The following is a 144179-nucleotide window of genomic DNA, read 5'->3' on the forward strand; positions in this document are numbered from 1 at the left end:
CCTACTTAACAGGTTTTTCCCTACATCCTCAGTTCTTAGGTAGCATATATTTTTATCTTCAGACTGTCAACAGAACCTTGTAATTCCCTGAATTTTGAAATTTCCACATTGTTTCCTTTTCAAGAGGTTAATTAGCTACAGATTATAGATTACCACTACCATGACACAACACTCAAATAGTATTTTACTCAGTATATTCTTGAAATTTTTAATTGTTAAAAAACATCTTTGCTGGAGCTGGAGAGATGATGCAGTTAAGAGCACTTGCTGCTCTTGTAGAGCATGTTGGTTTAGTTCCCAGTACCCACATAGTACTTCACCACCACTTGTAATTCCAGTTTCAGATATCTCTTCCAGCCTTCTGATCACTGCAAGTAGGTACACATACATGCATGCAAGCAAAATAAGATAAAATGAACTCATGCCCATAATATAAAAATAAATCTGAAAAGGTTTTATTATATATTTTCTGCATATTATTTATTTATAACTTGGTTTCATGGGCCAGTCTCTGTGGTTTGTCCTTTCCACACGGTTTTTTTTCCACACAGAGTTTTGCCTGACTCATGGTAAATAGGGTCTCTTGGTAAGTAAAAATCTACCGAAAAACAGGTGTGTTGGTAAAAATTACCTGCTAGAAATACACAGAGAAAAAGTTGTAGAAAAGATGTAAGAGAAATAAAATATTACATACTATTTCCTCCATAAAACATCATTTTCAATCAGTTCTTTCAGCTTCTGCTTGCCTACCTCACAGATAATAATCCTTAAGTCAGAAGCAGACCAATCCACATCTAAGTGGCTCTGACTGGTATGTTATCATCTCCTTTACAAACAAAAATTTTCTCTTTTATATTCCCTTCCTAAATAGAATATGAATTACAATAATAGTATAAGATTACATTTTCTTTCTTACAATAATGTAAAATCAAGGTGATGCACATTAATTTAATGAAGAGAGTAAATAATAATATCAATTATGAGTACATCAATAATGAACTTGAGGTAGCTTAATTGGATTGAACAGTAATGCTATAGCATTGCTTTTAAAGATGGGTGTCCAGGGCAAGAGAGTTGGCTGCATGGAAAAGCATGAGGATTTGAATTTGAGTTCCTGGAACACATGTAAAGAACAGAGCACATTCTGACCCCATTCTCAGTGAACCCCGCAGATCTTCACACTCTGAATCCCTCTCTCACCTAATTGCTTTGCTTCTGCCTTCAGTAACAGAGGCTCACACTCCTTAAAAATCCACTGGCCATATCAACCTAGGAAGCAGGTAAGAGATTTTTATTCTTCTTTCATGCTTCTATTTCCAAGCCTTCAGTTTTACAACCACCACCCCCCAGTGCTATAGCAAATCACTCACAACTGAAAGGAAACTGAGTCAAGACAGAAATTAAGGCTTTTTAAAATTGAATAGAAATAGAAACACAGTATATTCAATGAAGGTTGTTCTGAGAGGCAAGCTCATATTACTAAGTGTCTACATTAAAAAACAAACAAGCAAACCCTGAGAGATACACTATTATTAAATTAGTGGAACACCTAAAAGCTCTAAAATAAAAAGAAGAAATAATACCCTAAAGAAGAAGATGGCAAGAAATAATCAAGCTGCGGACTGAAATTAATAAAATAGAAATAAATAAAACAATACAAAAAATCAATGAAACAAAAGGTTGTTTCTTTGATAAAATCAGTAAGATTGACAATCCCTTAGCCAAATTATCTAAAAGGCACAGAAAGAAGACCCAAATTAGCAACATTATAAAAGAAAAGGATGACATAATAACAGATACTGAAGAAATCCAGAGAATCATAAGCCTTATGATTTATAAGGATATATTTCAAAAACCTGTACTCCACCAAAGTGGAAATCTAAGAGGAAAATCTAAATTCTTATTACACCCCACTTATTAAAGTTAAGTCAAGATCAGATAAGCAATTTAAACAGATCGATAATCCCTAGTGAAATAGAAGTACTCATTAAAAGTCTCCCAAACAACCGAACTAGGCCCTCTGAATGTGGGTGACAGTTATTTGGCTAGATCTGTTTGGGGAGCCCCTGGCAGTGAGACCAGGGCTTATCCTGGATGGATGAAATGACTTTTTTGGAACACATTCCCTAGGGAGGGATAATTTGCTCAGCTTTGACATGGCGGGGGGGAGCTTGGCCCTGCCTCAACTCAGTATGTCAGACTTTGTTGACACCCCAAGAGAGGCCTTACCCTCTCTGAGGAGTAGATGGGTGGGGTGAGGGGAGATAGGGGGACAGAAGAAGGGAAGGGAGGGGGAACTAGTTTGGTATGTAAAATGAAAAAAAAACTTTTTTTAAAAATAAATTTTAAAAAAGCCTCCCAAACAAAAAAGCCCAGAGCTTTAGCATGGAATTAACGAATTAATGCCAATACTCCTCAAATTATTTCACAAAAGTAGAAACAGAAGGAACATTGACCAATTCTTATAAGACCACAATGACCCTGATTCCTAAACCACATAAAGACACAAAAAAGAAAGAGAATTGCAAACCAATTCCCCTTATTAATACAGATGCAAAATTTCTCATTAAAATACCCGCAAATCAAATCCAAGAACACATCAAAATGATCATCATCATAATAAGTAGAATTCATCCCAGAGATGCAGAGATGATTAAATATACATAAATCTATAAATGTGGATCTGAAAGACAAAAAAGTATATGATAATCTTATTGGAGGCAGAAAAGTCCTGAAGAGGCTAAGGATACAAGAGGCAAACTTCAACATAATAAAGGTGATTTACAATAAAGCCATAGCCAACATCAACCTAAAAGCATTTCAACAAAATCAGGAAGAAGACAAGGCTGTCTACTCTCTCCATACCTATTCAATGTATTGCTTGAAATCTTAGCTAGAGCAATAAGATAACAGATAGAGACCAAGGCAAAACTCACAGAAAGGAAAGAAGACAAAATTCCGTTAATTTGAAGGTGATATGATAGTACACATAAGTGATCCTAAAAAATCCACCAGGGAACTGATAAACACATTGAACAAAATAGCAGGATACAAAATTAACACAAAAAAAAATCAGTAGCATTCCTACATACAAATCACAAACAAATGGACTAAGACAAAAAATCAGGGAAACAACATTTTTACTTATAGTCTCAAACAAGGAAAAAGAAAAAAAGAAAGAAAAGAAAAAGAAATCTTGTGATTACTCTAACTATGCAAGTGAAAGACTTGTATGATAAAAACTTTAAGACATTGAAGAAAGAAATTGAAAAAGATATCTGAAAATGGACAGATCTTCCATGCTCAGCAATCAGTAGGATAAATATACTAAAATGACAATTCTACTAGAAGCAATTCACAGATTCAATGCAATCCCCATGAAAATTCCAATACAATTCTTCTCAGATCTTGAAAGGACAATGTTTAGCTTTATATGGAAACAAACAAAACACCTCACCATTAAAAAAATGAAATACACAGAAAAATAAATGGATGGAGCTACAAAAAAGAATCCTGAGTGAGGTAACCCAGAGAGATCTAAAGAGACAATTGTAGCATGCATTCAATCATTAGCTCTTGTCTTATATAAACAGACTATAATCCACATAACCATAGAGTTTAGATACAGAGTAGAAGACTAAGAGGAAAGAATGGATTTCCTAGGAAAGGGGAATACAATAAATAGTTATGAATATATAGGGGTATGAGGTTGGGGATTGGAAAAGGAGGATCACACAGTTGTGGAGGAAAAAATGGGTTAATCTAGGGAACATGGGGAGGGGTAACTAAAATTAAGGGCTATTTGAGGGATCAAATAGAAAACTACTAGAGTGCAAGTTTCGTAAAATATATACATGTATAAATACTTTTAAACAAAATTACCAAGTTACATGGAGAGTAATTGACCCAATTAGACATTTCTCCTCACCAAGTGAATCCTCCATTTTGGAGAAGGGGTTAAATCTTATCAAGTTGTTGCCTAAAGGGGCTCCTACCGGGACCCAGAACAATCCAGGCTCCTGCCAAGACTATTGGTTGCAGTTAAAAAAAAAATCAAGGCATGGCCCTTTTGCAGAAGATAACACCTATACAACTCATTGAACAGGGACAAGTTGAGCTGGTGCTTACCTAGAGCCTTCACATCTACTGACTGGTGTTCATGGTCTGGAAGTTACTTCTTCATCTACCATGCTGATCTGCCTGAAAGATATGCTCCTGGAATAGTGCTTCTTGTGAGTTTTTTTTCTCTTTGGTGTTTTGTTTTTGTTTGTTTCTTTATTCTATTCTTGTTTTGTTTTGCATTGCTTTTGATGTTGTCATTTTTTTATTTTATTTTATAATTATATTTCCAGATCCATTTTCTAATAAGAGATAAAAATGAGGGTGTATGTGGTGGTATTGTGTCCCACGAAATATTGTGCACGCTAATATACTTATCTGGGGATAGAGAACAGAACAGCCACAATATTAAACATAGAAGATAGGCAGTGGTAGCACACGCCTTTAATCCTAGCATTCCAGAGGCAGAGATCTACCTGGATCTCTGTGTGTTCAAGGATACAGCCAAGCATATTGACTCATGCCTTTAATCCCAGAAAGTGAGCCTTTAATCCCAAGGAGTGATGGAAGAAAGCAGAAAGGTATATAAGGTGTGAAGACCAGAAACTAGAAGCTTTTAGCTGGTTAAGCTTTCAGGCTTTGGAGCAACAGTTCAACTGAGATTCATTCTGGATGAGGACTCAGAGGTTTCCAGTCTGAGGAAACAGGATCAGCTGAGGAACTGGTGAGGTGAGGTAGCTGTGGCTTGTTGTGCTTCTCTGATCTTCCAGCATTCACCACAATAACTGGCCTTAGATTTGATTTAATTAATAAGACCGTTTAAGATTCCTGCTACAGGTATAGCTTTGGGTAGGAGGGAAAGTTGGGATGACTTAGGGGAAGGAAAATGTAATTAGAACACACCATATGAAAAAATATTTTCAATAGAAATAAAATAGAGAAGAAAAGAACAGGCCATGTATCTGTACTCCTATAATCCCAACACTGCATTGTGTAGGTATAAAACAGGATTTCTGGGATTTACTAGCTTTCATTTATCTCTGTAAGAGATTTTTCTCAAGGAAATACTGTGGGGAGTACAGCATCAGGATACTCTATGCTCCCCCATTAACTTTTGTATGCCTTGCATGAGAATTTGTGCAAACATGTGTTTCTGCACCATGCACACATACACCACGCAGACACAGAAACACACACACACACACACACACACACAATTAAACTGTGAAACCTATTGTACTCATCTATTCACTATCTTGTATGATGATAATATTCATATTTAAAAGTGACTGATGATCATTAGTATTTTATGAATTTTTCTGTAGTTGAATATTGAAGAGGGATAAGTACTTCACAAAGAAATAATTTGGGGCAGGGTGTATCTGGCAAAGAAAGACATCACAATGCCACTATGGGTAGGCCTGGAATTGTATCACTATTACAGAGAAGGTTTTGAAGGGAGGATAAGAGAAACAGGATAAAGCTACAGAACACACTGGGAAACACACATTACTACAAGAGCTTAGAACCACATTAACTGCTCAGCATGGAATTTTCTTTGATAAGCAAATGAAATCCAAGGCCCTGGTATGACGAAGACGCAGACTCCAATGCACCCACACTCTGTGTCGTTCTCAGTTTTGTAACCATTCTCACTCTCCGATGTTATAAAGATTCTTTTTAGAGGAACATTCTGATTTCTTGATTTTAAACAAACACTAGTGTGCACACTTGCTGTGTGAGGTGTGTAAGGAATTGTCGATGCTTTAAATTTAACTGAAATTCTAAGTCTTCTCTGCAGCTCATAACACATCACATGAAGTTCATTTCAAGGCACAGGTTTAATGTATGTTTTGAACCATAACTAAATTACATATTAGGGTGTAAAGTAATGGAATAAGTAGCTGTCACTTGTTCTAATGATAATATATAAACTAAATTTAATTTTTATCTCTTTGAGAGTAGACCTAGAATATTCTTCATTGTAATGTTGCTATTCAAATTCTGCCTCCCAAACATTAAAAAGCACATGCAGAGATTTAACACATGCAGGATCCCAGTATTCATGTTAGTTACTTTGACAGGTGCTGGGTGTTTGAAGTAATCAAATCTTTGAATTTTTTATCCTGGTCTATTATGTTGCATTTTTTAAAAAGTAAAATAGATGTCTTAGCACAGAAGAAATTCAAATGTAATGCAAACCAAGCATGTAATTGTCCTTTATAATATTTGTATAGCAGTTTATACTAAATAGCATTAAACTTTGGTATTAATAACGTCTATAGGCATACTTCCAATAATATTTAATTCTTAAACTACATGAGAATTTTTATGTGAATATATTTTAAATAATTTATTTTATTGTTACTTTTCCTGGGAAAGGAGTCCTATAGCTCTTTCAATTAGCAGGGAGCATCTAAAGGAAACAAGTGACAACATTGTAGCATGAATCTTAGAGAGTCTTATTAATAAAATCAAACCCAGGGCCAGTTGTTGGGGTGAAATGCTGGATGGTCAGAGAGACAGAACAAGCCACAGCTAACCTCACCTGGTCAACTTCTCAGTTGGTCTTGTTTCCTCAGACTGGAAGCTTCTGTGTCCTCATATCCAAATGGCTCTTAGCTGAACTGTGCTGCTAGAAGCCTGAAAGCTTAACCAGCCAAATGCTTCTAGTTTCTGGTCCTCATGCCTTATATGCCTTTCTGCTTTCTACCACCACTCTCTGGGATTAAAGGCTCGCTTTCTGGGATTAAAGGCATGTGTTACTATGCCTGGCCGTTTCCATTGTGGCCTTGAACTCACAGAGATCCAGAGGGATTTCTACCTCTGGAGTGCTAGGATTAAAGATGTGAGTGCCACCATTTTCTAGCCTTTGTATCTAGTGGCTGTTCTGTCTCTGACCCCAGATAAATTGATTAGGGTGCGCAATATTTTGGGGAACACAATACCACCACACAACATTAACAAAAGAATCTCTTCCTGCTCATGTCTAGCCATTACTACTTTCCTGCAAAACGTTTCAATAAGAGTTAACAAATATTTGACACCTTCTCTAATGAATCAGTGTTTTAAGTGACTCATCCCTAATAACTCATTTATCAACATTATAAAGTAGACTCTAATTTTGTGGATGAGGATCTAGGGTCATACTACTTACTAATGCTTGCTCTTGTGCTCAGAATGAGGTGGATGTTCTCAGAGCAAATATTGGAACCTAAAAGATGTCCTTAAAACTCCTGTGGTACAATAATTGACGTGTCATTACCTGAAATATGATTTAGTTTTATGTGAAAGGAATGGATTTAATTACTTTCTTTCTAATTTAGCTTTTTATTGATTCTTTATGGATTTCACATCATGCACCTCAATTCCACTTCTCTCCCCATCCCTTTGCATCTGCCCTCTGCCCCTGTAACTTCTCTCCAATAAGATAAAACAAAATGAAATTTAAAAGAAATAAAATGGTAAGAAAAGAAAAATCTCACCGTGGAAACTGTAGTGTGACACAGTGAGTCACACAATATACCTTTTAGTCTATACATCTTTACTTGCAAGTGTTCATTGCAATGAGTCATTAGTCTTGTACAAAGCCTCTGGTTTCTGCTACCATAACAATACTGGGGCCTCAGTGCGGCTACTTTTAGATATCCTTTTGTTGTCCTGTGTCATGGAGATCCTGCAAGGTTGGGTTTTGCAGGACTAGCCCCCTTCATGTGCTCCAGAAGATCATAGGTAGATGTTGGGATGAGCCAATTCATAGCCCTGGATCTGGGCCTGGTTGGTATTTGGGTTGTTCAGCCTGCTGGCACTCCCTCATCCTCAACACCAGGGTGAGATCTCCAACACCACCCTGGCTAGCTCACCCTATGCAGTAGGCAGCAAGGGGTTGGGCAGGTTCTCTTGCTCTCATTTCTTCTTTCAGTTAGCCAACTTACCCACATCTACACCACCAGGGTTGCTCTGCTGTGCTGCCCAGGAGAGGTACAGGGGCCATTCTGTGAAGCTGGTGCGTAGCATGGCCAGTTCTCCTGACCTTGGGGGACATCTCTTCTACCTGCCACAGGCCACTGGGGGTTCTTCACTTCTTCACCCATGTCACAGTATAATAGAAGGGAGCAAAGACTTCTCATGCTCATGTTATCTGGGCTAGTTCACCCATGCCCCTGTCAATGGGATTAGCTCTACTGTGCTGCCCAGGCAAGGTGTAGGGCCTGCACTTCCCAGTGCTTCAGCTGCCAAGCGGCTGAATCAGCTCTCCTATATGCTGGAGATGGTGACAGGTAAGGGAAGAGGGCTTTTTTCCCTTGCCCATGCCACCACATGGTAGATGAAGTTGGTGGGACCAGTTCTTCCACTCTCAAGCCCTCAGAGCCAGCTCAACTCCCCCTCACCCCCAAACACAGGGTCAGCTTGATCATGCTGCCCAGGCAAGGTAAGGGGCAAGGGCAGCTCTCCCTAGTGCTGCAGTCAATGAGGGGTAGGGTCAGCTCTGTGCAGCTCTATCCTCTTGTTCTTCAGTAGCAACAGGAGCCACGGACATCAACAAGGACTATCACTCTAGCTGGCGCCTGGACCCAGACTATAGGCCTTGGCAGTAGTAGCCTAGGCCGGATTATCACCATAGCTCCAGGTGGCAAGCAAGCCAAACATCTCAGCCCTCACTACCTTCACCTCTTTGGATCTGCTCTCCACAAGACATAAACCAGTCTGTCTCTCTTCCATACCACACCACATATTGCCTCATCATGACAGAGCCAAATGAGCAGCATGTTGATTGTGATTTTTTAATGGTCTCCATCTATTGCAAAGAGAAATTTTCTTGATGGGGGGTAGGACTACACTTATCTGTGGATATAGGACAAATAATTAGAAAACAGTTAAAGATTATGCTGGTTTAGTAAAGTGATGGTTGTAGGTTCTCCTCCAAGATCCATGAAGTATTTGTCCATTTTCCAGGACCAGTCATTTAATTTTCTTTTTCTTATTGAGTGGCTCTAAAGCACAATTGGAGAGCTATTGATTACCACGAAGGTGTGCATGCCACTAGTGCACCCTGAGGCTTTTTATGAGATGCCGGTCACTGTTGCAGTTCACAGACATCATATCTAAGTAGGAGTGTTGGTGGTTTCCCTCCTTGGGAAGCTTGATTTGAGCCTTGTGGTACCTTGAAAGCCAGTCTTTAGGGAGGATCATTCTGATCATTTTGAGCTCAGGGACCTCTGGTTAGTGTGTTTGAGGTACACTGCATTTTCAGCAATAGGGACTTCTCTTGCCTCTAGGGAGCAACCATGGAAATAGCAATAGCCTGTATTGTTTAGGGGAGTTTCATGGGAAACTTTGACCAATAATTCAAAAGAAGGCTTCTCATGCCTGGTGTTTTGGGTTTTGCTAAATGTTCTTCGGTTCTTAGAGGAAGCATTGTCAGCCCAGAAAGAAATTTCATTTAAACTATATGTGAATATTTTTACATAGAGTTTCTGGAATTTTAAATGATTTGATCTTGTGTAAGTGTTGAATATCTATGCTCAAGCACCTTCAAAAATTAAAAGATTTTTTATGTTACTACTTTCTCCCTAAATATATAGTTAGTTCGATTTAATTTTGTATCAAAATGATACAGCTCAATAGCATCCACTTTAAAGCTGTCTTTAAGTTATCTTGTGAAACCTGAGCTATTCAGTGTTCGCCACATTCAGAAAATTTTTAAAAAGGAGTAGAGAGTTTTATCTTGGGACTCAGTCTTTGCTCTCCTCTGTCTTTCAGTTCTTGATGTTACTAAAATCCCAACTTTATTCCAGTAGGCTGAATCTGCTTACTTGATGGAATAACTTTCTTTTCTAAGTTTTCAAATGATTCTTCTGTTGATATGATATTCCTATTACTCAGTTTCTGTATCCCAAGTCTACCTATTTTTTTTACATCTCCTATTTCATTCTAACTCCATGTACATCCATTTGTACATATTTTTCTTTTTTTAACCTGTCACGATGTTAATTTCTAATATAATGTGTGCTGCCAATCTACTTAATAGGATGCTATTATGCAACACACATCAGCTACTGTTCATATCTTACTGAAACCAGGACAACAGCATGTTTTATAATAGAGGGGAAGGAATGTAAGTATTGGAAGCTGTAAACAGACTTTTACTTTGGGGCTGCCAGCTCACAAAAAAATGACACAGAGACTTATTTAGTATGAAAGCTGGGCCTCATCTTAGGCTTGTTTCTAACTAGTTGTTACAACTTAAATTAACCCATATTTTTTAATCTACATTTGTCTATGCACTCGTTACCTCATCTCCATTATGCTCTGTGGGAGTCCAGCTGGGAGACTGGCTCCCAAATTTTACAACAGGCTTCTCTTTAGGGCAGAGGGATAAGAGATATTAGATAGAAGGACAGAGTGGAGAGAAACAAGTAGAAACACAGGATAGCCTCAGGAGGCCCTGGGTCAAAACCCACCAGTCCCTTCTTTCTCTTCTAAAGGCTTCTTTATAAAATTGCCAAGGGGTGGGGCAAAAGACCTCCCTCTAGCACAGTCAAGTGCAAACCCTTCCAATCACCTGGTAACCAAGCATGTGGTCAAACAATCCTCTAATGCAGCCCTGCTGGGTAAAGCAAGCTCAAATTTCACTAGGAAAATTTTGTGGGCCTAAACAACTCCCCCTTCTTGATATAAAAAGGGCCCCCAGTCCCCTTAGATAGACTGTGACTGTATTAGGTTGTTCTTCTTGATTAATTTTACATGCATATACAGGAAGCAATCAAGAAGAAAGTTGCCCATCTTTGGCTACCAGCCTCTGTCAGGAGGAGGTACTCTCTCACTCAGTACCTGATTGAGAGCTTGCAAACATCCACCTCAATCTCCATAGCTGCCATACCTCCCAGTAAAGGAGTATAGGATAATAAAAATAGAATATCCTTTTTGGAATGGGTCTCAGGTGATTACAGCACTCTCAGCTGCACCAAACTCTTTTCGTAGATCAAAACTCTCCCTTAACAGCTGTTCAATAAAATTTTCAAGAGACTGTTTTGATTCCCAGGAGAAAACAGTCATTTCAAATCACTTCAAAATATCCACTCAAGTAAACAAAAACTATGCTAATTATAAAGAAACTTACAAACTAACTCGATTGTAGGAGGCTTATCTCTTTGTGGGAGGCCTACCCTTTTCTAAACAAAAACAGAAGGAGTTGAAACTTATAGTAAGAAGACAGAAAAACTTTCTAATTAGAATACCTTCACTTAAGTTTTTCAGGTGCTATTGACACCATAAAATTGTATTTTAAGCTATCATAAAAAATATTCAAATATGTCTGGAGGTAAGAGTAATAAAAACTTCAAGATGCTTCTAATTTGATTTGGTTTATCTTTTAAAAATCAAAGTTACCTAACTTGTCAGGACTAGATGATGTTGAATTTACACTTTTTACAAACTTACATTCAACATTTACACTTTTTACATTCAATATTTATACTTTTTATATTCAATATTTACACTTTCTACATTCAATATTTACACATTTTACAAACTTACATTCAACATATTTACAAGTAGCATGAATATCACTATACATATTTGCACTTTTTACAAACTTTTATTCAAAAGGAAACTCTATAGAACTATTTTTCAAATGTATCTAGAAAAATGTCTTAACAGAACTAAGTTACATTCAAAAGCAAACTCTAAGCCGGGCGGTGGTGGCGCACGCCTTTAATCCCAGCACTCGGGAGGCAGAGCCAGGCGGATCTCTGTGAGTTCGAGGCCAGCCTGGACTACCAAGTGAGTTCCAGGAAAGGCGCAAAGCTACACAGAGAAACCCTGTCTCGAAAAACCAAAAAAAAAAAAAAAAAAAAAAAAAAAAAAAAAAAAAAAAAAAGCAAACTCTATAGGATTACTTTACAAATTTTAGCAAACATCTAGAAAAGATTTCTTAACTGAACTATTTTATTTTCTTTCAACAAGATACAGAGTATGCAAATCATGAGTTACCATCGTAAAAATTATAAGTGAACTCAAAACTGCTTCATTTCTAAAGTTCAGAGTGCATTGGTCAGCTTTGATATCATTCTGAAAGTTTTTCTGTTAGTTTGAAGTCAATGGCTCTAAGCTTGACTGAGGGTAAAATTCCCTCTTCTTAATTTTTTAAAGCTGCTTTGTAAGATTATCATGAACATTTCTATGATGTTAATGTTTCTCTCTTGAATTTTAAGTACAACCCAAGTTTCTTTTTCTTTTCATTTCTTTTTTTTTAAAATTTACCCGTATTTTTTTTTTTGTTTGTTTTTGTTTTCTGTACTTAAAGTAATTTCCCAGTGTATGGACAGCTTTCCTTTGCCTTCTTAAGGGTTTCAAAATGACTTGAAAAGTGTCATTAGCATCTTAATTGCCTCCTGACAGGCATCACTTGTTTCTCGTTCTCAGAAAGTAAAGCTATGGTTTGCAGCAGCACTTGGGAAAAAGCAGCATTTTGCAAAGTACATTTCCCAAGCTGCCTTTCTCTATACTATCATGATGTTAGGAATGAACTACATTTCCCATGCTGCCTTTCTAGTCCACCACACTCCTGTTTCCCCTTACACAGTTTGTGTTCATACTGAAAATCAAGATCAAGTGAGGGGGTTTTTTTGCCACTGGAGGTTTCAGTGCTCCCTGAGCTGGTATTGACAGGTATACTTCCTTCACCTAATATTGTCCCTGGAATAGGCTGTGTCAGTCTATCAGCATGCACTCAGTCAGGCGTTTTGGTAACCCTTTGTTTCCCCCATCTTACCAGATCAATGAAAAAGTAAAGAGAGTTTCTCAAGACTTCTGTTCCCTGTTCTTGACTTCATGGCCAAGGAAACTAATTCTGATGATACAATGTTATCATAGTGTAACAATGTCAATGGAGTGAAGAGTTTTATTTTATCTGAATTCCCCTCAGGGAAAATTCTTTCCTTTGCCACTCAGGACTTAAATATAAGCTGTTCAAAGGCTAAAAGCTTCCATAGGAATCTTTTTCTGCCCATTTTTCTCGTCTTTGATAGATTTTTCTATGATTCTTCCCCAGGAGTTTGTGTTCAGAGTCCCATAGCTGGAAATCAAGGACATAGTTCCTCTGTCTTGTTGCTTATCTTATCTAAGTTTTTTCTTACATTATATTCCTATATTCTACCTTATATTTTTTCTTATTACCCTAAGTTTTTCCTACACTATATGCCCCCATTCTACCTTGTATTTTTTCCTTAATTTTTTTTTTTTTTTTTTTTTTTTTTTTTGGTTTTTCGAGACAGGGTTTCTCTGTGTAGCTTTGCGCCTTTCCTGGAACTCGCTTTGGAGACCAGGCTGGCCTCGAACTCACAGAGATCCACCTGGCTCTGCCTCCCGAGTGCTGGGATTAAAGGCGTGCACCACCACCGCCCGGCGCTCCTTAATTTTTATAGACAGAAATTAAGAGAGAGAGAGAAAGAAATAAACCTAGATAGAGAGAAATATACACTGCAGCCTCACCTTTCAACTTTGGCATTCAACCATCTTACTTTCACTCCCAAGAATAAAATACCATACATTTATTTTTAATCCCTTATTGGGCTTCCCCCCTCACATGCACAACACCCCCTCTCTCCTTTCACCAAGTCCCCTGTCCCTGTTCCTGGTGCCATTTGTGGGAGTCTGGCTGGGAGACCAGCTCTCACATTTTATAATAGGATACTCTTGAGGAGAGAGGGATAAGAGATATTAGATAGAAGGATAGAGTGGAGAGAAAGAGACAGAAACATAGGATTGCCTCAGGTGGGCCTGGATCATTATCCACCAGCCCCTCCTATCTCTTCTAAAGGGATATTTATAGGAATGACAAGGGGTAGAGCAAAAGACCTTCCCCTAGCTCAGTTAAGTGTAGACCCTTCTAATCACCTAGTAACCATACACATGATCAAGCAATCCTCTAATGCAACTTTACTGGGTAAAGCAAGTTCAGATCTCACTAGGAAAACTTTATGGGCCTCCACAATGCCCATTCTGGTTATTCAACATCTTACTGGTGACTCCTTTCTTCTTCCCAGAGCTCTCTCTGTCTAGAAGTTCCACATATACCTCCTGCCTAGATATTGGCCATTTAGCATTTTATTAAACCAATGTCAGTGACACATCTTCACACAGTGTAAAGTAATATTCCACAACAGAAAACAGAACAGCACATGTTCCTCTTGAGATAGTCACATTTATGTGTTTAGTACATGGAAGTATGTTACATACTAGTAGAAAATATTGCATGTATCTATCAGAATTGTGACAGGGTACATACAAATATGTAAACTATCAGTTAATCAAACTATAAAAGTGATTATAGGCAAACTACTCAGTGCTTGGGGTTATCTACAGAAGAGGTGAAAAAGATTAGGCCACTTAAAATTTCAGTATGGACAATGGAAGGACTTTTGGACCCAACCTGTTACTGATATGCTAATGGATGATCAGAGAGCAACAGTTACATTTCTTTGGGGATATGATCACTGGTAGGTTGCCTATACTCTGATAGATAGTTTCACACCCATGTCCACAGGGAATGTGTAATGTGGGAGTTTGTGGGAGTCCAACCTGCTCCCATGTTTCAAAGGGTTTTCATGTGGAGGAGAGAAGAATGAAGAAAAAATAGGTAGAAAGATAGACCTAGATGATGAGGAGAAAGGAAGAGATACAGGGTAGCTTCTGGAGTGCCTGGGTCAATACCCAACAGCCCAGAGATTTATTCAAAAGGGCTTTTTCTAATAAGCCAAGGGGAGAGACAAAAGACCTCCTCATTGCAAGATCAAAGCATACCATACAGCCAAGTGTAGACCCTTCCAAACATCTGGCAAACAGGCCCATGGCCAAATCATCCCTTTATGTAGCCCTGCTGAGTAAAGCAAACTCAGATTTTCTGACCTTGAGTAAGACCTTAATAGGTAGCCTCTGTGGGCTCCCACAATGTTAAATGGACTCAGTGTGTTATACTAAAAGGGAAAAAAGCACGTGAAATAGGGAGGGAAGTCTGTTGGAGTGGCTTGGTAGAGTCAAAGGCTAGAAATGTGGGGTGGATATAATCTTGAAACATTGTATGAACTCAGGTTGTATACCTTTACATTTCAAGTTGTAGTATATGTGGATTTCTTTTGTTTTTCTTTCCCTTAAGAAAGCCTGCATTCTACTTTTCAATTAATAACACTTTAAGTAGGAAAGAAAGAACAATGAAAATACAAATGGAAGTCAGAATAAAATCAATATTTAAAAGATGTGCTATGAAGCACAAGTGAAATCTTTCAAAATTTCCTTCCAAGTGACAATAACTATAAAGAGGGAAAGAGGTATTTATGTTATTTACTAATTTACATGATTAATTAGCTGTGTTATTATGTTTCTAAGAAGTGTGAATTTTGAATGTTGCAAGACCAGAAGGAATTCTTCTTTCCCAGCCTTTTTCAGGAAGAATATTTTGTTTAAATTTAAAAAAAAAAAAACAGCTCCAGATAATACTCATGCTATTGTTGCTGTCATATGCTGCAGTCACCTAAGCTCAGTTCCATGAAGGGAAGTCCATTAGGGCCCAACATTTTATGACCAGTTCTGTGTCTCTCAGAGGAGCTGCTTTTATCTGTGGAATCCTGGATATGCCATTTTAGAAAAGCTTGTGTTTTGACAGACAGTCAAGTAGTAGTTCCATATATAGTCCAAAGCTTAGTCAGAGTGCAGACACATTTTTATAATGGGATAAACTTTTGTCATTTTCTAGGCAGTCCTGTTCCCTGGGGTGAGGATCTGGTTTCCCCAGACAGACAGTCTGCACTCTCAAGGCCAGGGCATTTGCAGCACAGGAAAGATCCCTGTGACAATGGAGTAAGGCAAGGGACTTCAGCTGCTGGAAGCAGAGGAAGGAGGAAGCCCAGGCAGGAGCAAGAAGTCAAGGTTTTACTCTGAGGTGAAACTAGATAAATGCCAACAACGAAAGCAGAAGAAAACAAATCCTTCATGGTTGTATGAATACATCAGAGCCATTTGGCATAGAGTTCTCATTAAGGGATGTAATGTGAACAGTTACTTTTTTGTTATTGAGTAAACTTGTGGATCTCATTGCATTTTGTATGGTACCCAAGCTAGGAGGAGGCACAATGTACAAATAAATACAAGGATTTAATCCTGATAAAAAGAATTCAGACACATTTCTCCTTTTTTTTAAAGGTACAAAAGTACTTTGTCTTCCTTAATTTAAGTAGGTATGTTTTCTTAAATGTATTACTCAACTTTGAGGAATATACATTATGAAAGACACTGAAATTAGATAGGAAAGTCTTTTTTTTTAATGAGAGAAGCAATGAAAATTGCCTAAAATGATAAATGCTAGAAGCATCACAGAATCCAGAAAACCAGTTGCCTTGGTGAGGGACAGTGAAGCCAAAATACTAGAATATACTTTGAATTCCTCTGTTCTTCACTGTGGAGCTGTGGAGTGATGAAAAAGCCAGAAGCCTGAAAAGCAAAGTCCTTATAAAACCTGGAACGTTTCTAAACTTAAGTGAAAGACTGGGATTTCCTTTCATTGTCTTTCTCTCTTTTTCTTGTTTTCTTTTTTTGAGACAGGATCTTTCTATATAGTACAATCTGCCTTCAAACTCATGATTCCCCCTATTCTCTCTCTCTCTCTCTCTCTCTCTCTCTCTCTCTCTCTCTCTCTCTCTCTCTCTCTCTGTCTCTCTCTCTCTCTCTCACACACACACACACACACACACACACACACACACACCTGCCTTCCTAGTGCTGAGAATGTAGGAGTGTGTCACATGCTGCTACTGGGGATTTTGATAAGCTGGAAATGTGAATAATCAAGCATGTGAGTCATTCACACCCCCAAAGCTGTGGGTCTAGATATTGTTGTCAGAGTCATGTGAAAAACAATGAACTCACTGAGAATAATTTCTGAGGCCCTCCTCCTAAGATTTTTAAGGAGATGGATAAACAATCAGCCTTTTAATTATTTTCATTAGCTTTTCCTCTGATTCACGAAACTAAATCATACTGTTTAGAAAATTTCAGGTTTTTACAGGTCACTCCTTGAGGAAGAGCAATGAGTCAACTGGACTTGAACCAAGGTTGTTTATTTACTCACTTTTTAGGTCCTCACACCACCCTATATAGTGATCCATACCTGAGAGTGAAGTAAGGACTTTCCCAGACTGAAGGAATACACAGTTTATTCTGAAAAGGAGCAAGTTCATTGAGGCATTTAATCAGAATTTATATAATTGTATTAAATAGCTATGAGTGACATTTATGATGGATGATATAAAGGTTGTATAACCTCAAAAATGCTTTCAGCTTTGCATTTGCACATTTCCACAGTTGTTTCACTGGTGAAAAGAGAATTTCAACTATGTCATTTGAAAAAAAAAATCAAGCAAACACTCCTACTTTGTCATCCAAGCCTAGAAGGGCTCATCATTTTCATAGGAGTTCCATGATCTTTTCAATGCTCTACACATCAAGATAAATGACAACTGGCCCTTTATTCAGGGAATCTTCATTTTAAGTGGTTGGCACTGCCAGCCATGTTTTCAGCTGCTCTTAGCCTCTAGAGGCCGTTCATAATAAATAATACAATCTGCTGGAAGCCTCTAACAGCTCTAAATGTTGCTGCTAATGTGCCTATGGCATTTCAGAGGAGACTTTTAAAACATCCCTAAAATCTGGGAATTACAAAATCTCCCTGGGTTAAAAAGGGCATAAGTTAACGAACTTTGTGACTTTCTTTTAGTTGAGATATCCATTCCCAATCTCAGTCAATGAGTTCTGACAGCTGCCTGACACAGAAACAGCTTGGCCAGCTACTTTCCTATGGAAAGGGTCACACTCCTTATCAGATCAGCAATAATCTTGATCTACGTGATTGCAAGTTTGAAAAGCAGGATACCAGCAAAAGAAACCACATATTTAAAAAATCAGGAAGAAAAGAAAAACCTTTGGTTGCTCATTCACATCTACAAATGCAGTTTTTCATTTTCAAATTCTATTCCCTCTAAGGTTCCTCAACCATTTGTGGGAAAGTTCAAGCTTCCACAGTATGTCAAATTCAAGTACATATGACATAATAAAAACATAAACAAGCTATCTGTATAGTTTATACCAGCTTATTTTTTTGGTTAGTTAGTATCCTAGTTATATGGGTGAGTGTTGCCTTAAGAACGATTTCAAGACTTTTGAAATAAACTAGCTTCACTCTAAGTGCTGAACCTTTTGCAGAAGGGACCATTGTCCTTATGAGTTGGAACACATCTATTTTTTTAAATTCATTTTACATACCAACCACAGATCCCTATCTCATCCCTCCTCCTGCTCCCCCTGCCAGCCACTCCCCACCCACCCCTAACCCCTCCTCCAAAAGGGTAAGGAATCCCATGGAGAGTCAGCAAAACCTGGTACATTCAGTTGAGGCAGGACCAAGTCCCACCCCACTGAATCAAGACTGAAAAGGCATCTCATCATAGGTAATGGGCTCCAAAAAGCCAGCTCAAGCACCAGGCATAGATCCTGATCCCACTGCCAGGGCCTCCTCAAATAGACCAAGGTACACAACTCTTTTGGTTTTGTTTAGGTTTTTTTTTTTTTTCTGTACTTGTCAATTATTTTATTAAGACAATATTTTCATTCATTTTACAAACCAATCAAAACTCCCCCTCTTCCCTCCTCCCACACCCCCAGCCTCCCCCTCCCACCCCTCCCTGGTCTGTGCTCTGATTCGCCTACACAGGCCTCCCAAAGCTGATGTGTACCACCCTTTCCTTTAAGCACCATTGCAACTGAAGAGTTGTTTGTCCTAAGCCAAATAACAGCTAGTAAAGTGGCACCCTAAAGCAGAGCTTGGTCTCATTCAAAACCCACCAGCTTTCTGTGTTAAAAAAAAAAGTTCATTTACATTTTTAAATGATAGAGAAATTGAGAATTCTTCAATAAGTTAAAAGTACTATGAAATGGTAAAATTATTCAGATCAAGGGAAGACAGGATGAGACAGAAACTTGGATTTGTATAAAGGAAGAGAGCCAAAAGTGATTGGATTTAAGTGAATTTAAAATACATTTTTCTCTTTTCAAACCTCTTAAAATATAATTACGTACTTAAAGGCTAGCAAATAAAAGTTTGTAGTAAATGTAGAATAAAATCGTAAAAGAAATATATTATTATAGAGAGGAAAATGGGAGAACAAGGTTATACGTTTTGTGTGAAAAAGTTTAACTTAACTATGTAAAGTTGTCTATATTTATTTTAACACCTAGATATACATCATCTAATACATTGATCCCATCATCACATGCCTGCAGCTGATGAGCATTTGAGATGTGATTAATATAACTGAGGAAGTAAAATAAAATTAATTTTGTTTATTTTAATTTCCTTTATAAAACTTATAAAATAAAGCAATGAGAAATTTTTCTGTAATGTGCAGCTGAAGAGTTTTGTTGTGAATGAAAATACTGAACTGTGATATATGTTAGTCACATATGTCATTCCTAAAAGACATAAATACAAACCCAATACAGTTAATCAGAAATAGATCTTATGAATTTATTTTATTTCTATACACTAAATGTCATGCAATAGATTTGATATAAATATTTATGCATTTGACTTGGATTAATCATAGTAACACTACTATAAATTGTAATTGGTGACTTTAAATTATAACATTTTGTTTCTCTTAAGAAGACAGAAATTGATAAGCAAGCTACAATTTGTATAAAAAACAGAGATTAGGTAGAGAGTAAGGGACTGTGGGAGGGGGATGAAGCTCCCTAGGAAGAAGAAATACCGGAGATAATTATAGATACCCCAGGTGGGTTCTGGATTTGGAGGATAAAACAGGGAGAGGAAGGGAAAACAGAGGGGATATGGGGAGGAACAGCTAAAACTAAGGGCCATTTGAGGAGCTGTATGGAAACTGAATATAGTAGAAGCTTCCTATGATATATATGTATTCGAATGTGATCTAAATTAAATTGCCAAACAATGGGGGACATAGAGCCCCAGCTGGACCTCTCTCATCACCCAATAAAGTTTCAGGACTAGGAATGGGTTACATCTAATCTAATTGTTGGCCAAGGGGGTCCCATGGAAACTCGAACCCCAACTGGACCTCTCTCATCATCCAGTAAAGTTTCAGGACTAGGAATGGGTTTTATCTAACCTAATTGTTGGCCAAGGGGGTCCCATGGAAACTCCCAAACAACTCAGGCTATTGTCAAGACTATTGGTTGTTCTCCAAAAATTGATAGCAAGGCTCTGCTGTTGAAGATAACACCTACACAGCTCAATAAACACAGAAAAGTAGAACTGATGCTTACATAGGGGATCCACCCCTATGGACTAGTATTCATGATACTAGAAGGTTCTCTTCATGCTAAGGAGAAAGGTAAACACTAATCCAGCTACAAATGCTTCAGTTTACAAGAGTGACCATCATGCCAGATATGCTGGTACAGTAGTGGCACAAAGCTTGTGGGAGTAACCAACCAATATCTGATTTGAGTTATGGACCATTCCATGAGATAGAACCCATACCCAATGCTGATTGGGTGGCCAGGAATCTGATACAAGACAGAACAAGGACCTAGTGGGGAAATCAAATTTCACTGTTCTACTAAACGAACATAGTAGTAAAATAATACTGCTAATGATATTCTGCTATATTCATAGGTCTGTGCCTTGCACAGCCATCATCAGAGAAGCCTCTTCCTTCTGCAGATGGAACAAATACAGAGACCCACAGAGAGACATTATTCAGAGACTAAGAGACCTTGAATACTCAACCCTAAAAGAGATTGCACCATCAAATCCCTCCAAAAGTGTTTATATGCATTTTTGTGCTTTCCTTTTGACTCTTTTTCTGCTTGTTTTTTTCATATTCCAACTTATATGTTTTTTATTTTTCTTATTTTATTTTATTATTATTCCTTAGATACCTATTTCTTTTTGTTTGTTTTATAAGGAGAGACAAAAATGGTGTAGATCCAGATGGAAAAGTGGTGGGGAGACTAGGAGAAGTAGAGGGAGGAGAAACTGTGTTCAGAATCTAATGTTTGGTAAAATATAGATACATATATACATATATATATATATATAAAAGAATAGAAAAAGAAGAAGACAGAGCTATCTGTGAGAGAATTAGGATTGTTTTCAGACAGGCAGTATTCTAGCTAGCTATGTTTTGTTACAGGCAACAACAGCTACCTATTTGAGTGTTAAAATACAGTTGAAGTTTCCCTGAATACTTTAGTCCAATGCATTATGCATATTGAAAATAAATATGCTTTTTCTACCACAGACTTACTAAGTTTTCACAGATAAAGTAGTGTGAGTCACATACGTTACAGAACAGATTATATAGATTATTAAGTTTATGGAAGCCATTTTGACAGGAGTCAATTTAATAATATTGTGTTATTTGTCAACAGATACCATTCAACATGAAAGTGTTACTATAATTTACCTAAACTATTCATTCAAATTGAAGTTCCTTGAAAACAAAAGGATGTGTGGCATCCAGATAACCAAAGACATAAATGTGATGCTCTTTACATTTTCTAATAGGCATGACACTAAACATTAGTGAGCTAAATATAAAGCACAAGGAAATAAAACACTATTTTCTCAATAATCGTTAAATGTTGAAATGAAACAAACAAGTGAAAAAACATGAAATGAGAATGTATTCAATTTGGATCACAGAATATTTGTGTGGTTAGAAAGTTCTGTAATTTTAACCTATATATTCAACTTTAAATATTTTGAAATACAAATAAAAACCTAAAGATTCTTATTATTTTGTAATATTCAAATAGTTTTGTGATATGAGCATAAGGTTCATGAAATAGATCATGAAAAATAAATTTTATTATAGATAACTGTAAATTGAAATTATTAAAAATGAACATGAAAAAGAGTATTTTGTATAACTGATTTATGTTTAATATGTCAATAAGATTGCTAATCTGATTTTTAAATATTTTTAATGTGCATGCCTATAACCTGAAATTACCTTTTATAATCACACTATATTGCTTTTGGCTATAAATTTGCTAGTGCAACTACTAAATGTAAATACAAATATTTAGAAAAATATAATAGTGACTCAATAAAATATTCCAGTGAATACTTTGAATCTTATGAATAAAAAAAAAAACAATGCATTTTACCAAGTAGAGGCTCCTGATGTATGAATTCTAAAGCCTGATACTTGGAGGATTTCTATTTCTAAGATAAGAAGAAAGCCCAGAAGGAAAGAAGTCAGAGTGAAAGAAGAGAAAGAAGAAACGGAGGAAGAGACAGAGGGAAGAAAAGAACCACATTAAAAATGATGAATCACTTTTACATTGAACAAGAAAAAACAGTCCCTGAGGTAAGGGGATCAAACAATTTGAGCATTATTATTCTCCCAGATGATTATCTATTGAGATTTTCTAGGATAAAATGTAGGAACAGAGAAACACGGAGACTCTATAGGATTAGAATGTGGATTTGAAGTCAAGGGAGATCAAGGCAGACAGAGTTTACAAATACAACAACAAAGAGCAGAGATCTGTGCAGACAGGAACCCCACAGGCCTCCTCAGGCTTCCTTTTCTGTATTGAGCAAAGTAGTGATCACAGCAAATCCGTGGAAAAACTGCTCACAGTTTAGAAAATAACAGTGCATGAGAAAAACTGTGCTAGGTTCTCATTGATGGCTACAGTTAATATCTTTTCTCACAAAAAAGTAAATTTCTTTCTTTTTATCATCAATAAAAGACAAATCTGAAATTAAAAATGTAATATTACTTCATTAGTACCTAATACAAAAACAAAACATATATGATATCTATATAGAACTCTCACATCCTCTGAAAAAATAAAGATTAGTTAAACAAATTTGGAAATAGTGAATGATTAAGAATGTCAAGGTTTCAAGTCCTTCCCAACTTCTTCTATAGGTTCAGTGGTAGCTGAATCAAGTTTCTTGAGAATATTAGCCAACTAATTCATTAGTTCATTGAGAAATGAAAAAGATTCACTCACTGAAGCCAACCTCAAATTGTAAATAACAATATTTAAAGGAAGTTGATCACTGGTATCAAGATTTACTATATAGTTATATCAATGACAATAATGTGGTACTGATAAAAATTTAGGCAAGAAATAGGGTTAACATAGGGCCTAGAAAGTCCCACATAAATAAATAAAAAACTAATTATATCTGAGAGACAAATTAATGAGATGAAGCATACACTCTTCCCGATAAATGCCTTTGGAACAACTGGATATCTGTATGAAAGTAGTTTATCTATACACAATGTTCCAAAATTCTCAGTCAAATGCATTTTGGACCTTAACAAAACGTTTCTAAAAGATAGCACAGGAGAAATTCTGGCTGATCTCAAGTGTATTAACAACATTATAAATACATTTAAGTATAATCCGGGGGAAAATCATTTGTAATGTGAGGCTTATTAAAATTCAAACTCCCTTTTCTCATTGAAATACAATCTCAAAAGAATGAGAAAATAAAATATAGATTGAGAGGAAAAAATATATCTCTGCAAAAGATAGAACTGATTTATAACTTTCATGAAAAATATTCTAAAATTTCTAAAACTAGACACTGAGAAAAATAAAATGTGATTTTAAAAGTTCAAGGGGGACCTTTTTCCCAAGGAGATATACCGGCTAAAAGTGAGCATATAAAAATGAGTGATTCACAGTGTGTGCATTAAACAGCATAACATGACATGACACACCAGTTACAATGTCCAGAAATCCAACTCTGAACAATGCCCAACTCAATGGAAAAAGATGTGGGCCAGCAAGAAGAGCTTTTCATTGGCGCTGTGAATGCAAAGGGTACAGCCACTCTGTGAGATAATTAGTCAGTTTCTCATAAAACTAAATGTCTTCCCACACCAAAACGATCACTCACTGGTGTTTACATAAATGAATTAAAAACTTGTTTAACACCTTACCCAGAATTGACTAAACTTGGAATCAATCAATGTGTCCTTCAGTAAATAAAAAAGACTTATCCAGAAAATGGAATGAAAAATATTTAGTATTTGAAATAATTGTGTCATCAAAGAACTGAGCTGTGGAGAAACGCTAACACATGTGACTAAATGAGAGAAGTTTATCCAAGAAGGCTGCAAACTACGGTGCCAAGGGCTTGTTGTTGTAAAAAAAGAAAATTACACAGACAGAAATATGTCTTCTGGCTTTTAGGTATCAAGAGCTAATAGGATGACTAGCACAGACGTTTAAGGCACTGAAACTCTTCTGTATAATACAAAAATATTAAACACATCTCATCTATTTGCTAAAAAACCACAATATAAGGAATATTAACTATGGATTTGAGGTGAATACTATGTGTCAATTTTGATTATTATTTGAAACATATATATCAATATAATGCAGGATGAAAGTCCTGGAAGAATCTGTATGCTTCCATGAATGAGAAAAAAAGGAGTTCTACTCTGGAATACATTTTGTTAGAGTCTAAAACTACCATCAAGATAACAGTTTATTTAGGAAAATGAATGAATGAATGCAATCATTAGGAAAGACCTCATTATAGACTTAAACCCTCAAATATCAATAATCCCACTAAAAAAAAAATGTTGAAAATTCCGCACTAGGTGTCATACATTCAGAATTTGGGCAATCACATAAAATATAACCATGTAATGTTTACACAAATATATATCTTAAGTTTTCATTCTTTTTTTGTGGTTTAGTGGGTGTGTGGGTTTATGTGTGTGCCACTCAAATGATGGTTGAAGGACAGCTTGCATGAATAAGTTCTCTCATCTTTTCCAGTCCCAGAGATGGATCTCAGGTCTTCAGGCTTGGTGAAGATACATTTACCCACTGAGTCAACTTGAAGGACAGAAAATGTACATAAGAACAAAAAGAGATACCCTGTTTCCATTAGTCAGCCTGAATCAGGGTGGGATAACACCACATCACACAGTCTGCAGAGTAAATATCACTGAAGAGAAGCATGTCAATAATAATGAAGATAACAAGTAGTTTGATTCTTAAAATTATGACATCAAACTTATAAAACTTTAAAAAGGTACACTCAAATCTACAATTTGTGGCTAGGCATTTCAATACTAATTCTTTTTTTTTTCATTTTTCTTTAATAAGAAATTTTCTACTCACTCTACATAGAACCCACAGATCCCACCTTCTCCCTCCTCCCACTCCCCAGCCCTCCCCCCAAGCCACCCCACATCCCCACATCCCCCAAATCAAGGTCTCCTATGGGGAGTCAGCAGAGCCTGCCACACTGAGCCTAGGCAGGTCCAAGCCCCTCCCCACTACACCAAGGCTCATTCTTAATGAATAATCTAATATATAGTCAGAAAACAACAAAGGAATAGAGAAGCTGAAGAAAAACAACCAGATTGACCAAACTTGTTTCTACAAAAGCATTTATTCCAAGAGTGGAGCACTAACCTAAACAAATCCTACTGGGGAATCAGAAATTATTACAAAATTGGGGTGCACACTTGCTGCTAAGTATTAAGATCCATCCTAATGTAATCTGGGAGATTGGTTTTCTTTTCAAGTAACAAGGTGCTAATGTCCATCATTAAGTGTGATCTTTTAGATTTCACGAGGGAAAAAGGAATATTTAAGAATGTTGTTATATAAACAACAAAATTTGGAAATATAGAAAAGATTCATATGATTTAAAAAGAACATTAGTATTTATCAACAACCTCCCTCTGGAGCATACAAAAAACCCACAAAAATTACGTGGGATAATCTGAAACAGATGGCTTAATTGTAACCTGCTTCATTAAATTTTACTTTTCATGTACTGTATTAATTAGTTTTAAGGACATAATTAACTTTTAGAACATTTATGGAGTCATGCCTCTACCAGCACAGCAGTCTAATTTTAGAATATTTCTATACTGCAGAAGAAGAGCTGAGGTTCACTTGAAGTAATTCTGCTTCTTACTTCTAGAACCTGGCATACATAAAAACACATTATCTTCATAAATTTGCTTTTAGATAAATCATGAGAAAGAGCATTCCAATAGATGGTCTGGATACCTACGTTACTTCTCTTAGTGTGACGGTTTTGAGGTTGTGTGCTGGAGGTGTGTTAACACTTTCCTTGCCCTTGTTTTTTATCTGTTGTAATGTTGCCACCATGCCTGTGTATTGCTATTTACAAACGTATTTTCCTTCTTTCTGGTATGTACTTAGTTTGGGGTATTTATTATATATCTAACTTTATAATAAACAGAAATTTTTCAAAATACATGACTTTGTATGTCAGACAGCACCATATGATGTGTTTCATATCCCCACATACATAATAATTCTCTTAACTTCCTGTGTTTGAAATAATAATCATTCTATGAATTTGCAATGTTATTTCATTTTGAATTTAATTTTAAAAGAAAAAAGATGTTGATTTGAGCATCCTTTCATGTGACTGTTAGTTGTTCCTCACATATTTTAATGGGTTTAATGTTCATTCATGTGCTGATGCCTTTTTATTGAAAAATATTTTTCATACAGTACATTCTGATCATGATTTCCTCTTTCTTGCTTATCTCCTCCCAGATCCTCTCCACCTCTCTACCCTTCCATCTCCACCCCCATGCTTTCATTCTCGCTCTTTAGAAAATAAACAGGTAAATAAAACAAAAAATAATAAAAAAAAGGCACGAGAAGCATATACACATGAACACACACACACCATAAAGAAAGATAAAGTCAGAAATGATATATACTAGCAAAAGACCAATCAGGTAAGGGTTATTATGCAGGGTTATAGATATGAATCTAGTTTTACTCAGCTGTAAGTGGGCATCCAGTTTTTCCAGCATCATGTATTGAAGAAGTTGTCTCCTCTCTGGAGTGTGTTTAGTAATCATTATCAAGTGTAATGTATGAATCTTTTTTTTGTTCCAATGTTTCACATGTCTCTTTTTGTGCCAGCAACAACCTGTCCTGTGAGATTATGGGGATTAATTACATTCACACTACCACATTAGGTTACTTTTTTAAAGTTTTCCCTTATAATAGTCTGAATTTCTTTGGTATCCATTTTAATGTTTTTTTGTTCATTTTGGTTTCTGTTCATTTGAATCATCTCTTTCCCTTATTTCAATGTTTTTTGGGCCTTCCAGCTGTGTTTATCAAATAAAAACAAAACATAACAGCTCTTAGTTTAATTCATTCTTTGCATTCTAGATTTTTTTTGTTATTGTTTCTACTTCACCATTTTTTGGTCTGATTTTTATTATTTCTTGCCATCTTTCCAACTGGGTTTGGTTTGTTCTTGGTTTTCCATTTTTTTTTCTATTCTATGATGTGGTTTTTTTTTCTTGTTACATAGTAGATTTTCCTTATACTTTTGGATATGAGCCCTTTGTAGTTTTAATCTCATCCCTTTTTTTAAAGGGTGACTCAATGCTGAGGATTACCACATGCATACCAGGCAAGTACTCTCTAACTTTTCTCCAACCTGTGGCCCTGAATTGTGTATTTTAATTCATGGGAAAGTCTGTATATTCATGAGCTACTTGTCCTTAGACATTGGTGTCTGCTTCAAGTATTGTAGGAATCCTAAATGGTCTTATAATAAAAACCCAGAGGTAGATATTGGTAGAAATGCTATAAGATTAGAGAGACAAAGGAACAAGCCACATCTTACTTCTAGGACTCCTCAGTCTGAAAAAGCCTCAGCCTATAGGCCTCTAGTCAAATGAGCTTCCTCAGCCAAAAAGACTTCTATTTCCTGTCTCCTCCTGTGTTATATACATTTCTCTGCCCAGCCATAAATTTCTGGGATTAAAGGCATGTGTGCTTCCCAAGGCATGAGATCTCAAGTGCTGGGATTAAAGGTGTGTGATTCCTAAATACTGGGATTAAAGGTGTGTGCCACCACTGCCTGGCTATGTTTCTCTCCTAGACTGAGCCAATCTCATGTAGTCCAGGGTGGCTTTGAACTCAGAGATCCAGACAGATCTCTGCCTCCAGAGTACTAGGATTAAAGGTATGTGCCACCACTGTCTGGCCTCTGTGTTTAATCTAGTGGATTGCTATGTTCTCTGATCTTCAAGTAGATTTTATTAGGGTACACAATATATCACCACACTTCAGGATATTATGCTGTGTTCTGAATATTTTATTGTCTCTTTCAAGGTTGTTAGGGTACTATGCTATCTTCTGAATGCTTTATTGTTCCTTTCCACATTCATATCTATATTTATAGTTAATACACTTCTGTTTTCTATTTAAAGCCCTCAAGTTCAGCTTAATTACTTTCAGTTTTATTACTAATAGTTTTTCTTTACAACTGTCCCAGTTTAAATGTAAAAATATATGATTCTTACTCACAATCAATCTAGTATAGATCCTTGTGAACACTAAGGAATCAAATTGATAGTTTTAATTTATGGATGTTGAGTCATCTTAATCAACACTGAAAATACTGATATGGTTCTGCTTTATTGAGGCCAGGCTGCATCTAGGGACCGAAAGTAAGATATGACCCACTGCCCACTAAGCCCACCCAATATCTATCAACAGCGGCCCCCTCCCTTGGCTCCATATCCCAGCATACATCTCCAGCTACTATATTGGTAGTCAGGTTGACCCTAGGGATCCCAGGTGAGACATCGTCCACCACCTAGTAACACCCATTAAAGTCCATCCAATGACCTCCCCTAGGTTCCATATTCGGGCAAACAACTTTGGCAGAAGGCTTCTACCTTACTGTAGGTTGGGCCATATCTAGGGACCTAAGGTAAGACATCACCCACTGTCAGCTAACACATATTAAAGTCCATCCAAAGCCCCCTAATTTGACTCCTCCCCCTTCCCTGAGCTCCATGTCCCTACCCAAAACCTTAGCAAAAAACTTCTGCTGTACTGGAGGCCACATTGTGCTAGGAATCCCAGAGACTAAGCAGTTACCCAGAACCCTAGAGGCCATACAGGTACTTGGAACCACAGAGGCAACATTGGCACCCAGAATGCTAGAGGTCTTACAGTCCACAAAACTCAACTGGAAACACCTACTAGATCTGAAGACTCTAAACACCAGAACCCTTGGCCACTTAGGCCAGAAAATCAGAGAGGAAACTGAAACCAAGATACAAAACCCCATCCAACAAAGACAAACTCAAGAACAAACAGCCAGACCTATAATCATGCCAAACCCAGACCCCCTAAACACCAGTATAAGAGCACCATCAATAACAGAAAGGGAAACATTGTACCCCCAGAGCACAGATATCCCATGATAGCAAGACCTGAACAATCCAAGGCAATGAAATGCAAGAAAATGACCTTAAAGTCAACTATATTAAGATGATAGAGATCCTTAAAAAGGAAATGAAAAAAAAAAAAAACCCTTAAAGAAATTGAGGGGGGGGGAATACAGGAAATCAATAAATCTCTTAAAGAATGCCAAGAAAATAAAGAAAACAAACAAATAAACAAACAAAAGGGTGAAAGAAACAACTCAATACCTGAAAATGGAAATAGAAGCAATAAAGAAAGCACAAACTGAGGGAACTCTGGAAATGGAAGATCTGGGTAAGTGAACAGGAACTATGGATGCAAACATCACCAACAGAATGCAAGAGATGAAAGAAAGAATCTCAGGCGTTGACGCTACAATAGAGGAAATAGATTCACAGTCAAAGAAAATGTTAAGTCTAAAAATTCTAGCACAAAACATCCAGGAAATCTGGGACACTGAAAAAAATCAAAACCTAAGGATAATAGGAATAGAAGAAGAAGAATCACAGCTCAAAGGCCTAGAAAATATATTGAACAAAATCATAGAAGAAAAAAATCCCTAACCTAAAGAGGGACATGCCCATAAAGGTACAAAAAGCTTAGAGAAAATCAATTGGGTTGGACCAGAAAAAAAAAAAATTTCCCATGACACATAAAAATCAAAACACTAAGCCCACAGAACAAAGAAAGAATATTAAAATCTCAAAGGAAAAAGGACAAGTAACAAATAAGGGCAGAACTATTAGAATGACTCTAGAAGGGTCTAGATTTATGTCTTGTAGACTGTCAGAGACCACAGATATCAATTCAGACTACTACACCCAGCAAAACATTCAATCACCATCGATGGAGAAAACAAGATATTTCATGACAAAATCAAATTTAAACAATATCTATCCACAAATTCAGTCCTTCAGGAGGCACTGAAAGGAAAATTCTACCCCAAGGAGGTTAATTACATCAATGAAAACAGAGGTAATAAATAACCTCACATTGGCAAAGCCCAAAGAAGGAAACAGGTACACACACACACACACACACACACACACACACACACACACACACACTGCCGCCACCACCAAAAAGAACAAAATAAAAGGAGTTAACAGTCATAGGCCATTAGTATCTCTCAATATCAATGGAATCAATTCACCAATAAAAAGACACAGGCTAATATAGTGGATATGCAAACATGCAAGGGACACATCTCAACACAAAAGATAGACACTACCTCAGAGTAAAGGGTTGGAAAAAAGAGTTTCAAAGCAAATGGATCTAAGAAGCAAGTTGGTGAAGTCATTCCTTTATCTAAAAAAAAATAGACTTTCAATCAAAATTAATTAAAAGAGGTGGAGAAGGACATTTCATGCTCCTCAAAGGAAAAATCATTACTAAAGCTTACATCACACATTGAACCTCACACATTAATTGTGGGAGACATCTATTCTCCATTCTCACTAGTGAATAGGTCATCCAGACATAAGCTAAACAGAGAAATAATGGAGCTAACAGATGTTCTGGCTCAAATGGACTTAACATATCTACAGAACATTTAACCCAAATGCAAAAGAATATATCCTCTTCTCAGCACCTTATGGAACCTCTGAAATTGACCATACACTTGAACACAAAGAAGATCACCCACCATGATAAAGTAGGCTTCATCCCAGAGATGTAGAAATGGTTCAACATATGAAACTCTGCTGATGTAATCCACCATATAACAAACTGAAAGAAAAAACACATGATCATCTCATTAGATGCTGAAAAATTCTTTGATAAAATCCAGCACTCTTTAATGATAAAGGTCTTAAAGAGATCAGGAATACAAAGAACATACCTAAACATAATAAAAGCAATATACAGCAAATCTACAGCCAATGTCAGATGAAAATGAAAGAAACTTAAAAGTAATTCCACAAAAATCAGGGACCAGACAAGGCTGTCCACTCTCTCCATATCTATTCAATATAGTGCTTGAAGTTTTAGCTAGAGCAATAAGACAACTAAACAAGATCAAGGGGATAAATTGGGAAGAAAGAAGACAAAGTATCTCTATTTGAGATGATATGATAATCTACAGAACCAAACCCAAAAAATTCTACCAGGAATTTCCTACAGCTCATAAACACCTTTAGCAAAGAGCCTGGATGGAAGATTAATGGAAAAAAATCAGTAGCCCATTTATATACAAAAGATAAATGGGATGAGAAAGAAATCAGGGAATCAATACCTTTTATAATAGCCTCAAACAATATAAAATGTCTTGGTGTAAATCTATTCAAGCACATAAAAGACATGTATGACAAGAACTTCAAAACTTTGAAGAAATTAATTAAAGAAGATATCAAAGAATGGGTAGATCTCCTATGCTCCAAGATTGGTAGGATTAACACAGTAAAAATGGCCATCTTAACAAAAGCAATCTACAAATTCAATGCAATCCTCATCAAAAGTCCAACACAATCCTTCACAAAACTTGAAGAACAATACTCATCTTCATATGGGGAAAAATAATTCAGTTTAACTGAAACAATTTTGTACAAAAATAGAACTTCCTGAGGTATCCCCATCCTGATATTTCAAGCTATACTACAGAGTTATAGTAATGAAAACTGCATGGCAATGGCATAAAAACAGACAGGTAGATAAATGGAACTAAATCAAAACTCAGATACAAATCTGCATACCTATGGGCACATGATTTTTTTATAAAGAACCCAAAAATATATAATAGGAAATCAGCATCTTCAACAAATGGTGCTAGTCTAAGTGACTGTCAGCATGTTGAAGAATGCAAATAGATCCAAATCTATCACCCTGCACAAAACTGAAGCCCAAGTGGACAAAGACTCTACATAAAACCAGATATATTGAACCTAATAGAAAAGAAAATGGGAAATAGCCTTGAATTCATTGGCATAGGAGACAACTTTCTGGTGTTTAGAAAACTAACCATGAAGGCACTAAAAATCAACCATTAATAAATTGTATCTCATGAAACTGAAAAGCTTCTGTAAGGCAAAGGACACCATCAAAAGGACAAAACAGCAGGTTACAGAATGGAAAAAAATCTTCACCAATCCCACATCTGACAGAGGACTGATTTCAAAACTATATAAACAAGTAAAGAGACTAGACATCAAAAAACCAAATAACCCAATTAAAAAATTAGAATGGGGGGGTTGGGGGTAGGTGGGGGGAGGGGTGGGAGGGGGGAGAACAAGGGAATCCGTGGCTGACACGCAAAATTAAATTATAAAATAAAAAAAATAAAAAAAAAACAAAAAAATTGGATACAAATCTAAACAGAGAATTCTCAACAGAGAAATCTCAAATGGCCAGGAAATACTTAAAGAAATGTTCAACATCCTTAACCATTAGGAAAATGCAATCAAAACAACTCTGAGATTCCATCTTATACCTGTCAGAATGGTTAAGATCAAAACAGAAGTGACAGCTCATGCTGGTGAGGATGTGAAGCAAGGGGAACACTCCTTTGCTGGTGGGAGTGAAATTGAGTACAGCCACTTTGAAAATCCATATGGTGGTTTCTCAGAAAATTGTGAATTGACCTACCTCAATACCCAGCTTTATCAATCCTGAGCATATATGCAAAGGACCCTTTACCATGTCACAAAGACATTTTTTCAACTATGTTCACAGCAGCTTTATTAGTAACAGTCAGAAACTGAAAACAACCTAGATGTCTATCAACTGAAGAATGGAAAAAGAAAACGTGGTACTTTTATGCAGAAGAGTACAACTCATCTTTTAAAAACAATGACATCATAAAATTTGCCAGAGAATGGATGGAACTAGAAAATGTCATCCTATGTGAGGTAACTCAGATCCAGAAAGTCAATAACGGTATATACTCATTTTTAGGTGGATGTTAGCAGTAAATAAAGGACAACCATGCTTCAATCTACTGACCAAAAGAAGCTAAGTAACAAAGAAGGCTCAAGGGAGGACGCATGAATCTCACTCTCATGGAGAAATAGAATAGACATCACAGGTAGATGGAGTAGGGAAGGAGACATCAGGATGCTGAGGTTGACACAGGAACAGGAGCTATCAGGTGAGGGGAGAACAGAGGGAGAAAGTATTGGGAAGGACAACTGATATTAGGGGCATCTTAGGGATGAGTTAGAAACTTAGTACCATGGAAACTTCCAAAATCTATGAGGGTGACCCTAGTTAAGACTCCTAGCAATGGGATATTCAGTGCCTGAACCACCACCTCCTATAAACAGGCAAGACTTTCATTCAAGGGATTGGGGCCCCAATCCAACTACACAACCTCAGGCCTACAATTTTTCCTACCTACAAGATGTGCTGGAACAGAGGTAGTGCAGAAATTATAGGAGTGTCCAACCAATGACTGGTCCATCTTGAGACCCATACTGTGAGAGGAAGCCTACCCCTGACAATGCCTGGAGAGCCAGGAGCCAGAGGCTGGACAACCCGGAGACCTACGATAGAATCACAAATGACTTGCAAAATTTGTCAATGAAATGAGTCCTAATAATATTCTGCTATAATCATACATTGTTACCTAGCCCAGTTGTCATCAGAGAGGCTTCACTTAGCAATTGATGAAAACAGTAACAGAGATCCACAGTCAAACATTAGGTGAACCTTGGAGAATCCAGTGGAATAGGGGGAAGAAGGATTTGAGGAGTAAGAGGACCCAAGGACACTGTGAGAAATCCCACACAATCAACTAACCTAGGGTCATAGGTGCTCACAGAGACTGAACTGCCAACCAGAGAGCTTGCATGGGACTGACCTGTGCTCTCTGCACATATGTTACAGTTGTATAGCTTGTTCTTCCTATGGGGCTCCTAATAGAAGGAGCAGGAGATATCTCTAACTCTGTTACCTGCTTTTGGGACCCTTTCCTCCTACTGGGTTGCCTCATCCAGCCTTAATAGGAAAGGAAGTGCCTAGTCTCAAGGCAACTTGCTATGCCATGGGTAGCTGGTATACATGGGAGGACTGCACTTTTCTGAAGAGAAAGGAGGAGGGATGGATGGGGGTTGAGGAAGTTGGGAGAAGGGACTGGGAGGATAAAAAGAAGGAAGAAGAAACAGATTGGGTTGGGGAAAATTAATTACTTAATTAATTGATATGAACAGCAACAAAAAGAAAATACTGATATGATCCATTGATCAGAACTGTCTTTTGTTAAAAAAAAAAAAAAAAAACAAACAAACAAAAAAAAAACCATTTCCAATGTTTGTTCTCCGATTTGATCTTTCTGTCTGAACAAAATATAATGTCTCACTAATTATAATTAATTAGTGCAATTGTAAAATGCTCAGTAGAATTTGACAGTATGTATCTTTTCTCTTATTTCCAATAGCATCTTGATTATTGTTGCTCTGACAGACAGACTTTGATGTAAAATGTAAAACTAGCTTTCTAAATTCCACCAAAAGCCAACTTAAATATTTGCATAAGAATTGCTTTGAATAAATACATCAATTAGGGAAAATTACTTATCATAATATTGACTCTTCTAAGTCATGAATATGGTTTACTTCTTCCACTCTGTAATATTTATCTTCCTTATGGAGTTTTGTATTTTAGATCTTTAATGTTAGTTTTTATATTTTTCCTAATTTTCCTTTTTCCAAATTTGGTAATTATTCTAAATGTCACATTTTGGGGAGCAAGAAATGTGGATCAGCTGATAAAGGTGCTTGCCAATATGTCTGATGAGCTGACTTTAATTCCCAGAAGAAATACAATGCTGGGAACAAAGTCCTACAAGTCATCCACTAACCTCCATGTGCACACTGTAACACCTGCATGTAAACACACATGCACAAAAAATAAGCACATTATTTAAAAACTAATTTTTATATTTAAAAAAACAAGTTTCTTCTTGGCCTTTCTTTACTAACAAATAAAATATACCTGATTTATGACTTTTCTAAATGTTTAAATTATTGGTACTTTTATAATAACTACTTTGCCTATGGGAAAGGATCAGAGGCGTGACTTACTTTTTTTTTCCATAGCAAGAATCTTGGCAATTATTTTATCCTTTTAAAAGTATAATGTCTGCTTTTGGTAATCTGTTGTATCACGAATTTCTCTCCCCCTACAAAATCATTATGTTAGGACTTCTTGATTTATATTTGTCTATTTTCTATGTATTTTGTTTGTTGCTCTTTTGCACTTTCTTGGGAAAGACACCTAAATTATTTGTTGCCAGGTCTCTCTTCTGTCACAAGCGTAATTCTTTATCTCTCTCCATGCAAGCCTTAATGCCAGGCATTATAGTTATAGTTCAGACCAAAATACTTCTCAGTTATCAACTTCCTCTGCTAGTCCTCAAGTTATTTAAGGTTAGGTGTTCTACCTTCTAAAAATGTGGGGACTTTTGCTTACTTTCTTGAGACTCAGTTTTCAGTATGTTAGTAATGTTGTCAGAGAGTAGGTGCCACCCCCTAAAATGTCTTCAGATTTCTTTATTCTCAGCATATGGCTCATTTTGGTTAATGTACTAAAAGTACTTGAAAATGTGAAAATGCATTCATAGTTTAGGTGCTGTGTTCTGTATCTGCCAAGAAGCTTAATTTAGTTAAACGTAATGCATTTTTATTTTTAAAAGCATTTCATGGAGAAAAAAAAATGAGTGAAGGGAAACTTAGTTATTCTCAAACTATGCTTTATCTCTAGCTCTTCGCTCTGCCATCCTTTATCCAAATTCTGGTCTTCACAGGCATCCCTCAAATGCTGTGCTGTTTTGTTTCTCCTGGTTAAAGAATGCTTTTCATTTTCTCATATGAGTAGTACCTATCTATGTCTTTATCTAGTGTCACAAACATGCACGTGGATTTTACTCAGCTATTGGATTACAGCTTCGAGGAGCTCCAGAGTGGGAAAGAATTCATGCTTAATTCCCAGAAATATTTCCTGAGTGTGCCTCAAAATGCTTTTTATGGTTGAGTGAATGAATATAATTGCAGGGACTCAGGGTCTAAAATGGAAATCAATAATTCTACTTAAAACTTTTATTCCATTTTTATAGAATATCCTTTCCTTCTCATTCTTGTCTGTAGGAGATGAAGCAAATTAACACATTCCTACAGTGAGTTTTGTGAATGCAATAAAGATCAGTGAAGAAAAGAAATGACATTTTCCTATAATTAGAGAGGATCTAAGAAAATCTTTTAGATTGAAAAGCTTCACCATCTACCTTTAGATAGAGGTGGTGCTTGGAAAATAGAATCTATTACTAAAAATGCTAACATTAAAATCTGCCCTTTTCAAATTTTCTGAATCATTAGGGAATACTAAATGAACACAGTTTTCTATGCACATAAAGTTCACATTAGCTCTATAATTCACTTCATACCTAATTCATTGAAATGGTTTGGGTTATTTAAGTCATTAATTTACTTCATTATCCACTTGTTTTGACCATAATTTGAGTAGGAATAGTGAGAATTTTAAGTCCCACTGAATCAGATGTTTAGAAATGTCTAAAGCATTGCTACAGCCTCAGTACATTGCCTCACACTACATATTGTCATAGACTTTGTAGCATAAAAGTACACACTAATGTGTATTTTAATATTGAAAAGCACTTATGATCAGAGTTTTAACAGACCTATTTAACCTCATCTTATCAAACACTCACTTACATTTCAGTAGAACAAAGGAAAATTTCAGTCAAAGTAGAGATGCTGAAATCTCAGTGGCTCAGGTCTGCTGATCCACATCAGAAAACATATAGTGAAGTTGACCAAGCAAAATGAGACAAATGAGAAAGGAAGAACTCAAGCTCCCACAGAAGGATCCAGGGACAGGCTGCTTTGCAAAGATCAAATCAAAGGCACTCCACAGGCCTTGCTGTTCTAAAAACACTTAGCTAAGCAAGAAAAGGAAGACGATGTCAGATAATCAAGTGATTTAGCTATTGAAAAAAAGTGAATATACACATAATATGAGTGGCTCTGTGTTTGCAAAATGTATGTGTATAAAACGGTCTGCCACAACAGGGTTGACACACTTACAAAATAAAGGGACAGCATACAGAAGATTTGCACAAGTTCAAACCTGATAAAAACCAATCATAAAGAAGTGGAAGAGGAAACAAAGTTACCCCTAACTGAGAAACTATTTGCTATTGATATCTATTGGGAAAGGGAAAATCAATTTACTCCAGTGGAGTGACATTAGGTATATAAACCACATTCTGGGCAGAGTCCATGCCAGGAGTAGTTAACAACAGAAAACGGAATCCATGTTTTCTTTTTTTCTTTTTTTTTTTTGTATGTGCTTTTTATTTTGGTTTTGTTTGGTAATTTTTGTCTTAATTATTTTTGATTGTTCATTTTAATTTTAATTTTATTATAATATTTTTTATGAGAGAGAAACAAAGAAGAGGAAGCTGTGTTGGTAGATAGGCTGAGAATGTCTGGGAAAGTTGGGAGAAGAAAAAGTATATGATTAAAATATATTGCATGAAAAAAATTTAAACAATGAAAAAAAAAGAAAAAAACCAGATCATCTGCTAATGTGAGAAAGTGAAAGTGGACCTGTTTTTCATTTTCTTTTTTTTTAATTTTATAATTAATTTAAGTTTACCTATCAGTCATGGACTACCCTGTCCTCCCTCCTCCTGCTCCCTCCCCTGCCCTCCCCACAATCCACCCCCCATTCCCACCTTCTCCAGGGCAAGGACTCCCCTAGGGATTCAGTTCCTCCTGGTAGATTCAGTAGAGGCAGGTCTAGTCGCCTCCTCCCTTCACCCAGGCTGAGCAAAGTGTCCCAGCATAGGCCCCAGGCTCCAAAAAGCCAGCTCATGCACTAAGGACAGGTCCTGGCCCCACTGCCTGGGGACCTCCCAAACAGTTCAAGCTAATCAACTGTCTCACTTATCCAGAGGGCCTGATCCAGTTGGGGCCTATGGTGATATTTTATTTGTACTAAAATGTTATTTGTATGTTAATAAATATAGTTGCCCGGGGTCAGAGCTATTAGCAAGCCATAGGAAAGCAGGGCGGTGGTGGCATAAGCTTGTAATCTCAGCACTTGGTAGGCAGAGCTAGGTAAGTCTCTGTGTGTTAAGGGATACAGCCAGTATTGGATACACATGCCTTTAATCTCAATACCAATCATAGAAAACCTGGAGGCCTATACAGACAGGCCATTACGAGGCGGTCATGTGGTTGGGTTTACAACCAATGAGAAGGCAGAACAGAAACTATATATAAAGATTTTAAACAGGGGTAGCTTTGGTTCGGAGAGGTAGGACCACCCCAGGAGGAAGGGTAAGATTTTAGCTCTTAGCTCTGATCTCTTGGCTTTCTTCTTTGCATTGGTTCTGTGTTTCTTATTTAAAAAGATGGTTGGTTACATCTACAGGGGGCTCCTCAGCCATTGGTTCATAGTTCATGTGTTTCCACTAGTTTGGCTATTTCCTAAGAAAATGCCATATTGATTTCCAAAGTGGTTGTACAAGCTTGCATTCCCACCAACAGTGAAGGAGAGTTACCCTAGCTCCACATCCTCTCCAGCATAAGCTGTCTTCAGTATTTTTGATCTTAGCCATTTTGACAGGTGTAAGGTGATATGTCAGAGTCGTTTTGATTTTCGTTTCCCTGATGATTAGGGATGTTGAGCAATTCCTTAAATGTCTTTCAGCCATTTGTGCTTCCTCTTTTGAGAACTCTCTGTTTAGCTCTATAGCCCATTTCTTTTTTTTTTTTTTTTTTTTTTTTTTTTTTAAGTGTGAAGGCACAACTTTTCTTTATTTTTTATGAAATAACATAAGATGAATACCAAACACTAGCATTTAAAATTTTGCCTCTATTAAGTATTGCTAGTATAATTACATATTCTTGGATTTACAAATGCAACACATAAAAAATCTGACATTTAAAGCATTGGTATATATACCCTGGAATAGCTATTAAATTAATGTATTCCCTTACATAGTGATTAAAGAACAACTCAGATATTTTCTTTAATTTTCAGTTAAATAACTTTTTGTTGTTACTTAACGAAATAATCACATATACATAAGTTATCAGAGAGTTTCATTATAATTTGATAAGGCAGCTATGTTAAATCCATAATTTATTTTACTAAAGTATTTTACAGAGTTCCTATTGTAGGGTAGGCAAAAAAAGTGTACTTGTTTCTTTAACCCCTTTCTTAACAAACTTGAATAGTACATATTTCATTCCTCAGAGACTTTTGCAATAGACACCCCATCGGTGTAAGCTGCAAATAATGCATTCTCTTAATTAGAATATTTAGTCTTATGCAACCATGTGCTGTTCTGTTTATATTGCTGGAAGTCGGGAGAAAATGCTTTATAGGAAGGCATATTTATAAAGAATATTTAGGATGAGATAACTATTTTTGTCCATATGATAATAAGTATACACTGTCCCTGGTGTGTTTTTTTTTTTTTTTTTTTTTTTTTAATATCTGAGAAAACTGCAAAGAAAAATTTAATGACAAGGAAATACAATGTTTCTTAGCATACACATATGAGGTATTTTATTTTTTTATATTCTCTATTAATTATTTTAACATTACCATTGTTAAAATGCTTTTACAAAACAGAAAATGTTGGGCGTGCATCATCTACACATAGAATTGTACTTAGGAGACCAAAACATGAGTATTATGAGTTCCAACATATCCTTGACTAATTACTGATGTCCAAGCCAGGCTGGATAACAAACAGCATTTCAAGGTAATTTATGAAAAATATGAAAAATAAAACAAGGAACAAATACCTACCACCCTTTTACAGACACCCTTACTTAAAAATTAGGGTCACATACTGCCTGATATTTAAATATAAATAGATCACTTACATGATGGTCATTATTCTATACATTGCAGCAGATAAATACCTCTCACTAAGTGAAAGCACCATAGAACATGAAACAAAGCCACAGAAGGAATATAAGGACCACAAAATAAATTTCGTTAAATGGTTTGCATTACATATAGCTACTTTAATATATACCTCAAATGTTGCAAAATAGAAGCTATAATGTGATCTTCACATCAGTCTTTAGTGAACATGTTGATTAATTTACTTAATTCAAGGAAATGGAAACAGGATGTTCTAAGTTTTTTTGTATCAAAAATGAAGACAACTGTGGTGTCTAACAGTTTTACCAAATGTTTACACGAATGCAGTTTTTCTCTTGTATGAGTTTTTTCTTATTTCCTGATATCAATATGACATAAAAGAAAGCTCTAAAATATTTACAGGGCTAGTGACATGGCCAATCTCTTAATACAAGCTCATCCCCATGACCAAAATCAGGGTTTTGACAACTTACATTAATTCCCACTGCAAGAAGTTCCAGGGGTCTAACCTTCTGGAGAAGCAGAATACACATGCACAAGTACAGACAGACATCACATAATTAAAATTAAAAGAAATCTTCAAACTAATTTTTACTTAAGAATGTTTTTCTCTTGTAATTCTAGTCATAAAGGTATTGAGGTATCTGAAGGCTTACAGAGTTACTCCCAATCATGTATTGATTCATTTAACTGAAAGCAAGCATGTAGGCTTGACTTCAGAAAAATCAATCATTCTCAGTCTGTGGTATTATTTGGGAAAATTTAGGAAATGCTGCCCTGCTGGGGGTAGGCCTGAGAGTATAACATTTCCCATTTATACTTTAAGCTTTACGTTGCAGATTAAGAATGTGAATTTTTAGTTTCCTATTTTAGCTGCTATGTCTGACACTTGTTTCCATGCCACTTTCATGCTGATCTTGTATTGCTTTGGAACCAAGGGCCAATTAAATACTTTCATAGATTCACATTAACATGATGTTTCATCACAGCAACAGAAATGAATTAGGACTGTTGGGCATTTCTTTTTTCAGGGACTTAAAGTTCTTGTCATACAAGTCCTTCACTTACTTAGATAGAGTTACCCCAAGGTATTTTATATCATTGGTGGCTATTGTAAAGGGTGATGTATCACTGATTTCCTTCTCAGCCTGTTTGTCCATTGTATATAGAAGGGCTACTGATTTTTTTGAGCTAATCTTGTATCCTGCTATGTTGCTGATGGTGTTTATAAGCTGTATCAGTTCCTTGGTTGAATCTTTGGGGTCACTCAAGTATACTAACATGTCACCTGCAAATAGGGAAAGCTTGACTTCTTCCTTTCCAATTTGTATTCCCTTAATCTCCTTATGTTGTCTTATTGCTCTGGCTAGGACTTCAAGTACTATACTGAATAAGTATGGGGAGAGCAGACAGCCTTGCCTCTTTCATGATTTTAGTGGAATCGCTTTGAGTTTCTCTTCATTTAATTTGATGTTGGCTGTTGGCTTGCTGTAAATTGCCTTTATTATGTTTAAGTATGTTCCCTGTATTCCTGATTGCTCTAAGACCTTTATCATAAAGGGGTGTTGGATTTTTTTTAAAAAAATATATATATATTTTTAAATTTTTTATTTTTATTTTGCAATACAATTCAGTTCTACATATCAGCCACGATTCCCTTGTTCTCCCCCTCCGGCCCCCCTCACCTTCCCCCCAGCCCACCTTCCATTCCCACCTCCTCCAGGGCAAAGCCTCCCCCGCGGACTGAGATCAACCTGGTAGACTCAGTCCAGGTAGGTCCAGTCCCCTCTTCCCAGGCCCATCCGCCCTAGCCCCCAGCCTCTTCCTGAGACTTAGAGGCCGGCCCCCAGCTCCCATCTTGCCCCAGACTTCCCTTCTAGCCCCACCAGGAAGGATCCCCTTCTCCAAGACCCCCAGGTGTTGCATTTTGTCAAATGCCTTTTTTGCATCTAGTGAGATGATCATGTGGTTTTTTTCTTTGAGTTAGTTTATATGGTGTAATACATTGACGGACTTCCGTATGTGGAACCACCCTTGCATCCCTGGGATGAAGCCTACTTGATCATGGTGGATAATTGTTTTGATGTGTTCTTGGAGTCTGTTTGCCAGTATTTTATTGAGTATTTTTGCATCAATGTTCATGAGGGAGATCGGTCTGTAGTTCTCTTTCTTTGTTGCATCCTTGTTTGGTTTAGGAATCAGGGTAATTGTAGCCTCATAGAAGGAGTTTGGTAATGTTCCTTCTGTTTCTATTGTGTGGAACAATTTAAAGACTATTGGTATTAACTCTTCTTTGAAGATCTGGTAGAATTCTGAGCTGAAACCATCTGGTCCTGGGCTTTTTTTGGTTGGGAGACTTTTAATGACTGTTTCTATTTTGTTAGGGGTTATTGGAGTATTTAAATAGTTTATCTGGTCTTGATTTAACTTAGGTATGTGGTACCTATCCAGAAAATTATCCATTTCTTTTAGGTTTTCCAGTTTTGTGGAGTAGCAGTTTTTGAAATATGACCTGATGATTCTCTGGATTTCCTCAGTGTTAGTTGTGCCTTCCTTTTCATTTCTGATTTTGCTAATTTGTATGCTCTATCTCTGCCTTTTGGTTGGTTTGGATAAGGGCTTGTCTATCCTGTTAATTTTCTCAAAGGACCAACTCTTTGTTTCTTTGATTCTTTGTATTGTTCTCTTTGTTTCTATTTTATTGATTTTAGCTCTCATTTTGATTATTTCCTGGTGTCTATTCCTCTTGGGTGACTTTGCTTCTTCTTGTTCTAGAGCTTTTAGGTGTGTTTTTAAGTCACTAGTGTGAGATTTCTCCAGCTTCTTTATGTGGGTATTTAGTGCTATGAATTTCCCTCTTAGCACTGCTTTCATAGTGTCCCATAAATTTGGGTATGTGGTATATTCATTTTCATTGATCTCTAGGAAGTCTTTAATTTCTTTATTTCTTCCTTGACCCATTGATGATTCAGTTGAGCATTATTCAGTTTCCATGAGATTGTAGGCTTTCTGTAGTTTTTGTTGTTGTTGAAATCTAACATTAAACCATGGTGGTCTGATAGAACACAGGAGGTTATTCCATTTTTTTTTGTTATCTGTTGAGATTTTCTTTGTGGCCAAGTATGTGGTTGATTTTAGAGAAGGTTCCATAGAGTACTGAGAAGAAGGTATATTCTTTTTTGTTAGGATGGAATGTTCTGTAGATATTGATTAAGTCCATTTGAGTCATAACATCAGTTAAGTCTTTTATTTCTCTGTTAAGTTTCGATTTGGCAGATCTGTTCAGTGGTGAGAGTGGGTTGTTGAAGTCTCCCATTATTAATATGTGGGGGTTTATATGTAATTTAAGCTTTAGTAAATGTTTCTTTTACATATGTGGGTGCCCTTGTGTTTGGGGCATAAATATTCAGAATTAGAACTTCATCTTGGTGGATCTTTCCTGTGATGAATATGTAATGCCCTTCTTGATCTCTTTTGATTGATTTTAGTTTGAAGTCTATTTTGCAGGATATTAGGATGGCTACACCAGCTTGCTTCTTAAGACCATTTGACTGGAAAGACTTTTCCCAGCCTTTTATTCTTAGGTAGTATCTATCTTTGAATTTGAGGTGTGTTTCTTGTATGCAGCAGAAAGATGGGTCCTGCTTTCGTATCCATTCTGTTAGCCTGTGTCTTTTTATAGGTGAATTAAGTCCATTGATATTAGGGGATATTTATGATCAGTGATTGTTCATTCCTGTTATCTTTTGGTGGTAGTGTGTGTGTACATCTCTTCTTTGGTGTTTACTGCTGTGGTGTTATCTATTTCCTATGTTTTCGTGGGTGTATCTGACTTCCTTAGGTTGGAATTTTCCTTCTAGTACTTTCTGTAGGGCTGAGTTTGTGGAAGTATTGTTTGAATCTGGTATTGTCTTGAAATGTCTTGTTCACTCCATCTATGATGACTGAAAGTTTTGCTGGGTATATTAGTCTAGGCTGGCATCCATGGTCTCTTAGCATCTGCACTACATCTATCCAGGTCCTTCTGGCTTTCAAAGTCTCCACTGAGAAATCAGGTGTTATTCTGATGGGTTTGCCTTTATAAGTCACTTGACATTTTTTTTTTTTTTCAAAGAAGAAAGCCAAGAGGTCAGAGCTAAGAGCTAAAACCTTACCCTTCCTCCTGCGGTGGTCCTACCTCTCCAAACCAAAGCTACCCCTGTGTTAAAGTCTTTATATAGAGTTCCTGTCCTGCCTTCTCATTGGTTGTAAACCCAACCACATGACCGCCTCCTCACAGCCTGTCTGTATAGGCCTCCAGGTTTTCCATGATTGGTATTAAGATTAAAGGCATGTGTATCCAATAATGGCTGTATCCCTGAACACACAGAGCCTTACCCAGCTCTGCCTACCAAGTGCTGGAATTACAAGTGTACGCTACCACTGCCCTGCTTTCCTATGGCTTGCTAATAGCTTTGACCCCCGGGCAACTTTATTTATTAACATACAAATAACATTTTAATACAAATAAAATATCACCATATTTCCCCTTTTCTATTTTAATAAAAAGGAAAAAAAAGAAAAAGCTTATAACTAATATAAGAAAAACTATATACAAAAGGACAATAACTATATACAATATATACAAGTAATAAATACCTAAACAATGTCTAGTCCATTTGTATTTGACAAATTCAGAGAAAATAATTTCATTATCTATCCTATTTTGGTAAGTCCAAAATGTATCCTAATTAATCTTCAACTATAACTAACTAATCTTCAACTCCCTCAGAGACCCAAGAAGGAAATAATATTAGCTAGCAAAAATAAAAACAGGAAGTGCACATAAGCAACTTCCAAAAAATTTGTGAGTTGACAGATACAGACAGCTGTCTGGACAGTCACCTGAGGTTTCTCTGAGTCTACCAGGTTGACCTCAGTCTGTGAGGAAGGCTTTGCCCTGGAGGAGATGGGAATGGGGGGGGGTTGGGGGGAAGGTGAGGGGGACGGGAGGGGGGAGAACAAGGGAATCCGTGGCTGATATGTAGAACTGAATTGTATTGCAAAATAAATTAATAAAAAAAAATTGATAAAGGTTCGATTTGAACAAGAGAGACCTCTTAATTAGAGGAGGTGATAGTTCATCAACTATCGTAAACATCCAATTTAAACTAACTTACACCAGTAACACATGCCTTTTCATTTAATCAGATAACTTGTCAAAAAGGAACATCCCCAAAAAACCTTGGGGAAAGGTTTTTGTTTTTGTCTTTTAGGAGAATGAAGGTTAAGGAATTTGAAGAACACTGGACAAATGAGACAACTGAAGAAAAGGAACAAATCACTTGACATTTTTTCTGTGCTACTGTTAATATTCTTTCTTTATTCTGTACATTTAATTGTTTAATTATTATGTGGCAAGGGGATTTTTGGGGGGTCCTGTCTGTTTGGTGTTCTATAGGCTTCTTATATCTTCATAGGCATTTCCTTCTTTAAGTTGGGAAAGTTTTCTTCTATGATCTTGTTAAATATATTTTCTGTGCTTTTGAGTTGGTATTCTTCTCCTTCCTCTATCCCTATTATTCTTAGGTTTGGTCTTTTCATGGTGTCCCAGATTTCTTGGACATTTTGTGTTATGATTTTTTCGGCATTATTTTTTTATTTGGTATTTTCATTGACTGACGAATCCATTTCCTCTATTGTATCCTCTACACCAGAGATCCTCTCATCCACCTCTTGTATTCTGTTGTTTATGCTTGCATCTGTGTTTCCTGTTCGTTTACTCAGATTTTCTATTTCCAGCATTCCCTCTGTTAGTGTCTTCTTCATTATTTCTACTTCTCTTTTCAGGCCTTGAACTGTTTCCCTCACCTGTTTCATTGTTTTTTCATGGTTTTCTTTAAGGGATTTATTGTTTTCTTCCATTTTTTTATTTGTCTTTTCCTCTAGTTCTTTATGGATTTCTTCCCATTTTTGTTTGACTTTTTCTCATTTTCTTTATTGATTTCCTCCACTTTTTTTATCTTTCCTCAATTTCATTTTTTATTTTTTCTTTAAAGGCCTCTAGCATCTTCATGATGCTATTCTTAAGGTTGCTTTCTTCTGCTTCTTCTACCTTGTGATGTTCAGGTCTTGCTGTTGGAGGAGGGCTAGGTTCTGGTGTTGCTGTATTGCTCTTTATGTTGTTGTATGTACTTCTGCCTTGACATCAGCCCATCTCCTCATGGATTTGTTCTTGTTCTTATCAGGGCTCTTGGTCCAGTCAGAGCTGACAGATTCGGCATTTCAGGAAGCCTCTCTTGGCCCAATGAGAGTTGGTGGATTACTTCTCAGAAAGTCACTCTTGGTCTAATCAGGGCTGGCAGATTCCCTGTCTCCTGAGTTTACTCTTGGTCCAATGATGGCTCTTTGTCCAATAAGAGCTCTTTCTTTCTCTGGGCTGGATGGGAGCTCTCTGGGCCAGACAGGAGCTCTCTGGGCCGGGTGGGAGCTCTCCTGGCTGGATGGGAGCTCTCTGGGCAGGGTGGGAGCTGGGGGCTGGTCTCCAAGCCTCAGGAAGTGGTAGGGGTCTTGGGTGGATGGGTATGGGGTCAGGGAGTGTAGACTGCAGGGTCTGCTAAGGGATCTTGGATAAGGGGAACCTTCCTGTTGGAGCCCTGCCTGCTGGCTGGCAACTGGAGCCAAGTTGGGCGGGTCTTCCCCAGGAATGGCTGGGGCCCAGAGATGGGACCTAGGGGCAGGCCTCCTTGGGTATAAACCCAGTCACTCACCGCTGGGCCAGATGGGCGCTCTCCTGTTTTTCTATGTAGCTTTCATTTTGATTTTTTTCTTCACAGAGTACAGAAAGAAAAACTATACTTAGATATTATGTGCACAAGGAAGTAATGGACAGCCTGTTGAATACATGTGTTTTATTTGAAATTGCTGTACCTGCGGAGCACTTACTATATATCTAATATTGATCTTGTTATTTTGATTAATTATCAAAGAGATATTTTTAAAGTATTATGTATCTATCTATCTATTATCTGCACCTGGGTGAGGCATATGCATGTAGTATACAAGGGAACAAATAACAGTTCATTGAGGTTGGGTTGCTCCTTCCACCATTAGGTCCCAAGAGTGACTGTCTTCCCAATCCTAGAATAAAATGTATTTTTAATGGTTTTGATAATGCAAAGGGCAGAATTTGTTTGTTACTCTTTTTTCCTTCACTAAATCCTTGGACACATTGTGCAAGCACTTGACCACTGAGCTACATTCAAAGCCTTTGGTTTTGAGACAGGACTCTCTATGTGGTTCATACTGCTTTAAATCCATGCCTCCATCTCTGAAAACCTGGAATTACAACTTTCAGTAACCACATCTGGCAAAAAGGCACAAAAAATTGTAGTAAATTTATTACACTTTCCTGTACACACTTTAAATCTTTAAAAAGTTAACCTTACATGTTCATCTCAGTATAAAGTCCTATTAAATCAATACTACATTTGTATCATGAATTTTTAAATATAGACTGCATAGGAAAAGCTATTCAAATGTAATTACTGTGTTTTATTTCAAAATGTTTCTTCTAAATTATTGTTGACGTCACTAACAATATGAATAATATTGTATGTGAAATTTGATTTATAATCTTGTCTTATAAAAATGTTTCTTAATGCTTATATTCTCATTATTTTCATCTAAGAGGAAACAGAGCTCAGAGACATTCCTTAGTGCTATGACACTCTTCTTTTTCTCTGATAGGATATTTTTTAGGATATCCATCTTTTATCTATTAAAATTAACCTCATGCTTTGTAAGTAGATATGGGCTGTCATTTAGGAAACACCTACAATGTCATCTGAGTGTTGTACCTACACTTGAAGAGAGTACTCTGAGAACTCAGGGTTAAGAAGAATTCCTTTTTTCTCCTGGAACACTGGGCAGATGCTGTAGGAAGTGGATTAAATGTGATCACATTTATCTAAAATGTAAATATTGTTTAAAATAAAGTAAGTAATATAACATGTGGTTTCACCAATTATGTGGCTCAACAAAGCAGAAATTTGCCTCTTGCTCAACAAAAGTCTGCCTGATTGCTGACGACTGGTGGGTGAATGTTTTTCAAAATAAGACCGATGGACTGAGAGTCCCTCCATTTTGTGACTGGGCCATTGTCCTGGCTTGGTTTCTATTGCTGTGACAAAACACTGACCAAAATCCACCTAAGGAGGAAAAGGTTTATTTTACCTCAAAAGTTACAGTCTATCATCCAGGGAAGCCAGGACAGGAAGTCAAGGCAGCCACTGAAGCGAAGGTCATGGAGGAATGATGCTTACAGGCTTACTCACTATTATTTGCTCGGCTTACTTTCTTAGACAACCAGGACCACCTGCTCAGGAGCAGCACCACCCACAGTAGGCTGTGACTTCTCATTAGTTAATTAATATTCATTAATTAGCATTAATCAAGAACATGCCCCCACAGGGTCCACAGGCTAACCTTTTAGAAGCAATCTCTAGATTAACGTTCTTTTCCCGGTCAACTCTCATTTGTGTCAAGTTGACAAAGGCTAACCAACAGAGAAAAAGCTGAGGATACTTGAAGAAAAAGGCATATGGTACCATACCTAGAAGACTATAGCACTGTGTACTTCAGTTCATCTTCCCTTGAGTAGAAGAAACAGGATCCCATCTCACCTCAAGAAACTCCAGAAACTAGAGAAATTAATGCAGTACATGATAAAGTAAAAAATGTGAGTGCTCCCCATTCTCTAGCTGCCTGACTCTTCCATGTAACATACATATGTATAGTTACAAAAATAAAAACATATGTTTGTATTTGTCTGAAACATGTTGTTCACAATTCAAACATCAAAATTGATAAAACTATTCCATAGTTCAGGTAGAATTGCAAACATTTAGAAGATGTACTGAGCATAATTCCCACCATATCAACTGATTGGTGCATAAAATTTGTTCCAGAGCAAACAAGAAAGAATCCTTATGTTGAAGTAGGGATTATTTCACTACTCAAAAGAGAATCATTGATTTGTGTTTATGGGTGAAATATTTATAACTAGCTAAATAATGGACATTTCTGGCATTTACCCATTGTAAAAACATTGTCTTTACAGTATAACCTTTCATTCAACTTTATACTAAGTTTGAAAAGTGAGAAAAAAGGCTAAAAATTGAGGGCCAGCAAAATGAAAATACAAGTCAATATTCCAACATAGATGAAGGAGATCTCACAAGGACTCACCACTAGATATGAATTATAGTCAATTAATACCTTAAAAGAAAGTTAGGATCAGTCTTCTACAGAGATGGCTCCTCTAGCAGATTACATAATCTTAACTACTCAGCCCCAAACACAAACATTGTAATGAATACAGGCTCATATGCACACATACTCATAATAGGTTGTTTTATATATAAGTGTGTGTATGTACAGATTATGAATGTATGTGTGTGTGTGTGTGTGTGTGTGTGTGTGTGTATCAATAATAATTAAAGGAGTGTAGAAATTATCATGAAGTCAAAGGGAGTGGAGGAATATGTATATGGCAAGAGTTGGAGGGAGAGAGTGCGGGACAGAAATGATATAAATACAGTATTGTGTATGAAATTAAAAAAAAACTGTAAAAAGAAGAATTGAAGGCCTTCTTCCCTATCAGCTGCCTATTTAAAGACATCACATGACTGTTGAGCACATTGCCTCATAGCAATTGTAGTTTGCAGTTACACTGCACAGTTTCCAGCCAAAAGAATGAAATGCCAACAGGAAAGTATCCTAAGGACCTCCATTTAAAGGAGGAGCTAATGACTATAGATGGTTGCTGATGGCAGGAGGACACAGCTGCTAATAGGTTACTCACACCTCAGTGGATGGCCCCATAACCATACACACATAGGCTACACTAATAGAACTCAGGAATTATCACTAATGACCAAAAGAGTTGAGGAAATGAGTTGGGAGGGAGTTGGGGTAATGGGTTAGAGTTGGAAGTAGGAAGGGATAGATGGATATGATCAAAATATACTATACAAATGCCAGAATTTTAAAATAAATTTAAAAACTAAAATTGAAAAAATAAAGAGAGCTCATGCTTACGATTTTAATGTGAGTGAGTATATTTTTTTCTATAAACAACAGGGGTGAATTTTAAGAAGCAAATGATCAAATACTTTAGAAAAATGTCACAATCATGTGAGAAAGCAAAGGAAGACATATGAAGATGTCATCACCATAGTTCCCCATTGCTACATCCTTCAACTGTGTGGCCGAGAGTGTAACTAGATCAAAGTGAGTCTTCAGTGTCAGTAAAGAGTTAAAATCAACTTAGTTGTGTTAGAATAAAGGATTCACACATAGAACTTTTTAGATAATTGGACAAGGTTGCTACTTAGATAATAAAACATTTCATTTTGAATATTGTTAAATCTTAATTCAAACCATTTTAATACTGATATTTTTATAAAGTACTTACTAAAACACAAAAACAAATCTTTGTTCACATTTGATATTTTGTTCTTTTTCCAGATTTATTTTTTTTAGGTAAATCAGATTGCCAATGCAATAAGTATTTTTTTTTGCCCTATTAAGATGAATTAAGTAAATATAAAATATTTTTACATTATTGATATTATTTTGGAATTTTAAGTTCCCACATGTCTCATTTGCCAGGATTTCTGTAGTAGGCAGCTGAAATTGTTATCTGAATAAATTATTGACCAAGTGTTTATTTGCCTTTGGTCAGAGGTGGTACTATGATTTCTGAATTTGTTCTTAAAGCTGATGCATTAGAATACACCAGATTACTACTACTCTTTATAACTATAAATGAAAGGCTTAGGAAGAAATATAAATATTGAAAAAGTAGTGTCAAAGTGGCATCTGTAATCATCACAGGATGATATTTACATAAATTCTAATCACCTAATTTTAAATGATTGAACCAAAACTTAATAGGTTAGTTTTGAGTATTTAAAAACTACATCATTAAGCTAAATCCACCCATGGCCATGCTTTTTTCTGGATGGACAAGCCACAGAACCATTCCTTAGAGTTCCTCCCAACTTAAAAATTCAGTTGAGAAATGGTAACTCTTATGATGACTTCACACTTGCAATTTATCTAATTTAATTGGAAGCACCTGTGTGAATGATCATAGCCGCAGAATCATTAATAGAAACCAATGGTGGGTACATCAAGTCTTCCTCACTTTGGTAATAACCCCTTGACTCAACACTCACACATTTATTCACCAATAAGAAAAGATCTATAGCCTTAATAAGTCCTGGACTTGTCTGTCACTTTTCACTGAAAATCTCTTCAGATTTAAGACATTTGCTTTAGCTCATGATCTTTATTTCTGCCTTGATTCCTCCTACTGTGTATTATTAAAACTTCATCCCACACAAGACTTCATCATTAGTGTTCTAGACAGTGGATACAATTCAGGGAAAAACTTAGTAAACTTTGTGAATACAAAGGGTAAACTTTGATGACTTTATTCTTCATTAGCAGGAACTATTTTGAATGCTGAGAAAAGAAAAAAAACACTTCTTTTTGTAAGATCTTATATGTGAACTATTGATATTCAAAGATAAGATATTTCATTTTCTTTGGTTTCGGGGATATTTTAGAAAGTGCTAATTCTTCACAAGAGGACTATTATGGTTTGCATATTGTAAAAACGCTAAGAATCTCAGAATCATAAAAGGCACCAAAGTTGGAATAAACAGACATTTTAAAATGAGAGCACTTACTACACTGCCATATAGCCACTGGGTGCTCATTAAATTTTGGTTGGTGATCGAAAAATTAAGTGGAATGTAATTAACTTCTGTGCAAAGAGACTGCAAAGTAGAACATTTGTCCCGTTGAAAACTAAAATAGATCACAAAAATGAAAAATAAGTAACAATTCACATAAAATTAAAATCTTACCATAAGTAACATAAAATGTCATAGAGCATCACTGTAATTTTGATACAAAACCAACTGAAATATTGTTTATATAAACTGAACATTTTGACAGATTTGCTGAATGAAAAATACTTTTCTGGGCTGGGAAGAGTGCTCAAGACTTAAAGCACTGATGCCCAAGAATGAGGATTAGGGTCTGTATCCTCAGAACCCAAATAAAAGGTAGATGGGGGATATGGCACAGTTTTAGTTTCAAGATGTGGGAGATGGAGACAGTTTACACAGAACAAGCTGGGTAGCCAGACTGGCTAGATAGTGAGCTGTAGATTCAGTTAAATACCCCACTTAAACCTTACACACACACACACACACACACACACACGGGCACACACACACACGGGCACACACCTTTTTAAAAACAATATTTGATAGATTTATTTTTATTTGTTTGAGGTTAGAGTAAGGCTATACTGAGCTTTTTTTTCTAATTGAGGCTTAGCTACAAGGAATAAAGTGGTTCATGGATCAGGGTTTGTTGAAATTATGAATTAAGACCCCAAACCCCCAAACTGATTGTCTTATCTTCTTTTCCTGTTGCTGTGATAAAGCACTTAAAAAAGCACGTTGTGGGGAAAAAGTTCATCCTGTATCACAGTTCAAGGTACAGTTCTTCATTGTAGGGAAGTCAAGGCAACAGAAGTTTAAATAAGCCGGTCACACATGAATATATGTATATATACATATATGCACACACACACACACACACACACACACACACACACACACACACACACACATATATATATATATATATATATATATATATATATATATATATATATATATATATATATTGTCATATTGTCACCTGGAAGACCATCCTTTAGACAGCACAAGGCTTGAAGGGAAATCCATAAATCCATAGTGTCAGCATGAACTAGACTTTTCTATCTGAGGGGATTAGGGGAAAAGACACTCACATGCTCTCTTGATGGTTTCTTTCTTTTTCTTCTTCTGAATTTTTTCCATGTTCTTTCTACTGTGTACTTTTTTTGTACAACTTATTTACCCCCAAAAAATTTTCAGGCAAGATATGAATTACAATGTGGTTACATTCTATTTTTCAAATGAATTATTATAATGAATACAGGTAAAAACATGTTTTTCATCTCCCTTACATGATTAAACATTTTATATATTATAGGTGAAAAATAAATTATCCCAAGAACCCACATACATTCATATCTAAGCAACTTGTTATGATTAACAGTGTGTGCAAGTAAGGTATTCTTCCCAGTCAGGTCTTTTACTGACAGGCTGCATTTTCCAGTTACAAAGAAAGGGGCAATTACTTTATTACTTATCTTGAAAGGTAATTTTATAAGGAATCTTAAAAGAATCACAAACCTAAACTTTTATATATGAAAAAGGATCAGCTCTGCTCTAAATCTTTAGGGTACATACACACTCATCAATCTTTTTTTTTTTTATATCAAGAGATTGAGAGAAAAAATGTGTATAAAGAATTAATCACCTTTGGTCATCAACCAAACCTAGCAAGGAAAGTATGCCAGCTAGCAACCATCGGATTGCTTTGTGTTTTTGACCCTAGCTTAATGAATCAGACAGCCCTGTGGTGACATTGTTTTCCCCAATATGTTGTGCACCCTAATAAACTTATCTGCGGTCAAAGAACAGAACAGCCACTAGATACAGAGGCCGGAAATGGTGGCACAAACCTTTGATCCTAGCATTTCAGAGGCAGAGGTCCGTCTGGATCTCTGTGAGTTCAAAGCCACACTGGAAACAGCGAGACATGGTGACACACACCTTTAATCCCAGGAAGTGATTGTAGCTAAAGTTTTCCTGCCTGGTCCACAGTCAGGACAAATCTCTCTCACCTGCCAGTCCCACAGCCGTCAGACCCAACCAAGTAAACACAGAGACTTATATTGGTTACAAAATGTATGGCCGTGGCAGGCTTCTTGCTAGCTGTTCTTATAGCTTAAATTAATCCATTTCCATTGATCTATACCTTGCCACATGACTGGTGGCTTACCGGCATCTTCACATGCTGTTTCTCATCATGGCGGCTGGCAGTGTCTCTCTGACTCAGCCTTTCACTTCCCAGCTTTATTCTCCTCCTTGTCCCGCCTATACTTCCTGCCTAGCCAATGGCCAATCAGTGTTTTATTTATTGACTAATTAGCAACACATTTGCCATACAGAACATCCCACAGCAAGTGATGGCAGGAAGCAAAAAGGTATATGAGGCATGAGGACCAGGATGTAGAGCCTAGTTAAGCTTTTGGGCTTATAGCGGCAGTTCAGCTGAGATTCATTCCAGATGAGGACTCAGAGGCTTCCAGTTTGAGGAAACAGGATTGGCTGTGAAGTTGGCGAGGTGAGGTTAGTTATGGCCTGTTCTGTCTCTCTGATCATTCAATGTTCACCCCAATACCTGGCTCCAGGTTTGTTTTTATTAATAAGAACTTTTAAGATTTGTGCTACATAGCTCAGCTATGTATCTTTGTGAACTTTTGATTGTTTTCTGGGGTTATTCATCTGCTGTGGGATGGTCTGTATGCCAAATGTGTTGCTCTGATTGGTCAATAAATAAAACACTGATTGGCCAGTAGTCAGACAGGAAGTAGAGGCGGGACTAACAGAGAGAATTGAGAGAACAGGAAGGCGGAGGGAGACACTGCCAGCTGCCACCATGACAGGCAGCATGTAAAGATGCCGGTAAGCCCACGAGCCACATGACAAAGTATAGATTTATAGAAATGAATTAATTTAAGATGTAAGAACTAGAGAGCTAGAAGCCTGCCACGGCCATGCAGTTTGTAAGCAATATAAGTCTCTGTGTTTACTTGGTTGGGTCTGAGTGGCTGTGGGACTGACGGGTGACAGAGATTTGTCCTGACTGTGGGCCAGGCAGGAAAATTCTAGCTACATTCATCTTAAAATTATTATCAAAGCATCTGGTCTAACCTGAAGTTATTTTGAAGCTTTGATTCAGCCAATGGGGCACACTGAAACCTGTGTCTAGGTATTTAATCATTAAGAGAATTAAAGCCAGATTGGCTTCTATGGACTAAATTTTTCCTTAATCATTATTAACCCTAACTGTGGTCTAAAGTAGCTTCTTAGGTGAAACTTGTAGGTCTTAGCTGTAAAACTCATAGGCCTTAACTGTGTAACATTTTCTTGTATATATTCTTATTCATCAAAACTCTGCATAAGTTATCATTATTATTATCATTTAGACAGTACAATTTTGGGAGGAATCATCTTCATGACAATCCACAAATAAAATTGCCCAGGAGAACAGGATGTTTCCATGAGATAAACACACTACATTATAGGCAGTGGGGATCTCCACACACCCATTCATACCATGCCAGGTACTAGAGAGAGACAACCACAGCAAACATGTAAAGACACAAGAAAAGAAAAAGACATTCCAAGGTCTGTTGTCCTGTGGCCTTGCCTAAATGAGATTCATTCATCAGAGAGTTTCCTCCTGGTGGGCTGACACCTTCACCTTGAGCTTCAATTGCCACCTGCTGCTCCTCTGACATGGCTGCCACCAGCATATCTATATATCTTTATATATATATATATATATATATATATATATATATATATATATATATATATATATATATATATATATATATATACACACACATATATATGTATATATATATATGATTTATTAGAGTAGCTTACAGACTGTGGTATCACTAGTCTAAGAATGAATGTCTCCTGATGGAAAGTCCAAGAATCTAAAAGTCATTCAGTCCACAAGAGTGGTTGTCTCAGATGGTTTTTAGTATACACTGAAATGCTGAAGAAATAGACTCTAATGCAAGGAAAGGGATAGACTTACCAGGGAGGGTGAGGGCAAGCAGGCAAAAATGTCAAGCCTCAGTCTTTCCTGTCTTCCATATTGGCTGCCACCAGAAGGTTGGCCCAGATTTAAGCTGAATCTTCCCACTTCAAAAGACCTGGATTTAGGGTGAGCCTTCCTACCTCAATCTGGCAAAATCCCTCAAAATCATGCTCAGCAGCCTGATTTCAATTAATTCCAAATGTAGTCAAGCTGAACACCAAGAATAGCCATCAAACCTGGCATGTTTCCTCACTAATTAACCCTAAAACTATGTTTACATAATAAGAACACAAACAAGCACATAGATTTATTTCTTTCCATTTATGTTGTGGTCTGAGATTTCCTTTCTGTTGTATTTAGCTTGTTATTTTTTATTCTAAAATCCTTTTAATTCTAGTGTGCTAAAGTAAAAGACTCTTGCATTTCTGTTTCTCAAGTCTTGATTTACTGACTCAGAGACAATTACTCAAACCTTAAAGCTCCAGTCACTTACAGTCTGGTTTTCCAATTTTTCCTTTTATTTTAAACCTTTCTTTTTATTTTATGTGTTTGACTGTTTTGTCTGCATGTACATCTGTTTACCACATGTGTGCTTACTGCATAAGAGGAATCAAAATTTCTATAAGAGCAGAGAATGAGGTGATATTTGAATGGGGCTTAGAAAAACCAATATTTTTGGATGAGCAGAGACAAAGTGAAGCTGGTATTAATTTACCAAAGAGGGATTAGTCTGAGCAAAAACAAGTATTCACAGAAGCTGTCCATTTCATGGGTGAAAATTGTCAAGATAATCAGTTTGTGATGACAAAACAAAATGCCAGAGGCTGGATGACTTAGCCATCAAAAAAAGTAATGTCATAGTATGTTCCTGTTCATATACTCTCTTGGAGGAGTTGGGGGAGAGGAAACTCTAGTCAAAATATAATGTATGAAAAAATTTTTAATAAAAAAGAGGAAGTGGTAAAGGAATAAAGTTTCTCTTGTGCTTGACAATGATCATGGCTATGTAAGTTCTTGACTTCATATACCAAATTCTATAGATTTGGATTCTAATATTGCTTCCTAGTATCAATCCTGGACTGAACCGCTTTCCTTTAAAATCTGTCTGCTCTGTTCTGCCAATTTGCAATGGAATTTGAATTTTTTTAAGATAATTAGTTTAAAACCATGAATGCATTATGCAGCTCACTTTCCTTTCATTTATAAAATCTAGGATTTCCTGCCAAGGCACCAGCCATAAACAAGATGGGGCTTGCCATTCTAAAAATATAGCAAAACTATTTGCCCATACATATGTCCCCAAAGCCCATTTTCAGGTGTTTCTAGATTGTCAAATTGACAATATACACAACCTATCACACCGATTAACCATAAATCCAATTCCTATTTTATCATAAATGTATTAACCTCCATACATACATGTATTATGCCTACATATACATTATTGATATTTACAAAATTATCAGTCTGATATAAACCCTCATGGGAAGAAGGACTTTTTGCTTTTGTTTAGAAAACAAAAATGTGGAAATGACCCCAAAAATTATCTATAGCCTTTGCCTTTATATAAGTGACCCAGGCTGTAAGTATAATAAATGGATCTTACCGCACTATTCATTACAATCTTCTGGAAGGGCTGTTTAAAGATTTACTTTTGTTATTTTAAATTTTATGTGCATATATGTGTGTCTGCAGATGTGTATGTGCACATGAATTCAGCTGCCTATGGTGGCCAGAGGCATTGGATCTCTTATAGCTGGAGATGAAGACTTTTGAGCCACCCGACATGGGTGCTAGAAAATGAACACATATTCTAGGGAAGAGCAGCAAGAGCTCTTAGCCATTGAACCATCTCTCCATCCCTAAAATTGATCTTGAAACTAAATATATAAAATATATTTAAAATCTTTTATATGTTTCCTATTGTTCAATTCCTATGATACTATTTGTGGCACCCAGGACAGTTATTTTCTGAAACTTTCAGGATTTTTGATGTTCTATAGAATTGTGACCAATTTCCAAGTCTATTGCTTAGATAGACCACCAATTTTCTTTCCTGTTTGCTAACGACATACTTTGTTTTGCTTACAAAAACTCTGTCTGATTCAGTCTTTGTACAAAGGAATTTTGAAGAGAAGAGATTTAGTGGTGTGAAATGGAAGAATAGCAAATTTGATTATCTGCTTTCCCTGATATGGACAATGAAAATCCTCTTATCATTAGTGAGTTGATAGCTGTTTCCCCATGGCACTCAGGTATGAAACAAAATTAAATCAACCCTTACAATATTCAAGATTAAGCAGATGATAGAAAGCAGGTTGGATGGGAGATCCTTGATATTGCTTTAGTAGAACTGCACGAAGATCGAAAATCATTTCAGAGATGTGGCCTGGAGATCTTTCTTCCTAAGTCATTGAACAAATTAAAGCAAAAAATATGCCTGGATCAGCCTTTCAAAATATCTTATTTCCAATCCCTGAAACTGGGGCAAACACTGTGTGAACTCAGAAAACTTATTCCTAGACGCACCAAGGGTAAGGAGCTAATATTCCCACCTAAGTTTTGATCTTTCAGGTTGCTGTACTGTGGTGATGATTGAACTAGTTGGCTCTCCTGGTTTCTTATATATGAAAGTCAGAAAATTACTTTTTAAAAGTGTGCCTTCTATAAAGTAAATGCAGAGAAGTTGAGAATGCCAAATCTAGCAATTGATGGAAATCTCAGTCCTCCCTCACTTGCCCACCCCAAAACTGTCATTTCTCCTTGCATTTCCCAACCCTAACCATTAGGGGTCACAATCTTCACCCTAAACTCTCTCTTATACCATGCACACCACTAAATTAACTCAACCTTCTCTCCTACTCTCTCAAGGAAGTGCCCAGGCCTCCCTCACACTCTCCTACCTCAAAGGAAAAGACAGCCTGTTCCTCACCTTTTTCTCGGAGTTTTCTGACTGTCTGAAATGTCTCTTAGCACACCTAAATGAAGAATTTACCTTTCAAGGTAAAGCCACTTTCCCTACACACCCAGCTCCTCAGTGACAAAATTAGAACTGTGAGGAATACTCCACCTTGCAAAATGCTCTCCATCATTTTAAAGCACAAACTTCAAAATTTCATAACAACTTAATGAGGAAAAATGTGTGAGATGTGTGGAAATGTGTCCTAAGGGTGATTTTCAGAAACTTGAAAAATATAATTCCTAGTCAGGCTGAATATGTCCACAGTCAGCAAATCAGTCACCTGGCCATGTTTTGTGTGCATAATAGGCTGCTTTGGGCAGTTTAGATCAGCTTGAATATTTTATTTATAAAATTAACATCAAATAAAAGTTACATTAGTCAGTGTATCTTATCATTAACATGCCAAAACCCCACTCCAATACTATAAATGTTCTGGAGACACAAATTCAGGAATGGCTGTGACTGGCATCCACAAGATATTGGAGTACTGCCTTGAATACCAGGAGCAAGGCTTGGATGAAACAGAGGCACAGCAGTGTCCTTGTAATGGACTCTCAGGGCTCTTCAGCTCAGGTAAGCCATATTGACTGGAGACATTGAGTATGTATCAAGAAAAGTGCTTGTTAGGTTAGCCTGAACAAACAATGCTTTAAAACCACAAAACAAAAATTCACTAGGTTTAGCTAATTCATCAAGGTGAATGGTTTATTAACTAGAAAATTTTATTCTCATGAAATAACCAATTTTTTAATATTGCTTAATCATGAAATTCTCAGGAGTAAATATATTATCATCCCAATGATTTTCTATTCCACTCATTGAAGACCTGAGTCAATTCTTTAGAGCTACACTCCTTTAACAGAACAGAAATTGGATACACAAAAGGAGGAAATGCTGCCACATCCATATATTCTGTGTATTTTTGTACCGCTGTTTATTCAGGTCATTTGCAATCATTTTAAAGTCACTTATGCATCTAGATTATTAAAGAATAATCACAATTATCACTGCATATCTGAGGACTTACTTTGGTTTATTTGTTTGTGTTTGAATTTAGGGGCATCAGGCCCTGAACAGATTCCTAACAAAAGCATGCCTCACCAAAGTTCTAATGTATTCCCAAATATTCAGGGCTTATCACATTTTTTTGTATATTCTTCATTAGCAATTATTAATGTGTTTTTTACATTAAAAAGATAATGAGATTATTTATTATATTGCCTCTAGACTACATCATTTCTCTGTCTTTGTGCCATATTGTACACTGTAGGAACTTTTAATGTCTTAGCATCCAAAGAGAGCTAGTTTCTAAGATTGATATCCTGATACCAACGGGACCCCAGTACTCTAGCTGCCTTCATAACCCATATGAATAGTGAAGACTGGAGGGAAAAATAAAAAGCAGTGAGGTACATGAGGAAAAAAAAGAAGATATAACAGCATATTATAGGTAACCCAATGAGCAAGAATCCAGTTCCAGAGAGATACAAATAGTGGGAATGGGAAGCTATTCCTCACTTCAAGCCAGAAAATAGGAGAGAAATAGTAGAATTAGAAAATGAACAGTGTACATCCACTTTATAATAAATCAATTATGGCCTAAAATATTAGGCAAAAGTATGATGAAAAACAAATATTTATGACCTTCTTGTAAGACACCTACATCTTACCATAGGAAAAAATACAGAACTGACCAAGTTACAATAAAATTAGTGGGAATCAAGTATCAACTGCAATGAGTTCTACTAAATCTAAGTGTCTCACATAATCATTTTAAAAATCAGGAAAATATACGAAAAATTGAAAATCCAGAAATAATAAAATTCACAAAAAAATTCAAAAATAGTTGAATTTATTATGTAGCAATGGGGGAAGTCTCTAATTTTGGCAATAATATTGTATAAAGTTAGTTTTACTTCTATTGATACTTTTATTTTGTTAAGGAAATATACTTGATAAGGAAAATATATAGTGAAATATTAAGTAATAAAAGTTATCACATCTGTACATTTCATCAAACTTTTAAAAGAAAAAAATTACATGAATATATTTATAAAGTGGTCTCATAATGTGTACCCATGCATGCATGTAGGTATAAGAATATATGTTAATAATAGCTATAACTATAAGTATACATGTTATAAATATATGCAAATAGAAAAGAATAATAAAAATATGTCAAAGGTATTAACATTTAGGGACAGGGATAGGGCTCAGTGGGCAAAGCAGGGCCATACAAGAATGAGGACCTTAGTTCCAGTCCTCAGAATCCAGAAGATAGTACATCTTTGTATTTGTACCAGTGATTCTATGGTGAAATGGGAGGCAGAGAGGGAAGAATCTCTAGAAAGTCATGAGCAGGCTAGCCTGAAATACACAGCAAAACCCAGAGAAACACTGCCTCAGACAAGGCAGAAGGCAACACCAATGCCTGAATTTGTCTTCTGACCTCCACAGGAGTATCATGGCAAGCATGTATACACATGAATTCACAAACATGGATGAAAGTATGTACATCATACACACATATACAAAAAATGAATTACTTAAAATGAAAGCAATAATAGTAGGCAAATTTGACTATAAATGAAAGAGAATTCATGAGTTAGCTTTTCACCTATTTATAATCCCCAAATCACTTCAGGACACAATGTTTATAAAATGCCAAAGGGTTTTAATCCTGTGGAAAGCTGCAGAATGTAATGTTTCATTTTGAAGGTGTTCACTCTAAGGGAAAGACAATTTGCTGCACATAATCATGCACAAAGAAGGAAGCTCTTGTTTCTGATTGCTGCAAATTAAGAATACCAAGTGATACAGCCATCTACAGTGAACAACAAAAGAACAGATGAGACCATTTTTTTAAAAAAAAGTAATGAGGAAAAACAGGCCATAATATCCAAACAGAAGTGTGGTCTCCTGAATTCTTTTTTCTTATAGCTTAGGAAATGTCCATTATTACATCCCATCAAATCTCAAAATTATTTACCACCTTTCACACAACAGTGAAATGTTTCTTTCACTTGGAATTCTTTACCAATGTTGGTACTAATCCTTGAAATATCCATGAAAAAGACGGGGTCAGGACCATGATGGGAAAAATCACAGAGATAGGTGACTCTGGACTGACAGCCCAGGAGGCTACATGGGACCACACTAGGCCTTTTGAATGTGGCTGACAGTTACATGGCTTGATGTGTTTGTGAGTCCCCTGGCAACGGGACCAGGACTTATTTCTTGGTACACGAACTGGCTTTTTAGACCCCATTCCCTGTGATGTGATGCCTTACTCAGTGATGCAGTAGGGAGGAACTTGATCCTGCCCTAACTTTGTATGCCACCCTGTGTTGACTACACAAGAGAGGCCCTACCCCCTATGAGGAGGGGATGAGGTATGATGGGGGGAGTAGGAGAAGGAGAGGGAGGGGGAACAGGGGTTGGTATGTAAAATGAAAACAACATATATTTTTTTCTTTTTTTAAATTTTATTTTATAATTTAATTTAATTTTAAATATCAGCCATGGATTCCCTTGTTCTCCCCCCCCCCCCCCGCATTTGCCCCCAGCCCACCTCCCATTCCCATCTCCTCCATGGCAGAGACTCCCCTGAGGATTGAGTTCAACCTGGCAGATTCAGTCCAGGCAGGTCCAGTCCCCTCCTCCCAGGCTGAGCAAAGTGTCCTGCATAAGCCCCAGGTTCCAAACAGCCAGCACACGCACTGAGGACAGGTCCCAGTCCCACTGCCTGGATGCCTCCCAAACAGATCAAGCTAATCAACTCTCTCACTTATCCAGAGGGCCTGATCCAGTTGGGGGCTCCTCAGCTATTGGTTCATAGTTCATGTGTTTCCATTCATTTGGCTGTTTGTCCCTGTTCTTTTTCCAACCTTGGTCTCAACAATTCTCGTTCATACAACCCCCCCCCTTTCGCGCCAATTGGACTCCTGGAGCTCCACCTGGGGCCTGGCCATGGATCTCTGCATCTTGTTCCCTCAGTCATTGGATGAGGTTTCTAACACGACAATTAGGATGTTTGGCCATCCTATCACCAGAGTAGGTCATTTCGGGCTGTCTCTCGACCATTGCCAGTAGTCTATTGTGGAGGTATCTTTAGGAATTGCTCAACATCCCTAATCATCAGGAAAATGCAAATTAAGACGACTCTGAGATACCACCTTACACCCATCAGAATGGCTAAGATCAAAAACACTGAAGACAGCTTATGCTGGAGAGGATGTGGAGCCAGGGGAACTCTCCTCCACTGCTGGTGAGAATGCAAGCTTGTACAACCACTTTGGAAATCAATATAGTGCTTTCTTAGAAAATTGGGAATCAATCTCCCCCAAGATCCAGCTATACCACTCTTGGGCATATACCCAAGGAATTCTCAACCACACCACAAGAGCACTTGTTCAGCTATGTTCATATCAGCATTGTTTGTAATAGCCAGAACATGGAAACAACCTAGATGCCCTTCCACTGAAGAATGGATAAATAAAATGTGGTACATATACACAATGGAATACTACTCAGCAGAGAAAAACAATGACATCATGAGGTTTGCAGGCAAATGGATGGATCTAGAAAAAAACCATCCAGAGTGAGGTAACCCAGACTCAGAAAGACAAACATGGTATGTACTCACTCATAGGAGGATACTAGATGTAAAACAAAGATGACTAGACTGCTACTCACAACTCCAGGGACCTACCTAGAAAACAGGACCCTAAGAAAGACACAGGGATCACCCAATGACAGAGAAATGGATGAGATCTACATGAACAACATGGATGTGAGTGGGGGTAATGAAGGGCAAGGGTCAAGGGAAAGAGAGCTTAGGGGAGTGGGAGATCCCAGCTGGATCAACAACAGAGAGGGAGAACAAGGAATAAGAGACCATGATAAATGAAGACCACATGAGAATAGGAAGAAGCAAAGTGCTAGCGAGGTCCACAGAAATCCACAGAGAAAACAACATTTAAATAATAAAAAAGAAAATTGACACAGAGAGAGAGAGAGAGAGAGAGAGAGAGAGAGAGAGAGAGAGAGAGAGAGAGAGAGAGAGAGAGAGAGAGAGCACTAGAAATATATAGCTCTAGGGAGAACACCAATCAAAAGTAAATATTATAGAAAATTCTTTAATATTGCAAGGATATACATTCTTAAAGTAGGGAAAAAAGGATGGTCAGAGGGTTTCATTGAGGAATTTGTTACAACATTCAGGAAACACCATTATTGTGATAAAAGCCAGTTGATTAACTTGTGATTAGTTAGATGAAAGCTAGTCCAAGTCTAGAATCTTCTCATATTCAGTTTGACAACTTTTCTCCATGTCACAGCCTCTTGATTCTTACATATTAATAGGCTAATATAACCCTTGCATCAAGTGGTATAAATTATTCTACTTTGTTCATCTAGAATGCCTTAGTGAGTTTGGAATTTCATACCTTTACAAAAACATTAGAATCAGATTTTCAGTTCTCTCCCAAAGTAGTATCTCCTGGAATTTGAACGGGAGTTGCATTTGAATAACTAGAAAGTCAGACTTAAAAGGGTGAGGGACAGAGAAGAAAATCAAACAGTTACCTTTACACAAAGAAATCTTGGTATACCTTTCTCTTTACTTATGTAGTCTTTAGTTATGCTCAGGTGTATTTCATTATTTGTACTGCAAATATCCTGATACGGTAGGGTAAGGTTCATAAAAAGATATATTAAATCAATACCAGCTAATTTTAAGGTGTTGGTGAAAAACAGTTTTTTTGTGATTTTTTTTTAATTTTGGTTTTTAATTAAGAAAATTTTTATTCATTTTACATACCAATAACAGGTTCCCCCTCTTCCCTCCCCCAGCCCCTCCAGCCTCCCCCACAACCGACCCCCCATTGCCTCTTACAAAAAGGTAAGGACTCCCATGAGGAGTCAGCAGAGCCTGGTGCATTCAATAGAGGCAGATTCAAGCCCCTCCCCTTGCCTCAAGGCTGTGCTATGTGTCCCACCATAGGCAGTGGGCTCCAAAAAGCCAGCCCATGTGCCAGGAATGGATCCTGATCCTACTGCCAGGGGGCCTCTTAAGCAGATCAAACTTCACAACTGTCTTGCTTATGCAATAAAAAATAATGACATCATGAAATTTGAAGGCAAATGGATGGAACTAGAAAATATCATCGTAAGTGAGGTAACCCAGACTCAGAAGGACAAACCTGGTATGTACTCACTCATAAGTGGATACTAAATGTAAAGCAAAAAATAACCAGACTACAACCCACACCTCCAGAGAAGCTAGCTAACAAGGTGGACCCTAAGAGGGATGCATTGATGACCTAGGAAGGGAAAATACATGAGATCTCCATCAGTAAACTGGGGACAAGGGGGGTGTAATGGAGGGTAGGGGTTGGGGGATGAGAACATAAGGGAATGGGATGGTCGAGCTGCAACAAGGATGGAGTGGGAGATCAATGAAAGAGATATGATAGAGGGAGACATCATGGCAATAGGGAGAACCTGGGTGTTAGGGAAGTTCCCAGGAATCCACAGGATAACCCTAGCTTAGACTACTAGCAATAGTAGAGAGGGTGCCTGAACTGACTTACCTCAGTAATAAGATCAGTGAATACCCTAACTGTCATCATAGAGCCTTTCTTCAGTAACTGATAGAAGCAGATGCAGAGAGCCACAGCCAAACACCAGGCCGAGCTCCAGGAGTCCAATTGAAGACAGAGAAGAGGGATTCTATGAGCAAGGGGCATCAAGATCATGACAGGGAAACCTACAGAGACAACCAAACCTAACTAGTGGGAACTCATGAAGTTTAGACCAACAGCTGTGGAACCTCCATGGGACTGAACTAAAGAAACAACTTTGATGGATCAGAAGTTCAGAGAAATACAACCTCAATAATTTCAAAGAAAAATATATCTGGACATCCTTTAGTCAAAATTCAAAGGCTGAAAAAATTCTGAATTCAGCCAGAGAAATCAGAAACATTACATAGATTTGAACAGTGCCACTAAGTAATGCCCCTTGTGAAAAATACTGAGAGCCTAACATAATTGCAGGATGCACTTAAGGTGTTCAAAGATAACACAAAAGGTCCTCCCCACCTCCCCTCCCATCAGGATCCACTGCCTTTCTCTCTCTCATAGAAAAGGACATGCTTCTAAGAAATAACAACAAAAACAACAAAATGAGCCGGGCGGTGGTGGCGCACGCCTTTTTTTTTTTTTTTTTTTTTTTTTATGTAATTATTTCAAATTAAATTTATTTTAAAAGATACATGGAACAAAACTATAAATGTTCTTGGAGTTGCCATGTGATTTTTTTTCTGTTTATTAAAAATAATTTTTATTATATATGTCCTGATTGTGGTTTCCCTCCCCATATTCCTCCCAGTTCCCTCGCCTTTAATACCAGCACTTGGGAGGCAGAGCCAGGTGGATCTCTGTGAGTTCGAGGCCAGCCTGGGCTACCAAGTGAGTTCCAGGAAAAGGCGCAAAACTACACAGAGAAACCCTGTCTCAAAAAAACAAAAACAAAAAAAAAATAAAATAAACTATCATAAGATAAAATAAAAGCAATCACATCAGAGTTGGAAAAGGCAAACCAACAAGGAAAAAGAGCACAATAGAAGGCACAAGAATAGAAGACCCACTCATTCACACACTCAGGAGTCCCATGAAAACATTAAGTTGAAAGCCATAATGAATACTCAGAGGACCTGGAGCAGCCCCATGCAGGCTCTGTGCTTACTGCTTCAGTCTGTGAGTTCATATGAGTTTTGTTTAGATGATATAGAAGATCTTTTTCTCCTGGTGTCCTCTTTCCCCTCTGGCTCTTCCAGAGTTTCCATCTATTCTTCCACAGCAGGGTTCTTTGAGCTCTGAGGTGAAGGATTTGACAGAGACATCTGACTTTAAAGATAAGTGTTCCAAGGTCTCCCTTTCTGCACAGTATCTGGCTGTGGGTTTCTGTATTTATTTCTATATGCTGCAAAAGGAAGCTTCTCTGATGATGGCTGAATAAAGCAGTAATATGTGAGTATAGCAGAATATCATTAGGAGTCATTTATCATTATTTTTTTTTTATTTTTTTTATTTTTTATTTTTTTATTTTTTTTAGATTTAAGAGATGGCTCAGTGGTTAAGAGCACCAACTGCTCTTCCAGAGGTCCTGAGTTCAATTCCCAGCAACCACATGGTGGCTCACAACCATCTGTAATGAGCTCTGGTGCCCTCTTCTGGCCTGCAGGGACACATGCAGGCAGAATACTGTATACATTTATCATTATTTTAAGACCAGTAGTATTTGGTTTTACCCTAGGTCTCTGGGCTATCTAGTCTCTTGTTACCCAAGCAGTGTCCAGTATGGGTTCCATCTCACGGAGTGTGCTTTAAGTTAAATCAGATATTGGTTGGTTACTCCCACAAGCTTTGCACCACCATTGTCCTAGCATGTATTTAGTAACATTGAAATAAAATAAAATAAATAATTCTAGCATCTCAAATGTCAGAGTTGTTCAGGGCAGGAGCAGAGTCTCAGGGCAACTGGGCACCATCTCTGTGGGCCATAGTCTCTTTGTCCTATAGGAAAGTGTATAACTAGAGAATCCAAAGCAGTTGTCTTTTGAGGTGGGGCCAAAGTGTAAGGTTTTTACTGCTAGCCTATATGTTCTTCTGGTATATAACGTCAGTATTAATCCTCCAGAAAAGCAGATGTGCATGCCAAAATGTTTATAGGTTTTTTTGTAATCGTAAAAAAATAGAGAAAATTTGAATATAATTATAGTACATTCATTCCTACTATGAAAAACATACAACTATGAAATATAATGCAGTTAAGGATTAAGGATAGCTGTAGAAAGCAAATTTCAGTTAAATATTTGTTGTAGCACAAATCTTAAAAGTTCTTATTAATAAAAACAAATCTGGGCTGGGTATTGGGGTGAATACTGGGAGATTAGAGAAGCAGAACAAGCCACAGCTACCTTACCTCACCAGTTCCTCAGCTGATCCTGTTTCCTCGGCTGGAAGCCTTTGAGTCCTCATCCAAATGGATCTCAGCTGAACTGCTTCTCGAAAGCCTTAAAGCTTAACCAGCCAAATGCTTCTAGATTCTGGTCTTCACGCCTTATATACCTTTCTGCCATCACTCCCTGGGATTAAAGATTCGCTTTCTGGGATTAAAGGCATGAGTCACCATGCTTGGCTGTATCCTTGAACACACAGAGATCCAGGTAGATCTCTGCCTCTGGAATGCTAGGAGTAAAGGCGTGTGCTACCACTGCCTATCCTCTATGTTTAATATAGTGGCTGTTCTGTTCTCTGACCCCAGATAAGTTTATTAGGGCACACAATATTTCGGGGAACACAATAACACCACAATTTATATTAAACTTAAAAAAAATCACAAAATCCACAAATGGGGAGGGGGAATAATTTTTTCAGTGGATTAATCACTGTTAAATTGCCTATGTTCTGATTAATAACTTTTGCATGCCAGCCACTGCAGTTCAATTCAGTGGATCCCAAAACAAACAAACAAAAAAGAACATGAAAATAGGAAGAGCGCTTCATAAGAATAAATGATTCAATGATAGTGAGAGGGGAAATAAGAGAGTAATAGGGTGAAATGACCAAGACATATTTGTAGGTGTTGAAGAATAATATATTAAAAATCCACAATATATATAGTACCTGTTTGTCAGATGATCATAGACAAATATGATGGAATTCATAGTATTTTAGGTGGAAGGTGCAAGGAATGGTAAAGTTGTAGTTAAATGGGAAAATAAAATAATACTAAGTGAAAACATGAAATGTAGCAAATGAATTTGTTTTCTAACACAAAATAAGTAAAAATTTGAAATATGCCTATTGACTAGCACCAGAATGTAACAGAGTAACTAAAATATTGATTTAATCCAGTGACAGAATTGTGAACAAAGTTTGCTATGGAAAGTTGGTGTTGATTGTTTTTTCCAATAAAGTTTTTGAAAACAGAAAAAGGTGATGCGGAGTTGAGAGAGTAAGGAAGTGGGTCGGTCTGGGAGGACTTTAAATAAGGGAAATGAATACGTTCAAAATGCTCAAAGGATTATTTAAAAAAAATGTTAAAGCAAGTATTGTGGAATTCACAGCTTGCTTATTTTCTCTACACTCACCAGGAGTGTTGTGGCCAGCTAAATTCACATACGAATGTAGAAAATTTGGTTTCATGTTCCTTAGGACTTCCTAACAACCAGGTGTGGTATATGTAAGTATGAACAGTCATTAGGTGTTTTCTCTTCTTGATTTTGGGGAGGCAATTTAATCATCTGACACACAAGGCTTTGGAAAAAAAGAGTCAGTTTATAGAATTAAGTAGTGGAAGCTATTATTCTGGTATGGACATTGTATCATACTTCTCTGGTTGTAATAATCACTTGTTAATCAAATTAGCTTTATAGTTTCTTAGTAGAAAAAAAAAAGGTGTTTTACAATGCTGACAAGCCACGAAGGAAACTGATCACTCATTCCTCGTCTCCTCTTCTAGTTTTTACTCTGTCATTTATGATGTGTGTCAGCCACAAAACGTCAGTTGTTTAGGTTACACTAGGAAATTATTGATATAATTAAATAATGCATCTCCTTCATTGACATATTCAGTGTTCCCCAGCCTCACCTAAATTGGGAATGCTGGCACAGCAGTTTTATTACTGGGCCTTAGCAGTTTTCTTTGGAGACATTAGAAGTTCCATAAATAAATCACATTTTAAAATATGCAACGAATGTTAATTTGGAAACTCCACATGCACTTTAAAGGTTACTTGAAGTTTACAGTTGGTTTGCAAATACTGAAAAGAACCAGATGTGTTTGCTACTTAAAATCAGGGAATACTAATGTAGGAAGGGAAGGATGTGCTGTATGATTCTCAATTGGAGGCTTGACTCAAACCACAGACCTTGCCAATAACAACTCATGTCACTAAAGCAATCTCACTTTTTAAAATTTTACGCATTTCATATTTTGTTTGTTTGTTTGCTTACTTTTGTTTTGTTATGTTTTTTATTTTTTATTTCAAGACAGGGTTTCTCTATATTCTTGGCTGTCCTGAACCTTGTTTTGTAGACCAGGCTGGCCTCTAACTAACAGAGATCTGCCTGCCTCTGCCTCCCGAGTGCTGGGATTAAAGGCGTGTGCCACCACTGCCTCGCTTATTTCAGATTACTTTAAAGAATGATTGTGCAATGTTTAAGCCAACTGTGTTTGTAAAAAGAAAAGACATTGGACTATTCATTCTCCTTTTAGTTTTAAGCAGCTATCAAAAATCCCTCATTTATAGCCCTACTATGAAGCATGAAAACTGCTAAACTTACCGACAGCTTTTACTTAATTACTAGTGAGAAAAACAAGTCACATTAGTTCTGTAATTCATAGTAAACTGAAGAAACAGATATTGAAGCACCCTGTTGCTTTCTGTTATTGGTGCTATTCTATGTATTCTATACTGCATTTTAAATTACTCTTATATACTCACAGGTACATGAGTTTGAGTTTTACTGTTATTTAAATTTTCCATGAAATTATATGATCATTTTTCATGTCATTTTACAAGACTTTAAAGATTGCACAAGTATTTTACCATTTCTTATTCCTTAATACTTAATCTAGTTGAGTTTTATGATTTAAAATAATCCCACAGACCATATACTTATTGTTTGCAGCTCAACATTCTTTGATCTATAAGTTCTCTTTGCTGACTGCTCATGGGAGGCCTTATCTTTTCAGAGGAGGGAATAGGGGGTGAGCTGCTGAGGGTAAGCTGAGGGTAAGGAGGGAGTGTCAGGGAGAAGAGAGGAGGATCTGTTGCAGCTAGAGTTTTCCTGCCTGGCCTACAGTCAGGACAAATCTCTGTCACTCGCCAGTCCCACAGCCGCTCAGATCCAACCAAGTAAACACAGAGATTTATATTGCTTACAAACTATATGGCTGTGCCAGGCTTCTAGCTATCTAGTTTTTACATCTTAAATGAATCCATTTTTATAAATCTATACCTTGCCACGTGGCTCATGGCTTACCGGCATCTTCACATGCTGCTTGTCATGGTGGCAGCTAACAGTGTCTCCCTTCCACCTTCCTGTTCTCTCTATTCTCTCTGTTAGTCCCTCCTATACTTCCTGCCTGGCCACTGGCCAATCAGTGATTTATTTATTGAACAATCAGCAACACATTTGATATGCAGACCATCCCACAGCACTTCCCCTTTTCTTTTCTTAAAAAGGAAGGTTTTAACCTTTGCACATCTCCAAAGTCAGCTTGGTATATTTGGGAATTTGGGAGTAGCTTCTCTTACTACTTCCTTTTGGAGGGGGCTGCTGTATCTTATGGGGACTCAAAGAAAATTTTAGGATTATGGAATAGTCCATGAGGCTGTATCGTCTGAGCCAGTTGCCTTCAAACCATTCTGGATGTTGGATCATCTGGGCCATGGTGTCATTGGAGATATTTCAGGGGGTCTTGGCTGGTCAAACCTGATGTATCTTAATCTGGAACAAATCCATAGCCTCTGGCTTTCTGTGGAAACAAAAGCAGAGACTCTTTTCCAAAGCAACATATTCTTATATCCAAATCTTGAAGTCAAGGTACCTTTAAAATTTACATTTTGGCATAACTCAACAGCTTTTACAATCAGATGTTTTTCTTCAGTTACAAATATCAAAGACAACATAATCCAGATTCTCTGTGTGATAGCCATCTTTACGTGGCTTATTTTTTTGTGTTACCTTGAGTCTATTACTTTAAACTGCAACATTTTAAGACTGAAAGGGCACTGTGGCTGCTGGCTCCACCCACTTCAGCTTCCCAACATGGTGGTGGTATGTTTTCCGCCAGATCTGGGAGCCATCAACTCTCAGAAATAGTGGGTCTATGCTTCTATCAAAGCAGCGTGTGGCCCAGAAACCTCTTCTTTTGTTTTGTACTAGCAAAGGCTAAATCCATGACGCAGCTTAATGTGCCAGTTGCAGAGGCCTCATTCCCGCCATACTGCAGGTCGAGCGCGCACGCCAGGAACCTGCCATAGTAGCTCAAACATGCAGGCTGCCACTAACTTGAGAGAGACAAATAGGAACTGTTTTTAGCTCCATTTTAGAATCTTTTTTTTCTCAGGTTTTAGGTAGAAACTCTTGCCAACACATTGGGCTCCATTTGTAGCTAGAGTTTTCCTGCCTGGCCCACAGTCAGGACAAATCTCTGTCACTCACCAGTCCCACAGCTGCTCAGACCCAACCAAGTAAACACAGAGACTTATATTGCTTACAAACTGTATGGCCATGCCAGGCTTCTAGCTATCTAGTTCTTACATCTTAAATGAATCCATTTTTATAAATCTACCTTGCCACGTGGCTCATGGCTAACCGGCATCTTCACATGCTGCTTGTCATGGTGGAGGCTAGCAGTGTCTCCCTTCCACCTTCCTGTTCTCTCAATTCTCCTCTCTGTTAGTCCCTCCTATACTTCCTACCTGGCCACTGGCCAACTAGTGATTTATTTATTGACCAATCAGCAACACATTTGACATACAGACCATCCCACAGCAATCTGTGGTTCGTATATAAAATGAATATAAAATTTCTTAATGATAAAAAAGAAAAAGTTCTCTCTTACGTGCTCTCACTCTTTCAATTTTGTTATTAGAACATTAATAATAAACTAGTAAGATGCTGTACAGAGGATGGAAAATGGGTCCAGCTTGTCTTATTCAACTGCTTTCCTCCACATCTGTCCTAACATTTACCTCCACATGTGCCCTATATCTTACTTCCATGTATATTACTTCCACATATTTCTTACCTCCACATATGTCCTACATCTTGGAGGGCTTCAGCGACTCTCAGCTCAGTAAGTTGAGCATCAGTTAAACCTGTGCTTTATATCCCACAATTTCATCTTCCTTTGATACCTGCTGACAGTGTACTACCCTGGCCTTGTAGATGGGAACCAGTGCCCATAGTCAACACTGTGATAAAGGTATATTACCCAGTCCACAGCACCCAAGTCTTCCTGTTAGTAAGGTAAATGAAGAACAACATAGACGATATTTGGCTACTTTATAAAACTACTACCTCACTCCAAAGTAAAGAATTTAAAACATGAACAAAGGCTTTTTAAAACACATTTCACCAAGCAAAGGTGAAATATTTATATGAACATATATATATATATATATATATATATATATATATATATATGAAAATCTAAAAAATGTATTTGAAATAACAGGGAAAATTCACAAATTAGAAAGAAAGAAATAACCCAGGAACTATGAACATAACTGGTTTTAGAAGAATAGTGAGTAAAGAAAAGTAGGTGCTGGAAGGAAAAGGGAGGAGGGAAGTGACAAGGAGGATAAAAATAAGAAGAGAGGAGAGGGGTGGGGAAGGAAGGAGAAGAGAGAAGAAGAGGGGGAAGGGAAGTGTAGGGAAGGGCAGGGAAAAAGGGAGGGGAAGGAAAGGGAGGAGAAAGCAGACAAATGAACTATCTTGCAGAAACAAAATCATAAGCTTCTGGTTCAACAACAAAAAATCTAAAATGTTGTCAATTTTATCTGGTGATAAAATTCATTCACTACATGCTATAGACCTTCATCAATAAGGATATTTTTTCTTAATTCCTCTCATAAAATGTAAACATCAGAACTCTCAGAAAAAAATAACTTTTATCCACTTTCCAGGAATTTTGGGGTAGTCAAATTCATCTCAAATATTTTCAGAGAAAACCTCCACATCTCTGTTGAATCATTCAGACAACATTAATCATCAAAGATGCTGTAGTAACAGCTATCCTGATAGGTTAATGAAAATAAGGAAATCAGCAAAGGGTTGAATACCCCTCTTTTTCCTTCTCAAATCTGTTATAATAAACTCTATATAGTGGTTAATAAGTAGATTATATTTGGCAAAGTTGGGTGAGCTATCCCAAATGCTTTCCATGGCACCCTAAAAAGCAGCCTATGTAGTAGTAAGACACACTACCCCCAGATGCTAACCCAGGGAAAAAGAACTTCTTATGCCTGTTTCAGTAAAATGTAGGAAATGGTCATTTTACCATGTCTGAGAACAAAGCATTAAAAGGGTTTATAGTAGGGCTAGAGAGATGGCTCAGTAGTTAAGAGAACTTATTGTTTTCTCAGAGGACTGGAGTTTAGACTCCAGAATGCACACTAGGCATCTTTGCAACCTCCTGTAACTCCAGCTCCAAATCCTCTTCTGGCCATTGAAGGCACCTGCATGTACATACAACACCGCAGCGCTCTCTCTCTCTCTCTCTCTCTCTCTCTCTCTCTCTCTCTCTCTCTCTCTCTCTCTCCCTCCCTCCTCTTCCCTCTAATTTCCTATCTTCCCTATCCCTCCCCTCCTCTCTATCTATTTATATCTACATGTGTGAGAAGAGAGCTGAATTAATATAAAAGAGTTGTAATCTTGTGAGAAGACTCAAGCTATCCAAATCAAGGAGAATACATTGAGATCCAGACAGAAGTATTCTCATCAACAAGCAAGCTGAACCTCAACAATTACCCAGATTCCAGCCCAAATGCATGAAGGGTATAAATGATGCCTCTCACTGACTCTCCTTGTTGCTAATGATCCTTCTATGCCCTTCATTATTTCCAAGTAAGCCCCAAGCCCAGAAAGAAAGTCATCTAATTAAGTCCAGTTCTAAGTCCTGACCCTACAGAAATCCTACAACTAGCATTGATAATCAAAGACTTTGGAAGCTAAGTTTTAGTGCTTTGCTATAGTGTCATAGACAATATTTACTTGTCAGTCTCTCTAGAATCTATAAGTGCTTGTGTTCCTATACATCCAACACCACAGTGTAGAGTAAGATCTGGAGCAATGATGCCATTGATACTATTAGCAGTGGTGATGATGAGACCGTGCATGGGATCTGACTTTCACTAAGTGCTTTCTGAGTTCCAGTTACTTTAACTGTGTCTTATACACTATATCATTTAATCCTTACGATAAATCTTTGATGTGAATATTATAAAGCATATTTTATAGATCAGAAAACTGAGACTTGGAGATATCACATCACATTCCAAGTTTATTCATCTTAATCTGACATCCTTCCTTACTAAAGCATTGCTTTAAAAATTCCAGATTAGCCAGGCGATGGTGGCGCACGCCTTTAATCCCAGCACTCGGGAGGCAGAGCCAGGTGGATTTCTGTGAGTTCGAGGCCAGCCTGGACTACCAAGTGAGTTCCAGGAAAGGCGCAAAGCTACACAGAGAAACCCTGTCTCGCGCAAAGCTACACAGAGAAACCCTGTCTCGAAAGACCAAAAAAAAAAAAAAATTCCAGATTAACAATTAACTTCAAAAGGTAGCAAGTGCTGGGAAAAACTATATAGGTAATGTGTTAGACTGAGAAAATCAGAAAGAAATGTGGGGTTTAATGAAAAAGACAATATACCTTGTAGCTGGAGAATTTTTCTTCAGCTCCCACCACCAAGTCCCACCAGTCCCAGAGCCCACTTATAAAATAAACACACAGACTCTTACATTATTTAAACTGCTTGGCCATTAGCTCAGGCCTATCATTGTCTAGCTCTCACTCTTATATTCAGCCCATTTCTATTAATCTTTACTTTGCCACGTGACTCGTGGCTTACCAGTACTTTACATCTTCCTTGTCTTGGCGGTGGCTCCAGCCGGTCTCTCCTTCCTTCCTCCTTCCTCAATTCTCCTCTCTCCTTGTCCCGCCTATACTTCCTGCCTGGTCACTGGCCAATCAGTGCTTTATTTATATAGAGCAATATCCACAGCACTTCCCCTTTTTTTGTTTTTCAAAAAGGAATGTTTTAACTTAAACATAGTAATATTACATATAACAAAATAATTATCGAGTAAGAATTATAGTGACAATATAAAAGAAGATATCTATCTTATATTTGTGAGTTTAAGGTTTTATATCTAACTTATCTTTTATCATAACTAAGGAAAATTGTAAGTATCTAGTCTTTAACCACATCAAAGACCTCAGAAGGATATAATACTACCTGAGAAATGCGAGAAGGATGCAAGCAACTTTCAGGAGTCTTGTAGGATAGACAGAGACAGCTGACAGCCTAGACAGTCATTCAAAGTTCTCCTGTAAAGTTGGGGCATCAGTCTTCAGCCCACAGGCCTAGAGTCTCTCATTCACTTTTTTTTTGTGTCCTGTAGAATGTCTTGCAGTTTTTTCTGTAAATCAGGAACCTGAAGGACCATTTTGTCAAGCAAAGTTCAGTGGTTACCTTTGTATGGGTCCTGTATGTCAAGTTGATCAAGAAGTCCAGGCAAGAACAGTTTCTTGTCCAAATGTCTATTTTTGTCAAGGTGAAGATAAACTCCATATGGAGTGTCTTTGATGACCATACTCTTCTCTGAAGTAAATTGGTGCTGTCAGGAGCAGACATGTCTCACTGTCCAGAAAGTCTAAATTTTTAAAGCATTTTAAATGCCATATTCTGTAGGTCTTTGAAGTGTTTGAAGACTACCTATCTATCTGAAATATATCTATGTATACCTAGAAGACTTAACTAACATGGCTACAAATATGATTATCATAGATGACTAATCATTAATCTATTTTTTAATTATCCATTACAATTTCAAATGAGTTACATAAACATAATACCTCACACAAGAATAGAAATATATATACAGTCTAACAAAATTAAGTTTAAATTTGTATCAATAAACTAAAATCTATAGCAATGTAAAACATTTTAAATAAGTTGTTACTCTTTAAAAGTAGGTTCATTAATCTACCCTTTTATCCTATCATATCTAAACTATCTCCCCCTTTTTTTTAGAAAGAGATCGTATTTATAATCAACCTGTTTTAAATAAAAATATTGGTTTTTCTCTGTCCCACACCAGAGGGCTCTTCTGATTTGGGACACAAGAATCTCTTAACCACTTTTTTAAAGCAATATGTCCCTGGGTTTAGAGGGGGAGTGAGCCAATTCCATCTCTAAAGCCAGCTTGGTATATTTGGGAATTTGGGCGTAGCTTCTCTTACTACTTCCTGCTGGAGGGGGGCGCTGTATCTTATGGGGACACAAAGAAAATTTTAGGATTATGGAGTAGTCCATGAGGGTGTATCATCTGAGCCAGTTGCCTGAAACCGTTCCGGATGTTGGATCATCTGGGCCATGGTGTCACTGGAGACCTTTCAGGGGGTCTTGGCTGGTCAAATTTGATGTATCTTAATCTGGAACAAATCCATAGCCTCTGGCTTTCTGTGGAAACAAAAGCAGAATCTCTTTTCCAAAGTAACATATCCTTATATCCAAATTTTGAAGTCAAGGTACCTTTAAAATTTACATTTTGGCATAACTGAACAGCTTTTATAATCAAATGTTTTTCTTTAGTTACGAATATCAAAGACAACATAATCCAGATTCTCTGTGTGATAGCCATCTTTACATGGCTTATTACCTTTATTGTTTCTTTAAAGACTTTACTTTTAAAAACTGTTTATATAACTGTATATATTCCTTTTTATCTCTTTTTGAAGCCTACGTACATTTTTGCACACATTGGAAACTATTTCATCTGAATCAGTCTTATTGTGAACCTATGGCTTTAAACTGTAGCCTTCTAAGCCTGAAAAGGCGCTGTGGCTGCTGGCTCTGCCCACTTTAGCTTCCCAACATGGCGGTTCCTCCAGCTCTGGGAGCCATCAAGTCTCAGAAATAGTGGGTCTACACTTTTATCAAAACAGCGTGTAGCCAAGAAACCTCTCTCTCTCTCTCTTTCTCTCTCTGTCTCTGTCTCTCTCTTTTAAATACTAGTAAAGACTAAATCTACCACACAGCGTAATGTGCCGCTGGCACACTTCTCATTCCCGCTGGCACACTTCTCATTCCCGCCATACTGCAGGTCAAGTGCACATGCCAGGAACCCGCCAGTAGCTCAAACCCGCGTTTTGCAGCGTCTAGCTGCCCATATGAGACATGAAGCAGGAACCTGGTTTTGGCTCTGTTTAGAATTGGTCATTAAATATTGTTAGGTTTAAGGTGGAAACTCAAGCCGTTGGGCGCCATTTGTAGCTGGAGAATTTTTCTCCAGCTCCCACCACCAAGTCCCGCCAGTCCCAGAGCCCACTTATAAAATAAACACACAGACTCTTACATTATTTAAACTGCTTGGCCATTAGCTCAGCCCTATCATTGTCTAGCTCTCACTCTTATATTCAGCCCATTTCTATTAATCTATACTTTGCCACGTGGCTCGTGGCTTACTGGTACTTTACATCTTCCTTGTCTTGGCGGTGGCTCCAGCAGGTCTCTCCTTCCTTCCTCCTTCCTCAATTCTCCTCTCTCCTAGTCCCGCCTATACTTCCTGCCTGGTCACTGGCCAATCAGTGCTTTATTTATATAGCGCGATATCCACAGCAATACCTGGCTGGCGTTCTTAAGTGAGAATGCTATTTGGTCTGAGTGGGGAAAAGGATGGAGCCAGGTGAACAGCAATGAAAAGGGTGAAGTAGAAGAGTCACTGAAGCAAGGAACTCAGGCTGTCTGGATAGAGAAATCAGGCTCTGGGATAAGAGTTTAGCAGCCCTAGGAGCAGAAACTGAATTCAATGGTGGGCAAGAGAGCATCACATATAAAATCTTGTACTAAGAGGTTTAGATTTCATCCCAAATGAACAGAGTTCTTGTGATTGCTTTTCTCACAGGGTACCTGAGATCTCGTGTGTAATCTTAGCCACAGGGTACAGGGGAGCACACCTGTAATCCTAACCCACAGGGTACAGGAGAGCACACCTGTAATGCTAGCCCATGGGGCACAGGACAGCATACCTGTATTCCTAGCCACAGAGTGAAAGAGAGCACATCTGTAATCTTAGCTACAGGCACAGGAAAGCACACCTGTAATCTTTCCCACAGGGTACCTGAGAGCACACCTTTAATCCCAGCCATGGAGTTTGGGAGTACACATCTGTAATCCTTGCCACAAGGTTTGGGACAGCACTTCTGCAATCCTAGTCACAGGGCACAGGAGAACACATCTGTAATCCTAGCCCACAGGGTATGGGAGAGCACATCTGTATTTACAAGTCTCCATAGCCTGAGGTAGGAGGTTCTCAAGTTCCAGGACTGAGGGAAGTGGCACTATTAGGAGGTGTGGCCTTGTTGGAGTAAGTGTGGTCTTATTGTAGAAAGTGTGTTACTGGGGGCCAACTTTGATGTCTCAGAAGCTAAAGTGAGGTTTAGTGTCTCAGAGTATCTTTCTGTTGCCTAAGGATCTGGATGTAGAAGACTCAGCTACATCTCTAGCACCACGTCTGCCTGTATGCTGCCATGCTTCCTGCCATGGTGATAACAGACTAAATCTCTGTAACTGCAAGTCAGCCCCAATTAAATGTTTTTCCTTTATAAGAGTTGCTATGGTTGTGGCATCTCTTCACAGCAATAGAAATCCTAACAATGACAATATGTAAATAAAATAAATATGTAAATAAAATGTAGGAGCTAGGTAGATGTCTCCACAGTCACTTGTCACTCTGGTGCTGAACTCCTGCCATCATTCCCACTGACAGAATTCTCATCCAGCTGATTTACAAGTGAACACTTCATATAAGTTCTCCTTAGAGAGCCAGTGTGTGTAATTTTCATGGGTGGAAAAATCAATATCATAACTCAGGATGACAAGGAGGAGATTTTGTAGCTATATTTTCAGTAGCCATGCTCCTGGGTTTAGGACATTTTGGAAGGGAGGCACTTGTCCTCTCATACAAAATTACATCTCTGTGGACATCTTAGAATAAGTTTCATTTACTGTTTTTAGCTCTTGACTGTTTTTCTTCCTCTTAAAAATAATCTTGACAGATAACATTTGCAAAAACTTTCTTAGTAGAATGTAAAATTGGAAATTGGAAAGTAACTTCATGTTTGATCATAAAAAGAAATACTTTTTGGTTCTTTGTCTGCATTTTGTTTGTTTATTTGTTATTCATACTGTGAATCAAACGTCTTGCTTGATAGACTACCACTATACCACCATACTACACTCATGCAGAATGTCTGAAGAAAAATCTCTGGTCACAAGTTGTTATCTTTTCTTCAGTCCTTGTTGTGTCTGTCAGTGTCATACTGGCTCATTCCTGATCAACACTTCATCATAATCATGTGTATGCAAAAAGACAGGAATTGATGTCAGAGCTATAGAATTCCTTGGATACCAAGAGATCTTGTCCCTCCACAAACATCTAGAATCTCTTGAATTCTCATTATGGGAGACAGTAAGACTCTCATAATTTAATTAACACTTAGAAGATGTAATTAATGACAACAAAAAAATCAAAATATTATCAAGGTAAAATAAATAATGGGTGAAGAAGAGATAGAAAAATTTGAGAATGATGAAGGACATGAGCATACTACCACATCATGGAGAAACTGCAAGATCAAAATAGTAAATAACCTGTCCTGGGTACAAGTTGGAAAATATTCTCTTTTGATGTTTGGGCACCAGTGGGTGACATCTCAGTATGTTCAGCCCAGGAGGGTTCTCCTGGTGGTGGCTGTTACCATTAATTTTCCTCATGCTCATCCTCCTTTCTGACAAAGACCACGTTTTTCAATGTATTCAATGAGGAAGAGAGGCTTGGCATCTCAGTAACCCAAAATTTCTTTACATAAATTGTTCAGAAAATCTACCCTTTGAGCAGGTTTCAAAAACAATGATAGAATTTCTATTTGTTCAGGTATATAATTTATGCATTGAGTTTTCTCCACAGCATGTTAACTACAGTGTACTCTACATATCATATAATGAACTACAATCCAGAAATGGAGGTCACACCTGTAAAATATTTTTTTTTCTTGGTTTGAAGTGGGAGGATCCACTTCTAGATTCTCTCTCTTCTTGATTCTTATTAGAAAACAAACAAGCTCCCAAGGGATAATAATAAAATAATATATGATAAGATAAAACAAAAAGTATCACATTAGAGTTGAACATGACAACAAATAGAAAGAAAAAAGCACAAGAGGAGGTGCGAGAATTAGAGACGCACTAGTTCACACACTCATGTGTCCCATAAAAACACTGAACTGTAAGTCATACTACAAATCAATAATTTTTTGCATTTCTTTTTTTTATTGAAAACAGATTTCATCACAGGATATACCCTGATTATGGTTTCCCCTCCCTGTACCTCCCCTCCCATCCAGGTCCATTCCCTTTCTGTCTCTCATTAGAAAAGAACAGGCTTCTAAAAGATAATAATAAAATACAACAAAATAAAATATAATAACATAAAACACAATCTATCACATCAGAGTTGTACAAGACAAACAGGCAGAAGGAAAAGAGTCAAAGAGAAGGCACAAGAATCAGAGATCTACTTGTTTGCATAATCAGGAATCCCAGAAAACACTTGTCTAGATTCTATAACATAAAAGCAGAGGACTTGGTACAAACCTTTGGAGGCCTGTACATGCTGTTTCAGTCTCTGTGAGTTCATATGTGCTTTGCTCATGATGATTAGAGGGCCTCATTTTCTTGATGTCTTCTATTACTTCTGGCTCTTACACTTTCTTCCTCCTTTTCTACTAGGTTCCATGATCCCTGAGGAGAGAGATTTGATGGAGCTATCCCATTTACGGGTGAGTGTTCCAAGGTCTTCATTCTGTGCATAATGTGTGGCTGTGGGTCTCTGTATTTGTTCCTATTTACTCCAGGAGGAAGCTTATCTGATGAAGGCTGATCAAGGCACTGGTCTATAAGTATAGCAGAATTTCATTCCACATCGTTTTTTAATAACAGTAATATTTGGTTTCATCCTAGATCCTTGGTGTATCTAGTCTTGTTTTTCGTCACCCAAGTATCTGGTATGATTCCATCTCATAGAATAGGCATTAATTCAAATCAGATATTGTTTATTTGCTTCTATAAGATTTGTGCCAGCACTGCCCTAGCATAACTTTCAGGCAAAATACCATTGGTAATCTGTAGCCTGAAGCCTTTCTCTGTCCTGTCCAGTCCCACTGTCCTGCAGACGCTTATAAAATAATCATTCAGAGGCTTAATATTAATTACAAACTGTTTGGTCTATGAGTCAGGCTTATTGCTAGCTAGCTCTGATATCTTAAATTAACCAATTTCTATTAATCTATGTATTGCCATGTGTCTCATGGATTTACCTGTGTTCTATTATGTCTTGCTCCTGGATGCTTTGTAGTGTCTCCTCAGACTGCCTTTCTTTTCTCTGTACCTCTGCTTGGATTTTCCACCTGGCTATATCCTCCTGCCTTGCCATAGGCCAAAGTAGCTTCTTTACTGATAAATAGTAACAAAACATATTCATAGTGTACAGAAAGGCATCCCATAGCAGTAATCCAAGGGTTTGTGCCTGGGTTGGTGCTTATGTTTCTCTTTAGTTTGCATTTGCAGCATAGGGCTGAAGGCTTTCCCTAGGGACCAGTTCAACTTCTCCATGTTCAATGACTTATGTAGGTATTGTCTTTAGCAATAGGTCCTTGCTCTCAGTTTGTGGAGAGCAACCCAACAACATCCTGAGTTGTTTGGGGTCCCATGGGATCCAACTCAATTAGATATAACTCAATCTGAGGACTGGAAGCTTCATTTGGTGATGAGATGTTCAGACAGAGCTCTGTATTTGGTGATTTTTATTTAGATAAATGTCATATATGTATATATTTTAGGGAATTTCTACTGTATTAGATTTCCATACTACCCTTCAAATGGCCCTTAATTTTGGCTTTTCCCCTCATTATTTCCTCCCTTATATTCCTCCCACTTCCCATATGATCTTCCCCTTCAAACTTCCCCATCCATCCAAATATAACTTTGCTATTTCTTTTTCCTTATAAGATCTGTCTCCCCATTTCTTATTCTGTACTTATCCTCCCTGATTCTATGGGTAGTAGATTGATTCCTTTTATTTATTTTAGATAAAAAATTCTGTTTGCTAGTAGAAAACATTTGTACATTTGCCACCCCAGATCTTGAAAATTTGCTCTCGCTGGGCGGTGGTGGCACACACCTTTAATCCCAGCACTCGGGAGGCAGAGCCAGGTGGATCTCTGTGAGTTCGAGGCCAGCCTGGGCTACCAAGTGAGTTCCAGGAAAAAGGCGCAAAGCTACACAGAGAAACCCTGTCTCGAAAAAACAAAAAAAACAAAAAAAAAAAAAAAAAGAAAATTTGCTCTCTAAATGAATGTTATCATTTATCATATATCCAAATCATTCCTGGCCATAGCAGACAACATGACGGTCTACTACAAGATGGACAGAACCATCTACTGAAGGCAAAAGTAGATGCACTCCTCTTACCCAGAACACGATGGTCCTTGATCACCACCACCATACAAATTGGAATATGGACCCTTGACATAGCCTTTAAAACCTGGTTAAAACTTACATAACAAAAATATCATGCACATTCACAATATTTAATCAAGCAAACAGAGTAAAATCTTTACCACACAACTACTGTTATCTGAACAAAGAAACTCATTACAAACCTGGAAAATTATAAGAATATGATAGAGAAAACAGGTGCAACTAAGAAAAAGAAACACAGAAAATGTCATACTTTAAAAGAGTGTGATGGGGCCCCAGCAGAAATGTAATTTAGTTTCTGCAATATAGTCTTCCTCTTTCCCTGTGGGAAGAAACACGAAAAGTTTGTGACCATAGCTCAGATGCACAAGAAATAGACATTATGTTTTTATTTTCAGAAAAATATAATCCTATTTACAACACCTGCTGCCTGTGTGGGCACATACACATCTTAAATTCTTCTAAAACATCTTGATATTTAAGTTGCATATTCTAATATCAGATGTCTCTTATGAAAATCAATTACTATAAATATGTTAATATTTTATAACACAATGCAAGTTTACATTTATCATTCAGTACAACATGGCATTCTGAAATGGATTGGAAGGTAGTAATGCATGGTCTGTCTCTGGATTGATTTTCAAGTCGACATTGCCCCCAGGCCTGAGACATAGCCCTGGCAAGTAGCTGGGCTGCTTCACTTAGTCTTGTTAAATGGTTTTTTTCATGTCTGCATAGTAGACTTTGGACAGATTCTATGGCTCCCAAACCTAGAGTTTTTCCTCACTTTACAGTGTACCTCAGGCACATAGTATTTGAATTTTTACTCTTATTTAACTTAAAGAGTCTGAATTTTGAATGCTCAGCCAACCGTTTTTCTCCCCCTCCTCCAAAACATGAACAAGTATATTTGACATATTTGTTTGGAATAAGTCTCCTTAGTAAAATATCTAATATTCAAAATCTTGTTCATGACAGAAAGCTTAAGTATGGAGCCTGTGATAGTGTGGAGAAAATGAAGGAATTGAATAAAGCACCTCAGGAGAGCATTGGGAAGCCATGGTCACTGCAGAAAGGCCCTTCTCCCAACTTTCTTACCACCTCTCCCCCAGATCAGACACCAACTTCTTTCTCTTATATCTAACAAATGAGTCACTCCTCCTGAAATATCCTTGATGACCATTGGCCAATTGAAGATCTGAGTGGGGAGATAAGTGGTTCAAACATTCTCTCCATTTTCAGTGTAATACTAAAATAAAACAAACAAACAAAGAAGACTAATAAGGAGTAGTTGGTGAATTGTTCTTTCATTCTGAGGCTCACAGAAAGCTGTACCACATACTTGCCTGGTAATATATTAAGCTGTGAAAGTACACCTCATCTGTGCATAGCCAGTATCCATGAGGCTTTTGCAAAGATTTGAAAGACTACTTTCTTTGTTTTGGAATTCTACGCCAAATATATTTCACATCAAATATATCCCTGGGACAACTGTAGCTGTTCAGGACCAATAAAAAAATTAGAATAACTGTGTGTCCTGGTATAAAATTACACTTGGTTTTGCTTAAATTTTGGAGATCTCCTGGCCACCAGGTCCTCTATAGCTCTCCAGAGTAATACAGGGAGAGGTAAGAAAATGATGAGGAGGTACAGCCTCCCTCTGCATCCTTTAATCTGTGCTCAATTTTCTTTAGAATTTCTGTATGGAAAAAAAAACTAGTCCCATAACCCTAAATCTTCCCTTTTTTCTAATATACATATGCAATGCAGTGCACTTCACCCAAAGAAATCATGTACAAACTTCCTAGGACTTTCCTTTTGTATTTATTTATCATTTAATTTGATATACTTTCTAAAATCCCTCCTGGTTTATTTCTTTCAGTGGCTATTTATAAATATTCTGTGTACTGTTCAATCAAGTGGAGAATTGGAGGATGCAAAAACCAACTTCAAACAATTACTTGCTATGCTTTAGATAAACAGCAGCACATAAAAATGAATAATAATGTCAGTTACAATGACATCCAAGAATGATGTGTTTAAGAATAAATTTACCTAAGGATATGGAAGGTGTATTCATTGATAACTATAAAGTACTGATAAATGAAATTCAGAAAGATGAAATAAATGGGAAAAATCTGTGATTAATATTGTTAAAATGTCCATACTACCCAAACCATTAGGCAGTTAATGTAATTCCTATCAAAATCCAAATCTCATTTTCATAAAAATGGTCCCAATGATTCCAAAATTACAATGGAAGCACAAAAGATTCTAGAAGCCAAAGTAATCATAAGGAAAGAAAACAGCATTATAATCATTGTCCTATCTGATATTAAATTAGAGTATAACATCATAATCAAAATAACATCACACTGGCATTAAGACGAATATAGGAAACAATACATTCCCAGATGTAATCAACAGCAAAATATACACTTAGCAAACTTTTAATAGATGCCAAAAAGATAAAATATGGAAAGACAATGTCTTTCAGTTAATGATGTATCTGTCATCCTATAGAAGGACATGTGAGAATGTTATATTTGAGCTCAAACTCTCGGAGCATTTAGTCCAGGACCATTTGGTCTCATTACTTTTTGGCCTGTGGCATTCAACACATCACAGCAGCAGAGCATTGGGGGAGGAAACTGTTCACATCACAGAAGTTGGGAAGCAAATCAAGACATGAAGGTTGGACTAGTATCCCAAAACTTCTTCAATGCAGTCAGTGGTGAATTATGGTCTTCCACCAGGCTCTGCCCGTTAAATGTATTTAAGGCTCCTTGTCATTTTCCCATCCAACACTGGTAGGATGTCCATTTTCTCATATTCATTTCCCTTTCTTGAGAAGTTTTGGTAACTTTTGTCTTGCTTTTAAGTTCAGCAATCCTGCCCTTTTATCCAATGTGTTTTTAAGTAAATCTAGTACATTGTTTTGTCAAACACTATACCATTAAAACTGAGAAGACTTTATTTCACTCTTGAGTTTTCATTTCTGAAATGATGTTGTTTTACTTGGCTCCTTCTCTTTAATTCTATCATAGTTCAAATGGCAATTTTTATAATGTTTGTTTTATCCTGATCAATAACTGATTATCTCAATGTAGTTCTATAATAATTGTGTTTTCTGTGGATTTGTTTCCGTTTATTACTTTCTTGTGTATTTATATTCTGTTTTCCATCCTGGATTATTTTATATTTTTCAAAATTTTAGAAAGAAAAGATTCATGGTATTTTTATTTCATTTTATTTCAAGACAACTCAGGTCTCCTGCTTGTTTCACACAATGTCAGATTCTTCCTTCAGTAGCTGCTTTCCCTAATACTGAGCTGGAATTTGAACCAGTCGTATCTGCTAAGGCTGAGCTTACCTCATACTGACTCCACAGATGACTTCTTCTCTTTTCATTTTGTTGTTATTGAACTTGGGAGAGATTTGGGACTAAAGCTTTATATGGCCTTGACTCATGCTTAGATCAACCTTAGTGCCCAGAGTCCAATGTCCTGAGAAAGGCCAAGACAGCACTGGCTCTTTCCTTTCACCATCGCTAGTCTCCTACTGCTTCCTTAGTCCCTGTGACTTGCCTTGCATGTAGGTCTCTTCACCTCCTCACCCTGCCTGTGCAGTCAAAGTCCCACAGCTGCTTGGTGGATACCAACTTGACCCTCTCAAGTTTTTGGAGACATGGCAAGCCCTTACTAACTGGGCTTACTTCCAAGAGCAGTACTGCAATTTTCAGATAGTTCAGAAATTTCTTTCTTTTTATTTAGGTTTAGATCCCTGGTGATTCCTTGAAGCTACTGTTATTTATTAGGAGAAAAAAGTTGATTTTATTGAAGTTTAATTTTGTTTTAACAAGGGAGATGATGTCTTTTAAGCACTGCAATGCCCTAACCCTACAGCAGAAATTCTCACTCCACATCCTTCCAAAAGTTATTTTAAGTGTTCCTGACTCTATGATAATAATTCTGTCAACTTTCACTTCCTTATCGATTTTACCACTGAAGAGTTCTGACTTATAAAAATACCTGCAAGTAAACTAGTATATAATCTCAAAGAACTGATTTAATGACTATATTTTAATAACTAAGTAAGAATTTCTCATATTATTTTTTTAACATTTAAAATATTATTTAACATTCTTTAATTTTTGGAATATTTAATATCCTATATATTTTTCAGTAAATAAGGCCCTGGAGTTCTAGTCTACACTCATGATGAAATTCTAGAATGTGAAGTCTCCCTTTTCAATCAAATCTCAGGGACTGCTCCTTAGGATGCACTTTTTGGAATGCAGCTCCTTACAGAATATCCTGTTTGTGAACAGTCAGTATTTCAATGCACAGGAGTGAGATATTGGGCTGAACGAAACAATCTGATGGATGAATTATTGAGTATGATAAGGAAGTGAGTGGGAATTCTTGTCCATGAAATCCAGTTACTAGGACCACTGGCTTGTTTTTTTTGGGGGGCACTCTATAGCTACCATTTGTCTGCCTTTACTTTTATTCCATGTATGATATTTCAAACAAAATCTAACTGACAACATTTATGCCTAGGTGCTGCTTCCATTTGCCTTCACAACAGCAAGAATATGACCAAATATATCCAAATGTAGATAAAAGAACACTAATAGAAAGGGGAACAGGAACTAGACAGTTTTGGGGTCACATTGTTCCTTGATCATCCTCAGTTTAGAAAACTCAGAGGTTCCTTTAAGTCAGTGAACAGACACTAACAGTGCAGATATTCTGTGGATATTTACACACCACAGGCTTTTCCTTCTGACTTTTAGTTTATCCTCTCAAAGCAGGGAAAGAGTGTTAAACCATTGTAACTGGGCTATTGACAGTTTCCAGATGGAAACAGTTATTCTGACTTATTTCAGGTGTCCTGTCTGCATCTACTACGATAGTGAAGAGGCACATCTCTGGGTAGGCCATGAGGGCACTTCACAGCAGGATTACAGGAAGGGAAAAGCCAGCTCTTGAATGAAGATGGCACCATCCCACAGTGCTGGAAGCCTGGACTGAATGGAAGACAAAAAGGAAAAAACCATCTGCCCCCAGTTATAATGACAAATCCACTGGAGTCTGCTTAAAGGGTAAAGGAATTTATTAGGAAAGAAAACTCACTAAACAGGATAGGAGAATTGTCACAGGGTCCTAGAAGGCTGAGGTACTGTCCTCCACTGCTCCGGCTGCCTGAGTCAGTCTGCACCATTTATACCCATGAGAGAGAGAAGAGACTAGTATAGAAGCGGACATTAAGGTCTCAAGGGTAGCTCCCAGGCCATGCCCCAGGGGCAGGTACTTCAAGGTCATAGGTAGGTAGAACAGGTATCCACTACATCCAGCATTCCCTTTTCTCTTACTCCTGACAAGTCTGATGTGAACTTTTTTAATCTGCCACATGTTCCTCTACATTGATGAATCAGAGCAGAGAACCAATAAAATTTTTCCCTTTTAAGGTGTTGCTATCATGCTTTTATTCATAATGATGCTAAAACTAACCACTGTTCATTAGCTGTGATGCCTCAACATATGCTAATCACTTCAGGATCTCAGCAGTCTTTGTCAGGTGTGAAGTGAGCCATTAAAGGTGCACACTTGAGAATGCCCCCTTGTCATATGTCTGTGTCCCTACACATCTCACATAGACACGAGTCTGTGTTTCCACTCTGAAAGACACTCACACAAACTGACAGCTACGCTCTCTGATCCTCTGACACCCACTTGGCCACCATCGTTCCCGTTCAGAAACTGCTGCTTGATTCCTCCAACAGCCTTCCCTCACATGTGAGGAGCAGGAGAAAACAAGAGAGCATGAGACTCAGGACCAAAGGCCGTTACGGACACATCAGGACTAAGGATATTAGATTTCTGATAGTTCTTTGAATAGCGACACTCTAAATTTTACCAATTTCTCACATTCTCTTCATATTTCACTTCAGAAGTGAGCTCTGTAGGTTTAGAATAAAAAGCACTCCAAACACAGAAAAGATATCAACCTTCAAAGACTCTGCAAACAAGAATTACTTATGAAAGAGAAACTGAGATCAAAAGAATATGCTTATAGCAATACAATTGTTTGTCTTGATACTTAATTTTTTGGTACAATAATTTATTCTCTAAAACATTTTCTGTGCTCAAGTATCTTTGGTGCATGAAGGTACTCTTGACACTACCAATAGATAAATGCAAACAGCAACCCAGCCACAACCCTTTGATCTGTAATGGTGTCTTGCCTGCAAGGGTAATGGTGGTACAAACTTGTGGGAGTGATCAATCTAAATCTGATCTGACTTAAGGCCCACTCCTGAGACAGAACCCTTACCTGACACTGCTTGGGTAACTGATAACCAGTGACTAGGTAGCTCAGGGACCTAAGATAAAATGAAGTACTACTTGTCTAAAAAACAATAACCAAAAAAATGCATGATAAAATGACCCTTAATGATATTCTGCTATACTCAAAGATCAGTGCCTTGCTCAGCATCTTCAGAGAAGCTTCCTCCTCCTGCATATCAGGTCAAATACAGAGACCCACAGCTGGACACTATACAGAGTGAGAAACCTTGGAAGACTCAATCCTACATTGAATGGCTCTATCAAATCCCCTCCCCTCAGAGCTCCAGAAAGCCAGCACAAAAGGAGTCAGAAGGAATGTAAGAGCCAGAATGGATGGGGGACACCAGGAAAACAAGGCCATTGAAATCAACTCAAGCAAAGCACATATGAACGTGTAGAGACTGAAGCAGCATACACAGGACCTCTGTGGGTATACACTTGGTCCTCTGAGTTTATATTATGGCTTTTAGTTTAGCGTTTTTAATGGGTTCCTGGGTTTGCAAACAAGTGGATCTCTGATTCTTGTCCCAGCTCTTTGGCTCTTTTCCTCTGCTTGTTTGTCTTGTCCAATTCTGATGTAATAGTTTTATATTTTAATATTATAAGTTAATATTATATGTTCTTTTCTAATGAGAGACAGAAGGGAGCAGGTCTGGATGGGAGGGGAAGTGGGGAGAAACTGGGAGGAATGCAGGGAGGGGAAACCATAATCAGGATATATTATGTGATAAAATCTGTTTTATTTTCTCTTTTTTCCTGTTTAACAGATTCCTCTTTCATACAATACATCCCAACCACAGTTTTTCCTTCCTGCTCTCCCAGTTCCCACCCCTCCACCACCTATCTCCCCGAGATCGACTCTCCCTCTGTTTCCCTTGACAGGCCTCCAAGAGATAGCAACCAAACACAACAAAACAAGATACTATAACACAAGACAAAAGACCTCCTATTGATGACAAGGCAACCCAATAGGAGGCAAAGAGTCCCAAGGGCAGTCAAACGTGTCTGAGACACATGCTCCCACTGCTAGAAGTCCCACAAAACCACCAAACTAACAGCCATAACATATACAGAGGACCAAGTGCATACCCATGCAGGACTTGTGTTTGCCACTTCAGTCTCCATAAGCCTATATAAGCCCTGCCTAATTGATTCAGTGCCCTGTTACTGGAACAATGTTGGCACAAAAAGTCTGGTTTAACTTGAGGCCCACACCAGAGAGGGAGCCGTTGCCCTACACTGCCTGGATACCCAGGAACAGAAGACTGGAGAGAGCAGACACTCAAGATATAACCAAACATGTCTGGCAAAAAAAATCAATAAAATGATTCCCAAGGATATTTTGTTGTACTTATACATCAATGCCTTGTCCAGTCATCATCATCAAAGAGGCTTTGTCCTGCAGCCAAGAGGAGCCACTGCAAAGACCCACAGATAGACATTATGCAGATAGTCCAAATTGGAGGTTTCCATCAGGTTCCTTCTCTCAGATCTCTGGGAACCCCATGGAAGAGGGAGGGGGGAGAAAATCTATTTTCAATAAAAGTAAAAAGTAAAAAAGAAAAAAAATTACTATCATGACACATTAAGGATTTTCAAACACATGAGATGGTTTTCTTTGACCAGTGACTTAATGAGTTACACTGAATGCCATGTGGCTTGGTACATATTTCCAACATTGAAATGTGATCTTACCATTCTTTCCTATTCTTGCCAATCTTTCCTATTCTTTTTTGTTTTCTTTAATGTCATTAAAAGCTGCAGCAAAGGTAGCAATATTCTCTCCTTATCTGACTGTTAGTAAGTTCCATAGTTAAAAACTGGAAGCCTAGTTATAGACAAGATTTGATAGACAACCTGTCTACAAAACCTCCCTAAAGGGAACTCAGTGTTGCAGTGTTAGAAATATAACTACCAATTAAGCCTTCATTTCCTTTAGCTAACTTTCCTAGGGACATCTCATGGCAGTAACGCAGTGCTCCATGACCTGAACCTTTGTTGGTAGGCTGATGTTTAAGATGTGGAATTATCTGATAACCAGTGTCTTTCATTAGGTTCATAATTATCCATTTTCTTTCAGTTATTTATCAGGAATTCACTTAATGTTCCCAATGTTCCGAGAGTGAGGGGGTTGCAGGGAGAAAGAACATAAATGAGTGAGAGCTGAAAATCGGCAGAGAAAATGTTTCTCCGGACATCCAGAAATGGCCTGACACAAGAAAAAATTTATGTTGCATGATCCAGTCCTACTGTGGTTACTAGATGACATGCTAACATGAGATTTGGTCATATATGTTCTCCTGCTCAGCCTTCTCCTGTCTGAGCTGAAAGTATGAAAGTATCTCTGATGGCATAGGATTCAAAAACATGCCATCAAAAGTGCTAGAGAGGCCCACAGAAATCCACAAAGACACCCCCATAATAGACTGCTGGCAATGGTCGAGAGACAGCCCGAACTAACCTACTCTGGTGATGGGATGGCCAAACACCCTAATTGTCATGCTAGAAACACCATCCAATGGCTGAGGGAACTGGATGCAGAGATCCACAGCTAGGCCCCGGGTGTAGCTCCGGGAGTCCAATTAGCGAGAAAGAGGAGGGTTTATATGAGCAAGAATTGTTGAGACCAAGGTTGGATAAAGCACAGGGACAAATAGCCAAACGAATGGAAACACATGAACTATGAACCAAGGGCTGAGGGGCCCCCAACTGGATCAGGCCCCCTGAATGGGGGAGATAGTCGATTGGCTTGATCTGTTTGGGAGGCATTCAGGTAGTGGGTAGGCATTCCTGTGCTCATTGCATGAGTTGACTGTTTGAAACCTGGGGCTTATACAGGGTTGCTTGGCTCAGCCTGGGAGGAGGGGACTGGACCTGCCTGGATTGAGTCTACCAGGTTGATCTCAGTCCTGGGGGAGGCTTTGCCCTGGAGGAGGTGGGAATGGAGGGTAGGCTGGGGGGAAGAAGAGGGAGGCGGGAGGGGGGAGAACAAGGGAATCCGTGGCTGATATGTAGAACTGAATTGTATTGTAAAATTAAATTAAAGAAAAAAAAACATGCCACCGGCCTTGCATGTAGTTCAAAGCTTCATGTATAACTTAAAGACTGAGGCCTGGATTCGGCGACATCATGAATATCTCAGACACATTTTGAACCTCACTTGCAGGTTGTGTGGTTGGCCCTCGGTGCTTTCTTCAGTGATGTAAGTTTGTTGGGGAAGAAGGGCAAGGAACAAACAACAGCTATGGAGTTCACTGGCTGTCAGAAATCTGAGTCTGCACACGTTTCCACTGAACATGTTTTGTGGTAGCACTGATTTATCCTCACAGACAACGAGACAGGAATGGAATTTAACACACCTGCAGATACCTCAGCACTTAAACTGTGCAGCCAATTGCCTCTGGCTTCCACCTCAGTGTTCTTAGGCCTGACATACCACTGATAGGACAAAGTAGCTTATCAATTAATGTCCAGAGACTGACTGAGTGACTTTGTCAAACCACCATTCAAAGGATGATAGTCTCTTAGAAAAAGTGACCTTCCCATCTTTTCGGTCACATCAGTGGCTGCCTCTGCAAAGAAGCCTCCTATATTAACCAGCTTTGTTGCATGAAAGTCTCACAGCATGAAATTATATGCAAATAGGTGTCTTTTACAGTATCATACATTGCACAAATTATTTTGACTGGGCCTTCACACATTAGTAAATATTTCCAGGTTTGAAAAGCTTTTACTCCATTACTAATGGCATATTTTCATCACCCAGCACATTCTGAAGCTTCTCCCCTTGCCAGTCAATCCTGGAGTAGCTGTCAAACAACTCCTTTCTATATAGCAGCCAGGTTACCTATAATGGGCTGAGTTGATATTACCTTAGGGAGGGAATATTTTCTTTTTAACTATACTAAAGACTGGAATGCCTGGCACATACTCAAGTTATGATATATGTTAGTAATTTTAATTTTTTTGTAACCATTCAAGCCATGTGACCTTTCTACTAAAGTTCAAGTTAAAAAACATTATCTCTAAAATTTGTCTTTCAGAGTCTGTGCTCCTTTGAGTGTGTTCATCTGCTACCTTATTATTGATTGACGTACAGTGCATACATCAACAGAATATTCCAGACCTCTAAGTGGCATCTCCTGCCTGCCACAGTGGAGCATCACAAGAGTCTAGGTGTTAAAGACAAAGCTGGACAGCTGTGAGAGATTAGTTCAAAGATCAAAAATATTTAAGTTACATGTGTCACAAAAAAGGTGTTGTACTTAATCAAATGCCATAAACATGTGTGTAAACTATACATAATATATAGTGTATAATATATAATATATCATAACCATTCAAATAGATATCATATATATGATTGAATGAATTCTGTCCTATGGCAGTATAACAGAACAGAAAAAAAATGCCTGTCACTTAGTGACAGTACTGCCATCTTAATATCGTGGCATATTTCTCAGGTATTTGTGAGAGTAACACATCTAGTTTGCTGTCCTCTCTATAAAAGTAGAAAATACAGTCATAAACAAAGCTTAAAATTTGATAACAGTCATAAACAACTGAATCTCTCATTTACATATGACTGTATTATAAGGCCTGAGTAAGAGGCCACTAAGTACACATGTTGAAGACTTTGTCCTATCTTGCCTCTGCCAGAAGATAGTGAAGGCTTTAGTGACAGGGCCTAGAAGAGGTCTTCACTCTGTATAGACATATCCCCAAGGGATTTAGTGGTAGTTCACCTCTCTATGTGCATTCCTCTGGGTGTCATCACCCAAATTATCCATAGATGGATAGATGATACATAGATATAGATAGATAGATAGATAGATAGATAGATAGATAGAGAGAGAGAGAGAGAGAGAGAGATAGAGAGAGAGATAGAGAGATAGATTGATAGATACATAGATAGATAGATACATAGAGATGATAGATAGATAGATAGATAGATAGATAGATAGATAGATAGATAGATAGATAGAAGAAACATAGGTCATGGATTTCTTCTGTGTACACGTGATTGTTCATTTGGTCTCCACTCTGAGTCCTGGGAAGGATATTCTGTGTCGTCACAGGTCCCAAGGCAAAAGACTTAACAAATCATGAACTGAATCCTCAATCTGTGAGCTAAAATCAGTCATTCCTCATGTTGAAGTTGATTGTCTCAAGTAGTCAGTTATGGTGATGGAAAGATGACTAACACACTATACTATCTCTATTTATCATTACTTTAGACTAGAGTCCTTTCACTTCCTTAGAAATCATCATTTGCTGTAAAACAATATGCCATGTTAGGCCAGCAGCAGCCTCATGCATATTGTGCTTATTGGATCATGAGATTGCATAATATTAATTTGTTTTATTACCAAATTTAGTGTTGTTTTCTTTAGTGCATCCTAGATGTAGGAGCTAAGGAGCTATAGTGTACGTGTGTGGGACTGCTTTCATTTAGCATGGTAAGTAAACTACACTATCTAGGATTGCCTAAGATTATTTTACATCACTCACACAAAATCACCCAGTGTTGTGTCTCAGAATGTATCCTTAAGCATGTATGCATGGGAGTTTTCTTATAATGTAGCTACAGAGAGACAGACTAATGGACAATTATCTGTCTGATTACCATCACATCACTTTTGTAAGAATCAAAGGACAGAAGCAGTGAAGCAGAAAGAAGATCATTGCCATGCCAGATGAACCTGGCCATGTGTGAATTTTGACTTCTGTCTTTTTCTTGATGTTCAGATCAGATAACAACTTAGTTTCACTTTTACTGTTAGTAGGAATCACTTCCTTTTGATTGTTAGTCCAATGTGTTGAGGCCCAGTGAAAGAATTTAGTGGAGTCATGACTGACTATAACGTTTATTTAATAGAGTAAAATGAAAAACAAATTACTTGAAAAACAAGAAACAAACTTCATAACCCTAGAATTTTATTTATTTTATTTTTAACATTTTACTCCAGTATACATTTCTGTTACATTTGAAACAGTGTCTCTCAAAATCTGTACTACTAGTATTTTGACAGAGGAGAAGCTATGCATTATAAGGTGTTCAGCAGAGTTGCTGCTCACCTCCACCTTCTCCTTCAGCCTATGCAGATTTGCCAATCTGAAATGAGTCCTTATTGGCAGTGTAGTGTTGGGCTGTAGACTTCTGTCCGTTCTGCCGCTGTCTTTGGAGAGTGATGATGAGTTCTCTGAGATGTAACATGGTCATTGATAGAGGATTTACCATTACCCTTCGTCACTTATCGTTGCTTCCTTGTGTATTTACTTTGGTCCTTGCCTCTCTTGGCAACTTCCTCTGTGGTTCACTGGTATTTTCCATGGGTCCTTTTCTCTACACTGCTGTGGTTAACAATGACTTAAGAAGTCATGGAGAAGCTGCCTGAAAATCAGAGCCCATGTTTATATATTGCTCCCTAGTCATCAATGGGATCTCTTCCCCTCTGCAGTCCTAGCAGTGTGACATTTATGCGGTAGGACTGACGGGGGTTTACCTTTGTTGTGTAAAGTGCAGAAATGGCAAGAGTAAACCCAGGAAAGGTCTAAGAGCATTTTACAAAACGGTTACAAAAGTTGACGTGTATTGTATACCCCATTTATATTCTTTGGCCTATTTATAATAGATATATTTTCATCCACAAACATATCATTGATGATTTCAGAACTTTTCTTGTTTTGATAATGTCATCCTTTCAAGCTTACCCTTGACTCAAGATAGACCATAAACCTTTTGGCCTGGATTTCTCCCACACTGCTTAAGCACATTCCTCGGGCCATAAGACAGTTCAACCTGTTATTAATCTCAGGCCTGAACTAAGATTTCTTAACATTCTTTTTTCCTAGTTTGGAACTCATGCAAAAATATTATTTAGCCAGTATCAAAAGCCCTTTAAATCTGTGATCTCTTCTGAAAATTCACAAATGCCCACAAATGTATTTATTCCTCCATCAAAAGGTGTAATTCTCTTTTAGGCACCCACCAAATTCAGATTTCTTTGCTCCCTTCCATTTCACCTGAAGCTCAACAGCATATAGCAGATAAGAGATCACTGCAATGCCCATTGTATGGAATATATCAGTTGTGGAGTACATGCTATGTTCCAGGAGCCACACTCCACAGTCCAATGCACAGTCCTACATTCTCTTACTTGTCAATAGGATATATTCCACCAGAAAATGCAAGTGTAACTTCCTATTAAGTGTACACTCTGGAGAGGAAATGTTAAACATAATATGGATATAAAACCTGAGCAACTAAAAGGGAAAGAAGGGAAAAAACTGATGAGACTGTACCTAAAAAGAAGAGTGATCCAATGAGCAGCATGACCTAAAGGCTCCATGCATAATCATAAAGAAAACTTACCACCTGCACTAACCTGTCTCTTTCTTTACCTCCATCCTATTACACACCATCAAAAATCACTTCATTTCCAAAGTTGTTGTCTCTCTGCCTCAAACCTACAATATTTCCTAGGGAAGGGGAGAGTAAACCAAGTCAGTTCCCTCACAGTCAACCCTCTGGAACCGCACCCCCGCCCCAAGCTCCACAGTTCTGAACAAATCTGGCCCAATCTCATGGAGCCTCATCCTTTCTCCAGCCCTGGGAAGACTCGTATTCCCCAGAGTGATATCCTACCACTTTACTGACTGATTTACTGACTAATACTCATAGAGAAGTATCAAAGGTGTGAAAATGACAGTTGGTCCTTTTTTCATCTCTAATTCCTCTATTTATTGGATATCTGTCCAGTTTGGCACCACCATATATCTTTCCCAGAAAGAATCCACAGTCCAAGAAACTGTCCCATTCAGCTCACAAGGCATGTCTGACCTGTTCTCTCATATTGATTTCTTTTTGCTTTGACTCAAGAACTAATTTCCTATGTGTTTGATGCAAGCCTGTGAACTGGGACAGTTGTACATTGCTGCTGCTCTGTTGGGGTTCCTGATGGAGGCCTTGCTCAGGGTGCTGCTTCTCTTTCTACAGTTCTTAAAAATGTAACACCTCACTTGTCACCAACCCACTAACTACACGTTCTTCTTCAACTCCGTTCCCAAAATGTAGAATGTCTCCACATAGATTATCACTCAGAGTTTTAATGTCTTAAGTACTCTTTATTTCATCAGTCATCCAAAAGAGTATGTGGGAGGTGAGGTGGGCTGTGTGTATCAACAATTAAAGAAAAAGGGGCCATGAATTTGAGAGAGAGTGAGAGGTTGTATGGGAATGGTTGGTGGGAGGAAAGGGAAAGAGGAAAATGCTATAATTACATTGTAATTTCAAAATATATTATAAATATATAAAAAGGAGGTGCTAAGTCATCGCCCTGGTACTTATATTATCTGAGTAATAAAATTAGCACTTAGACTGAGGACCTCTAAACCCATATTCCTGTTTACAGTCATTGACCTTTAAGGACTTACTGTTTAACAATCAAAATTCTCTTTCCTTCCACATATATTATGTTCTAGTTTGTATTTCTGTTGCTGTGATAAACACTATCACCAAAAACAACTCAAGGAGACAATTATTTATTTCATCTTATTCTTCCAGGTAACAATTCATCAGTTCAGTTTCAAGGCAGGAAACTGAAGGCAGGAACTAAGGCAGAGATCATGGAGGAACACTGCTTACTGGCTTGCTTCCTTTAGCTTGCTCAGCTAGCTTTCTACCTAGACTCATCTACCTGGAGATATCACTGCCCTCAGTGGGCTGGACACTCCTGTGTCAATTATCAGTTAAGAAAATTCCTAGCATAATGCCCATAGACCTCAAGGGAATTCTTCAACTGATATTGCCTCTTTCAGGTGACCCTAGTTTAATGTTAAGTTGATAATAACTAACCAGAACACATTGCTTTCCATTTATTCTTCTGGGTAAATGCTAAACAATTCAGGAACAATTGGTGATCCTCATTTCATATAAAGTGTTTTGAAGTAAAAGGTAAGTCTGTTTTCCATTTAGCATATTTTATCTCTTGACAAGTTCTGCATCCTATATGCCATGTCTAAGGTACAGGCATTGAGGATGCAAATCTTTCTTCATTATCAGGAGTATGAATAACATCATAGTGCTATCTCAGTAGACCTAAATACTTATATTCTACCAGAAGGCTTTTACCCTTCTGATATGGGTGTGAAAATTTAAAACACTTCTTCCCTTTAATGAAATTCTGTATGTTAACTAGATTTTTTATGCGTGCCTGGGTCTAGAGGGTTGTTTGATTTACATCACTCAACTTCTGAGGTCATTTGTTACAGGCTTTAATAAGTTACATATCCCTTGGCTTTCACTGCCTTTCCTCCTAAACATATCCTACCCACAACAGAAGTAAACTAAATCACTGATGGGCAATATGCCCGAGTGTAAAGTTTGAAGAGTAGAAAAGATGGAGGGATTTGATATAGGAAGGAAAACAAGGAAGGACTGTTTCAACAGACGTGGTTCCGGTAAAAGCAGGTCACAGGAAAGCAGAGATCCCCCAGCCTCTTGGATGGCTCATGCATATGTATTGACCTCCTTGATTTCTGATATATCACTGCCTCCAATGGCTAAGTTTCACCAAACTTATTTCACTGTGGAGTTTATAAATGTCAGAGTGGACAAAAAAAGATAATATATTTTAGAACCTAGAAAGGAAATGATTATTTCTGACACTGGAAACAAGAGCAGTAGCCCATAATCATGATACCCCATGAAATTCGAGGTTATTTGTGAAAATCCTGTTCTTCTGTTCCTCTATAGGACTCACAATCATAGAGGATCCTGAGGATGAGAAGACACTTAACTTCATCACATTCTGTCTCCTTCAAAGCTACTTCAGACATATACTAAATTTCTGTCTATCTACCAGGTCTTAGATATACTCAGGATTCTTTATCTTGTTATATCTTCAATTGGTAAACTTCACATTTATGTCACAGCTGCTGGTTCTAAACATTTCAGAGGACATGACAAAATTTCTCCTAAATATTACTTTAAAACCTCTGTAATGCTAGTAGAACATTATCAGTGGTGAGGAGCTTCCCTAGGTTTGCTTTGGTGCACCCTTCAAAAATATAATTGCTTATATACTCTGAGCAAATGGTACCTGATCATACGTTAATCTGTTCAGCAGATTATACAAATACAAGTACAGAAATTTCTCTACTCTGCTGTCTAGGAAAGACTGAGACTGAACTGACTGGCAAGTTGAATAAAGAACTGTATAATTAAAAATTCGAATGACACACAGCAATTACCTGAAAATAATTTATGACAGTATGTACTCATATACAATTATCTCTAAGGCATTTCAACAAAAACTGAGGTGCAGAAAATGGAGGGGAAAGATACATCTACATTGATATAAAGAGAAACATAGATTAAATTGGGTTAAGCTGGGAGAGTGGACAGACAAAGCTCATTTTATGAAGAAATTTAATTTGCTATTTCAGATAGCCGATAGGACAGTGATGCTCAACCTTCCTAATGCTGGGACCCTTTAATACAGTTCCTCATGTTGTGTTGACCCCCAGCCATAAAATTATTTTTGTTGCTACTTCATAACTGTATTTTTGCTATAGTTATGCATCATAAGGTAAATATTTTTGGAGAGAGAGGGTTGCCAAAGGGGCTGCAACACACAGGTTGAGAACCGCTGTTAAAGGAGATGAGAACTATGTAGTACTGGGTAGCACACATAATTGTGTAGCTAGGGTTTTGCATACAACTATTTTTCAGTGTGTGAAATACTTGTGCAAACAACAAAAGGACCAAATTTAAAAGAGTGTGCTGTACTTGACTTTATATTCTACTTCCTAATACTGTTCTTTTTTTTTAAATGATCCCTGTTAGGTACTTATTGCCTGTGGAGTTAACGGCTGCCTGTTATGTAGTAGGTAATTCAATTCAGACAAGTGCCCTGAATATGGGCATAATATGCCCATTTGTTGATTGTCTTTACTGTTATGCACAAAACAATCTAATTATAATTTAAATAAAAAGGGACAAAAATGTATGTTCACATATCTTTTAATTCTTACTTTTAGTGTTATGCATGTTTTTGAATCAGCAAGAGTCTCACACCCTAAAACTTCCTCAATTCTAAGCTTTTAATCTTATCTTAAGTTTAGACCAAATAAAATATTTTGACTGCTTTTTAACTATACACAGATAATAACCCATGTACAATATTAGTCTAAATTGCTACTGCATTTTAAATTTCTTTTCTTATTCTATCTCTTCTGGAAATGGATGATGAAAAAATAAAGAGAAAAAGTCCTAACCATCACCTGATAGACCCCTCCAAACAGTTGTCCCAGAAGAGTAAACCTCTTTTCTCTACGCTAATCTTTCTCTCTGTATGTTCCCTCATAAGACTATAGTTGTATGACCCTTAAATGTTTTAGTTAAATTTTGCAGAGTACTTTCTGATTTATTCAAATCTTTCATAAAAATCAATTATCAGAATGGTAAAGCTAAGTACATTATTGTACCTATTTTGTATTCAAATGCATTCCTATTGAAACTCTGAATGTCAAGATTGTCTCAAATTACTGCCTCTTAGAGTTGTGGAATATAGTCGAGTCTCTGTGATATGCATGAATCAATATGTTTTTTATCAAAAAAAATTAAAATTCCCTATGTGTCAAATGATATGAATTTATAATGCTCTGAAATAAAGTGCTTCATAGAGCATGGATATTGCTAGGAGAGGTACACCCGTCATGCCTGAGCTATTAAAAAGAACAAAGCCCCTCAGCCTGTCACAGTAAGAGACAGAACAGGTAAAGATGTGCATTGCATCACAAATACCTCTTTAAAATTAAATAGATGAGGAAACCATTACCTCGGCAAATGATGAAAACAGACATCTAAAACAAAAGGCACAATAACATACTGTATAGGTCTGAGTGACTAGAAATAAGACCAGCATATTTGAGGCTGACATTTTCTAGCTGAAAAAAGAGTCAAAATAAGCCTCAGAATGAATCCAATAGTAATGAGGATCTGCTACTCTTTCTAAAATGTGGAGGATTAACTAATGACTCTGACCAAGGGAAATATCTATGTTTTAATTCAGAGAATAACTTATTTATTGACTTGGACCTATATGAAATATTATGCATCAAATGGAACAATTATAAATAGTTTTAAATAGCTACATATGTGTCTGATTTGGTCTAATAATTTGTATTTTACCTATAGCACTAAAATCATCTAACTACCTTCCTTACAAACCGGTTTCAAACTTGTTGACTTGATTATCTTTAACGAGTAAAACTCAGATTCAAATGTCACTAAAATAAAGGAAGAAACTAATGAGAATGGGAATGGATTTGTTGAACACTGGATAGAGAGTCCCCACCCAACAAGTGATACCTCAATTTAACAAATTTCCAGCCTACAATGATGTGGGTTTGATGTACTCTCAGTGGAAACCAGACTACAAAATCAACGACCTTCTGCCCCACCTGTCCTGTCAACTCTCTCCAGAGCTACCAAACCTCCCTCACTAGTGTCCATGCACATTCCCTACTCAGTGTATCACTTCTTGAGCAGTCTTTCCTGAAAATGTTCCCACTGAGCTTATAATTATCCATGGGTACAGAGTTAGCACACTGTGTGCTCATTTGTATTCTTTCTCTTCTGACTGCTTCAGTTTATAGTATCTCTAGTTTCCTGAAAGTCTACTGGATAGTAATCTTATTTATTATCCCAGGCACAGTGTATAAATAAACAATAGATTCAACTCATAAGACCCTAAATTTATTTCTAAATTCTCAAAATCTAAGCATTCCCCAACTGGATTCCTGTCTCCATCCAAATTACTGTATCTGAAGATGCTATATCTCTTACCCCATTTCACCCTGTAGGAAATTAGTTCCTCTTTTTATGCATTATTATGCATCACAGTCATGCCCATGTAAGGTTAAAATATCAGGCTACCTTAATATTGTCCTCTTCTTCATCTCTCTATTAAAAACTAAAGTTATTTTTTGATATTCCAAAATCCAGGATATTCATTTATATAAGTTTGTTCCTAATTATTAGTTAAGGCAGGCCTGGAAATCATTATTCTTCTGCCTCGACCTAAATAGTTTCAGGATTGAAGGTTTTTGCCACCAATCGAGTCTTAAACTATTTGAAACGTGTCTTTACTAGTCCATATTCATTCATTCTCTGTTGCTATGAATAAAGTACGTGACAGAAGAAATCCATAGCCTATTAGAGTGAGTCTCCATATCTTCACAAAAGCCTCACTTTTGCTTCCAGTGTTCATATAGTCAATTTTGTCTTCCCAGGTAACCAGGTACGTTTTACCCATTTCCATTCTTCCTACCTCACCTTGTACACTGTGATTCTTATATGTCTCTTAGAATTCGCCTCCAGCTGTGTTAGTTACTTTGTTCACTGCTGTGACAGAATTCCTGTGTCAAGGATTTATTTTAGTCAGAGTTTCCAGGAGTTAAGTTCACCGTGCTGAGAAAGCAGGGCATTGCTGCTGGATCTGTGGAAGTGAAAGTGGTGTGGCTCATTCCCAACTCGGTGATTAAGGAAGCAGAGTTTGCACCAGGAATGGGACCAGCTGCAACCTGGATGACCATCATCACTAGTGTCCTATATATGACAGCCAGGCCTTGTATTCCTAAACTTTCGAGACTTCCCTAAACAATGTCACCAACTGAACCAAGTGTTCAAATACACGAGCCTGTGGGAACACCTCCCATCAAACTGTAACAAAGCTAGCAAGGGCAACATCACTGTAGATATTTTTCATGAAAACAGTGTTTTAAGTGGAATCTTTCTGTGCATATGTATTACAAGACAGATGGAAAACACCTGAATTTATGAGTTATGCATAAACTAAATTGTTGCCTAATACCCAAGACTTTCTGAATATACTGCTATTTGTTTTCAATTTAGGATAGTATTAGTAATTAATAAGCAAGTGTTCATTCTTTATTTTTGTCATAGAAAGACTGTGACTCTGAGATAACAAACCCATCCCTAAACACCCACTAAAGAGCCTGATTCAGAAATGACAAAGAAACCAATGTTTCTTTTGGAATGACAATAAAGTAAAAGTGTTTATTTCCCAGACATATGATTTTATTTATGAAACTATTCATTTGTGAGTATAACTTTAGCAAAGCCAAGTAATGTACTGATTGATAAAATAAAGGAATATTTTAAAATAAGACCACCTTTACACCTTTAACAGGTATCTGCCTAGATAGTAGAATTTGGGTGTGCAGTCCTGCGTGGGATTCCACACATTTTCTTTTTTTTTTTTGGTTTTTTTTTTTTTTTTTTTTGAGACAGGGTTTCTCTGTGTAGCTTTGCGCCTTTCCTGGAACTCACTTGGTAGCCCAGGCTGGCCTCGAACTCACAGAGATCCGCCTGGCTCTGCCTCCCGAGTGCTGGGATTAAAGGCGTGCGCCACCACCGCCCGGCCACATTTTCTTACAGAGGAAAACAAAAAGCAGAAGACGGGAAGAATGACACAGAAGGCCGAAGCACACCGTGTATACAAACAAGAAATTCTGACTGCTCTCCTTTTATCGTCCGTGACCTGGCAGACTCTGAGATGGGTGAAGGAATATAGTTTTCTTTCCATTTGTCTTAGTGTTCACATGTATGAGTGTTCATATCCTTACTTGGGTGCTTTAAATGTCTTTGCCATAGTTTTACACTTCATGGATCTTAAATTAATGTCAACTACTTTATTGGGTACTATTAAGAATCAGTAATGATGTCTAAACTGAAACAAAACCTGGTTTCCTGCAGTTTTATTAAAATGTAACTCTGTCCTGTTTGTTGATTCATGAGTGTCTGGCTTTTAATATAACCCTGTATGTGAACATGCTTACCAATTCTTTCATTGTGTTACAAGTATTGTCCACAGCAGTGAGGACACCACTGTTATTAAATTACTTGGACATCACAACATGGTATTATGCTAAGTGCTTACTTAGAAAACTTATTTATGTTTTACAACAACCCTCAGAGATACCATAAACCCATCTTACAAATGCAGTTACTAACTAAATTGAAAAATCTGAATTTCAGAGAGACTAGACAACCCACACTCACATGACATATACACACATAATTAAATATAAAATTAATTTTAAAATGTATTTAATTACCAGGTAGTTAGCTATACACAGGCATATAACTTAGATCCCTGAGTATTTGTAATAAAAGACAGAGTTTAAGAAAGTTATCCACAGACTGGCTTTCAGTTAACAGGGTCTTTCTTGCATCTGCAACTTCTTTGCCCATCAAGACAACCTCAAATTGTAATGGCAAAGAAATAGGTGTATAAAATTAGATACTTAGAAAAAGAATAACAAATGGTGTGCGTGTTTCACAGACATTTACCCTATGTCTAGATTATTACTATTCACTACAAATTTGGCTATTTCCAAGACAAACCATGACAGGAAGAGCAATATGATAAAAAAAAAAAAAAAAAAAAAAAAAAGAAGCTCTGCTTTTCTGTGTGGCTATCTACAAGTCACAAACACTTTGGCTGCCTTTGTGCAGACATTTTTAGTTTTCACAAATGATACGATCAAGTTGACTATACAGTGATCCAGAAGAGACATTAAGAAACAATCTTGATGGGGGCGGTTTTGGTTTTCGCCGCATGCGTCCTGGGAGGGCTCCGGATCCGCCTGCGAGATGAGCCTGGGGACATGAGAGGTGATAGTTACAAGCTGCACAGCTGATTAAGTAGCAGAGGAGATCAGAAATCTGGTTTCCGGCCTCCCAAGTTTGTTAAACATGAGTCTAGGGAAGCAAACCCCTAGTGACTTCTTAAAGCAAATCATCGGACGGCCAGTTGTGGTGAAACTAAATTCTGGAGTGGATTATCGAGGGGTCCTGGCCTGCCTGGATGGCTACATGAATATAGCATTGGAACAGATGGAAGAGTATGTAAGTGGACAGCTGAAGAGTAAGTACGGGAATGCGTTCATCCGAGGAAACAATGTGCTGTATAGAAGTACCCAGAAGAGAAGGATGTGAAGACACCAGGAAGCAGCTCTCCTTAGAGTTGGATAGCATTCGTTATGAAATGTTTTGTTTTGTTTTTTGTTCTTTTATGATCTTCTTTGGTGTGTTTTCATAGTGGTTGGTGTGTTTTGTTTTGGTTTTTTAATTGACATTGAAATAAGATGGAGGTGTTACATTACAAATTGAATCTTAAACTTTTCACTTTTACGTTTACTTCTATCTGTACAGAATGCTAAAGTTAAAAACAAAAAACCCAATTCAAAAAAAAAAAAAAAAGAAACAATCTTGAGGGCTGGAGAGATGGCTTGGAAATTAACAGCACTGTCTGCTCTACCAGAAGTCCTGGGTTCAATTCCATGCACCCTCATGGCAGCTCTTAACTGTCTGCAACTCCAATCTAGGGGATCAGACACCCTCACACAGGTATACATGCAGGCATAACATCAATGCATATAAAATAAATATAAAATATTCTAAAAAAAGAAGCAATCTTGAGGTAAATCGCACTGGCTTTTGTTGAGCTTTACATATTGTCTTCCCAAAGAATCAATTACTGAGTCTCTGCTTTTGGAAGCTGACATCCTTGGACTCTCTGTCAGTGTAAAACTTCTTTGAGAACTTACACTTTCAGAAGAGTTTAATGTGATTCCACTCATCAGTTTCTTTCAGTAGAAAAATATTTCATTTCAAATACTCTTGAAATTTATGAGAATTAGTTCTACTATAGCCCATTTTCTCATTCTTGTAATTTTTATTTTAGCTAGAAGGCATTCTTTTACATTTTTTAAGTAGCAAAGAACTGCACAGCAGTTCTCCCTTTGCTTATATTTTTAGAATGTGTAAGTTCACTCCAAGCAATAGAATACAATAGAATTGAAAAGTAACACACTCTAAACAAATACATGATGTCCCTAAATCTGTGAAAAGAGAGCTGTCTGTCAACTCAATGTTACACTTTTACACTATTTAATAGCTCAATAAGAAATTTCAAGACTTTCAGCATTTTTTTTATCTTTCTCAAGATTTTGTAGAATCTATATTTTAAAAATTAAGGTAGAAAGCCTCAAAGTAAAATATGTTTTATCAAGCTAGTTGAATGTGCCAAATTATGCCCAGATGTTTTGAAGTTATCTGCAAGTGTGAAGTTTAAGGAGAGAAAATTTAATTCTCTGTCCTTCACCTATGCTGAGCTATCAAATCCATACTTATATGAGACAGATCTTACTGTGTAGCCTGGCTGCTGGAAGTTTCTATGTAGAACACCTGGCCCTTAACTGACAGAGCTCCTCATGACTCTTCATTGCATGCTGGGATTAAGAGTATGAGTCGTCATACCTGGCTTAGACAAGTTTTTGAAATGAATTGTTTACGTAAGTTAGAGCATAATGCAGATTCTTTATAACATTTTCATTCATGTGCACCATCACACCCTCTCATAACACTGGCATCTATCTGAATGCCTTCTTGTGTCTCCCCCACTCTTTTTTCACTTAGTAGATCCCTTTTTGCTTTCCTGTCAAATGAATTCTATTACTGACCCTATTTTAATCTTGACCTGTTTCCTAAAGATATTTTTGTCCCTCTCACAATTTCTTTCTCACTTTCATGAAGTATAGATATGCATAGATGTATATGCATACGCATACACAGATAGATAGATATAAACAGATATTCCACATATGAGGAAAGTGTGGTATCATCTGTACCAAACCTATCATATTCATCTTAACATAAGAATTGAAGCTCCGTTCAGCCTTCCTTTGAATGCCTTGGTTTTTGTTTCCTTTACAACTGAATGGAATTATAGTATGTACATGTGTTAAAGATTATTTATAATATTATATTTATATTTATAATATTCCTTAGTCGGGTGGTGGTGGCATATGCCCTTAATCCCACCACTGGGGAGGCAGAGGCAGGTGGGTCTTTGTGAGTTCAAGGCCAGTCTGGTCTACATAGTTCCAGGAAAGCCAGAGCTGTTACACAGAGAAGCCCTGCCTCAAAAAACATATTATACATTCCATCTGTTGATTTGTGTGGCCCTTGTTACTGATTTCTACTTCTATTACACAATGATCTGATAAGATATAAGTTATTTAAAAATATTTATGTAGATGTAATTCTAAACAGTCTTATTAAATAAGAAACACAGAGCCAAATAGTTAAAAGCCCAGAGATCTAGCAGAAGCCAAGAGCTAAGACCACCTTATCTTACCATTAGCTGCTGTCCTTCCCCTGAGAGAGAGACCTTCTTCCTGTGTCCTGTCTTTTTATTGCCTTTCTGTTCTGCCTTCTCACTGGTTCTAAACCCAACCACATGACTTCCTCGTCACTGCCTATCTATACAGACCTCCAGGTCTCTATGGTTCGTACTGAGATTAAAGGTTCGCATCACTGCTTGGCTGTGTCCTTGAACACACAGAAATTCTGCCTGCCATGTGATCAGATTAAGGGCATGTGCCGCCACCACTGGACTTCTGCTAAATGACTTGCTCTTAGTTCTGATCTCCAGGCAACTTTATTAACATACAAATTGTGGGAGCCCATTCTCGGGTTCCTCATGGCTTTACCCAGCAGGTTTGCATAGAGGATGATTAGGACCACGGGCCTGAGTGCAGGTGTCTGAGATGGTCTGCATTTGGCTGTGCTGGGGGGGAGGTCTTTTGCTCCACCCCTTGGCGTTTCTATAGAAACCCTGGGGCAGAGACAGTCTGGAATAGGTTCCGTTGGAATAGGTTCCAGGCCCTCTCCAGGCTATCCTTTATTTTCTATCTGTTTATCTCTGCGATATTCTCCGCAATAAATCCTTCTATCTAATATTTCCTGCTGCTCGAACTCAAGAAAACTCTGGGGAACTGTGGGGGTGGTGGGTAAACGCCCCACAACAAATAAAATCACATTTCAGCACAAATAAAATATCACCATATATTTGAATTTGTTGATTTATCTGATGGTGTAGAACATGATCTGTTTTAGCGAACATTCCTTATATTTACAAATAGAAAATCTGTGGTAAAACAAGGATCTATGATAAGAGATAAAAGAATAGAGAATCCATTCATTAAAATTATAGCAGATTTTTTTTAAAATTAAGAGGAAGTAATTAACGGTCAACCAAAAGAGGCATTGAGAAGTCACTCCAACCCAAATTGGATGTGAGGCTCCTCTGGTTGTGGTTTGCTCTGATGCCAATTTATTTTCACCAAGGTCAGTTCAAAGATCTTTCTTGCTCCACAATAGCATATATATATATACATACATAATACAATTACTTCATTTTTCCCTTCTCTTTCCTCCCTCCAAAACCCTCCCATGTACCACCACTTGCTCTCTCTTTTAAATTCATTCATAACCTTTTTCTTTGTTTATATATATGTTGGCTGTATAAATATTCTTCAAAAATATATAAATAAGCCCATTTCATAAACCGTAGCTTGCTTAATCTTTGAATTAACAGCTAATGTATATATCAGCAAATATATACCATATTTATCTTTCTGGTACTGGGGCATCTCACTCATTATGATTTCTTTCTAATTTCATCCATTTATTTACAAGTTTCATGATTTTATATTTTTAATAGAAAAATAGTATCCCATATGTAAATGCACATTTTCTTTATCCATTCATCCATTAGAGGACAACTAGATTTTTTCCAAATACTGGCTATTATGAATAGAGCAGCAATGAATATGGTAAGTGTTTCTGTAATAGGATGAAACATCCTTTGGATATGTCTAAGAGTGGTACAGCTGGATCTTGAGGTAGACCTTTCCCAGCTTCCTGAGGAAGTTCCACACTGATTTCTATAGAGGCTGTATGAAAACTTACAAGAAAGATGCCTGTCCCAAATTAGTCACAGTTTGTTTCTAAAAAAATATCCAGTAAAATACTATGTGTATAGGATTTTGTAAAATGTTTTAATATGGAAGTAAATAAAAGTGACAATGTTGATAGAGGTCATTTCATTTCTGATATTTCATAGAATGTTTACACTACAGATATTCAAGTATACTACTGAGCCCTTGAAATTATTACAACAAAACACTGAAGAAAATTAACCTCATTTATAAGTTTTCAAGGGAATAGTTTACATTTCCACATTTTTGAAATTACATTTTAGTTAGATTAGTGTCATATAGGAACTTTCTCATCTGTGCTGCATGTCAAGGGTAAATTTTGAGACTGTGAAAGAGCAGAATGTGTGTGGTGTTTATCCTGAGTGTGAACACTTTAGCTCAAACAAACTTATATGACATGTGGATAAAAGTAAATTCTCTCAGCTTTTTGAGGACTTCCAAGTGTTATGAATAGTCTCCTTCTCACAGGACTATGTGAAAGATATATTTGGTGAATGAAGAATTTCCTGTGCATTAATCTATTTCACTGGAAACTGCAGGAATTGCCTTCTCTATTTCAGGGATGAATCTTAGAAAGAATCAATAAGAAAAAGTTGGATATCTACCAAACTTTGTTTTTTCTCTCTCTCTCTCTTTCTCTCTCTCCAAACACATACAAAAACAATAAAAAGTGAAACGGGGAAACATGATCAAAATATATTGAATGTACTGTATGAAAAATTATTTTTAAACACATATTTAAAGGACCCATTTCTAAAAGGCTGGACACTGCTAGGCATCTTTCCTGTAAATTTTCTGAATCTCTTGACTAGCATTTTGCCTGATTTGACTGGATCCTTGAATAATGTGTGTCATCCTACACAGAGGTAAAATTGAGTTAGCTCTTATCAGGAAAGGAGAGCAGAAGAATGTTAAATAAAAAAATAAGATGCTGCAGTTTCACAGTGAACTGGATTGATAATGAGAAAAACTAGCATAATAGTCTTTGAATAGATGAAAATGAGTGAAAAAATCATGAGAATGAGCTTGACTTATCAGAAAGAAAGGTTATTTAATTCACTGGGGAAAAGGAGTTCAAAATACCTTGATTAGGAAGACTTATTAAAGCTTTCTTGCAGCAGCAATGAATAGGAAGTCACAACTGACCAACTTAACTACAGTTTAGTACATTTCGAAGAAAACAATATCATACACTTAAGTAAATGCAGGATTCAGAATTCAATTATAAGTTTTATTATTAATTGCTGTGGATATCGCTCTGTATAAACAAAATACTGATTGGCCAGTAGCCAAGCAGGAAGTATAGGTGGGACAAGGAGTGAGGAGAATTCTGGGAAGTGGAAGGCTGAGGAGGGTGACACTGCCAGATGCCTCCATGACAAGCAGCATGTGAAGATGCCGGTAAGTCACGAGCCACATGGCAAGGTATAGATTTATAGAAATGGGTTAATTTAAGATAGAAGAAGCAGATAACAAAAAACTTGCCACGGCCATACAGTTTAGTAATATAAGCGTCTCAGTGATTATTTTATACGTAGGTTGTGGGACTTCAGGGGCTTGGTGGGACCTGGAGAGAAGCTCTCCAGCAACAATTAATGTCTTAGAATAGCTTGCTTACTGCCTCAAAATTGTCTTCCTGTAAAGATTCTTTTTTAAATGTTTCTTAACTTCTAGGTTTGTTTTTTTTTTTTTTTTGGTTTTTCGAGACAGGGTTTCTCTGTGTAGCTTTGTGCCTTTCCTGGAACTCACTTGGTAGCCCAGGCTTGCCTGGAACTCACTAAGATCCACCTGGCTCTGCCTCCCGCATGCCGGGATTAAAGGCATGTGCCACCACAGCCTGGCCTAGGTTTGCTTTTGATGTTAGAAGACAATAATACACCAAAAAAACCTTACAAACTATAATTCAGTAGAACCAATGGTAAATGAAGATACATTTGAAAGCCATGTAAAATGTGGCTGATTGCAAGACACAACTGTTTCCATTTATTGAATTATTATCTTTCACCTATTCTCAGAACATATGAAAATTTTCTGAAAGATGAAAAGCTTTAACTATGCTCTGATGTGACCTATATTTCACAAATGAGACAAAAATGATGAGATAATCCAACAGAAAAGACAAGATAAGACTGATAAACACTAAGGTTAGACTGGAGCTACTGTTAACTTTCTATAAAAAAAAAATTGTCCCTAAATTTATTCAGTGATTGTTATGTGTGTATTTCTAGTCTAAGCCTCCCTATCCTCATAGAGTTAATGGTTGAAGTCAGATTTTTCTGACAGAAAAGTAAAAACAACATGACAGACAGACAGGTATGCGGTGGTATTGTATTCTGCAAAATATTGTGCACACTAATAAATTTATCTGGGGTCATAGAACAGAACAGCCTTAATATTAAACATAGAGGATAGGCAGTGGTAGCACATGCCTTTAATCCTAGCATTCCAGAGGCAGAGATCTACCTATATCTCTGTGTGTTCAAGGATACAGGCAGGCATAGTGACTCACGCCTTTAATCCCAGAAAGTGGGCCTTTAATCCCAGGGAGTGATGGCAGAAAGCAGAAAGTTATATAAGGCGTGAAGACCAGAAACGAAGATTTTGGCCAGTTAAGCTTTTAGGCTTTTGAGCAGCAGTTCAGCTGAGATTCATTCCAGATGAGGACCCAGAAGCTCCCAGTCTGAGAAAACAAGATCAGCTGAGGAATTGGCAAGGTAAGGTGGCTGTGGCTTGTTCTGCTTCTCTGATCTTCCAGCATTCACTCCAATACCTGGCTCCTGGTTTGCTTTTATTAATAAGACCTGTTAAAATTCCTGCTACACAGGTAAGTAGGTAGGCAATAGGTAGATAGATAGATAGATAGATGAATATATATATATATATATATATATATATATATATATATACATAAATGATAGATAAAAGATAGGTAGATAATGGTGCTAATGATGATAGATAGATAGATAGATAGATAGATAGATAGATAGATAGATGATAGACAGATGATAGATATTGGTGATGATGATGATAAATAGATAAATGATAGATAAAGGTGATGATGATGATGATAGATAAACAGATGGATGATAATAGATAGATGGATGGATGCATAGATAGATAGTAGATGGATGGATAGATAGATAGATACATAGATACATAGATTCATTTTTTTGAAAATTTTGCGATCTGTGGGGAAAAAGTAACAATAAAAAATAAAAAATAAAATCAATAATAGTTGGTAAAGGTGGTTGTGCTGTTTTTGATAAGGAACACAGAAAATATCTCTGAGTAAGTGAAGAAATAATATTTAAGGTCTCCTCTGAGAAGTAAGAATTCTTTGGACCAAGTGGTAGAGAACTCTGGAAGCAAGGACCCTTTAATGGGATACAATGGAAGAGTTCTAGGATTGGAAAATAGTAAATGACTCCATAGAAAGTAAAATAAATAAAAATAAAAACACAACTGCTTGCCCAGAAGGCAAGTAGAGACAAATTGAAATGTCAAAAGAAGAGTTTGAAAGGGGTTTAATAATTGAAAGAGGATTCTGAAGATGTTGGCCCAACTCAGTGTTAGAACATGTACCTAGCAGGAACAAAGCATGGGTAATGCACAACAGTAGAAAAAAGGATGATAACTCTAAGAGTTCCATTAAGAAATTAATGCCCCTTGCCCCGGACTTCCCTTCTGGAGCACAGGTGGGTGCCCTGGCTAGAACCTGACCCCATCCCTGGGCACCAGTCACTCTGGGGAAGACCTGCCCAACTTGACCCCAGGTTCTGGCCACCGGGCAGGTTCCCTTCTAGCCCCACCGGGAAGGATCCCCTTCTCCAAGACCCTAGGCAGACCCTGCCCCCACACCCATCCGCCCTAGCCCCCAGCCTCTTCCTGAGACTTAGAGGCCGGCCCCCAGCTCCCATCTTGCCCCCGACTTCCCTTCTGGACAAGAGCTCCCATCCTGCCCAGAGTTCCCATTTGGACAAGAGAGCTCCCATCTGGACAAGAGAGAGAGACTTCCTGAATCTGTCAGCTCTGTCTGAACCAAGTGTGCTGATAAGGCCAAGAACGAACCACAAGGAGATGGGCAGACATCAAGGCAGAAACACATACAACAAAATGAATAGCAATACAGCATCACCAGGACCTAGCCCTCCTCCAACACATAGACCTGATCATCAGAAATTGGAAGAAGCAGAAGAAAAAAGCCTTATGAATGACATCATGAAGAAGGTAGAGGCTTGTGTAGAGGAAAAGACAAAAAAGTGGGAAGAATGCTGTAAACAACTAGAGGAAAGGGCAAACAAATTAGAAGAAATCAATAAAGTCCTGGAAGAAAACAATAAAGTACTGAAAGAAAATCAAGAAAAAGCAATGAAACAAATGAAGGAAACAGTCCAAGATCTGAAAAGGGAAATAGAAAAAATGAAGAAGCTGCAAACAGAGGGAATGCTGAAAATAAAAAAAATCTGAGTAAACAATCGGGAGCTTCAGATGCAAGTATAACCAACAGAATGCAAGAGATGGAAGAGAGATTCTCTGGCGTTGAAGATACAGTAGAAGAAATAGATTCATCAGTCAAAGAAAACACTAAAGCCAACAAAGTCATGAACCAAAATGTCCAAGAAATTGGGGACACCATGAAAAGACCAAACCTACTAATAATAGGGGTAGAAGAAGGAGAAGAATACCAACTCAAGGGCACAGAAAATATATTCAACAAGATCATAGAAGAAAACTTTCCCAACTTAAAGAAGGAAATGCCTATGAAGATACAAGAAGCCTATAGAATACCAAACAGACTAGACCCCCAAAAAAGTCCCCTTGCCACATAATAATTAAACAACTAAACGTACAGAATAAAGAAGGAATATTAAGAGCAGCAAAGGAAAATGGCCAAGTGACTTATAAAGGCAAACCCATCAGAATAACACCCGATTTCTCAATGGAGACTTTGAAGGCCAGAAGGACCTGGACAGATGTAATGCAGACACAAGAGACCATGATGCCAGCCTAGACTAATATACCCAGCAAAACTTTCAATCATCATAGATGGAGTGAACAAGACATTCCATGACAAAGCCAGATTTAAAAAATACTTATCCAGAAACCCAGCCCTACAGAAAGTACTAGAAGGAAAATTCCAACCTAAGGAAGTCAGATACACCGTCGAAAACTCAGGCAATAGATAAAGCCACAGCAGTAAACCCCAATGAAGAGAAGTACACACACATCACCACCAAAAAATAACAGGAATGAACAATCACTGGTCATTAATATCCCTCAATATCAATGGACTTAATTCACCTATAAAAAGACATAGGCTTACAGAATGGATACGAAAGCAGGACCCATCTTTCTGCTGCATACAAGAAACACATTTCAAATTCAAAGATAGACACCACCTAAAAATAAAAGGCTGGGAAAAGACTTTCCAATCAAACGGTCTTAAGAAACAAGCAGGTATGGCCATCCTGATATCCAGCAAAATAGACTTCAAACTAAAATCAATCAAAAGAGATCAAGACGGGCATTATATACTCATCACAGGAAAGATCCACCAAGATGAAGTCTCAATTCTGAACATTTATGCCCCAAACACAAGGGCACCCACATATGTAAAAGAAACATTACTAAAGCTTAAATCACATATAAAACCCCACACATTAATAGTGGGAGACCACAACACCCTACTTTCACCACTGGACAGATCTCCAAAATCGAAACTTAACAGAGAAATAAAGGACTAAACTGATGTCATGACTCAAATGGACTTAATCGATATCTACAGAACATTCCATCCTAACAAAAAAGAATATAACTTCTTCTCAGCACCCCATGGAACCTTCTCTAAAATCAACCACATATTTGGCCACAAAACAAATCTAAACAGATACAAAACAATTGGATTAACCTCCTGTGTTCTATCAGACCACCATGGTCTAAAGTTGGATTTCAACAACAACAACAACTACAGAAAACCTACAATCTCATGGAAACTGAATAATATCCAACTGAATCAACAATGGGTTAAGGAAGAAATAAATAAAGAATTTAAAGACTTCCTAGAGATCAACGAAAATGAAGACACCACATATCCAAACTTATGGGACACTATGAAAACAGACAGTACTAAGAGGGAAATTCATAACACTAAATGCCCACATAAATAAGTTGGAGAAATCTCACACTAGTGACTTAACAGCAAACCTGAAAGCTCTAGAACAAGAAGAACAAAGTCTCCCAGGAAAAATAGACGCCAGGAAATTATCAAAGTAAGAGGTGAAATCAATAAAATAGAAACAAAGAGAACAATACAAAAAATTAATGAAACAAAGAGTTGGTTCTTTGAGAAAATCAACAAGACAGACAAGCCCTTATCCAAACTAACCAAAAGACAGAGAGAGAGCATCCAAATCAACAAAATCAGAAATGAAAAGGGGGACATAACAACAGACATTGAGGAAATCCAGAGAATCATCAGGTCATACTTCAAAAACCTCTACTCCACAAAACCGGAAAACCTAAAAGAAATGGATAATTTTCTGGATAGGTACCACATACCTAAGTTAAATCAAGACCAGAAAGAATATTTAAATAGTCCAATAACCCCTAACGAAATAGAAACAGTCATTAAAAGACTCCCAATCAAAAAAAGCCCAGGACCAGATGGTTTCAGCTCAGAATTCTACCAGATCTTCAAAGAAGAGTTAATACCAATACTCTTTAAATTGTTCCACACAATAGAAACAGAAGGAACATTACCAAACTCCTTCTATGAGGCTACTATTACCCTGATTCCTAAACCACACAAGGATACAACAAAGAAAGAGAACTACAGACCGATCTCCCTCATGAACATTGATGCAAAAATACTCAATAAAATACTGACAAACAGACTCCAAAAACACATCAAAACAATTATCCACCATGATCAAGTAGGCTTCATTCCAGGGATGCAAGGGTGGTTCAACATATGAAAGTCCGTCAATGTAATACACCATATATAAACAAACTCAAAGAAAAAAAACCACATGATCATCTCACTAGATGCAGAAAAGGCATTTGACAAAATCCAACAACCCTTCATGATAAAGGTCTTGGAGTGATCAGGAATACAGGGAACATACCTAAACATAATAAAGGCAATTTACAGCAAGCCAACAGCCAACATCAAATTAAATGGAGAGAAACTCAAAGCAATTCCACTAAAGTCAGGAACAAGGCAAGGCTGTCCACTCTCCCCATACTTATTCAATATAGTACTCGAAGTTCTAGCCAGAGCAATAAGACAACATAAGGAGATCAAGGGGATACAAATTGGAAAGGAAGAAGTCAAGCTTTCCCTATTTGCAGATGACATGATAGTATACTTGAGTGACCCCAAAGATTCCATCAAGGAACTGATACGGCTTATAAACACCTTCAGCAACATAGCAGGATACAAGATCAACTCAAAAAAATCAGTAGCCCTCCTATATACAAAGGACAAAGAAGCTGAGAAGGAAATCAGAGATACATCACCCTTTATAATAGCCACAAATGACATAAAATGCCTTGGGGTAACACTATCCAAGCAAGTGAAGGACCTATATGACAAGAACTTTAAGTCCCTGAAAAAAGAAATTGAAGAAGATGTCAGAAAATGGAAAGATCTGCCATGCTCATGGATAGGCAGGACTAACATAGTAAAAATGGCAATCTTACCAAAAACAATCTACAGATTCAATGCAATCCCCATCAAAATACCAACACAATTCTTCACAGACCTGGAAAGAATATTACTCAACTTCATACGGAAAAACAAAAAACCCAGGATAGCCAAAAGAATCCTGTACAATAACACAACCTCTGGAGGCATCACGATCCCTGACTTTAAGCTCTTCTATAGAGCTACAGTAATAAAAAAAGCTTGATGCTGGCATAAAAACCGACATGTGGACCAATGGAATCTAATTGAAGACCCTGACATTAATCCGCACACCTATGAACATATAATTTTTGACAAAGAAGCCAAAAGTGCACAATGGAAAAAAGAAAGCATCTTCAACAAATGGTGCTGGCATAACTGGATATCAACATGTAGAAGGCTGCAAATAGATCCATATCTATCACCGTGCATAAAACTTAAGTCCAAGTGGATCAAGGACCTCAACATAAATCCAGCTACTCTGAACCTGCTAGAAGAGAAAGTAGGAAGTAGTCTTGAATGCATTGGCATAGGACACCACTTCCTAAATAGAACACCAGTAGCACAGACACTGAGAGAAACAATCAATCAATGGGACCTCTTGAAACTGAGAAGCTTTTGTAGAGCAAAGGATACGGTCAACAAGGCAAAGCGACAGCCTACAGAATGGGAAAAGATCTTCACCAACCCCACATCTGACAGAGGACTGATATCTAGAATATATAAGGAACTCAAGAAATTAGACATCAAAATGTCCAACAGTCCAATTAAGAAATGGGCTATAGAACTAAACAGAGAATTCTCAACAGAGGAAACTCAAATGGCTGAAAGACATTTAAGGAATTGCTCAACATCCCTAATCATTAGGGAAATGCAAATCAAAACAACTCTGAGATACCACCTTACACCCGTCAGAATGGCTAAGATCAAAAACACTGAAGACACCTTATGCTGGAGAGGATGTGGAGCTAGGGAAACTCTCCACCACTGCTGGTGGGAATGCAAGCTGTACAACCACTTTGGAAATCAATATGGCGCTTTCCTAGAAAATTGGGAATCCATCTCCCCCAATATTCAGCTATACCACTCTTGGGCATATACCCAAGGAATGCTCAACCACACCACAAGAGCACTTGTTCAGCTATGTTCATATCAGCATTGTTTGTAATAGCCAGAACATGGAAACAATCTAGATGCCCTTCAACTGAAGAATGGATAAACAAAATGTGGTACATATACACAATGGAATACTACTCAGCAGAGAAAAAACAATAACATCATGAGGTTTGCAGACAAATGGATGGATCTAGAAAAAAATCATCCTGAGTGAGGTAACCCAGACTCAGAAAGACAAACATGGTATGTACTCACTCATAGGAGGATACTAGATGTGGAACAAGGATGACTGGACTGCTACTCACATCACCAGGGAGGCTACCTGGAAAACAGGACCCCAAGAAAGACACGGGGATCGCCCAATGACGGAGAAATGGAATGAGATCTACATGAACAGCCTGGACATACATGAGTGGGGGTAATGAAGGGCGAGGGTCGAGAGAAAGAGAGCTTGGGGGAGCAGGAGATCCCAGCTGAATCAACAACAGAGAGGGAGAACAAGGAATAGGAGACCATGGTAAATGAATACCACATGAGAATAGGAAGAAGCAAAGTGCTAGAGAGGCCCACAGAAATCCACAAAGATACCCACTGCTGGCAATGGTCGAGATACACCCCGACCTGACCTACTCTGGTGATGGGATGGCCAAACACCCTAATTGACGTGCTAGAAACCCCATTCAACGACTGAGGTATCTGGATGCAGAGATCCATGGCTAGGCCCGGGGCATCTCTGGGAATCCAATTACGGAGAATGAGGAGGGTTTATATGAGCGAGAATTGTTGAGACCAAGGTTGGATAAAGCACAGGGACAAATACCCAAACGAATGGAAACACATGAACTATGAACCAATGGCTGAGGGGTCACCAACTGGATCAGGCCCTCTGAATGGGTGAGACAGTTGATTGGCTTGATCTGTTTGGGAGGCATCCAGGCAGTGGGACCAGGTCCTGTGCTCATTGCATGAGTTGGCTGTTTGAAACCTGGGGCCTATGCAGGATTGCTTGGCTCGGCCTGGGAGGAGGGGACTGGACCTACCTGGACTGAGTCTACCAGGTTGATCTCAGTCCTTGGGGGAGGCTTTGCCCTGGAGGAGGTGGGACTAGGAGGTGGGCTGGGGGAAGGTGAGGCGTGCCGGAGTGGGGAGAACAAGGGAATCCATGGCTGATATGTAGAACTGAATTGTATTGAAAAATAAAAATTAAAAAAAAATAATAAAAAAAATAAAATGAAAAGAAATTAATGCCCATGAGCTTTTCTTCCCCCTACCTAATGTCTCTGCTAATATTGGAAGATAATAACAACATTATTAGGGTGGTAATGATAGAGATTATGAGAAATGTTTATGTATTTTGTGTGTCAAAGACATGTGGATATTAAATTAAATGATAGCATGAGGATGCCTCTACATTGTCATCTTTTACTGACACAAGAAGAGTAAGAGAGACTATATAATCTTTAGGTATTCAGGGATGAGGGACTTTCACCCATTTATTCTCTGTTTAATAGCGTGGCTCAGGACTTGCCCTTGATTTTCACCATTCATTTTATACTGACTTACTAAGTCACATACATAACCATTTTACTTTGGTTTGGAAACATTTTTGTTCTCTAGCATCTGAAATAATTTGGGTAGTAGTCTACTTAGAAGCTACAATTGCCTCAAGGTAACTTTTGCCTGACAGAGGGACAGGGAAATAGAGCAAGAGCTATTTTAATGTTTTGAATCCTAGAAAATTTGTAAGGATAAATTTAATGCTTTGATTTATGTTCTTATCAGGCAATGATGAAATCAGTGTAATTAACACAGTGATTACCTGAACGTTATATCATTTCTTTTTGTTGAATACCTTAAAATTCTCTCTTCTATTTTGAGTGCACTCTACATAGTTGTCAACTATATTCACTCTAAGTGATACATCAATTTATTTCTGTTATCCAACTGCAACATCATGACCATTAACCAATCTCACCATCTACTCAATATCCACTTCTAGAAAGACAGATAATCTGTTTATAGTGTATTATTAGTAAGGATTCTTTAATGAATGGAAATATAGATGTAAATTAGAGAGAAAGTTATATTTACAAAAAGGTTATATAAATCTGAATAACATTTCATGATTAAAATTCTCAGCCATCTACCTGTATATTAGGATTGCCTCACTGCTAGCTAGTAAGTCCATAGAAAATTGACTATAAAAAGGCTACTTCATCATGAATTGTTGAATACTCCTCCAGAGCAGAATAGGGGCAAGTCAAAGATTATCCATTTTTTTCTATCAACATTTTACAAAGGAGTCAGCCAACACATTAAGATATATAGTGAATATTAAGTATCCACTCAAAATGCTCATATGTAGAAGGTATAATCCTCAGGTAGTGGTTCTGCTGGAAAGTGATTTAATCATTATTACCAGCTTCACAAATTATTCACTCATTCATTTTTTATACTGAAAAGGCTATTAGGAGACATGACTATTAGAAGATGTTGATCAATGGGGTATGACTCTGAGAGTATGTCTTGCCTCTGATCACTTTCTGTCCCTTTCTCTGCCTTCAGTCATATATGATATGAATCATTGATTTCACCTTCATATAAAAGCAAAAGAAAAAAGGCACAGCCAGGCAGTGGTGGTGCAAGCCTTTTATCCCAGCACTCGGGAGGCAGAGGCAGGCGGATCTTTGTGAGTTTGAGGCTAGTCTGGTCTACAGAGTGAGATCCAGGAAAAGCACAAAGCTACACAGAGAAACCCTGTCTTGGAAAAAAAAAATCACAAAGGAAAAAAAAAAAAGGAGAAAAAAGGCCAGCAAATGTTCTGAAACCTCTTATTTTAGTTTTTTCCTCTATTTCATGTTATTTATCTATTTTATGCATCTTAAGACAATCTTTCCAGGGGTACTACTACCCACAGTGGTCTGGACCATCCCATATCAATCATTATTCAAGTAAAGGCCCTATCCATGGATGTTTACAACCTAATGTGATGGGGGGGGGGGTATTTTCATTTGATCTGCCTTCTTTCCCTATGACCAGAATGTGTTCAAGTTGACCAAAACTCCACTCAATTAACAACTGGGCAATTTGATATAGAAAAGCACACTATTAATTTTCCTTTCTGACTTTTCTCGATTTGTGCTGATAACATAATATAGAACACAGTATAACTCTAAAAGTCCTCCCATCTTTAAAAAAATTTAAACCATGTAAAAGTCCAAGTTCTCTTTTAAAAATCTGGTGTTTCTTTTTGTTCAAATGTTCAAAGTGTCTAAACAGCTCCTAAAAAGTAGCTTACATACTTCTTATTTCAAAAGGGAGAAACCAGGACACAGATATAATTAAATCATCTTTAATTTTATTAAGTGTATTTTAAGCTCTAGTATCTACATAAAATATTTAGTATATTGTTATCATATGCTGTGATTTTTGTAAATATTAGGCTTAACAACATGTAAAATATTTGAAGAGTTTTCCACTCTCATACAGAACTGCAAAATACAATTTTTTAATGCCTATCTACATTTGCATTAGGAGAACACCTTGAAAACTCTTCACTAAATAGGTAGCTCTGAGCATATGTAGGGAGAGTAATTTTTTAAGAAACTGAAGCCACGAACAAACCAATAACAGTTGCTTTAAATCATTAATGACCTGTCCTTACTATAAGAAACTCGGCAACAAAAACAAAAAAAAATCATATAAGAAAGGCATCCTAAACTAAGGAAAATTCAGGGATTGAGGCCTAGTTAACAACAAATTCCAAATAATTCTTCAATACCAAAATGTCTGAAGTTTTTCTATGAACCTGAACTGTGAGATTTTGACACATAACAAGCATAGTGATTCTTCCAGATGCTATGTCCTGGAGATGGGTTTACTATTCCTATTAATAGAAACTGTCAGCAACTCATTTTCAGAATGTGGTCCTAACAGTTGATAGATAAAAGTCATCTGTATTAATTATGTATAAAATTTTATACATATGTGTGTATGCATGTGCACATTGTGAAATGGCTAAATATAACAAACATTTGGATTCCCTCCAAATGATCCTCCTGGTAGGTTTTAAGACTACAACATACTGTTATTAACTATATATTATCATGATTAAGATATATATCTTGAAATGATTTTCCCTTTGTAACTTAAATATTCCACCTTTTGACTAATATTCACACAATAACACATCTTACCCACTTCAGTCACTGGTTGCCACTAATCTACTCCATACTTTTTCAATTTCAAGTATCTGAGATTCCATGTATGAGTGAGATCATGCATGTTAGCATTGCTTTGCCTACCTTATTTTTATTAAAAATAATATTCTCCAGGTACTTCTCATGTATAAACTCCTGGTCATGAATAGAATAGAGAAATATGGAGAAATAATATGGTTTTCTCATGTCCATCCAACATTTATTCAACAACCACACACAGAAATTCAGAGTCACATAAAATCATTGTAAGAAGCACGTGGCAACTGCCAGCATTGGCTGTTGCATCTTCATTCAGGAGTATCCCGCCCCATGAAGTGTTGAGGAAGGATTCGGTGCTGAACTCAGATGAACTATTGTAGCAACACACAGCAATAGAAGCATATCACCACAGATCATTCAAGCTGGAATGCAATTAAGTGGAGAAGGTGTTCCATCTTTGACTGACTGATAAAACAGAGCTACAGGGAATAACAATTCTCACCTGAATCGACAAAGAGCAAAGTTCGGTAACTGCATGAAACATACTAAAATGTATTTACATTGTTGCTCTCTCTTTAGCTTGAAGAAAATTAGAATCCATTCAATGAATGATTGATAAACTGCTTGAAAATATTTTTGAAATGTCCAGAATCTAAAGAGCCTAATTCTACAAAATGTATTTCCTTACACTTACTTTCTCTATATATAATTGTGAATACAGGTCAACCATACTAGCAGGGACACAATTATTATCTTTATAGACTCCATGCTTTTTTTTACACTAAAAATGCTAAAAGTTAGTTTAGAACAATGTCAATATAAAATAACACCAAGTATATAGTAAACCTTTCTGTCGCCTACAAATTCACTTTTCAAATAAAAGTTTTGAAAATTAAAATATTTTCACGGGCTCCATAATTGATTTGAATCTGGGCACTGTGTCTGCTATGCTTACAGATCAGTAAAGCCTAAAATCACTTCCTGGTAGAAATCTTTGGACTTAACAATACCAAAGTCAGCAGCACCAGTTCTTTCCTTAGATATCTTCAGTTCGTGACTAGGAGGAACTTTTGCTCATTTCTAATCGAAAGGGAAGATTTGTAATACCTCAGCATATTCAGAGCTTAAATATTACCAAATAAAAGGGGAAAATAATATTTATGGATAAATACTAATCAGGTATAAGTGAACTTTACTTGCATGAGAGTTTCAGTCCTTCTCAACAAAATTACCCTCTCCTCTTTTTTGTATTTTAGATGTTTTTTTTTTAAATTACATTTCTCCTTCCCTTTCCTCCCTCCTGATCCTCCCATATACCTCTCTCTCCCTGCTCTCCTTCAAAATCATTTTCTCTTTTTCACCATTTGTTGTTACATGCTTATATGTATTTGCATGCACATACATTTTCCAAAATATTGAGTCCATATGATGTTACTTGTATGAATGTTTTCAGGGATGGCCATTTGGGACTGGATAGCCAACTGATATACTCTACCCTGGGGAGGGCCGCCTCTTCTGCTCTCAGCTTTCTTTGCTCACTGGCCTGCAGTGATTTGTGGGTTGAGGCCTCATGTGCTTTTCCTCATGAAGTTTGGTGTGTTCATTAGTGTTCTCCTGCTCAGCTCACATTTGGGTGGTCATGTTGGCGAGGCTTTTATGATGTTACTAGGACACACATTCTCACAGCAATACCTCTGGTCCTCTGCCTCTTAAGTCTTTCTGCCCCGTCTTCTGAGGGTTCCCTGAGGCTAAGGTGTTGGAGTGTTTTATAGATAAATCCATTGGAACGGGGCTCCACAACTCTGAATATTGAGTGCTCATGGTTTCCTGTAATGGTCTCTGTCTATCGCAAAGAGAAATTTTCTTGATGGGGGGTGAAGACTTCACATAAATGTGGGTATAAGGACAGATGTTTATCAGAAAAGCCACAACCAATAATTTATTAAACCAGCATAACTCCTAACAAAAATCAACTGTTTTTAAAACTTCAGAGGACTTCAGTAATTGCTAATGTTAAATTTATTAACAAGAAAATCACAATGCTTTGAAATAAACTTTATGCTAATATGCATCTCCGACATCACCCATATGAAAGGGTCATTTTGTTCTATTGAATGTTGCATATGGAAGAAGGGAAGAAACGTTGAGTTTTAGAAAGTTAAACTAACTTTAAAACAAGTGATCTTATATTTTCCCATCAATTTGTTTGTTCATATCAAGGTTAACTTAACCAAAAACAAGTTCTTAATTGTTTAAAATGACTCATTAATACAGAAAATTATTATTTGACTTATTTGGAGACTATAACTTCTGATGTTTGATACAAATAATGAGAGTACTAATATTAATTTATGAGCTTTACTGCAGTAACACAAACTTTCCTCAAAAACATTAAATGTCAAAATTTGCTGCGTAAGCACTTCCAGATATTAACTGGTATTCATTGGGTAGTATAGATAGATATTCTCAAGCTGTCTTTTGTCTTTAGACTCATATAAATATGATTGCATTTCCACAAGTAAGAATATGTGAGTAAATCTCAATTTCTTCTTTAACTTTTTAAATTGTTATTTTGTATGTGAAAAATTTTGTGGACCTTGATAGCATTTTCAAATATGATGTAGCATAGAATTCTCTGTGGAGATATTGTGGCTTCTACTTTTGTGATAGCAACATCAACTCTTTCTAGTTGTCCGTCTCATAAAAGATTTAACTACAATCAGGTGCAGCAATAACATGAGTTTCTGGTTGAATGGCACTTAGTACTTTAATCCAGAGCCCGATCACGTTCAACTCATTAAAGCAGGGGATGATTTTCAATCTTTCAGGTGAAATCCAGAAAATAAATTCTCCACATTCAGGTAATTCTTTGATCCTTCCTTGTTTGCCTGCTCAAAGCCTCCATCTAGGTTGGGTTATGCATGATAATTCTCCATTACAGCAATATAGGACTGGAAAGCAGGTAAATAGAGGGTAAGCATAATTCAAGTGTGATTCACAGAATAAAATCAATAAAAATGTCGTCTTATAGAAGAAAGTCTATTTGATTGTTTTATTTATTTTTAGTTTTTTAGGACATTCATACATGAGTTCAGTATATATATAATTTCTACCTCAGCTTTGTCCCACTTCCACTCCTCCTTTGTCTCCCCAACTTCCCTTCAGCTCTATACATTTTTACTTTTTCAATTCTCTCTCTTCATATATATACATGTATATGTATATATGTATATCATGCATATATACATATATGTTCCCTTCATACACACACACACACACACACACACACACACACACACACACACACACACATAACCTGCTCTATCCATTTAGTGTTGTTCTTAGGCATATCAGTGGAGGGATAAGCGATCAAGGAGCTCTTAACCTGGAGGAAACTAATTCTTCCTCTCTTAGTAGCCAACAATTGTCTATAGGTCTTCAACTAAAGGTGTGGCCTCTACTTGAAATTTCTGTCCTCCTTCTCATAATGTGAAGTGGTGTTGTCATTGTTTGGGTTTTATTGTGTGGCAGTGCTGTTAAGATATTATGGGATAGCTCTCTGTCATATACGGAAAAGACTCTCACAGAAGATGCCCTGGTGCTTTGGCCTTTTAGAATCTTCCCTCCCCCCCCCCTTTCCTCAGTATATCCAGAGCCTTAAGTGAAGGGACTGCACTGTTGCATCATCTGGATGCAGGCACCCCATGGTCAGTTATTCTTTGCCCCTGGATCAGTTGTGGATTTCTGCAATAATCTCCATCTATTATGGAATGAAACTTCTTTGATGAGAGGTGAGATCAACACTTACCGTGCAATGAGCACAGGACCCGGTCCCACTGCCTGGATGCCTCCCAAGCAGATCAAGCCAATCAACTCTCTCACCCATTCAGAGGACCTGATCCAGTTGGTGACCCCTCAGCCATTGGTTCATAGTTCATGTGTTTCCACTCGTTTGGCTATTTGTCCCTGTGCTTTATCCAACCTTGGTCTCAACAATACAGGTCCTGTGCTCATTGCATGAGTCGGCTGTTTGAAACCTGGAGCCTATGCAGGGTCGCTTGGCTCGGCCCGGGAGGAGGGGACTGGACCTGCCTGGACTGAGTCTACCAGGTAGATCTAAATCCTTGGGGGAGGCTTTGCCCTGGAGGAGGTGGGAATGGGGGGTGGGCTGGGGGGAAGGTGAGTGGGGCGGGAGCGGGGAGAACAAGGGAATCTGTGGCTGATATGTAGAACTGAATTGTATTACAAAATAAAAAAAAAAAAGAATCTATCAAAAATAAAAAAAAAATTAAAAAAAAAAAAACACCGTGAATTTAAAAATAGGTATTTAGAATGCAGTTGGGAATTATGCTGGTTTAGGAAGTAGTAGTAGCTAGTCCTGTTCTAGGGTCAATTGTCTCACCATCCATGGGCTGAGTTTATATTACCAAGCATGAATTGCCTTCTATTAAGTGGTTCTTCAGTACAATGAGATGACTCCTGGGTACTCCTAAAATATAAGTTTGAAAAATGCATCCTTGGGGATTTTTTTTCATAATGATCATAGCCATGATTCTTAGGCTTATAGCATGGAAAGACTATCATTTTTTCCCTTGGCAGCTTGCATAGTACCTTCATATACTATGAGAGCTAGTCCTCATGGAGAATAAGGTTTCCAGGTAAGTTCCTGTAAGACCTGTGCACAAGATATGAGATATCTTTAGCAATATGGTTTTATCTTCAAGTTCTTGAAGGCAACTAAACGTAATTGCAATAGTCTAAAATGTTTTATGAGTCTCTTGGACTCATACACAAACAACTCCAGAGGAGGTTTCTCATGTAGATCACTGGCATTTTGTTAGATAGTTCATTACTCTTGGTAAGATCGTTATAATCCCAAGTGATGGAACTTCATTTAAATTATTTAACTGTGTATATATTATGTAATATATTTACATATTTATACATATACATAGTATCAGTTGAATAATCATAATGGAGAAAGAAACTTTGGAGGCCATGTTGCCTGGTTGCCTATCATGTTTACTTGTTACTTCTACTACATATTCAGAAATAAATTATAGTGACACTATTATATAATCAATGGAGCAATGAAAACAGTTGTGTCTGTCTTGCTGAATATTTACTCTCCAGTGACATGAGCTATTAGGTGTTTAACCATTATTTCCCTATTGTTATCAGCACTAAGTGCTCATGAAAGGATAGAATTTAGTGACCTCAAATAAAACATAATGAAACAGAACAGGGAAAAGAGCTTCATCAATTCTTTTAGAACTATGCTTTAAGAAAGACGGATATAAAAATATAAATTTCCATCAAAATGTTAGCTAAAGATAGACATGTGTGAGATTTGAACTTTGAGTAACTTCCAGTAAAAAGTGAAATTTTCATGCATTTAAAAGACTTTGGTTCAGAATTAATCATAACAGGAAATTGGTAGGACAAAAATATCAGTAGTTAACATTGAAAAGGGGGGACAATTAAAACCTATAGGAATATTTCACACATGCATATGGAAAACATATGAGCTGGTAAACAAAGAAATTCATTCTCAGTTATGTACCTCCAATTAAGAGTATCTTTGACTTGACAACAAGTCTACACTATCCCAGGAAGTCAATAGAATGATTTCCTTTATAATGAGGTATTCTATTAAAATTCTTAGATATCACATGTGAATGATAACAAATATACGTACATTAATGATATAAGTAATAATTTCAATTTAGTGCCCAAAAAGAGCACTTAAAATGATGCCAGCAATTAAACTCTTTGCTCTGACAAAGTAATTATGTAAGTTGTTCTAAACGTTTTAGAAGCATCACTCTATGAATTCTTTGTCTAAAAACTACCATATATTGAATCTTAATGACATATTGATTGTTGCTTTACATGTTAATTTTACAGGCTCTACATTTCCTGTTTCTACCTTTTTTTTTTCTGCCCCACTTCAGGGGACATAATAACACTGAACTCATTTACAATTTATTTGTTTAACACAATAAAATTTTGTGAGATGACAATATAGTTGGTTAAACTATGGAGATACTTTAGAAAAAATTGAAAGACTATGACTAAGTGAAAAGAATCTGTGATAACATTCTGTAATAAATACAATCTTGAAAGAACATGTTAAATAAAAAACTGATTTAAATATTATTTGTTCTATTTATCAATAACTATCCCAGGGCCACCTTTTATGAATTCAAACCTCACTGAAAGAGAAGAACACCAGGGATATTCAAGAAAGATTAATTCAATTTACTTCTTACACAAACCACACATGCCACTGATGGAATTTAGCATGACATTTCCACATTACAAGTCTTGGTAAATTTGTCCTTCATTTAAACCTTTGAGAATACATTTTAAAGTTGATGCTTTAGAATTTTGCTTTTAGAGAGAAAAAGGAGACTAGATGACAGCAACATATGGAAATATTCATGAAAATTATATCTCCCTGGATAAAATCACAAGAAATATTGTCTTAGTTACTGTTGTTGTTGTGAAGAGATGCCATGACCAAGGCAACTACTTTTTTATTTTTTTAAGATTTATTTATTTATTATGTATGCATTGTTCTGTGTGCATGTTTGCCTGCACGTCAGAAGAGGGCATCAGATTTCATTATAGATAGTTGTGAGCCACCATGTGGTTGCTGGGCATTGAACTCAGGACCTCTGGAAGAGCAACCAGTGCTCTTAACCTCTGAGCCATCTCCAGCCCCACCCCACCCCCAAGACAACCCTTATAAAAGAGAGCATTTAATTTGGGGCTTGCTTACAGTTTTAAAGGGTTAGTCCGTTATCATCATGGCAGGAAGCATGGTGGCAGGCAGGCACGGGGATGGATAAGTAGCTTAGCACTACATCCTGATCCACAGACAGCAGTCAGAGTAGCAGAGAGCTCTACATATTGATCCACAGAAAGCAGGCAAACAGAGACACTAGGACTGGCTTATGTTTTTGAAACCTGAATGCCTATCCCCAGGGACACACCTCCAACAAGGCCACACCCACTCCAACAAGGCTGCACCTCGTAACCTTTCCCAAACACTTTATCAACTGTGAACTAAGCATGTAAATATGACTCTATGGGGACAATTCTCATTCAAACTACCACAAACATAAATGTAGAACTGGTCATTCTTAAAATGCTTTTTAACTGGACGAGGAAACAAGAAAGTTTAAATTTCGCTATTAAGGCAAATCTCAAAGAAACAAATCAGTTGACTCCTCTGACTGATGCCTACTTTGCTAAATGAACCTGTGGAGAAAAGGAAGAAAATACATAGAAAAGGGGAGACTTTGACTTTATTTCTTAACAAAGGAGTACAGTGATAACTCACTGGCATATTGATTCACATCTGTGCAACTGTTGATGATGTTGAACTTCTTTCCATGAGATGAATTGCCATTTCAATGCCCTCATTTGTGGTCATGATCATTGCTTATAATGTAATTATATCATTTTATTCAACAGCTGTCCTGTGAATTTTTTCTATACATGCTTGATACTAGACCTGTTTAGAACAGAATTGTTTTTTCATTGTTTCTATGTATTTGTTTTTAGTATAAAGAATTGTAATTTATTGCTTAAATGACCATTTGTATCCTGAAATCACCTTAAACTTACCTATTTCTAGGGTTATACTTGCATGTTTCTTATATTTTCTTTGTAGACAATCATTTCACATACAAATATGTGCAGTTTATTATTACTTAACTCCAATTTCTGTTTTCTTCATATTATATTGAAAATAACTTCCAGTGATTATGAAATAAGGATGGTGATAGTAGAAATTTGTCCTTTATTCCTAATCTTACATGAAAAGCATTCACTCTTTCACACTTAAGGATGAAGTTAGCTTTATAGTTGCTATATATGATTTTTATCAAGCAAAGATGGACATTACTTGACCCCATCCTTGAATGAAAGCTGAGGTATATTTATTGTGAAAAGAGTGTCTTGCATTTTCTAAAATTATTTCTGAGTAAATGAGATTATGCAATTTGTCTTTTGTAGTCTGTTCATATGAAAAATTATAATAGTTGATATTGGAAATGAACACCTGTATATCTGAAGTGTCAGTTTTTTTAAATGGGTGCTTCATTTTACTGATACTAAAACATGCTTATACTTGGATAAACCATTTAAGTTCACAAAGGGTATTGTTTTTGTTTTACATTGTTACATTGCTTTAGCTTCACAAGGATAATCATGGCTTTTTGATGATGTAAGTTCAGAAATATTTTCTAGAATAGATTATGTCAAACTGATGCTACTTTTTTGAAGAGTAGAAATGTTCCCTGACAAAAGCATCTAAGCCTTGGGACATCTGTGCCGGGATTTGATCCTTTAATAGTTAAATAATTATTCACATCATCTAGTTTATCTTGTTTGGAACTTATTTTTACACTTGATCTTAGCCAAAAGGCCGAGAAGCGATTGGAACTTATTTTTTTTTTTTATTTTTATTTTTTTGGTTTTTCGAGACAGGGTTTCTCTGAGTAGCTTTGCGCCTTTCCTGGAACTCACTTGGTAGCCCAGGCTGGCCTCGAACTCACAGAGATCCGCCTGTCTCTGCCTCCCGAGTGCTGGGATTAAAGGCGTGCGCCACCACCGCCCGGCTTGGAACTTATTTTTAATTTGTATATTTTGATAACTTCTATGTCTTCAACCTTCTCAAGTTCTTTTCTTATCACTAATTATTCATAGATTTCTATTGTGAACTTTTCAACGGCTGCAGAATCTTGGCTATTGTGAAACACATTCCAATAAGCATGAACATGTAAATATTGCTTTCACTTCCTTTACTCAAATACTTTGAAATGGGATTCCTGGACCATATGTAGCCCATGAAATACCCCCAAATAGCCAAATTGCTCTTCCTTAAGAAGAAAAACTAGACTTATTTCAACCTGATTTCAAGATGCACAATGAAGCCCTGGTAATTAAATAATATGGTACTGACATGGAAACACATCTATTTCCCAATTGATAAGAATAAAAGACTAAGAAACAAATCTACACAGTTGTGGTCAACATAACTCTAGCAAAAGAGCCAAACATACTGGGGAAATAGTATTGAAATAACGAAAGCTAATAGAGTCCAGCCCAAAGAGCTTTCTTCCAGAGTCCAAGGAAAGCACTACAACTGATGAGGAAAACTACTTATCTATGAATAAATCTACACACACACCTTGCTCTTTCAGTCCATCAGTTTATTGTTCTAAGTAAGCTTCAACTTGTCTCTGATCTCTCTGCTGTTCTCTCTTTGATCTACTGCTTCTCTAAATCTACAGCTTTTTTTCAGTTCTCGTTCTTAGCTCCTCTCTTTCCTGACTATCCTTATACTTCTAACAAGAGACTCCTTGCAATCCTGAGAAAAGTTTTAAAACCCCCAAGGTCATAGCACATTCCTAGAACAGACAATAAGGAGCAGAGTCATTATCATGGTAATGCAAGGTGCCAAAGTTTCAGGACCAGAGAGAGGGAGCACAGGGCCCAGTGAGACAAACTCTGAGACATAGCTTTTTATCAGCAGACTTGGCAAGCGAAGAATTAGCAGGCTTTTCTTAGTGTGTTTTGTGTCAGTAACCTTGATGACATACCTGCGACTCTGACCTCGTGCATAACTGTAAAGTTTTAAACTTATGATCTGTATACAAAAGGCTTTAGTCTAATTTGAACTTGCTCTGAGGTAAAAATGAGCTAAATGCATGCAGTTTATGTTAAACTGAGGAGAGATTATTATTTTCTGTGTTAGTCTGAGCAAAAGGAACAAAGCAGGCTTTAAGTGTCTACAGTCTCGTGGCACAATGGATCTGGCTATGAAGCATGTCCTAGTATATTTTCTATATATCAAAATTATACAGCTAAATGAAAAGTCATCTTCCTGTCCACCCACAGATACATGTGCCCATAAGACTGAGATGTAATCATGAGATTACATATATATATATATATATATATATATATATATATATATATATATATATAAAACATAAAGATGCATAGTAATGGGGAGATAGCATAGCTGTAATTGCATAAGAAGTTTACAATAAGAAACAGCCAACTCATTCAAAAGGCAATAACTCTAACAAGCCTTGCATGACAGCTTAGTCCTCTATCAGAACCCTTGGTTCTGATAGGTTGACGTTTTGAACACTAGTTGTTACCTGCTGTATATTCCCATGGCCTTTTGCTACCAACAGCTCTCCATATTGAAAAGCCCATGAAGAAGAATAAAATTGGACTCAGCACAGATACAAAATTTAACTAGAATGAACTAAAACATCAAGCTTAACATCAATAATTATAAGATAGTTTGGAAGAAACATGAAGTGAAATATTTATGGTATTACAATTAGAAATTATATATATATATATATATATATATATATATATATATATATATATATATATATCTCCCAATAACCCAAATATACGTATTTGGCATGTTGCCCCAAAAACTCAGGAAACAAAACCAAAAGACAAAATTTTGCTTCAAGTAAAATATCGTGTGGGGATCATAGAAAACAATCAACAGAATGAAGAATCATGTTATGGAATGCTAGAAAATGAGCCACACTGTATATTTGATGAAAAATTAATACCTAACTCAATAGAAAAAGTTTGACACTAACTACCAAATTAGAAAATGAGAAAATGACCCCAATAGACATTTCTCCAAAAAAAGACATGCAGATAGTAATTAGTTAGGCCAAAAAAAAAAAAAAAAAAGACATCAAGATCACCAGTATCAAATCCAAACAAAAATGTCACTTCATAGCTAATAGAATAGTTATCATCAATCATCAATAGTTACCATCATCTCCACATTGAGGATATGGAGAAAAGTAAATCCTGGACACTATTAGTGGGAAAATGAACCTGTGCAATCATTATAAAAACAAGGAAATAGCAAGGAATGAAAATTAAAAATGGAAACAAATTTCAGGGTAATTTAATATTTTTGTTTCCAATTTCAATGATTTCTAGTTTTTTCTTCATTATTCCCTTCCTTATCTATACATAGACTTATTGCTTTTCTATTTCTATTATCTGGGTATAGGAACTTTGGCTAATCTATTATTTTAGGCATTAGAGGTATAAATCTTATCCTCAAGACTGACTTAGCTATCTCTCACATGAATGATATGCTGTGTCATTATTTCCATTCAGTTTTATGGACATGTTAGATACTTTAAGACATCCTCTGCATCCCATGGAATAGTTAAAATTGTATTTGTAAATATGCCCATTCTGTCACACATTCTCACCATTTTGAAGTTGGTTTCTGGTCTGTTTTTCTTACGGTCGGAGAACATATTCTTTATTCTTTCATTTCTTTTATTTTGTTTTGTTTTCTTCTGTTGTTGCTGTTTTTACTGACCCAGGACACTAGTTGTTGGAAAAATAACTTTTTTTGTTTAGTGCTTGTATGTCTGTTAGTTTGCTTGAACAGTGAATGAAGGTTTACTCTTGGTTAAAAAAAAAAAAAAGATTCATTCCTCTTGTAATGTAACGTGGGGAGACCATGATGGACCCTTTAGCAAATCCAAGAGTCACTCAAGACAGCAAGAGTAGAGGGCTGGTTTGGCTTGTCTGGCTGGGGCTCCCTGGGAAGAAGTAGAAGAGGTTGCAGGCTCTCAGGAGTCAAACATCAGCCTCAGGGCTAGAATGTTACTGTGTTTTCCCTGCCCAGTTTTAGAGTTCCCCTTTCCCTTTAGTCTCTGGGGTTTGATCAGGATGAACCTTGCGTAGAAAATTTTAGAACATTCTGTCTGGAGTTGATTTATGTCTCTATGTGTGTAAATTTGCTCTATTTCATTTTTAATGAAATTTGGAACATTTCCAGTCACAGTTTTAATAACCTCACAACCTCAATCTCTCATTTCACTCTAGGTATGTAGTGGTACCATTGATAAATTGCTAGTTTTTTTATTATTACCCCAGAGGTCTCTTGGGAGCTGTTCCCTTAAAAACATTATTTGCAATTGCTATCAACATAGGTTTCATGAACCTAACAGATTTTAAAGTATTCTCTTATCTTTGAAATAGTTTCATCTAGAGAGGCTGAAATTTCCTCCCAGACCTGAGCCTGTCACTGTCTTAACGTGTTGTTTTGTTTTCAGATTCTGTTAAAGACTTGGTGCTGTCCCGTGAAGGCCCTGATAACATAGTGGGGGTCGGGGGTTAACTAACATCATTGGGATTTTTCCACATGCTCAGTGAGAGGCAAAGTATCTAACTCACATGATTTCCCACTGACATAGGAATACCCCTGGTAAATACATTCTGTTTATATTCATAGAGGAGAAAACTAAAGATGATAATTTCCATTCTTTAACTGATGTGTTAGGAGTACGGGGGTGTACTGAAGATTTGCACCTTTGAACCTTTCCCTGTGATTGCAAAGCATGAGTTCTTTCTGTTGCACATGTGAGGCACTTCTCAAGCTAAATTCCTGGAGCACCCCCTGAAGGAATGCCTTTATCCTCCACATCTTTAAAGCTTCTTTCTGACATCCAGGCTAACTCAGCTGCTTACTTTGTAATCCAGTCAAATGCAGCAGCAATTTTATATTCTAGCCTTTGAGTCTCAGATCCAAGAAGCTGGCAGCAGCATGAATTCCTTGGTGTAACAGAACTGTAGTGATCTGTCAGTTGGTTGACGCCACGTTCTGTTCATCACAATGGACTTTTTTGTTGTTGTCAGAAATGAAAATCACTGCAGAGAAGTGAATTTGAGAAACAATGTAAGAACCATTTAACTTAAACAAAATTTTAACCTAAAAGATTTCAATAAAAAAAGTTTTACTTCCCTTGCCAGTAAGCAACTACCACCAAAAAGAAAAGAAGAAAAACACAATAGAATGTTACAACACAAAAAGTCCCTCTGGGTTTGCTGTTACCATTATCTCTCCTGTTTCTCCATAAGCCTGCTCTGCAAAAGTTCACCATCTTCTCTATACCATCTCTTTCCAACCTCCCATTTTAAGGAAACACCAAGCAAAAGCTTCCCTATGGACAACTGGACCATTCTGAGGGAAGAATGGAGTACCTCAAGTTACTTAAACTTCCCACAGGTGATAGGGCTGACCCCTCCACTAGTATGACAATAACACACTGGAGAGCCTGTTAGATGCTGTATCTCAGTTCCTGTTACAGCCATGGCTGAGTAACTCTACCTTGGTTTCTATGTTGGTAACATAAAAACACACCTTAGTAAGACTACTCTCACTATCTGCATATGAGATACTTTATTCTAAGATATGACTCTCCTTCCTGGACCTCAGTCATAGCCTCCTATGCTTTGACTCATTCAATTTTTCTTTAATGGAGCAAAAGTGGTGCATTTAATTTGACAGCTCTTGACAATCTCCTGTTCTAACTCTGAAGCTTTAAATCACACAAAATAAAATTCCTTATTATCACTTCTATAGATTTACCTAAACCAGTTAATTTTTCCTCTCTAGCTCTTTACATCTCTTATTCGTACTAACCAAACTATTATAATGTTCCTAAGAGAATGGCCATAGCTGGTGTCACCAGCAGGTTGCGAGCTCAGAACACTAGTGTACAAGATTGTCTTCCCACCCTTACTTAATTTTTTGTCTCTATGGCCAACTATATGCTTTTTCACAGAACTCTTCCTAACCACTTAACATAAATGTTTACATTTCAGTCCCCACCACTTCACATCTCTTGGGATAGCTGTCTTCAAGGTGTCCATAATTACAGCTCTTGTTACATACTGTTTTCCATCATCTGTCATCTCTGTTAGACTGTGTCATGAAGATGGGACTTTGTATCATGTATACATTTCTATAAAGGATAACTTGCAAGTGGGCAGACAGAGAGGATGCTGGTAGTAATGGCCATCTCCCTACCTCTTTCTTTGTTGTAGTGTGCTTCCCAGATACCATTTCCTGGAACTGCCCAGTGTTTCCCTACCTAATAAAAATGATTTATTTTTGAACCTGCATAGGATTTACTTATTAATGCTTGCCAGACCACATTCTAACTGTTTGAACTTGAACAATGAAGTTTAATTTATTTGGCTCCAGTTCTCTAATAGTTAAAATAATAATAATAACACAGATCTGCAGAGATGGCTCATCAGTAAAGTGCACTTGTTACTCTTGAGGAGGATGGGAGTTTGGATCCCAGCATCCATGTCAGGCAAATCATAACTTCCTGTGATGTTGGCTCTAAGGTATCCAAAGCCCACACACACTCTCTTACACTCATAAATAAAAGTAAAATCTTTAAAAGTCATAAAAATGCTTATTTCAAACAGTTATATCAAACATTAAATTAACTGTCATGAAATTAGTATCTCTTTTTTGTTTGTTTTTTGAGTTAATATCTCTTAAATATACATCTATTGTAGGCTTATGGTATTTATTAAAATTGTATCACATCCCCATTTCTCAGCAGCTTGCAATGTCATTTATAATGATTAAACACAACTAGGTCTTGCTAGTGAATTTGAAATTAGAGCTTAAACAAACTATTTTTTAATATTCAATATGCCAAACATTTAAGTCATGAGTAAATCAAGTAAATTATTTATAATTGATTGCTTTGGAATTAAAGAAAATGACACCACATGTAAAGGTAATTAAGATATACTGCATTCATCTATATTTTTCCTTATTCTTTAAAAATATCACTTCTTCACAAATTTTTAATTTCTGGATACTTCAAACCTTTCTCAAGTGTCCTGAGTTAGGACTTAAGCTCTGACATTAGTCTTCTGTTTGGAAAGTCTAAGGCCTTGTGATGAGTTGGCCTGTGGGGACATTGAGCTGAAGAGACATCACAATCACAGAGACTGAATCAGAGAGTACCTAGTCTCTTGAGAATCCAGGAAATCTCTAGTATCCATGGAACAGAGCTCAGACATCATTTCTCCAATTATTTTCTCCTCACATATATATTATAAGTCTATGCTGCTTAGTAATGTACACTTCTGTTTTGTGCATTTTCTCAGCTTGTGTGAGTGATTGAGTTCCTGGAAATCGTGAAGAACTTGGCAATAAATATGCATTTTAAACACTTAATAGCTGTTATGTTGCAATACAGTATGATCTCATTTTACTAGAATTCATCATGCATATTTAAAATATGAAGCACTTGAGTATCATAGTACAAATGTCATAATGCAAATAACTGAAATAAATATAATAAATGTAACCTTATGGCAACTGTCATATGGGAGTTTTGATATACAAGGTAACTGAAAGACGAATAATACAAAATAATAATGAAGCCTGAGCAATTGATTACTGCATTGGGTATTATATGAACTGTACATTTTAAACTGGGATCTATAAAACAAAGTTTTTTTTTTCCCAAACAGAAACTAAACGATTAGCCATAATATTGAAAAGAGAAAGTTCTGACAAATAAGAAATCCTGATTGAAATACAGTACAGTGACATACATCTGTAATCCCAGCATTCCAAAGAAGAGATGAGATGCATGGACCGGAAACAATGTCCTTAAAGTCAAAGTCCAGCTCATGAGAAGTAACATAAACAATAGAGACACTTACCCTAAAAAATGGAAGGAGAAAATAGACTGCAATGTTGTCCTCTGACATCCATGGGAGTGTCATGGTATGCATGGTCCTGCACTCATATTCAACATGCAAACATGCACAAAAAGCTTTAATATGTTTTATATTGAAAACTAATTTTGTGCAATATATTCTGATCATGGTATCCCCTCTACAACTTGTCCAAGATCCTCTCTCTGCATCCAACCAACCCCATGCCCTCTCTCATTCTCTCTCTCTCTCTCTCATTCTCTCTCTCATTCTCTCTCTCTCTCTCTCTCTCTCTCTCTCTCTCTCTCTCTCTCTCTCTCTCTCTCTCTCTCTTCAAACAGGAAAAAATAGAATTAAAAAAACAAATAAACGTACCACACACACACACACACACACACACACACACACACACACACGCGTGCACGCACGCACGTACACATGCATGCCATAAAAACACAAGATCTAAAATAATAATATGCAAGCGAAAGACCAGTAAGAAAAAAAAATTATTGAAACAAAGCAATAAGAGTCAAAAATTCTACATAAATATCATGGAGTTCACGTTTTGTTGGCCAGCAATTGCTGGTCATGGAGCCCACCCTTCAATGGTGGGCTCCTTTGAACAAAACTAACATTTTGTGTGAAAATGGAGGCCAGATGGAGACAGCTTCTTGGTAGGGGAAAGTTCATGTACACTTTCACTTCTCAGTAGTGGGACACCATCCAGCTTGAACCTGCATACTCTCACATCTCTGTAAGCTCATATATGCAACAGTCCTGTTAACGCAGATTTTTTTTTTTTTTTTGAAGAGTGAGGTTAACATGAAATGGAATCTCATTAGAAGAAAAGTTTAGGAATAAAATCCAAATGAACTCAGTACAAAGGGTCATGGGATATTAAGAGAAATGAACAAGAATTAGATGTATTTTGAAAACACAGACAGACACTAAGATTGCAACTGAGTGTCTCAGTAGAGAGCACAGTGGTTTATATCATAAATGCCCACCCCAACCATAATGCAAATGTCTGACTACAAGCTGGGGGACTATTATTGAGAGATAGTGAGATATTTAGGATGTGGGGACTAGCTGGAGAAAGCTAATGTATCCCTAATTGGGTTTTTGGAACCCACCTTATTCTTTCCCTTTTTGCTTTTCTTTCATCGTAAGGTAAAACAACCCCCCTGCACCACACACCCTGTAATAATGTCCTGCTTTGCCATAGGCACCAACATGCAGACACTGTGACTCACAGAGAACATTTCTTCCTGCTTACTTACTTTTTGGAAGCATTTGGTATAGATATGAGAAGCTGACCAATACAGCAGCTTTTACAGTCATAATGTTGGGAAAATCTCAGGAAATAACCAACACTGTTGGATGGAACCAAGAGTTCTTGTAGGAAATACTGTTTGATGTATCTATGAGGCATCATTTGGAAATGTCAGCAAGCCCAGTATCAATATTATTCTAAAGGTCAAAGGAGAACCGAACAGAAACAAAGATATTATGAGTCATTGTTATTGATAGAATGTACATCTTCAGTTCTACCTGTTTTTTGGGACAAGTTCTCAAAAGCCAAACCTGAAATATATGAATTTTTATGTGCTGGCTGAGGAAAAGCCAGAATGAGTAAAGCCTTTCTTTAGAGGCTCACAGTGGATTCCTCTCTGGCATTGTGTTCTGCACAAGTTCCCAAATTATAAGAGAAACATAGTTAAATAAATAGCTCAGTGATCTTGAATAATGGCAGAATATGGGGAATGCAGTTACTACCAGACAATTCATAGATGGATTAATCAAAATAGTGAATTTAGCTTTGGAATATGAAGACAAATGTAAGGCTAAATTGACTATATACCTTTGGTCAAATTGTTGCCTGTGCATTTAGCTACCAAATACAATAACAGTAATAATAAAACTTGAAATATATCACTCATTTTTTGTGAATCATGAATGTAACTGCCATTTCTAAAACTTAGCAGTTCCTATCACAATGAAAATAGGACTATTTTGCTTTTAGGATGCAGGTAACTATTACTTTTGAGGAATATTTTCATTCTATGTGTATGTCTCTGCGTGATGTTACACATGTGCATGGGATACCAGAAGATCAACACAAATGGAGTAACAAGTGCTGTGAGCCACAGATGTGGGTGGGTGCTGAATTTTGTACAAACAGCAAGTGTTCTTAACTGGAGAACCATATTTCCATCACCGTGGTTAATTTTTATAAGTTTGGTTCCTCCCAAAGATATTTATGGCTTGCTGAAAATCACAGAAACTCCCCTAAAATTAACTTTTGAATTACTATCACATAGAATACCCTCTAAATGTTCTAAGTCTTAAAATATTGTTTGCTATTTTAAAAAAAAAATGAAATAATGATCCATAGAAATGGCTAAGTGGGTAAAGGGACTTTTCTCAAGCCTCATATACTGTTTGATTTCCTCCAAACACACATGGAAGGGTAGAACTGATTCTAGCAAGTTGTCCAAAATAAATGAATAAATTTAATATTTTTAAATCATGTAAAATATTACTCATGAATGGTTGTTTCTTAAATTAGTCTATGCAAAAATAAGTTAAACAGTATCTAAATATAGTGTCTATGAGTTTTATGGTTTTTAAATTATCCTTTTCTTTTGAAATCCATTGTTATTTATACATCTTCCCACCCCATCCTCTGATCTACTCTCTCATCACTCTCCCCACCTAAACTTGTCTCCCTCTTATTCTGCTGGTCCCTTTCATTTCATCTGCATTTTACTAACTTCTACCTCTTAAGATCTTTCTTCTTCATCCTCACCAATGATACCTTTCCAGTCTTCTGAACTCTTACAGGTATCCCAAGTGAATCACACATAGCTATTGATTCATCACTAAGTTTCACGTGAGTGAGAACGTGACATTCCTTTCCCCTGCCCCCTTAGATTTGGGTTTTCTCACTCAGGATGCTATCCAGTTCTATATATTTACCTTCAATTTTCATAACTTTATTTTACTTTCCAGCTGAATAAAACTTTATTATGTACACATACCACACTTTCATTCTCTATTCATCTGCTGATGAACATCGAGGCTTCATTCATATCATACATATTTTGATCAAAGTGCAGACAATAAGCTTCTGGTCTTAAACACACTTTGTAGGTGAAGATGACCTTAGACTCTTGATCCATTTGATTCTACTTTCTAAATGCTAGAGTTACAGATATCTGGCTTTAGTAAATATTGAATTAGTTTTAGAGCAAGATGAAATACAATATTATCTCAGAATTTTAAGACATAGAAAGCAAGATTTTATTTTCTCATGTGCATGTGTATGCTTTGCATGTATATGTTTATGTGTGTATAGGTAGGGGCGTGAGGTTGACATCAAGATTTGACCCCCATCATTCTCCAGAATTTAGTCTCTCAGTTGACCTCAGAGTTCTCCAGTTTGAGAAGTCTGGCTTGCCAGCTTGTAGTTTCATATACACTATCATACAAATGCGTTTGATTGGAGTTACCATGTATACAGGATATTACTTACTGAACATGACAGCTTAATAAACAAAAAGCCATGTGACAAGTGTAGGTTATGGCCCTTCAAGATATGAGTAAGGGGTGTCATTAAAATCCCCCAAACAATACATGCTTTTGGTTGTTTATAAGAATTTGACTGTAGAACCCTATTGCTGAAAACACCACACATTTTGGTTACAGGACATGGAGAAATCAAGTTAGTACTGATCAGCAAGCTTCCTACTGATTGACTCCCTTTGTTAATACTAGAAGGTGTTAGACAGCCTGCTGCACGGGGTGGGAGAAGAATTATCAATAACCTTATCCAGCTGTGAACTCTATGAATTGCAATGATAAAATAGTGACATAAATGTTCTGGGGGTAACCAATTACTTTATGATTGAATTTAAGGCCTGCTCCACAGGAATAAACACATGGTTAGTATTTTATATCTAGACAAGAATCCAAGCTTTAGAAGCTAACGTATTCCAGGCATTAATTAACTGCTATTATTCTGATAAATAGAATAGTTTCATGTTGTATCTATGTCTCTTTACACATAGATTAGCTGCAGCCCTCAGACCTCACCAGGGAAGTTTCTTCAGGAAATGCATTGTTATTAATGCAGAAACTCACAAGCGGTCAAAAAGTAGAGGATAAGCATATGCAGAAGGCTCAGTCTAAAATGAGAAATCTATATAACATCCTTTCTCCAAGGATTAGGTACCATTGCAGATGAGGTAGGAAGATTATAATTGCCGTAGGTCAGGGAGTATTCGACTGAGGGGTAAACAGTGTCTTCTGGACATAACAAAAGCAGTGCACTCAAGAACTCTCTGCTGTGGTTTTCTACACGAATACACGGACAGGACCAAGCCAATCAACACTCTTGCACAGAGGCAGAAAGAGTCCGTGAGCACACATTATAAGTGAGGCGATATGGATAGTTGATGCCCTCTGAGAGATAGTCAGTTTTCTTTAAGGATGCAGCCCCTGGGAAATCAACAAAAATTTAGTAGATGGGTCCACATCCATAATTGTAAAGTCAGTACAAATTGGATATGGTGGGTCCAGTTTGCAAAAGAAAAACCACAAAAGAGAACATGAAATCAGGAGAGGAGGAGTGGGAGGTAGGGGCTGATCTGAGAGTTGTTAGGGGAGGAGTGGGAGATGAATATAATCAAAATACATTGCACGAATTTCTTAAAACTTAAGAAAATTACAGTACAATAACATATATATATATATACACACACACACACACACACACACACATATATATATATATATATATATATATATATCATTGTTATACAATTCTATATTTCCTTGTCCCAAAATCATCTCTTAGATACATATGAATATACTCTCTACCTCAAGCTCTGGGCAACCACTGATTTATTTACCATTTTATGGTTTAATCTTCATGAAAAACTTCATTTAAATAAACATATACAATATACAGTGGTTTTTGCCTGGCTTTTGACACTTGGAATAATGAACTTAACACTTAGGTGAAACAAATTCATGCTTGTTTAGTGCTGCATTTCTTTCCAATGCTGAGAAGTATTCCATTATATACTACCTTGCAGATTATGTTGAACATTTTATTTGTCTTTATTTCTTCATAGTTGGTGGTCATTTAAATTGTTGGAATGTTTGGCTATCATAACTGAAGCTGGTATTAACTAGTGTATTTACATATGTGAGTGAACAAACATTTAGCTTTTCCTTGTGGAAAAGGTGAGTTGGGATTAAAATGTTAAGTATTTGATATGTGTATGTTAACCAAAGAAACGTCCAGAAATATTTTCCAAGTACTTATATCATCTTATATTCTATGAAGAAATAATTAAAAGGTTTTCTATCTGAGTTTAGATCATAGAGATAAATTATTTTATGTGATAGTAATGACCGAAAGAAAATGGAACTGAATTCTAAAATACTATATTTTCTCTGAACTCAGTCAGTATTACGCTGAAGTAAATTGTGATAAATAAAAAATTTGCATTGTAACTGGAGAAAAATATACAAAATGGTAAAAAAATAACAGACAATTGCTCTTGGTTTCCCCTCAGACATTGAAGGTAAGTGTTTAATTTTGAAGACACAGCATGCTTATAACACAGGACTCACACAATTCAAGCTGGCTTACCTGTAAGCCTCATTCCACATGTCCAGCTTCCATATTACCAGAAAATACTATGCAAGCTGCCAAGGGGATAAAACTATTAATAACTTTACCCAGTCATGATACCTTTGAACCACAGCAATGGCTAGAATGGCAAGATATCACTAAAAGTGAAGTAAGTGTCACTCACATGTTGATGGTAGACAGCACTTGTTTATTTGGACTTAAGGTCTACTCAACCAAAGGGAAATCTATAAAATTCCTGGTATGCTTGAGGTCACAAATCTTAGAATAAAGTCAATTACTGCCACTTTGCTTGGCCACAAGAATTACTTACTTCATTCTAAATTGTATCATCATACCCAAATATAAATATTGTTTTCACCACTCATCAAAGAATCTTCTCTTTCCCAC

General features: G+C 37.2%; 1 protein-coding gene across 1 annotated transcript; it reads left to right on the forward strand.

The window, feature by feature from the left end:
* The first annotated feature begins 105373 nt into the window (after nt 1-105373).
* On the forward strand, nt 105374-105817 carry LOC128097181 (U6 snRNA-associated Sm-like protein LSm6). Its single transcript, XM_052717475.1, has one exon. It carries the CDS (start codon nt 105477-105479, stop codon nt 105717-105719), a length of 243 nt encoding a protein of 80 aa, XP_052573435.1. The 5' UTR covers nt 105374-105476; the 3' UTR covers nt 105720-105817.
* The last annotated feature ends 38362 nt before the right edge of the window (nt 105818-144179 follow it).

Source organism: Peromyscus californicus, unplaced genomic scaffold (genome assembly GCF_007827085.1).
Source record: "Peromyscus californicus insignis strain IS unplaced genomic scaffold, ASM782708v3 Scaffold_5__1_contigs__length_169319896, whole genome shotgun sequence".
Classification (NCBI taxonomy): domain Eukaryota; kingdom Metazoa; phylum Chordata; class Mammalia; order Rodentia; family Cricetidae; genus Peromyscus; species Peromyscus californicus.

Coding starts and splice junctions, on each gene's coding strand:
- LOC128097181 (XM_052717475.1), top strand. CDS start 105,477: ATGAGTCTAGGGAAGCAAACCCCTAGTGACTTCTTAAAGCAAATCATC.